Genomic DNA, 144,179 nt, shown 5'->3' on the forward strand with positions numbered 1-144,179 from the left:
TTATTTCAGCCAAACTGAAAATTTGATTTTTGGCTCCAAATTTCAGGTCCCGACCTTACGTTCTGAGCTCAATGTGGTAAAACCCGTTACTGAGGTTTTAGCACTCAGACTTGATTCAGGATGCATTTTTCTCACCTGGGATGGCATGGGCTTCTTCGGGGGACACATATTTCATGTAATTTCAGCCAAACTGAAAATTTGATTTTTGGCTCCAAATTTCAGGTCCGGACCTTACGTTCTGAGCTCAATGTGGTAAAACCCGAAAACAGAGGTTTTAGCCCTCAGACTTGATTCAGGATGCATTTTTCTCACCTGGGATGGCATGGGCTTCTTCGGGGGACACATATTTCATGTAATTTCAGCCAAACTGAAAATTTGATTTTTGGCTCCAAATTTCAGGTCCCGACCTTACGTTCTGAGCTCAATGTGGTAAAACCCGATAACAGAGGTTTTAGCCCTAAGACTTGATTCAGGATGCATTTTTCTCACCTGGGATGGCATGGGCTTCTTCGGGGGACACATATTTCATGTAATTTCAGCAAAACTGAAAATTTGATTTTTGGCTCCAAATTTCAGGTCCCGACCTTACGTTCTGAGCTCAATGTGGTAAAACCCGAAAACAGAGGTTTTAGCCCTCAGACTTGATTCAGGATGCATTTTTCTCACCTGGGATGGCATGGGCTTCTTCAGGGGACACATATTTCATGTAATTTCAGCCAAACTGAAAATTTGATTTTTGGCTCCAAATTTCAGGTCCCGATCTTACGTTCTGAGCTCAATGTGGTAAAACCCGAAAACAGAGGTTTTAGCCCTCAGACTTGATTCAGGATGCATTTTTCTCACCTGGGATGGCATGGGCTTCTTCGGGGGACACATATTTCATGTAATTTCAGCCAAACTGAAAATTTGATTTTTGGCTCCAAATTTCAGGTCCGGACCTTACGTTCTGAGCTCAATGTGGTAAAACCCGAAAACAGAGGTTTTAGCCCTCAGACTTGATTCAGGATGCATTTTTCTCACCTGGGATGGCATGGGCTTCCACAGGGGACACATATTTCATGTAATTTCAGCCAAACTGAAAATTTGATTTTTGGCTCCAAATTTCAGGTCCCGACCTTACGTTCTGAGTTGAATGTTTTAAAACATGTTATAGAGGTTTTAGCTCTCAGACTTGATTCAGGATGCATTTTTCTCACCTGGGATGGCATGGGCTTCTTCAGGGGACACATATTTCATGTAATTTCAGCCAAACTGAAAATTTGATTTTTGGCTCCAAATTTCAGGTCCCGACCTTACGTTCTGAGCTCAATGTGGTAAAACCCGAAAACAGAGGTTTTAGCCCTCAGACTTGATTCAGGATGCATTTTTCTCACCTGGGATGGCATGGGCTTCTTCGGGGGACACATATTTCATGTAATTTCAGCCAAACTGAAAATTTGATTTTTGGCTCCAAATTTCAGGTCCGGACCTTACGTTCTGAGCTCAATGTGGTAAAACCCGTTACAGAGGTTTTAGCCCTCAGACTTGATTCAGGATGCATTTTTCTCACCTGGGATGGCATGGGCTTCTTCGAGGGACACATATTTCATGTAATTTCAGCCAAACTGAAAATTTGATTTTTGGCTCCAAATTTCAGGTCCGGACCTTACGTTCTGAGCTCAATGTGGTAAAACCCGTTACAGAGGTTTTAGCCCTCAGACTTGATTCAGGATGCATTTTTCTCACCTGGGATGGCATGGGCTTCCACAGGGGACACACATTTCATGTAATTTCAGCCAAACTGAAAATTTGATTTTTGGCTCCAAATTTCAGGTCCGGACCTTACGTTCTGAGCTCAATGTGGTAAAACCCGAAAACAGAGGTTTTAGCCCTCAGACTTGATTCAGGATGCATTTTTCTCACCTGGGATGGCATGGGCTTCCTCAGGGGACACATATTTCATGTAATTTCAGCCAATGTGAAAATTTGATTTCTGGCTTCAAATTTCAGGTCCCGGACCTTACGTTCTGAGCTCAATGTTGTAAATCCCGTTATAGAGGTTTTAGCTCTCTGACCTGATTCAGGATGCATTTTTCTCACCTGGGATGGCATGGGCTTCTTCAGGGGACACATATTTCATGTAATTTCAGCCAAACTGAAAATTTGATTTTTGGCTCCAAATTTCAGGTCCCGACCTTACGTTCTGAGCTCAATGTGGTAAAACCCGTTACTGAGGTTTTAGCCCTCAGACTTGATTCAGGATGCATTTTTCTCACCTGGGATGGCATGGGCTTCTTCGGGGGACACATATTTCATGTAATTTCAGCCAAACTGAAAATTTGATTTTTGGCTCCAAATTTCAGGTCCCGACCTTACGTTCTGAGCTCAATGTGGTAAAACCCGAAAACAGAGGTTTTAGCCCTCAGACTTGATTCAGGATGCATTTTTCTCACCTGGGATGGCATGGGCTTCTTCGGGGGACACATATTTCATGTAATTTCAGCCAATGTGAAAATTTGATTTCTGGCTTCAAATTTCAGGTCCCGGACCTTACGTTCTGAGCTCAATGTTGTAAATCCTGTTATAGAGGTTTTAGCTCTCTGACCTGATTCAGGATGCATTTTTCTCACCTGGGATGGCATGGGCTTCTTCAGGGGACACATATTTCGTGTTATTTCAGCCAAACTGAAAATTTGATTTTTGGCTCCAAATTTCAGGTCCCGACCTTACGTTCTGAGCTCAATGTGGTAAAACCCGTTACTGAGGTTTTAGCCCTCAGACTTGATTCAGGATGCATTTTTCTCACCTGGGATGGCATGGGCTTCTTCGGGGGACACATATTTCATGTAATTTCAGCCAAACTGAAAATTTGATTTTTGGCTCCAAATTTCAGGTCCCGACCTTACGTTCTGAGCTCAATGTGGTAAAACCCGAAAACAGAGGTTTTAGCCCTCAGACTTGATTCAGGATGCATTTTTCTCACCTGGGATGGCATGGGCTTCCACAGGGGACACACATTTCATGTAATTTCAGCCAAACTGAAAATTTGATTTTTGGCTCCAAATTTCAGGTCCGGACCTTACGTTCTGAGCTCAATGTGGTAAAACCCGAAAACAGAGGTTTTAGCCCTCAGACTTGATTCAGGATGCATTTTTCTCACCTGGGATGGCATGGGCTTCCTCAGGGGACACATATTTCATGTAATTTCAGCCAAACTGAAAATTTGATTTCTGGCTTCAAATTTCAGGTCCCGGACCTTACGTTCTGAGCTCAATGTTGTAAATCCCGTTATAGAGGTTTTAGCTCTCTGACCTGATTCAGGATGCATTTTTCTCACCTGGGATGGCATGGGCTTCTTCAGGGGACACATATTTCGTGTTATTTCAGCCAAACTGAAAATTTGATTTTTGGCTCCAAATTTCAGGTCCCGACCTTACGTTCTGAGCTCAATGTGGTAAAACCCGTTACTGAGGTTTTAGCCCTCAGACTTGATTCAGGATGCATTTTTCTCACCTGGGATGGCATGGGCTTCTTCGGGGGACACGTATTTCATGTAATTTCAGCCAAACTGAAAATTTGATTTTTGGCTCCAAATTTCAGGTCCCGACCTTACGTTCTGAGCTCAATGTGGTAAAACCCGAAAACAGAGGTTTTAGCCCTCAGACTTGATTCAGGATGCATTTTTCTCACCTGGGATGCCATGGGCTTCTTCGGGGGACACATATTTCATGTAATTTCAGCCAAACTGAAAATTTGATTTTTGGCTCCAAATTTCAGGTCCCGACCTTACGTTCTGAGCTCAATGTGGTAAAACCCGAAAACAGAGGTTTTAGCCCTCAGACTTGATTCAGGATGCATTTTTCTCACCTGGGATGGCATGGGCTTCTTCGAGGGACACATATTTCATGTAATTTCAGCCAAACTGAAAATTTGATTTTTGGCTCCAAATTTCAGGTCCGGACCTTACGTTCTGAGCTCAATGTGGTAAAACCCGTTACAGAGGTTTTAGCCCTCAGACTTGATTCAGGATGCATTTTTCTCACCTGGGATGGCATGGGCTTCCACAGGGGACACACATTTCATGTAATTTCAGCCAAACTGAAAATTTGATTTTTGGCTCCAAATTTCAGGTCCGGACCTTACGTTCTGAGCTCAATGTGGTAAAACCCGAAAACAGAGGTTTTAGCCCTCAGACTTGATTCAGGATGCATTTTTCTCACCTGGGATGGCATGGGCTTCCTCAGGGGACACATATTTCATGTAATTTCAGCCAATGTGAAAATTTGATTTCTGGCTTCAAATTTCAGGTCCCGGACCTTACGTTCTGAGCTCAATGTTGTAAATCCCGTTATAGAGGTTTTAGCTCTCTGACCTGATTCAGGATGCATTTTTCTCACCTGGGATGGCATGGGCTTCTTCAGGGGACACATATTTCGTGTTATTTCAGCCAAACTGAAAATTTGATTTTTGGCTCCAAATTTCAGGTCCCGACCTTACGTTCTGAGCTCAATGTGGTAAAACCCGTTACTGAGGTTTTAGCCCTCAGACTTGATTCAGGATGCATTTTTCTCACCTGGGATGGCATGGGCTTCTTCGGGGGACACATATTTCATGTAATTTCAGCCAAACTGAAAATTTGATTTTTGGCTCCAAATTTCAGGTCCCGACCTTACGTTCTGAGCTCAATGTGGTAAAACCCGAAAACAGAGGTTTTAGCCCTCAGACTTGATTCAGGATGCATTTTTCTCACCTGGGATGGCATGGGCTTCTTCGGGGGACACATATTTCATGTAATTTCAGCCAAACTGAAAATTTGATTTTTGGCTCCAAATTTCAGGTCCCGACCTTACGTTCTGAGCTCAATATGGTAAAACCTGTTACAGAGGTTTTAGCCCTAAGACTTGATTCAGGATGCATTTTTCTCACCTGGGATGGCATGGGCTTCTTCGGGGGACACATATTTCATGTAATTTCAGCCAAACTGAAAATTTGATTTTTGGCTCCAAATTTCAGGTCCCGACCTTACGTTCTGAGCTCAATGTGGTAAAACCCGAAAACAGAGGTTTTAGCCCTCAGACTTGATTCAGGATGCATTTTTCTCACCTGGGATGGCATGGGCTTCTTCAGGGGACACATATTTCATGTAATTTCAGCCAAACTGAAAATTTGATTTTTGGCTCCAAATTTCAGGTCCCGATCTTACGTTCTGAGCTCAATGTGGTAAAACCCGAAAACAGAGGTTTTAGCCCTCAGACTTGATTCAGGATGCATTTTTCTCACCTGGGATGGCATGGGCTTCTTCGGGGGACACATATTTCATGTAATTTCAGCAAAACTGAAAATTTGATTTTTGGCTCCAAATTTCAGGTCCGGACCTTACGTTCTGAGCTCAATGTGGTAAAACCCGTTACAGAGGTTTTAGCCCTCAGACTTGATTCAGGATGCATTTTTCTCACCTGGGATGGCATGGGCTTCTTCGGGGGACACATATTTCATGTAATTTCAGCCAAACTGAAAATTTGATTTTTGGCTCCAAATTTCAGGTCCGGACCTTACGTTCTGAGCTCAATGTGGTAAAAACCGAAAACAGAGGTTTTAGCCCTCAGACTTGATTCAGGATGCATTTTTCTCACCTGGGATGGCATGGGCTTCTTCAGGGGACACATATTTCATGTAATTTCAGCCAAACTGAAAATTTGATTTTTGGCTCCAAATTTCAGGTCCCGACCTTACGTTCTGAGTTGAATGTTTTAAAACATGTTATAGAGGTTTTAGCCCTCAGACTTGATTCAGGATGCATTTTTCTCACCTGGGATGGCATGGGCTTCTTCGGGGGACACATATTTCATGTAATTTCAGCCAAACTGAAAATTTGATTTTTGGCTCCAAATTTCAGGTCCGGACCTTACGCTCTGAGCTCAATGTGGTAAAACCCGTTACAGAGGTTTTAGCCCTCAGACTTGATTCAGGATGCATTTTTCTCACCTGGGATGGCATGGGCTTCTTCGGGGGACACACATTTCATGTAATTTCAGCCAAACTGAAAATTTGATTTTTGGCTCCAAATTTCAGGTCCGGACCTTACGTTCTGAGCTCAATGTGGTAAAAACCGAAAACAGAGGTTTTAGCCCTCAGACTTGATTCAGGATGCATTTTTCTCACCTGGGATGGCATGGGCTTCTTCAGGGGACACATATTTCATGTAATTTCAGCCAAACTGAAAATTTGATTTTTGGCTCCAAATTTCAGGTTCCGACCTTACGTCCTGAGCTCAATGTTTTAAAACCCGTTATAGAGGTTTTAGCCCTCAGACTTGATTCAGGATGCATTTTTCTCACCTGGGATGGCATGGGCTTCTTCGGGGGACACATATTTCATGTAATTTCAGCCAAACTGAAAATTTGATTTTTGGCTCCAAATTTCAGGTCCGGACCTTACGTTCTGAGCTCAATGTGGTAAAACCCGTTACAGAGGTTTTAGCCCTCAGACTTGATTCAGGATGCATTTTTCTCACCTGGGATGGCATGGGCTTCTTCGGGGGACACACATTTCATGTAATTTCAGCCAAACTGAAAATTTGATTTTTGGCTCCAAATTTCAGGTCCCGACCTTACGTTCTGAGCTCAATGTGGTAAAACCCGTTACAGAGGTTTTAGCCCTCAGACTTGATTCAGGATGCATTTTTCTCACCTGGGATGGCATGGGCTTCTTTGGGGGACACACAATTCATGTAATTTCAGCCAAACTGAAAATTTGATTTTTGGCTCCAAATTTCAGGTCCCGACCTTACGTTCTGAGCTCAATGTGGTAAAACCCGTTACAGAGGTTTTAGCCCTCAGACTTGATTCAGGATGCATTTTTCTCACCTGGGATGGCATGGGCTTCCACAGGGGACACACATTTCATGTAATTTCAGCCAAACTGAAAATTTGATTTTTGGCTCCAAATTTCAGGTCCCGACCTTACGTTCTGAGTTGAATGTTTTAAAACATGTTATTGAGGTTTTAGCTCTCAGACTTGATTCAGGATGCATTTTTCTCACCTGGGATGGCATGGGCTTCTTCAGGGGACACACATTTCATGTAATTTCAGCCAAACTGAAAATTTGATTTTTGGCTCCAAATTTCAGGTTCCGACCTTACGTCCTGAGCTCAATGTTTTAAAACCCGTTATAGAGGTTTTAGCCCTCAGACTTGATTCAGGATGCATTTTTCTCACCTGGGATGGCATGGGCTTCTTCGGGGGACACACATTTCATGTAATTTCAGCCAAACTGAAAATTTGATTTTTGGCTCCAAATTTCAGGTCCGGACCTTACGTTCTGAGCTCAATGTGGTAAAACCCGAAAACAGAGGTTTTAGCCCTCAGACTTGATTCAGGATGCATTTTTCTCACCTGGGATGGCATGGGCTTCCTCAGGGGACACATATTTCATGTAATTTCAGCCAATGTGAAAATTTGATTTCTGGCTTCAAATTTCAGGTCCCGGACCTTACGTTCTGAGCTCAATGTTGTAAATCCTGTTATAGAGGTTTTAGCTCTCTGACCTGATTCAGGATGCATTTTTCTCACCTGGGATGGCATGGGCTTCTTCAGGGGACACATATTTCGTGTTATTTCAGCCAAACTGAAAATTTGATTTTTGGCTCCAAATTTCAGGTCCCGACCTTACGTTCTGAGCTCAATGTGGTAAAACCCGTTACTGAGGTTTTAGCCCTCAGACTTGATTCAGGATGCATTTTTCTCACCTGGGATGGCATGGGCTTCTTCGGGGGACACATATTTCATGTAATTTCAGCCAAACTGAAAATTTGATTTTTGGCTCCAAATTTCAGGTCCCGACCTTACGTTCTGAGCTCAATGTGGTAAAACCCGAAAACAGAGGTTTTAGCCCTCAGACTTGATTCAGGATGCATTTTTCTCACCTGGGATGGCATGGGCTTCTTCGGGGGACACATATTTCATGTAATTTCAGCCAAACTGAAAATTTGATTTTTGGCTCCAAATTTCAGGTCCCGACCTTACGTTCTGAGCTCAATGTGGTAAAACCCGATAACAGAGGTTTTAGCCCTAAGACTTGATTCAGGATGCATTTTTCTCACCTGGGATGGCATGGGCTTCTTCGGGGGACACATATTTCATGTAATTTCAGCAAAACTGAAAATTTGATTTTTGGCTCCAAATTTCAGGTCCCGACCTTACGTTCTGAGCTCAATGTGGTAAAACCCGAAAACAGAGGTTTTAGCCCTCAGACTTGATTCAGGATGCATTTTTCTCACCTGGGATGGCATGGGCTTCTTCAGGGGACACATATTTCATGTAATTTCAGCCAAACTGAAAATTTGATTTTTGGCTCCAAATTTCAGGTCCCGATCTTACGTTCTGAGCTCAATGTGGTAAAACCCCAAAACAGAGGTTTTAGCCCTCAGACTTGATTCAGGATGCATTTTTCTCACCTGGGATGGCATGGGCTTCTTCGGGGGACACATATTTCATGTAATTTCAGCCAAACTGAAAATTTGATTTTTGGCTCCAAATTTCAGGTCCGGACCTTACGTTCTGAGCTCAATGTGGTAAAACCCGTTACAGAGGTTTTAGCCCTCAGACTTGATTCAGGATGCATTTTTCTCACCTGGGATGGCATGGGCTTCTTCGGGGGACACACATTTCATGTAATTTCAGCCAAACTGAAAATTTGATTTTTGGCTCCAAATTTCAGGTCCGGACCTTACGTTCTGAGCTCAATGTGGTAAAAACCGAAAACAGAGGTTTTAGCCCTCAGACTTGATTCAGGATGCATTTTTCTCACCTGGGATGGCATGGGCTTCTTCAGGGGACACATATTTCATGTAATTTCAGCCAAACTGAAAATTTGATTTTTGGCTCCAAATTTCAGGTCCCGACCTTACGTTCTGAGTTGAATGTTTTAAAACATGTTATAGAGGTTTTAGCCCTCAGACTTGATTCAGGATGCATTTTTCTCACCTGGGATGGCATGGGCTTCCTCAGGGGACACATATTTCATGTAATTTCAGCAAAACTGAAAATTTGATTTTTGGCTCCAAATTTCAGGTCCGGACCTTACGTTCTGAGCTCAATGTGGTAAAACCCGTTACAGAGGTTTTAGCCCTCAGACTTGATTCAGGATGCATTTTTCTCACCTGGGATGGCATGGGCTTCTTCGGGGGACACATATTTCATGTAATTTCAGCCAAACTGAAAATTTGATTTTTGGCTCCAAATTTCAGGTCCGGACCTTACGTTCTGAGCTCAATGTGGTAAAACCCGTTATAGAGGTTTTAGCCCTCAGACTTGATTCAGGATGCATTTTTCTCACCTGGGATGGCATGGGCTTCTTCGGGGGACACACATTTCATGTAATTTCAGCCAAACTGAAAATTAGATTTTTGGCTCCAAATTTCAGGTCCGGACCTTACGTTCTGAGCTCAATGTGGTAAAACCCGTTATAGAGGTTTTAGCCCTCAGACTTGATTCAGGATGCATTTTTCTCACCTGGGATGGCATGGGCTTCTTCGGGGGACACATATTTCATGTAATTTCAGCCAAACTGAAAATTTGATTTTTGGCTCCAAATTTCAGGTCCGGACCTTACGTTCTGAGCTCAATGTGGTAAAACCCGTTATAGAGGTTTTAGCCCTCAGACTTGATTCAGGATGCATTTTTCTCACCTGGGATGGCATGGGCTTCTTCGGGGGACACACATTTCATGTAATTTCAGCCAAACTGAAAATTAGATTTTTGGCTCCAAATTTCAGGTCCGGACCTTACGTTCTGAGCTCAATGTGGTAAAACCCGAAAACAGAGGTTTTAGCCCTCAGACTTGATTCAGGATGCATTTTTCTCACCATGGATGGCATGGGCTTCCTCAGGGGACACATATTTCATGTAATTTCAGCCAAACTGAAAATTTGATTTTTGGCTCCAAATTTCAGGTCCGGACCTTACATTCTGAGCTCAATGTGGTAAAACCCGAAAACAGAGGTTTTAGCCCTCAGACTTGATTCAGGATGCATTTTTCTCACCTGGGATGGCATGGGCTTCCACAAGGGACACATATTTCATGTTATTTCAGCCAAACTGAAAATTTGATTTTTGGCTCCAAATTTCAGGTCCCAACCTTACGTTCTGAGTTGAATGTTTTAAAACATGTTATAGAGGTTTTAGCTCTCAGACTTGATTCAGGATGCATTTTTCTCACCTGGGATGGCATGGGCTTCTTCAGGGGACACATATTTCATGTAATTTCAGCCAAACTGAAAATTTGATTTTTGGCTCCAAATTTCAGGTCCGGACCTTACGTTCTGAGCTCAATGTGGTAAAACCCGTTACAGAGGTTTTAGCCCTCAGACTTGATTCAGGATGCATTTTTCTCACCTGGGATGGCATGGGCTTCCACAGGGGACACATATTTCATGTAATTTCAGCCAAACTGAAAATTTGATTTTTGGCTCCAAATTTCAGGTCTGGACCTTACGTTCTGAGCTCAATGTGGTAAAACCCGAAAACAGAGGTTTTAGCCCTCAGACTTGATTCAGGATGCATTTTTCTCACCATGGATGGCATGGGCTTCCTCAGGGGACACATATTTCATGTAATTTCAGCCAAACTGAAAATTTGATTTTTGGCTCCAAATTTCAGGTCCGGACCTTACATTCTGAGCTCAATGTGGTAAAACCCGAAAACAGAGGTTTTAGCCCTCAGACTTGATTCAGGATGCATTTTTCTCACCTGGGATGGCATGGGCTTTCACAAGGGACACATATTTCATGTTATTTCAGCCAAACTGAAAATTTGATTTTTGGCTCCAAATTTCAGGTCCCGACCTTACGTTCTGAGTTGAATGTTTTAAAACATGTTATAGAGGTTTTAGCTCTCAGACTTGATTCAGGATGCATTTTTCTCACCTGGGATGGCATGGGCTTCTTCAGGGGACACATATTTCATGTAATTTCAGCCAAACTGAAAATTTGATTTTTGGCTCCAAATTTCAGGTCCGGACCTTACGTTCTGAGCTCAATGTGGTAAAACCCGTTACAGAGGTTTTAGCCCTCAGACTTGATTCAGGATGCATTTTTCTCACCTGGGATGGCATGGGCTTCTTTGGGGGACACACAATTCATGTAATTTCAGCCAAACTGAAAATTTGATTTTTGGCTCCAAATATCAGGTCCCGACCTTACGTTCTGAGCTCAATGTGGTAAAACCCGAAAACAGAGGTTTTAGCCCTCAGACTTGATTCCGGATGCATTTTTCTCACCTGGGATGGCATGGGCTTCTTTGGGGGACACATATTTCATGTAATTTCAGCAAAACTGAAAATTTGATTTTTGGCTCCAAATTTCAGGTCCGGACCTTACGTTCTGAGCTCAATGTGGTAAAACCCGTTATAGAGGTTTTAGCCCTCAGACTTGATTCAGGATGCATTTTTCTCAACTGGGATGGCATGGGCTTCTTCAGGGGACACATATTTCATGTAATTTCAGCCAAACTGAAAATTGTATTTTATGCTCCAAATTTCAGGTCCCGACCTTACGTTCTGAGCTCAATGTGGTAAAACCCGAAAACAGAGGTTTTAGCCCTCAGACTTGATTCAGGATGCATTTTTCTCACCTGGGATGGCATGGGCTTCTTCAGGGGACACATATTTCATGTAATTTTAGCCAAACTGAAAATTTGATTTTTGGCTTCAAATTTCAGGTCCCGACCTTACGTTCTGAGTTGAATGTTTTAAAACATGTTATAGAGGTTTTAGCTCTCAGACTTGATTCAGGATGCATTTTTCTCACCTGGGATGGCATGGGCTTCTTCAGGGGACACACATTTCATGTAATTTCAGCCAAACTGAAAATTTGATTTTTGGCTCCAAATTTCAGGTTCCGACCTTACGTCCTGAGCTCAATGTTTTAAAACCCGTTATAGAGGTTTTAGCCCTCAGACTTGATTCAGGATGCATTTTTCTCACCTGGGATGGCATGGGCTTCCACAAGGGACACATATTTCATGTTATTTCAGCCAAACTGAAAATTTGATTTTTGGCTCCAAATTTCAGGTCCCGACCTTACGTTCTGAGTTGAATGTTTTAAAACATGTTATAGAGGTTTTAGCTCTCAGACTTGATTCAGGATGCATTTTTCTCACCTGGGATGGCATGGGCTTCTTCAGGGGACACATATTTCATGTAATTTCAGCCAAACTGAAAATTTGATTTTTGGCTCCAAATTTCAGGTCCCGGACCTTACGTTCTGAGCTCAATGTGGTAAAACCCGTTACAGAGGTTTTAGCCCTCAGACTTGATTCAGGATGCATTTTTCTCACCTGGGATGGCATGGGCTTCTTTGGGGGACACACAATTCATGTAATTTCAGCCAAACTGAAAATTTGATTTTTGGCTCCAAATATCAGGTCCCGACCTTACGTTCTGAGCTCAATGTGGTAAAACCCGAAAACAGAGGTTTTAGCCCTCAGACTTGATTCCGGATGCATTTTTCTCACCTGGGATGGCATGGGCTTCTTCGGGGGACACATATTTCATGTAATTTCAGCCAAACTGAAAATTTGATTTTTGGCTCCAAATTTCAGGTCCCGACCTTACGTTCTGAGCTCAATGTTGTCAATCCCGTTATAGAGGTTTTAGCTCTCTGACCTGATTCAGGATGCATTTTTCTCACCTGGGATGGCATGGGCTTCTTCGGGGGACACATATTTCATGTAATTTCAGCCAAACTGAAAATTTGATTTTTGGCTCCAAATTTCAGGTCCCGACCTTACGTTCTGAGCTCAATGTGGTAAAACCCGAAAACAGAGGTTTTAGCCCTCAGACTTGATTCAGGATGCATTTTTCTCACCTGGGATGGCATGGGCTTCTTCAGGGGACACACATTTCATGTAATTTCAGCCAAACTGAAAATTTGATTTTTGGCTCCAAATTTCAGGTCCCGACCTTTCGTTCTGAGCTCAATGTGGTAAAACCCGTTACAGAGGTTTTAGCCCTCAGACTTGATTCAGGATGCATTTTTCTCACCTGGGATGGCATGGGCTTCTTTGGGGGACACATATTTCATGTAATTTCAGCCAAACTGAAAATTTGATTTTTGGCTCCAAATTTCAGGTCCGGACCTTACGTTCTGAGCTCAATGTGGTAAAACCCGTTATAGAGGTTTTAGCCCTCAGACTTGATTCAGGATGCATTTTTCTCAACTGGGATGGCATGGGCTTCTTCAGGGGACACATATTTCATGTAATTTCAGCCAAACTGAAAATTGTATTTTATGCTCCAAATTTCAGGTCCCGACCTTACGTTCTGAGCTCAATGTGGTAAAACCCGAAAACAGAGGTTTTAGCCCTCAGACTTGATTCAGGATGCATTTTTCTCACCTGGGATGGCATGGGCTTCTTCAGGGGACACATATTTCATGTAATTTTAGCCAAACTGAAAATTTGATTTTTGGCTTCAAATTTCAGGTCCCGACCTTACGTTCTGAGTTGAATGTTTTAAAACATGTTATAGAGGTTTTAGCTCTCAGACTTGATTCAGGATGCATTTTTCTCACCTGGGATGGCATGGGCTTCTTCAGGGGACACACATTTCATGTAATTTCAGCCAAACTGAAAATTTGATTTTTGGCTCCAAATTTCAGGTTCCGACCTTACGTCCTGAGCTCAATGTTTTAAAACCCGTTATAGAGGTTTTAGCCCTCAGACTTGATTCAGGATGCATTTTTCTCACCTGGGATGGCATGGGCTTCTTTGGGGGACACATATTTCATGTAATTTCAGCCAAACTGAAAATTTGATTTTTGGCTCCAAATTTCAGGTCCGGACCTTACGTTCTGAGCTCAATGTGGTAAAACCCGTTACAGAGGTTTTAGCTCTCAGACTTGATTCAGGATGCATTTTTCTCACCTGGGATGGCATGGGCTTCTTTGGGGGACACACAATTCATGTAATTTCAGCCAAACTGAAAATTTGATTTTTGGCTCCAAATTTCAGGTCCCGACCTTACGTTCTGAGCTCAATGTGGTAAAACCCGTTACAGAGGTTTTAGCTCTCAGACTTGATTCAGGATGCATTTTTCTCACCTGGGATGGCATGGGCTTCCACAGGGGACACACATTTCATGTAATTTCAGCCAAACTGAAAATTTGATTTTTGGCTCCAAATTTCAGGTCCGGACCTTACGTTCTGAGCTCAATGTGGTAAAACCCGAAAACAGAGGTTTTAGCCCTCAGACTTGATTCAGGATGCATTTTTCTCACCTGGGATGGCATGGGCTTCTTCAGGGGACACATATTTCATGTAATTTCAGCCAAACTGAAAATTTGATTTTTGGCTTCAAATTTCAGGTCCCGACCTTACGTTCTGAGTTGAATGTTTTAAAACATGTTATAGAGGTTTTAGCTCTCAGACTTGATTCAGGATGCATTTTTCTCACCTGGGATGGCATGGGCTTCTTCAGGGGACACACATTTCATGTAATTTCAGCCAAACTGAAAATTTGATTTTTGGCTCCAAATTTCAGGTTCCGACCTTACGTCCTGAGCTCAATGTTTTAAAACCCGTTATAGAGGTTTTAGCCCTCAGACTTGATTCAGGATGCATTTTTCTCACCTGGGATGGCATGGGCTTCTTCGGGGGACACATATTTCATGTAATTTCAGCCAAACTGAAAATTTGATTTTTGGCTCCAAATTTCAGGTCCGGACCTTACGTTCTGAGCTCAATGTGGTAAAACCCGTTACAGAGGTTTTAGCTCTCAGACTTGATTCAGGATGCATTTTTCTCACCTGGGATGGCATGGGCTTCTTTGGGGGACACACAATTCATGTAATTTCAGCCAAACTGAAAATTTGATTTTTGGCTCCAAATTTCAGGTCCCGACCTTACGTTCTGAGCTCAATGTGGTAAAACCCGTTATAGAGGTTTTAGCTCTCAGACTTGATTCAGGATGCATTTTTCTCACCTGGGATGGCATGGGCTTCTTTGGGGGACACATATTTCATGTAATTTCAGCCAAACTGAAAATTTGATTTTTGGCTCCAAATTTCAGGTCCGGACCTTACGTTCTGAGCTCAATGTGGTAAAACCCGAAAACAGAGGTTTTAGCCCTCAGACTTGATTCAGGATGCATTTTTCTCACCTGGGATGGCATGGGCTTCTTCAGGGGACACATATTCCATGTAATTTCAGCCAAACTGAAAATTTGATTTTTGGCTCCAAATTTCAGGTCCGGACCTTACGTTCTGAGCTCAATGTGGTAAAACCCGTTACAGAGGTTTTAGCCCTCAGACTTGATTCAGGATGCATTTTTCTCACCTGGGATGGCATGGGCTTCTTCGGGGGACACACAATTCATGTAATTTCAGCCAAATTGAAAATTTTATTTTTGGCTCCAAATTTCAGGTCTCGACCTTACGTTCTGAGCTCAATGTGGTAAAACCCGTTACAGAGGTTTTAGCCCTCAGACTTGATTCAGGATGCATTTTTCTCACCTGGGATGGCATGGGCTTCTTCAGGGGACACATTTTTCATGTAATTTCAGCCAAACTGAAAATTTGATTTTTGGCTCCAAATTTCAGGTCCGGACCTTACGTTCTGAGCTCAATGTGGTAAAACCCGAAAACAGAGGTTTTAGCCCTCAGACTTGATTCAGGATGCATTTTTCTCACCTGGGATGGCATGGGCTTCCACAGGGGACACACATTTCATGTAATTTCAGCCAAACTGAAAATTTGATTTTTGGCTCCAAATTTCAGGTCCCGACCTTACGTTCTGAGCTGAATGTTTTAAAACCTGTTAAAGTGGTTTTAGCCCTCAGACTTGATTCAGGATGCATTTTTCTCACCTGGGATGGCATGGGCTTCTTCAGGGGACACATATTTCATGTAATTTCAGCCAAACTGAAAATTTGATTTTTGGCTCCAAATTTCAGGTCCGGACCTTACGTTCTGAGCTCAATGTGGTAAAACCCGTTACAGAGGTTTTAGCCCTCAGACTTGATTCAGGATGCATTTTTCTCAGCTGGGATGGCATGGGCTTCTTCGGGGGACACACAATTCATGTAATTTCAGCCAAACTGAAAATTTGATTTTTGGCTCCAAATTTCAGGTCCGGACCTTACGTTCTGAGCTCAATGTGGTAAAACCCGAAAACAGAGGTTTTAGCCCTCAGACTTGATTCCGGATGCATTTTTCTCACCTGGGATGGCATGGGCTTCTTCAGGGGACACATATTTCATGTAATTTCAGCCAAACTGAAAATTTGATTTTTGGCTCCAAATTTCAGGTCCGGACCTTACGTTCTGAGCTCAATGTTTTAAAACCTGTTAAAGTGGTTTTAGCCCTCAGACTTGATTCAGGATGCATTTTTCTCACCTGGGATGGCATGGGCTTCTTCGGGGGACACACAATTCATGTAATTTCAGCCAAACTGAAAATTTTATTTTTGGCTCCAAATTTCAGGTCTCGACCTTACGTTCTGAGCTCAATGTGGTAAAACCCGTTACAGAGGTTTTAGCCCTCAGACTTGATTCAGGATGCATTTTTCTCACCTGGGATGGCATGGGCTTCTTCAGGGGACACATTTTTCATGTAATTTCAGCCAAACTGAAAATTTGATTTTTGGCTCCAAATTTCAGGTCCGGACCTTACGTTCTGAGCTCAATGTGGTAAAACCCGAAAACAGAGGTTTTAGCCCTCAGACTTGATTCAGGATGCATTTTTCTCACCTGGGATGGCATGGGCTTCCACAGGGGACACACATTTCATGTAATTTCAGCCAAACTGAAAATTTGATTTTTGGCTCCAAATTTCAGGTCCCGACCTTACGTTCTCAGCTCAATGTGGTAAAACCCGTTACAGAGGTTTTAGCCCTCAGACTTGATTCAGGATGCATTTTTCTCACCTGGGATGGCATGGGCTTCAACAGGGGACACACATTTCATGTAATTTCAGCCAAACTGAAAATTTGATTTTTGGCTCCAAATTTCAGGTCCGGACCTTACGTTCTGAGCTCAATGTGGTAAAACCCGTTACAGAGGTTTCAGCCCTCAGACTTGATTCAGGATGCATTTTTCTCACCTGGGATGGCATGGGCTTCTTCGGGGGACACATATTTCATGTAATTTCAGCCAAACTGAAAATTTGATTTTTGGCTCCAAATTTCAGGTCCGGACCTTACGTTCTGAGCTCAATGTGGTAAAACCCGAAAACAGAGGTTTTAGCCCTCAGACTTGATTCAGGATGCATTTTTCTCACCTGGGATGGCATGGGCTTCTTCAGGGGACACATATTTCATGTAATTTCAGCCAAACTGAAAATTTGATTTTTGGCTCCAAATTTCAGGTCCGGACCTTACGTTCTGAGCTCAATGTTGTAAAACCCGTTATAGAGGTTTTAGCTCTCTGACCTGATTCAGGATGCATTTTTCTCACCTGGGATGGCATGGGCCTCCTCAGGGGACACATATTTCATGTAATTTCAGCCAAACTGAAAATTTGATTTCTGGCTTCAAATTTCAGGTCCCGGACCTTACGTTCTGAGCTCAATGTTGTAAAACCCGAAAACAGAGGTTTTAGCCCTCAGACTTGATTCAGGATGCATTTTTCTCACCTGGGATGGCATGGGCTTCTTCGGGGGACACACAATTCATGTAATTTCAGCCAAACTGAAAATTTGATTTTTGGCTCCAAATTTCAGGTCCGGACCTTACGTTCTGAGCTCAATGTGGTAAAACCCGTTATAGAGGTTTTAGCCCTCCGACTTGATTCAGGATGCATTTTTCTCACCTGGGATGGCATGGGCTTCTTCGGGGGCACACATTCATGTAATTTCAGCCAAACTGAAAATTTGATTTTTGGCTCCAAATTTCAGGTCCCTCCCTTACGTTCTGAGCTCAATGTGGTAAAACCCGTTATAGAGGTTTTAGCCCTCAGACTTGATTCAGGATGCATTTTTCTCACCTGGGATGGCATGGGCTTCTTCAGGGGACACATATTTCATGTAATTTCAGCCAAACTGAAAATTTGATTTTTGGCTCCAAATTTCAGGTCCCGACCTTACGTTCTGAGCTGAATGTTTTAAAACATGTTATAGTGGTTTTAGCCCTCAGACTTGATTCAGGATGCATTTTTCTCACCTGGGATGGCATGGGCTTCTTCAGAGGACACATATTTCACGTAATTTCAGCCAAACTGAAAATTTGATATTTGGCTCCAAATTTCAGGTCCCGACCTTACGTTCTGAGCTCAATGTGGTAAAACCCGTTATAGAGGTTTTAGCCCTCAGACTTGATTCAGGATGCATTTTTCTCAACTGGGATGGCATGGGCTTCTTCAGGGGACACACATTTCATGTAATTTCAGCCAAACTGAAAATTTGATTTTTGGCTCCAAATTTCAGGTCCGGACCTTACGTTCTGAGCTCAATGTGGTAAAACCCGTTATAGAGGTTTTAGCCCTCAGACTTGATTCAGGATGCATTTTTCTCACCTGGGATGGCATGGGCTTCTTCGGGGGACACATATTTCATGTAATTTCAGCCAAACTGAAAATTTGATTTTTGGCTCCAAATTTCAGGTCCGGACCTTACGTTCTGAGCTCAATGTGGTAAAACCCGTTATAGAGGTTTTAGCCCTCAGACTTGATTCAGGATGCACTTTTCTCACCTGGGATGGCATGGGCTTCTTCAGGGGACACATATTTCATGTAATTTCAGCCAAACTGAAAATTTGATTTTTGGCTCCAAATTTCAGGTCCGGACCTTACGTTCTGAGCTCAATGTGGTAAAACCCGAAAACAGAGGTTTTAGCCCTCAGACTTGATTCAGGATGCATTTTTCTCACCTGGGATGGCATGGGCTTCCTCAGGGGACACATATTTCATGTAATTTCAGCCAAACTGAAAATTTGATTTTTGGCTCCAAATTTCAGGTCCGGACCTTACGTTCTGAGCTCAATGTGGTAAAACCCGAAAACAGAGGTTTTAGCCCTCAGACTTGATTCAGGATGCATTTTTCTCACCTGGGATGGCATGGGCTTCTTCAGGGGACACATATTTCATGTAATTTCAGCCAAACTGAAAATTTGATTTTTGGCTCCAAATTTCAGGTCCCGACCTTACGTTCTGAGTTGAATGTTTTAAAACATGTTATAGAGGTTTTAGCTCTCAGACTTGATTCAGGATGCATTTTTCTCACCTGGGATGGCATGGGCTTCTTCGGGGGACACACAATTCATGTAATTTCAGCCAAACTGAAAATTTGATTTTTGGCTCCAAATTTCAGGTCCCGACCTTACGTTCTGAGCTCAATGTGGTAAAACCTGTTACAGAGGTTTTAGCCCTCAGACTTGATTCAGGATGCATTTTTCTCACCTGGGATGGCATGGGCTTCTTCGGGGGACACACATTTCATGTAATTTCAGCCAAACTGAAAATTTGATTTTTGGCTCCAAATTTCAGGTCCCGACCTTACGTTCTGAGTTGAATCTTTTAAAACATGTTATAGAGGTTTTAGCTCTCAGACTTGATTCAGGATGCATTTTTCTCACCTGGGATGGCATGGGCTTCTTCAGGGGACACATATTTCATGTAATTTCAGCCAAACTGAAAATTTGATTTTTGGCTCCAAATTTCAGGTCCCGACCTTACATTCTGAGCTCAATGTGATAAAACCCGAAAAGAGATGTTTTAGCCCTCAGACTTGATTCAGGATGCATTTTTCTCACCTGGGATGGCATGGGCTTCTTCAGGGGACACATATTTCATGAAATTTCAGCCAAACTGAAAATTTGATTTTTGGCTCCAAATTTCAGGTCCCTCCCTTACGTTCTGAGCTCAATGTGGTAAAACCCGTTATAGAGGTTTTAGCCCTCAGACTTGATTCAGGATGCATTTTTCTCACCTGGGATGGCATGGGCTTCTTCAGGGGACACATATTTCATGTAATTTCAGCCAAACTGAAAATTTGATTTTTGGCTCCAAATTTCAGGTCCCGACCTTACGTTCTGAGCTGAATGTTTTAAAACATGTTATAGTGGTTTTAGCCCTCAGACTTGATTCAGGATGCATTTTTCTCACCTGGGATGGCATGGGCTTCTTCAGAGGACACATATTTCACGTAATTTCAGCCAAACTGAAAATTTGATATTTGGCTCCAAATTTCAGGTCCCGACCTTACGTTCTGAGCTCAATGTGGTAAAACCCGTTATAGAGGTTTTAGCCCTCAGACTTGATTCAGGATGCATTTTTCTCAACTGGGATGGCATGGGCTTCTTCAGGGGACACACATTTCATGTAATTTCAGCCAAACTGAAAATTTGATTTTTGGCTCCAAATTTCAGGTCCGGACCTTACGTTCTGAGCTCAATGTGGTAAAACCCGTTATAGAGGTTTTAGCCCTCAGACTTGATTCAGGATGCATTTTTCTCACCTGGGATGGCATGGGCTTCTTCGGGGGACACATATTTCATGTAATTTCAGCCAAACTGAAAATTTGATTTTTGGCTCCAAATTTCAGGTCCGGACCTTACGTTCTGAACTCAATGTTTTAAAACCTGTTATAGAGGTTTTAGCCCTCAGACTTGATTCAGGATGCATTTTTCTCACCTGGGATGGCATGGGCTTCTTCGGGGGACACATATTTCATGTAATTTCAGCCAAACTGAAAATTTGATTTTTGGCTCCAAATTTCAGGTCCGGACCTTACGTTCTGAGCTCAATGTGGTAAAATCAGAAAACAGAGGTTTTAGCCCTCAGACTTGATTCAGGATGCATTTTTCTCACCTGGGATGGCATGGGCTTCTTCGGGAGACACACAATTCATGTAATTTCAGCCAAACTGAAAATTTGATTTTTGGCTCCAAATTTCAGGTCCCGACCTTACGTTCTGAGCTCAATGTGGTAAAACCCGAAAACAGAGGTTTTAGCCCTCAGACTTGATTCAGGATGCATTTTTCTCGCCTGGGATGGCATGGGCTTCTTCAGGGGACACATATTTCATGTAATTTCAGCCAAACTGAAAATTTGATTTTTGGCTCCAAATTTCAGGTCCCGACCTTACGTTCTGAGCTCAATGTGGTAAAACCTGTTACAGAGGTTTTAGCCCTCAGACTTGATTCAGGATGCATTTTTCTCACCTGGGATGGCATGGGCTTCTTCGGGGGACACACAATTCATGTAATTTCAGCCAAACTGAAAATTTGATTTTTGGCTCCAAATTTCAGGTCCCGACCTTACGTTCTGAGCTCAATGTGGTAAAACCTGTTACAGAGGTTTTAGCCCTCAGACTTGATTCAGGATGCATTTTTCTCACCTGGGATGGCATGGGCTTCTTCGGGGGACACATATTTCATGTAATTTCAGCCAAACTGAAAATTTGATTTTTGGCTCCAAATTTCAGGTCCCGACCTTACGTTCTGAGTTGAATGTTTTAAAACATGTTATAGAGGTTTTAGCTCTCAGACTTGATTCAGGATGCATTTTTCTCACCTGGGATGGCATGGGCTTCTTCAGGGGACACATATTTCATGTAATTTCAGCCAAACTGAAAATTTGATTTTTGGCTCCAAATTTCAGGTCCGGACCTTACGTTCTGAGCTCAATGTGGTAAAACCCGTTATAGAGGTTTTAGCCCTCAGACTTGATTCAGGATGCATTTTTCTCACCTGGGATGGCATGGGCTTCTTCGGGGGACACACATTTCATGTAATTTCAGCCAAACTGAAAATTTGATTTTTGGCTCCAAATTTCAGGTCCGGACCTTACGTTCTGAGCTCAATGTGGTAAAACCCGAAAACAGAGGTTTTAGCCCTCAGACTTGATTCAGGATGCATTTTTCTCACCTGGGATGGCATGGGCTTCCTCAGGGGACACATATTTCATGTAATTTCAGCCAAACTGAAAATTTGATTTTTGGCTCCAAATTTCAGGTCCCGACCTTACGTTCTGAGCTCAATGTGGTAAAACCCGAAAAACAGAGGTTTTAGCCCTCAGACTTGATTCAGGATGCATTTTTCTCACCTGGGATGGCATGGGCTTCCACAGGGGACACATATTTCATGTAATTTCAGCCAAACTGAAAATTTGATTTTTGGCTCCAAATTTCAGGTCCGGACCTTACGTTCTGAGTTGAATGTTTTAAAACATGTTATAGAGGTTTTAGCTCTCAGACTTGATTCAGGATGCATTTTTCTCACCTGGGATGGCATGGGCTTCTTCAGGGGACACATATTTCATGTAATTTCAGCCAAACTGAAAATTTGATTTTTGGCTCCAAATTTCAGGTCCGGACCTTACGTTCTGAGCTCAATGTGGTAAAACCCGTTACAGAGGTTTTAGCCCTCAGACTTGATTCAGGATGCATTTTTCTCACCTGGGATGGCATGGGCTTCTTCAGGGGACACATATTTCATGTAATTTTAGCCAAACTGAAAATTTGATTTTTGGCTTCAAATTTCAGGTCCCGACCTTACGTTCTGAGTTGAATGTTTTAAAACATGTTATAGAGGTTTTAGCTCTCAGACTTGATTCAGGATGCATTTTTCTCACCTGGGATGGCATGGGCTTCTTCAGGGGACACACATTTCATGTAATTTCAGCCAAACTGAAAATTTGATTTTTGGCTCCAAATTTCAGGTTCCGACCTTACGTCCTGAGCTCAATGTTTTAAAACCCGTTATAGAGGTTTTAGCCCTCAGACTTGATTCAGGATGCATTTTTCTCACCTGGGATGGCATGGGCTTCTTCGGGGGACACATATTTCACGTAATTTCAGCCAAACTGAAAATTTGATTTCTGGCTTCAAATTTCAGGTCCCGGACCTTACGTTCTGAGCTCAATGTTGTAAAACCCGAAAACAGAGGTTTTAGCCCTCAGACTTGATTCAGGATGCATTTTTCTCACCTGGGATGGCATGGGCTTCTTCGGGGGACACACAATTCATGTAATTTCAGCCAAACTGAAAATTTGATTTTTGGCTCCAAATTTCAGGTCCGGACCTTACGTTCTGAGCTCAATGTGGTAAAACCCGTTATAGAGGTTTTAGCCCTCCGACTTGATTCAGGATGCATTTTTCTCACCTGGGATGGCATGGGCTTCTTCGGGGGCACACATTTCATGTAATTTCAGCCAAACTGAAAATTTGATTTTTGGCTCCAAATTTCAGGTCCCGGACCTTACGTTCTGAGCTGAATGTTTTAAAACATGTTATAGAGGTTTTAGCTCTCAGACCTGATTCAGGATGCATTTTTCTCACCTGGGATGGCATGGGCTTCTTTGGGGGACACATATTTCATGAAATTTCAGCCAAACTGAAAATTTGATTTTTGGCTCCAAATTTCAGGTCCCTCCCTTACGTTCTGAGCTCAATGTGGTAAAACCCGAAAAAGGAGGTTTTAGCCCTCAGACTTGATTCAGGATGCATTTTTCTCACCTGGGATGGCATGGGCTTCTTCAGGGGACACATATTTCATGTAATTTCAGCCAAACTGAAAATTTGATTTTTGGCTCCAAATTTCAGGTCCCGACCTTACGTTCTGAGCTGAATGTTTTAAAACATGTTATAGTGGTTTTAGCCCTCAGACTTGATTCAGGATGCATTTTTCTCACCTGGGATGGCATGGGCTTCTTCAGAGGACACATATTTCACGTAATTTCAGCCAAACTGAAAATTTGATATTTGGCTCCAAATTTCAGGTCCCGACCTTACGTTCTGAGCTCAATGTGGTAAAACCCGTTATAGAGGTTTTAGCCCTCAGACTTGATTCAGGATGCATTTTTCTCAACTGGGATGGCATGGGCTTCTTCAGGGGACACACATTTCATGTAATTTCAGCCAAACTGAAAATTTGATTTTTGGCTCCAAATTTCAGGTCCGGACCTTACGTTCTGAGCTCAATGTGGTAAAACCCGTTATAGAGGTTTTAGCCCTCAGACTTGATTCAGGATGCATTTTTCTCACCTGGGATGGCATGGGCTTCTTCGGGGGACACATATTTCATGTAATTTCAGCCAAACTGAAAATTTGATTTTTGGCTCCAAATTTCAGGTCCGGACCTTACGTTCTGAGCTCAATGTGGTAAAACCCGTTATAGAGGTTTTAGCCCTCAGACTTGATTCAGGATGCACTTTTCTCACCTGGGATGGCATGGGCTTCTTCAGTGGACACATATTTCATGTAATTTCAGCCAAACTGAAAATTTGATTTTTGGCTCCAAATTTCAGGTCCGGACCTTTCGTTCTGAGCTCAATGTGGTAAAACCCGTTACTGAGGTTTTAGCCCTCAGACTTGATTCAGGATGCATTTTTCTCACCTGGGATGGCATGGGCTTCCTCAGGGGACACATATTTCATGTAATTTCAGCCAAACTGAAAATTTGATTTTTGGCTCCAAATTTCAGGTCCGGACCTTACGTTCTGAGCTCAATGTGGTAAAACCCGAAAACAGAGGTTTTAGCCCTCAGACTTGATTCAGGATGCATTTTTCTCACCTGGGATGGCATGGGCTTCTTCAGGGGACACATATTTCATGTAATTTCAGCCAAACTGAAAATTTGATTTTTGGCTCCAAATTTCAGGTCCCGACCTTACGTTCTGAGTTGAATGTTTTAAAACATGTTATAGAGGTTTTAGCTCTCAGACTTGATTCAGGATGCATTTTTCTCACCTGGGATGGCATGGGCTTCTTCGGGGGACACACAATTCATGTAATTTCAGCCAAACTGAAAATTTGATTTTTGGCTCCAAATTTCAGGTCCCGACCTTACGTTCTGAGCTCAATGTGGTAAAACCTGTTACAGAGGTTTTAGCCCTCAGACTTGATTCAGGATGCATTTTTCTCACCTGGGATGGCATGGGCTTCTTCGGGGGACACATATTTCATGTAATTTCAGCCAAACTGAAAATTTGATTTTTGGCTCCAAATTTCAGGTCCCGACCTAACGTTCTGAGTTGAATGTTTTAAAACATGTTATAGAGGTTTTAGCTCTCAGACTTGATTCAGGATGCATTTTTCTCACCTGGGATGGCATGGGCTTCTTCAGGGGACACATATTTCATGTAATTTCAGCCAAACTGAAAATTTGATTTTTGGCTCCAAATTTCAGGTCCCGACCTTACATTCTGAGCTCAATGTGATAAAACCCGAAAAGAGATGTTTTAGCCCTCAGACTTGATTCAGGATGCATTTTTCTCACCTGGGATGGCATGGGCTTCTTCAGGGGACACATATTTCATGTAATTTCAGCCAAACTGAAAATTTTATTTTTGGCTCCAAATTTCAGGTCCGGACCTTACGTTCTGAGCTCAATGTGGTAAAACCCGTTACAGAGGTTTTAGCCCTCAGACTTGATTCAGGATGCATTTTTCTCACCTGGGATGGCATGGGCTTCTTTGGGGGACACACAATTCATGTAATTTCAGCCAAACTGAAAATTTGATTTTTGGCTCCAAATTTCAGGTCCCGACCTTACGTTCTGAGCTCAATGTGGTAAAACCCGAAAACAGAGGTTTTAGCCCTCAGACTTGATTCAGGATGCATTTTTCTCACCTGGGATGGCATGGGCTTCTTTGGGGGACACATATTTCATGTAATTTCAGCCAAACTGAAAATTTGATTTTTGGCTCCAAATTTCAGGTCCGGACCTTACGTTCTGAGTTCAATGTAGTAAAACCCGTTATAGAGGTTTTAGCTCTCAGACTTGATTCAGGATGCATTTTTCTCACCTGGGATGGCATGGGCTTCTTTGGGGGACACATATTTCATGTAATTTCAGCCAAACTGAAAATTTGATTTTTGGCTCCAAATTTCAGGTCCCGCCCTTACGTTCTGAACTCAATGTTTTAAAACTGTTATAGAGGTTTTAGCCCTCAGACTTGATTCAGGATGCATTTTTCTCACCTGGGATGGCATGGGCTTCTTCGGGGGACACATATTTCACGTAATTTCAGCCAAACTGAAAATTTGATTTTTGGCTCCAAATTTCAGGTCCGGACCTTACGTTCTGAGCTCAATGTGGTAAAATCAGAAAACAGAGGTTTTAGCCCTCAGACTTGATTCAGGATGCATTTTTCTCACCTGGGATGGCATGGGCTTCTTAGGGAGACACACAATTCATGTAATTTCAGCCAAACTGAAAATTTGATTTTTGGCTCCAAATTTCAGGTCCCGACCTTACGTTCTGAGCTCAATGTGGTAAAACCCGAAAACAGAGGTTTTAGCCCTCAGACTTGATTCAGGATGCATTTTTCTCGCCTGGGATGGCATGGGCTTCTTCAGGGGACACATATTTCATGTAATTTCAGCCAAACTGAAAATTTGATTTTTGGCTCCAAATTTCAGGTCCCGACCTTACGTTCTGAGCTCAATGTGGTAAAACCTGTTACAGAGGTTTTAGCCCTCAGACTTGATTCAGGATGCATTTTTCTCACCTGGGATGGCATGGGCTTCTTCGGGGGACACACAATTCATGTAATTTCAGCCAAACTGAAAATTTGATTTTTGGCTCCAAATTTCAGGTCCCGACCTTACGTTCTGAGCTCAATGTGGTAAAACCTGTTACAGAGGTTTTAGCCCTCAGACTTGATTCAGGATGCATTTTTCTCACCTGGGATGGCATGGGCTTCTTCGGGGGACACATATTTCATGTAATTTCAGCCAAACTGAAAATTTGATTTTTGGCTCCAAATTTCAGGTCCCGACCTTACGTTCTGAGTTGAATCTTTTAAAACATGTTATAGAGGTTTTAGCTCTCAGACTTGATTCAGGATGCATTTTTCTCACCTGGGATGGCATGGGCTTCTTCGGGGGACACACAATTCATGTAATTTCAGCCAAACTGAAAATTTGATTTTTGGCTCCAAATTTCAGGTCCGGACCTTACGTTCTGAGCTCAATGTGGTAAAACCCGTTATAGAGGTTTTAGCCCTCAGACTTGATTCAGGATGCATTTTTCTCACCTGGGATGGCATGGGCTTCTTCGGGGGACACACATTTCATGTAATTTCAGCCAAACTGAAAATTTGATTTTTGGCTCCAAATTTCAGGTCCGGACCTTACGTTCTGAGCTCAATGTGGTAAAACCCGAAAACAGAGGTTTTAGCCCTCAGACTTGATTCAGGATGCATTTTTCTCACCTGGGATGGCATGGGCTTCCTCAGGGGACACATATTTCATGTAATTTCAGCCAAACTGAAAATTTGATTTTTGGCTCCAAATTTCAGGTCCGGACCTTACGTTCTGAGCTCAATGTGGTAAAAACCGAAAACAGAGGTTTTAGCCCTCAGACTTGATTCAGGATGCATTTTTCTCACCTGGGATGGCATGGGCTTCCACAGGGGACACATATTTCATGTAATTTCAGCCAAACTGAAAATTTGATTTTTGGCTCCAAATTTCAGGTCCCGACCTTACATTCTGAGTTGAATGTTTTAAAACATGTTATAGAGGTTTTAGCTCTCAGACTTGATTCAGGATGCATTTTTCTCACCTGGGATGGCATGGGCTTCTTCAGGGGACACATATTTCATGTAATTTCAGCCAAACTGAAAATTTGATTTTTGGCTCCAAATTTCAGGTCCGGACCTTACGTTCTGAGCTCAATGTGGTAAAACCCGTTACAGAGGTTTTAGCCCTCAGACTTGATTCAGGATGCATTTTTCTCACCTGGGATGGCATGGGCTTCTTCAGGGGACACATATTTCATGTAATTTTAGCCAAACTGAAAATTTGATTTTTGGCTTCAAATTTCAGGTCCCGACCTTACGTTCTGAGTTGAATGTTTTAAAACATGTTATAGAGGTTTTAGCTCTCAGACTTGATTCAGGATGCATTTTTCTCACCTGGGATGGCATGGGCTTCTTCAGGGGACACACATTTCATGTAATTTCAGCCAAACTGAAAATTTGATTTTTGGCTCCAAATTTCAGGTTCCGACCTTACGTCCTGAGCTCAATGTTTTAAAACCCGTTATAGAGGTTTTAGCCCTCAGACTTGATTCAGGATGCATTTTTCTCACCTGGGATGGCATGGGCTTCTTCGGGGGACACATATTTCACGTTATTTCAGCCAAACTGAAAATTTGATTTTTGGCTCCAAATTTCAGGTCCGGACCTTACGTTCTGAGCTCAATGTGGTAAAACCCGTTACAGAGGTTTTAGCTCTCAGACTTGATTCAGGATGCATTTTTCTCACCTGGGATGGCATGGGCTTCTTCGGGGGACACACAATTCATGTAATTTCAGCCAAACTGAAAATTTGATTTTTGGCTCCAAATTTCAGGTCCGGACCTTACGTTCTGAGCTCAATGTGGTAAAACCCGTTATAGAGGTTTTAGCCCTCCGACTTGATTCAGGATGCATTTTTCTCACCTGGGATGGCATGGGCTTCTTCGGGGGCACACATTCATGTAATTTCAGCCAAACTGAAAATTTGATTTTTGGCTCCAAATTTCAGGTCCCGGACCTTACGTTCTGAGCTCAATGTTGTAAAACCCGTTATAGAGGTTTTAGCTCTCAGACCTGATTCAGGATGCATTTTTCTCACCTGGGATGGCATGGGCTTCTTTGGGGGACACATATTTCATGAAATTTCAGCCAAACTGAAAATTTGATTTTTGGCTCCAAATTTCAGGTCCCTCCCTTACGTTCTGAGCTCAATGTGGTAAAACCCGTTATAGAGGTTTTAGCCCTCAGACTTGATTCAGGATGCATTTTTCTCACCTGGGATGGCATGGGCTTCTTCAGGGGACACATATTTCATGTAATTTCAGCCAAACTGAAAATTTGATTTTTGGCTCCAAATTTCAGGTCCCGACCTTACGTTCTGAGCTGAATGTTTTAAAACATGTTATAGTGGTTTTAGCCCTCAGACTTGATTCAGGATGCATTTTTCTCACCTGGGATGGCATGGGCTTCTTCAGAGGACACATATTTCACGTAATTTCAGCCAAACTGAAAATTTGATTTTTGGCTCCAAATTTCAGGTCCCGACCTTACGTTCTGAGCTCAATGTGGTAAAACCCGTTATAGAGGTTTTAGCCCTCAGACTTGATTCAGGATGCATTTTTCTCAACTGGGATGGCATGGGCTTCTTCAGGGGACACACATTTCATGTAATTTCAGCCAAACTGAAAATTTGATTTTTGGCTCCAAATTTCAGGTCCGGACCTTACGTTCTGAGCTCAATGTGGTAAAACCCGTTATAGAGGTTTTAGCCCTCAGACTTGATTCAGGATGCATTTTTCTCACCTGGGATGGCATGGGCTTCTTCGGGGGACACATATTTCATGTAATTTCAGCCAAACTGAAAATTTGATTTTTGGCTCCAAATTTCAGGTCCGGACTTTACGTTCTGAGCTCAATGTGGTAAAACCCGTTATAGAGGTTTTAGCCCTCAGACTTGATTCAGGATGCACTTTTCTCACCTGGGATGGCATGGGCTTCTTCAGGGGACACATATTTCATGTAATTTCAGCCAAACTGAAAATTTGATTTTTGGCTCCAAATTTCAGGTCCGGACCTTACGTTCTGAGCTCAATGTGGTAAAACCCGAAAACAGAGGTTTTAGCCCTCAGACTTGATTCAGGATGCATTTTTCTCACCTGGGATGGCATGGGCTTCCTCAGGGGACACATATTTCATGTAATTTCAGCCAAACTGAAAATTTGATTTTTGGCTCCAAATTTCAGGTCCGGACCTTACGTTCTGAGCTCAATGTGGTAAAACCCGAAAACAGAGGTTTTAGCCCTCAGACTTGATTCAGGATGCATTTTTCTCACCTGGGATGGCATGGGCTTCTTCAGGGGACACATATTTCATGTAATTTCAGCCAAACTGAAAATTTGATTTTTGGCTCCAAATTTCAGGTCCCGACCTTACGTTCTGAGTTGAATGTTTTAAAACATGTTATAGAGGTTTTAGCTCTCAGACTTGATTCAGGATGCATTTTTCTCACCTGGGATGGCATGGGCTTCTTCGGGGGACACACAATTTATGTAATTTCAGCCAAACTGAAAATTTGATTTTTGGCTCCAAATTTCAGGTCCCGACCTTACGTTCTGAGCTCAATGTGGTAAAACCTGTTACAGAGGTTTTAGCCCTCAGACTTGATTCAGGATGCATTTTTCTCACCTGGGATGGCATGGGCTTCTTCGGGGGACACACATTTCATGTAATTTCAGCCAAACTGAAAATTTGATTTTTGGCTCCAAATTTCAGGTCCCGACCTTACGTTCTGAGTTGAATCTTTTAAAACATGTTATAGAGGTTTTAGCTCTCAGACTTGATTCAGGATGCATTTTTCTCACCTGGGATGGCATGGGCTTCTTCAGGGGACACATATTTCATGAAATTTCAGCCAAACTGAAAATTTGATTTTTGGCTCCAAATTTCAGGTCCCTCCCTTACGTTCTGAGCTCAATGTGGTAAAACCCGTTATAGAGGTTTTAGCCCTCAGACTTGATTCAGGATGCATTTTTCTCACCTGGGATGGCATGGGCTTCTTCAGGGGACACATATTTCATGTAATTTCAGCCAAACTGAAAATTTGATTTTTGGCTCCAAATTTCAGGTCCGGACCTTACGTTCTGAGCTGAATGTTTTAAAACATGTTATAGTGGTTTTAGCCCTCAGACTTGATTCAGGATGCATTTTTCTCACCTGGGATGGCATGGGCTTCTTCAGAGGACACATATTTCACGTAATTTCAGCCAAACTGAAAATTTGATATTTGGCTCCAAATTTCAGGTCCCGACCTTACGTTCTGAGCTCAATGTGGTAAAACCCGTTATAGAGGTTTTAGCCCTCAGACTTGATTCAGGATGCATTTTTCTCAACTGGGATGGCATGGGCTTCTTCAGGGGACACACATTTCATGTAATTTCAGCCAAACTGAAAATTTGATTTTTGGCTCCAAATTTCAGGTCCGGACCTTACGTTCTGAGCTCAATGTGGTAAAACCCGTTATAGAGGTTTTAGCCCTCAGACTTGATTCAGGATGCATTTTTCTCACCTGGGATGGCATGGGCTTCTTCGGGGGACACATATTTCATGTAATTTCAGCCAAACTGAAAATTTGATTTTTGGCTCCAAATTTCAGGTCCGGACCTTACGTTCTGAACTCAATGTTTTAAAACCTGTTATAGAGGTTTTAGCCCTCAGACTTGATTCAGGATGCATTTTTCTCACCTGGGATGGCATGGGCTTCTTCGGGGGACACATATTTCATGTAATTTCAGCCAAACTGAAAATTTGATTTTTGGCTCCAAATTTCAGGTCCGGACCTTACGTTCTGAGCTCAATGTGGTAAAATCAGAAAACAGAGGTTTTAGCCCTCAGACTTGATTCAGGATGCATTTTTCTCACCTGGGATGGCATGGGCTTCTTCGGGAGACACACAACTCATGTAATTTCAGCCAAACTGAAAATTTGATTTTTGGCTCCAAATTTCAGGTCCCGACCTTACGTTCTGAGCTCAATGTGGTAAAACCCGAAAACAGAGGTTTTAGCCCTCAGACTTGATTCAGGATGCATTTTTCTCGCCTGGGATGGCATGGGCTTCTTCAGGGGACACATATTTCATGTAATTTCAGCCAAACTGAAAATTTGATTTTTGGCTCCAAATTTCAGGTCCCGACCTTACGTTCTGAGCTCAATGTGGTAAAACCTGTTTCAGAGGTTTTAGCCCTCAGACTTGATTCAGGATGCATTTTTCTCACCTGGGATGGCATGGGCTTCTTCGGGGGACACACAATTCATGTAATTTCAGCCAAACTGAAAATTTGATTTTTGGCTCCAAATTTCAGGTCCCGACCTTACGTTCTGAGCTCAATGTGGTAAAACCTGTTACAGAGGTTTTAGCCCTCAGACTTGATTCAGGATGCATTTTTCTCACCTGGGATGGCATGGGCTTCTTCGGGGGACACATATTTCATGTAATTTCAGCCAAACTGAAAATTTGATTTTTGGCTCCAAATTTCAGGTCCCGACCTTACGTTCTGAGTTGAATGTTTTAAAACATGTTATAGAGGTTTTAGCTCTCAGACTTGATTCAGGATGCATTTTTCTCACCTGGGATGGCATGGGCTTCTTCAGGGGACACATATTTCATGTAATTTCAGCCAAACTGAAAATTTGATTTTTGGCTCCAAATTTCAGGTCCGGACCTTACGTTCTGAGCTCAATGTGGTAAAACCCGAAAACAGAGGTTTTAGTCCTCAGACTTGATTCAGGATGCATTTTTCTCACCTGGGATGGCATGGGCTTCCTCAGGGGACACATATTTCATGTAATTTCAGCCAAACTGAAAATTTGATTTTTGGCTCCAAATTTCAGGTCCCGACCTTACGTTCTGAGCTCAATGTGGTAAAACCCGAAAACAGAGGTTTTAGCCCTCAGACTTGATTCAGGATGCATTTTTCTCACCTGGGATGGCATGGGCTTCCACAGGGGACACATATTTCATGTAATTTCAGCCAAACTGAAAATTTGATTTTTGGCTCCAAATTTCAGGTCCGGACCTTACGTTCTGAGTTGAATGTTTTAAAACATGTTATAGAGGTTTTAGCTCTCAGACTTGATTCAGGATGCATTTTTCTCACCTGGGATGGCATGGGCTTCTTCAGGGGACACATATTTCATGTAATTTCAGCCAAACTGAAAATTTGATTTTTGGCTCCAAATTTCAGGTCCGGACCTTACGTTCTGAGCTCAATGTGGTAAAACCCGTTACAGAGGTTTTAGCCCTCAGACTTGATTCAGGATGCATTTTTCTCACCTGGGATGGCATGGGCTTCTTCAGGGGACACATATTTCATGTAATTTTAGCCAAACTGAAAATTTGATTTTTGGCTTCAAATTTCAGGTCCCGACCTTACGTTCTGAGTTGAATGTTTTAAAACATGTTATAGAGGTTTTAGCTCTCAGACTTGATTCAGGATGCATTTTTCTCACCTGGGATGGCATGGGCTTCTTCAGGGGACACACATTTCATGTAATTTCAGCCAAACTGAAAATTTGATTTTTGGCTCCAAATTTCAGGTTCCGACCTTACGTCCTGAGCTCAATGTTTTAAAACCCGTTATAGAGGTTTTAGCCCTCAGACTTGATTCAGGATGCATTTTTCTCACCTGGGATGGCATGGGCTTCTTCGGGGGACACATATTTCACGTAATTTCAGCCAAACTGAAAATTTGATTTTTGGCTCCAAATTTCAGGTCCGGACCTTACGTTCTGAGCTCAATGTGGTAAAACCCGTTACAGAGGTTTTAGCTCTCAGACTTGATTCAGGATGCATTTTTCTCACCTGGGATGGCATGGGCTTCTTCAGGGGACACACAATTCATGTAATTTCAGCCAAACTGAAAATTTGATTTTTGGCTCCAAATTTCAGGTCCCGACCTTACGTTCTGAGCTCAATGTGGTAAAACCCGTTATAGAGGTTTTAGCTCTCAGACTTGATTCAGGATGCATTTTTCTCACCTGGGATGGCATGGGCTTCCACAGGGGACACATATTTCATGTAATTTCAGCCAAACTGAAAATTTGATTTTTGGCTCCAAATTTCAGGTCCGGACCTTACGTTCTGAGTTGAATGTTTTAAAACATGTTATAGAGGTTTTAGCTCTCAGACTTGATTCAGGATGCATTTTTCTCACCTGGGATGGCATGGGCTTCTTCAGGGGACACATATTTCATGTAATTTCAGCCAAACTGAAAATTTGATTTTTGGCTCCAAATTTCAGGTCCGAACCTTACGTTCTGAGCTCAATGTGGTAAAACCCGTTACTGAGGTTTTAGCCCTCAGACTTGATTCAGGATGCATTTTTCTCACCTGGGATGGCATGGGCTTCTTCGGGGGACACATATTTCATGTAATTTCTGCCAAACTGAAAATTTGATTTTTGGCTCCAAATTTCAGGTCCCGACCTTACGTTCTGAGCTCAATGTGATAAAACCCGAAAAGAGATGTTTTAGCCCTCAGACTTGATTCAGGATGCATTTTTCTCACCTGGGATGGCATGGGCTTCTTCAGGGGACACATATTTCATGTAATTTCAGCCAAACTGAAAATTTTATTTTTGGCTCCAAATTTCAGGTCCGGACCTTACGTTCTGAGCTCAATGTGGTAAAACCCGTTACAGAGGTTTTAGCCCTCAGACTTGATTCAGGATGCATTTTTCTCACCTGGGATGGCATGGGCTTCTTTGGGGGACACACAATTCATGTAATTTCAGCCAAACTGAAAATTTGATTTTTGGCTCCAAATTTCAGGTCCCGACCTTACGTTCTGAGCTCAATGTGGTAAAACCCGAAAACAGAGGTTTTAGCCCTCAGACTTGATTCAGGATGCATTTTTCTCACCTGGGATGGCATGGGCTTCTTTGGGGGACACATATTTCATGTAATTTCAGCCAAACTGAAAATTTGATTTTTGGCTCCAAATTTCAGGTCCGGACCTTACGTTCTGAGTTCAATGTAGTAAAACCCGTTATAGAGGTTTTAGCTCTCAGACTTGATTCAGGATGCATTTTTCTCACCTGGGATGGCATAGGCTTCTTTGGGGGAAACATATTTCATGTAATTTCAGCCAAACTGAAAATTTGATTTTTGGCTCCAAATTTCAGGTCCCGCCCTTACGTTCTGAACTCAATGTTTTAAAACCTGTTATAGAGGTTTTAGCCCTCAGACTTGATTCAGGATGCATTTTTCTCACCTGGGATGGCATGGGCTTCTTCGGGGGACACATATTTCACGTAATTTCAGCCAAACTGAAAATTTGATTTTTGGCTCCAAATTTCAGGTCCGGACCTTACGTTCTGAGCTCAATGTGGTAAAATCAGAAAACAGAGGTTTTAGCCCTCAGACTTGATTCAGGATGCATTTTTCTCACCTGGGATGGCATGGGCTTCTTTGGGGGACACACAATTCATGTAATTTCAGCCAAACTGAAAATTTGATTTTTGGCTCCAAATTTCAGGTCCCGACCTTACGTTCTGAGCTCAATGTGGTAAAACCCGAAAACAGAGGTTTTAGCCCTCAGACTTGATTCAGGATGCATTTTTCTCGCCTGGGATGGCATGGGCTTCTTCAGGGGACACATATTTCATGTAATTTCAGCCAAACTGAAAATTTGATTTTTGGCTCCAAATTTCAGGTCCCGACCTTACGTTCTGAGCTCAATGTGGTAAAACCTGTTACAGAGGTTTTAGCCCTCAGACTTGATTCAGGATGCATTTTTCTCACCTGGGATGGCATGGGCTTCTTCGGGGGACACACAATTCATGTAATTTCAGCCAAACTGAAAATTTGATTTTTGGCTCCAAATTTCAGGTCCCGACCTTACGTTCTGAGTTGAATGTTTTAAAACATGTTATAGAGGTTTTAGCTCTCAGACTTGATTCAGGATGCATTTTTCTCACCTGGGATGGCATGGGCTTCTTCAGGGGACACATATTTCATGTAATTTCAGCCAAACTGAAAATTTGATTTTTGGCTCCAAATTTCAGGTCCGGACCTTACGTTCTGAGCTCAATGTGGTAAAACCCGTTATAGAGGTTTTAGCCCTCAGACTTGATTCAGGATGCATTTTTCTCACCTGGGATGGCATGGGCTTCTTCGGGGGACACACATTTCATGTAATTTCAGCCAAACTGAAAATTTGATTTTTGGCTCCAAATTTCAGGTCCGGACCTTACGTTCTGAGCTCAATGTGGTAAAACCCGAAAACAGAGGTTTTAGCCCTCAGACTTGATTCAGGATGCATTTTTCTCACCTGGGATGGCATGGGCTTCCTCAGGGGACACATATTTCATGTAATTTCAGCCAAACTGAAAATTTGATTTTTGGCTCCAAATTTCAGGTCCCGACCTTACGTTCTGAGCTCAATGTGGTAAAACCCGAAAACAGAGGTTTTAGCCCTCAGACTTGATTCAGGATGCATTTTTCTCACCTGGGATGGCATGGGCTTCCACAGGGGACACATATTTCATGTAATTTCAGCCAAACTGAAAATTTGATTTTTGGCTCCAAATTTCAGGTCCGGACCTTACGTTCTGAGTTGAATGTTTTAAAACATGTTATAGAGGTTTTAGCTCTCAGACTTGATTCAGGATGCATTTTTCTCACCTGGGATGGCATGGGCTTCTTCAGGGGACACATATTTCATGTTATTTCAGCCAAACTGAAAATTTGATTTTTGGCTCCAAATTTCAGGTCCGGACCTTACGTTCTGAGCTCAATGTGGTAAAACCCGTTACAGAGGTTTTAGCCCTCAGACTTGATTCAGGATGCATTTTTCTCACCTGGGATGGCATGGGCTTCTTCAGGGGACACATATTTCATGTAATTTTAGCCAAACTGAAAATTTGATTTTTGGCTTCAAATTTCAGGTCCCGACCTTACGTTCTGAGTTGAATGTTTTAAAACATGTTATAGAGGTTTTAGCTCTCAGACTTGATTCAGGATGCATTTTTCTCACCTGGGATGGCATGGGCTTCTTCAGGGGACACACATTCCATGTAATTTCAGCCAAACTGAAAATTTGATTTTTGGCTCCAAATTTCAGGTTCCGACCTTACGTCCTGAGCTCAATGTTTTAAAACCCGTTATAGAGGTTTTAGCCCTCAGACTTGATTCAGGATGCATTTTTCTCACCTGGGATGGCATGGGCTTCTTCGGGGGACACATATTTCACGTAATTTCAGCCAAACTGAAAATTTGATTTTTGGCTCCAAATTTCAGGTCCGGACCTTACGTTCTGAGCTCAATGTGGTAAAACCCGTTACAGAGGTTTTAGCTCTCAGACTTGATTCAGGATGCATTTTTCTCACCTGGGATGGCATGGGCTTCTTTGGGGGACACACAATTCATGTAATTTCAGCCAAACTGAAAATTTGATTTTTGGCTCCAAATTTCAGGTCCGGACCTTACGTTCTGAGCTCAATGTGGTAAAACCCGTTATAGAGGTTTTAGCTCTCAGACTTGATTCAGGATGCATTTTTCTCACCTGGGATGGCATGGGCTTCTTCGGGGGACACATATTTCACGTAATTTCAGCCAAACTGAAAATTTGATTTTTGGCTCCAAATTTCAGGTCCGGACCTTACGTTCTGAGTTGAATGTTTTAAAACATGTTATAGAGGTTTTAGCTCTCAGACTTGATTCAGGATGCATTTTTCTCACCTGGGATGGCATGGGCTTCTTCAGGGGACACATATTTCATGTAATTTCAGCCAAACTGAAAATTTGATTTTTGGCTCCAAATTTCAGGTCCGGACCTTACGTTCTGAGCTCAATGTGGTAAAACCCGTTACTGAGGTTTTAGCCCTCAGACTTGATTCAGGATGCATTTTTCTCACCTGGGATGGCATGGGCTTCTTCGGGGGACACATATTTCATGTAATTTCTGCCAAACTGAAAATTTGATTTTTGGCTCCAAATTTCAGGTCCCGACCTTACGTTCTGAGCTCAATGTGGTAAAACCCGAAAACAGAGGTTTTAGCCCTCAGACTTGATTCAGGATGCATTTTTCTCACCTGGGATGGCATGGGCTTCTTCAGGGGACACATATTTCATGTAATTTCAGCCAAACTGAAAATTTGATTTCTGGCTTCAAATTTCAGGTCCCGGACCTTACGTTCTGAGCTCAATGTTGTAAAACCCGAAAACAGAGGTATTAGCCCTCAGACTTGATTCAGGATGCATTTTTCTCACCTGGGATGGCATGGGCTTCTTCGGGGGACACACAATTCATGTAATTTCAGCCAAACTGAAAATTTGATTTTTGGCTCCAAATTTCAGGTCCGGACCTTACGTTCTGAGCTCAATGTGGTAAAACCCGTTATAGAGGTTTTAGCCCTCCGACTTGATTCAGGATGCATTTTTCTCACCTGGGATGGCATGGGCTTCTTCAGGGGGCACACATTTCATGTAATTTCAGCCAAACTGAAAATTTGATTTTTGGCTCCAAATTTCAGGTCCCGGACCTTACGTTCTGAGCTCAATGTGGTAAAACCCGTTATAGAGGTTTTAGCTCTCAGACCTGATTCAGGATGCATTTTTCTCACCTGGGATGGCATGGGCTTCTTTGGGGGACACATATTTCATGAAATTTCAGCCAAACTGAAAATTTGATTTTTGGCTCCAAATTTCAGGTCCGGACCTTACGTTCTGAGTTGAATGTTTTAAAACATGTTATAGAGGTTTTAGCTCTCAGACTTGATTCAGGATGCATTTTTCTCACCTGGGATGGCATGGGCTTCTTCAGGGGACACATATTTCATGTAATTTCAGCCAAACTGAAAATTTGATTTTTGGCTCCAAATTTCAGGTCCGAACCTTACGTTCTGAGCTCAATGTGGTAAAACCCGTTACTGAGGTTTTAGCCCTCAGACTTGATTCAGGATGCATTTTTCTCACCTGGGATGGCATGGGCTTCTTCGGGGGACACATATTTCATGTAATTTCTGCCAAACTGAAAATTTGATTTTTGGCTCCAAATTTCAGGTCCCGACCTTACGTTCTGAGCTCAATGTGATAAAACCCGAAAAGAGATGTTTTAGCCCTCAGACTTGATTCAGGATGCATTTTTCTCACCTGGGATGGCATGGGCTTCTTCAGGGGACACATATTTCATGTAATTTCAGCCAAACTGAAAATTTTATTTTTGGCTCCAAATTTCAGGTCCGGACCTTACGTTCTGAGCTCAATGTGGTAAAACCCGTTACAGAGGTTTTAGCCCTCAGACTTGATTCAGGATGCATTTTTCTCACCTGGGATGGCATGGGCTTCTTTGGGGGACACACAATTCATGTAATTTCAGCCAAACTGAAAATTTGATTTTTGGCTCCAAATTTCAGGTCCCGACCTTACGTTCTGAGCTCAATGTGGTAAAACCCGAAAACAGAGGTTTTAGCCCTCAGACTTGATTCAGGATGCATTTTTCTCACCTGGGATGGCATGGGCTTCTTTGGGGGACACATATTTCATGTAATTTCAGCCAAACTGAAAATTTGATTTTTGGCTCCAAATTTCAGGTCCGGACCTTACGTTCTGAGTTCAATGTAGTAAAACCCGTTATAGAGGTTTTAGCTCTCAGACTTGATTCAGGATGCATTTTTCTCACCTGGGATGGCATAGGCTTCTTTGGGGGAAACATATTTCATGTAATTTCAGCCAAACTGAAAATTTGATTTTTGGCTCCAAATTTCAGGTCCCGCCCTTACGTTCTGAACTCAATGTTTTAAAACCTGTTATAGAGGTTTTAGCCCTCAGACTTGATTCAGGATGCATTTTTCTCACCTGGGATGGCATGGGCTTCTTCGGGGGACACATATTTCACGTAATTTCAGCCAAACTGAAAATTTGATTTTTGGCTCCAAATTTCAGGTCCGGACCTTACGTTCTGAGCTCAATGTGGTAAAATCAGAAAACAGAGGTTTTAGCCCTCAGACTTGATTCAGGATGCATTTTTCTCACCTGGGATGGCATGGGCTTCTTTGGGGGACACACAATTCATGTAATTTCAGCCAAACTGAAAATTTGATTTTTGGCTCCAAATTTCAGGTCCCGACCTTACGTTCTGAGCTCAATGTGGTAAAACCCGAAAACAGAGGTTTTAGCCCTCAGACTTGATTCAGGATGCATTTTTCTCGCCTGGGATGGCATGGGCTTCTTCAGGGGACACATATTTCATGTAATTTCAGCCAAACTGAAAATTTGATTTTTGGCTCCAAATTTCAGGTCCCGACCTTACGTTCTGAGCTCAATGTGGTAAAACCTGTTACAGAGGTTTTAGCCCTCAGACTTGATTCAGGATGCATTTTTCTCACCTGGGATGGCATGGGCTTCTTCGGGGGACACACAATTCATGTAATTTCAGCCAAACTGAAAATTTGATTTTTGGCTCCAAATTTCAGGTCCCGACCTTACGTTCTGAGTTGAATGTTTTAAAACATGTTATAGAGGTTTTAGCTCTCAGACTTGATTCAGGATGCATTTTTCTCACCTGGGATGGCATGGGCTTCTTCAGGGGACACATATTTCATGTAATTTCAGCCAAACTGAAAATTTGATTTTTGGCTCCAAATTTCAGGTCCGGACCTTACGTTCTGAGCTCAATGTGGTAAAACCCGTTATAGAGGTTTTAGCCCTCAGACTTGATTCAGGATGCATTTTTCTCACCTGGGATGGCATGGGCTTCTTCGGGGGACACACATTTCATGTAATTTCAGCCAAACTGAAAATTTGATTTTTGGCTCCAAATTTCAGGTCCGGACCTTACGTTCTGAGCTCAATGTGGTAAAACCCGAAAACAGAGGTTTTAGCCCTCAGACTTGATTCAGGATGCATTTTTCTCACCTGGGATGGCATGGGCTTCCTCAGGGGACACATATTTCATGTAATTTCAGCCAAACTGAAAATTTGATTTTTGGCTCCAAATTTCAGGTCCCGACCTTACGTTCTGAGCTCAATGTGGTAAAACCCGAAAACAGAGGTTTTAGCCCTCAGACTTGATTCAGGATGCATTTTTCTCACCTGGGATGGCATGGGCTTCCACAGGGGACACATATTTCATGTAATTTCAGCCAAACTGAAAATTTGATTTTTGGCTCCAAATTTCAGGTCCGGACCTTACGTTCTGAGTTGAATGTTTTAAAACATGTTATAGAGGTTTTAGCTCTCAGACTTGATTCAGGATGCATTTTTCTCACCTGGGATGGCATGGGCTTCTTCAGGGGACACATATTTCATGTAATTTCAGCCAAACTGAAAATTTGATTTTTGGCTCCAAATTTCAGGTCCGGACCTTACGTTCTGAGCTCAATGTGGTAAAACCCGTTACAGAGGTTTTAGCCCTCAGACTTGATTCAGGATGCATTTTTCTCACCTGGGATGGCATGGGCTTCTTCAGGGGACACATATTTCATGTAATTTTAGCCAAACTGAAAATTTGATTTTTGGCTTCAAATTTCAGGTCCCGACCTTACGTTCTGAGTTGAATGTTTTAAAACATGTTATAGAGGTTTTAGCTCTCAGACTTGATTCAGGATGCATTTTTCTCACCTGGGATGGCATGGGCTTCTTCAGGGGACACACATTTCATGTAATTTCAGCCAAACTGAAAATTTGATTTTTGGCTCCAAATTTCAGGTTCCGACCTTACGTCCTGAGCTCAATGTTTTAAAACCCGTTATAGAGGTTTTAGCCCTCAGACTTGATTCAGGATGCATTTTTCTCACCTGGGATGGCATGGGCTTCTTCGGGGGACACATATTTCACGTAATTTCAGCCAAACTGAAAATTTGATTTTTGGCTCCAAATTTCAGGTCCGGACCTTACGTTCTGAGCTCAATGTGGTAAAACCCGTTACAGAGGTTTTAGCTCTCAGACTTGATTCAGGATGCATTTTTCTCACCTGGGATGGCATGGGCTTCTTTGGGGGACACACAATTCATGTAATTTCAGCCAAACTGAAAATTTGATTTTTGGCTCCAAATTTCAGGTCCGGACCTTACGTTCTGAGCTCAATGTGGTAAAACCCGTTATAGAGGTTTTAGCTCTCAGACTTGATTCAGGATGCATTTTTCTCACCTGGGATGGCATGGGCTTCTTCGGGGGACACATATTTCACGTAATTTCAGCCAAACTGAAAATTTGATTTTTGGCTCCAAATTTCAGGTCCGGACCTTACGTTCTGAGTTGAATGTTTTAAAACATGTTATAGAGGTTTTAGCTCTCAGACTTGATTCAGGATGCATTTTTCTCACCTGGGATGGCATGGGCTTCTTCAGGGGACACATATTTCATGTAATTTCAGCCAAACTGAAAATTTGATTTTTGGCTCCAAATTTCAGGTCCGGACCTTACGTTCTGAGCTCAATGTGGTAAAACCCGTTACTGAGGTTTTAGCCCTCAGACTTGATTCAGGATGCATTTTTCTCACCTGGGATGGCATGGGCTTCTTCGGGGGACACATATTTCATGTAATTTCTGCCAAACTGAAAATTTGATTTTTGGCTCCAAATTTCAGGTCCCGACCTTACGTTCTGAGCTCAATGTGGTAAAACCCGAAAACAGAGGTTTTAGCCCTCAGACTTGATTCAGGATGCATTTTTCTCACCTGGGATGGCATGGGCTTCTTCAGGGGACACATATTTCATGTAATTTCAGCCAAACTGAAAATTTGATTTCTGGCTTCAAATTTCAGGTCCCGGACCTTACGTTCTGAGCTCAATGTTGTAAAACCCGAAAACAGAGGTATTAGCCCTCAGACTTGATTCAGGATGCATTTTTCTCACCTGGGATGGCATGGGCTTCTTCGGGGGACACACAATTCATGTAATTTCAGCCAAACTGAAAATTTGATTTTTGGCTCCAAATTTCAGGTCCGGACCTTACGTTCTGAGCTCAATGTGGTAAAACCCGTTATAGAGGTTTTAGCCCTCCGACTTGATTCAGGATGCATTTTTCTCACCTGGGATGGCATGGGCTTCTTCAGGGGGCACACATTTCATGTAATTTCAGCCAAACTGAAAATTTGATTTTTGGCTCCAAATTTCAGGTCCCGGACCTTACGTTCTGAGCTCAATGTGGTAAAACCCGTTATAGAGGTTTTAGCTCTCAGACCTGATTCAGGATGCATTTTTCTCACCTGGGATGGCATGGGCTTCTTTGGGGGACACATATTTCATGAAATTTCAGCCAAACTGAAAATTTGATTTTTGGCTCCAAATTTCAGGTCCGGACCTTACATTCTGAGTTGAATGTTTTAAAACATGTTATAGAGGTTTTAGCTCTCAGACTTGATTCAGGTTGCATTTTTCTCACCTGGGATGGCATGGGCTTCTTCAGGGGACACATATTTCATGTAATTTCAGCCAAACTGAAAATTTGATTTTTGGCTCCAAATTTCAGGTCCCGACCTTACGTTCTGAGCTCAATGTGGTAAAACCCGTTACAGAGGTTTTAGCCCTCAGACTTGATTCAGGATGCATTTTTCTCACCTGGGATGGCATGGGCTTCTTCAGGGGACACATATTTCATGTAATTTTAGCCAAACTGAAAATTTGATTTTTGGCTTCAAATTTCAGGTCCCGACCTTACGTTCTGAGTTGAATGTTTTAAAACATGTTATAGAGGTTTTAGCTCTCAGACTTGATTCAGGATGCATTTTTCTCACCTGGGATGGCATGGGCTTCTTCAGGGGACACACATTTCATGTAATTTCAGCCAAACTGAAAATTTGATTTTTGGCTCCAAATTTCAGGTTCCGACCTTACGTCCTGAGCTCAATGTTTTAAAACCCGTTATAGAGGTTTTAGCCCTCAGACTTGATTCAGGATGCATTTTTCTCACCTGGGATGGCATGGGCTTCTTCGGGGGACACATATTTCACGTTATTTCAGCCAAACTGAAAATTTGATTTTTGGCTCCAAATTTCAGGTCCGGACCTTACGTTCTGAGCTCAATGTGGTAAAACCCGTTACAGAGGTTTTAGCTCTCAGACTTGATTCAGGATGCATTTTTCTCACCTGGGATGGCATGGGCTTCTTCGGGGGACACACAATTCATGTAATTTCAGCCAAACTGAAAATTTGATTTTTGGCTCCAAATTTCAGGTCCGGACCTTACGTTCTGAGCTCAATGTGGTAAAACCCGTTATAGAGGTTTTAGCCCTCCGACTTGATTCAGGATGCATTTTTCTCACCTGGGATGGCATGGGCTTCTTCGGGGGCACACATTCATGTAATTTCAGCCAAACTGAAAATTTGATTTTTGGCTCCAAATTTCAGGTCCCGGACCTTACGTTCTGAGCTCAATGTTGTAAAACCCGTTATAGAGGTTTTAGCTCTCAGACCTGATTCAGGATGCATTTTTCTCACCTGGGATGGCATGGGCTTCTTTGGGGGACACATATTTCATGAAATTTCAGCCAAACTGAAAATTTGATTTTTGGCTCCAAATTTCAGGTCCCTCCCTTACGTTCTGAGCTCAATGTGGTAAAACCCGTTATAGAGGTTTTAGCCCTCAGACTTGATTCAGGATGCATTTTTCTCACCTGGGATGGCATGGGCTTCTTCAGGGGACACATATTTCATGTAATTTCAGCCAAACTGAAAATTTGATTTTTGGCTCCAAATTTCAGGTCCCGACCTTACGTTCTGAGCTGAATGTTTTAAAACATGTTATAGTGGTTTTAGCCCTCAGACTTGATTCAGGATGCATTTTTCTCACCTGGGATGGCATGGGCTTCTTCAGAGGACACATATTTCACGTAATTTCAGCCAAACTGAAAATTTGATATTTGGCTCCAAATTTCAGGTCCCGACCTTACGTTCTGAGCTCAATGTGGTAAAACCCGTTATAGAGGTTTTAGCCCTCAGACTTGATTCAGGATGCATTTTTCTCAACTGGGATGGCATGGGCTTCTTCAGGGGACACACATTTCATGTAATTTCAGCCAAACTGAAAATTTGATTTTTGGCTCCAAATTTCAGGTCCGGACCTTACGTTCTGAGCTCAATGTGGTAAAACCCGTTATAGAGGTTTTAGCCCTCAGACTTGATTCAGGATGCATTTTTCTCACCTGGGATGGCATGGGCTTCTTCGGGGGACACATATTTCATGTAATTTCAGCCAAACTGAAAATTTGATTTTTGGCTCCAAATTTCAGGTCCGGACCTTACGTTCTGAGCTCAATGTGGTAAAACCCGTTATAGAGGTTTTAGCCCTCAGACTTGATTCAGGATGCACTTTTCTCACCTGGGATGGCATGGGCTTCTTCAGGGGACACATATTTCATGTAATTTCAGCCAAACTGAAAATTTGATTTTTGGCTCCAAATTTCAGGTCCGGACCTTACGTTCTGAGCTCAATGTGGTAAAACCCGAAAACAGAGGTTTTAGCCCTCAGACTTGATTCAGGATGCATTTTTCTCACCTGGGATGGCATGGGCTTCTTCAGGGGACACATATTTCATGTAATTTCAGCCAAACTGAAAATTTGATTTTTGGCTCCAAATTTCAGGTCCGGACCTTACGTTCTGAGCTCAATGTGGTAAAACCCGAAAACAGAGGTTTTAGCCCTCAGACTTGATTCAGGATGCATTTTTCTCACCTGGGATGGCATGGGCTTCTTCAGGGGACACATATTTCATGTAATTTCAGCCAAACTGAAAATTTGATTTTTGGCTCCAAATTTCAGGTCCCGACCTTACGTTCTGAGTTGAATGTTTTAAAACATGTTATAGAGGTTTTAGCTCTCAGACTTGATTCAGGATGCATTTTTCTCACCTGGGATGGCATGGGCTTCTTCGGGGGACACATATTTCACGTTATTTCAGCCAAACTGAAAATTTGATTTTTGGCTCCAAATTTCAGGTCCCGACCTTACGTTCTGAGCTCAATGTGGTAAAACCTGTTACAGAGGTTTTAGCCCTCAGACTTGATTCAGGATGCATTTTTCTCACCTGGGATGGCATGGGCTTCTTCGGGGGACACACAATTCATGTAATTTCAGCCAAACTGAAAATTTGATTTTTGGCTCCAAATTTCAGGTCCCGACCTTACGTTCTGAGCTCAATGTGGTAAAACCCGTTATAGAGGTTTTAGCCCTCAGACTTGATTCAGGATGCATTTTTCTCACCTGGGATGGCATGGGCTTCTTCAGGGGACACATATTTCATGTAATTTCAGCCAAACTGAAAATTTGATTTTTGGCTCCAAATTTCAGGTCCGGACCTTACGTTCTGAGCTGAATGTTTTAAAACATGTTATAGTGGTTTTAGCCCTCAGACTTGATTCAGGATGCATTTTTCTCACCTGGGATGGCATGGGCTTCTTCAGAGGACACATATTTCACGTAATTTCAGCCAAACTGAAAATTTGATATTTGGCTCCAAATTTCAGGTCCCGACCTTACGTTCTGAGCTCAATGTGGTAAAACCCGTTATAGAGGTTTTAGCCCTCAGACTTGATTCAGGATGCATTTTTCTCAACTGGGATGGCATGGGCTTCTTCAGGGGACACACATTTCATGTAATTTCAGCCAAACTGAAAATTTGATTTTTGGCTCCAAATTTCAGGTCCGGACCTTACGTTCTGAGCTCAATGTGGTAAAACCCGTTATAGAGGTTTTAGCCCTCAGACTTGATTCAGGATGCATTTTTCTCACCTGGGATGGCATGGGCTTCTTCGGGGGACACATATTTCATGTAATTTCAGCCAAACTGAAAATTTGATTTTTGGCTCCAAATTTCAGGTCCGGACCTTACGTTCTGAACTCAATGTTTTAAAACCTGTTATAGAGGTTTTAGCCCTCAGACTTGATTCAGGATGCATTTTTCTCACCTGGGATGGCATGGGCTTCTTCGGGGGACACATATTTCATGTAATTTCAGCCAAACTGAAAATTTGATTTTTGGCTCCAAATTTCAGGTCCGGACCTTACGTTCTGAGCTCAATGTGGTAAAATCAGAAAACAGAGGTTTTAGCCCTCAGACTTGATTCAGGATGCATTTTTCTCACCTGGGATGGCATGGGCTTCTTCGGGAGACACACAATTCATGTAATTTCAGCCAAACTGAAAATTTGATTTTTGGCTCCAAATTTCAGGTCCCGACCTTACGTTCTGAGCTCAATGTGGTAAAACCCGAAAACAGAGGTTTTAGCCCTCAGACTTGATTCAGGATGCATTTTTCTCGCCTGGGATGGCATGGGCTTCTTCAGGGGACACATATTTCATGTAATTTCAGCCAAACTGAAAATTTGATTTTTGGCTCCAAATTTCAGGTCCCGACCTTACGTTCTGAGCTCAATGTGGTAAAACCTGTTACAGAGGTTTTAGCCCTCAGACTTGATTCAGGATGCATTTTTCTCACCTGGGATGGCATGGGCTTCTTCGGGGGACACACAATTCATGTAATTTCAGCCAAACTGAAAATTTGATTTTTGGCTCCAAATTTCAGGTCCCGACCTTACGTTCTGAGCTCAATGTGGTAAAACCTGTTACAGAGGTTTTAGCCCTCAGACTTGATTCAGGATGCATTTTTCTCACCTGGGATGGCATGGGCTTCTTCGGGGGACACATATTTCATGTAATTTCAGCCAAACTGAAAATTTGATTTTTGGCTCCAAATTTCAGGTCCCGACCTTACGTTCTGAGTTGAATGTTTTAAAACATGTTATAGAGGTTTTAGCTCTCAGACTTGATTCAGGATGCATTTTTCTCACCTGGGATGGCATGGGCTTCTTCAGGGGACACATATTTCATGTAATTTCAGCCAAACTGAAAATTTGATTTTTGGCTCCAAATTTCAGGTCCGGACCTTACGTTCTGAGCTCAATGTGGTAAAACCCGAAAACAGAGGTTTTAGTCCTCAGACTTGATTCAGGATGCATTTTTCTCACCTGGGATGGCATGGGCTTCCTCAGGGGACACATATTTCATGTAATTTCAGCCAAACTGAAAATTTGATTTTTGGCTCCAAATTTCAGGTCCCGACCTTACGTTCTGAGCTCAATGTGGTAAAACCCGAAAACAGAGGTTTTAGCCCTCAGACTTGATTCAGGATGCATTTTTCTCACCTGGGATGGCATGGGCTTCCACAGGGGACACATATTTCATGTAATTTCAGCCAAACTGAAAATTTGATTTTTGGCTCCAAATTTCAGGTCCGGACCTTACGTTCTGAGTTGAATGTTTTAAAACATGTTATAGAGGTTTTAGCTCTCAGACTTGATTCAGGATGCATTTTTCTCACCTGGGATGGCATGGGCTTCTTCAGGGGACACATATTTCATGTAATTTCAGCCAAACTGAAAATTTGATTTTTGGCTCCAAATTTCAGGTCCGGACCTTACGTTCTGAGCTCAATGTGGTAAAACCCGTTACAGAGGTTTTAGCCCTCAGACTTGATTCAGGATGCATTTTTCTCACCTGGGATGGCATGGGCTTCCACAGGGGACACATATTTCATGTAATTTCAGCCAAACTGAAAATTTGATTTTTGGCTCCAAATTTCAGGTCCGGACCTTACGTTCTGAGTTGAATGTTTTAAAACATGTTATAGAGGTTTTAGCTCTCAGACTTGATTCAGGATGCATTTTTCTCACCTGGGATGGCATGGGCTTCTTCAGGGGACACATATTTCATGTAATTTCAGCCAAACTGAAAATTTGATTTTTGGCTCCAAATTTCAGGTCCGAACCTTACGTTCTGAGCTCAATGTGGTAAAACCCGTTACTGAGGTTTTAGCCCTCAGACTTGATTCAGGATGCATTTTTCTCACCTGGGATGGCATGGGCTTCTTCGGGGGACACATATTTCATGTAATTTCTGCCAAACTGAAAATTTGATTTTTGGCTCCAAATTTCAGGTCCCGACCTTACGTTCTGAGCTCAATGTGATAAAACCCGAAAAGAGATGTTTTAGCCCTCAGACTTGATTCAGGATGCATTTTTCTCACCTGGGATGGCATGGGCTTCTTCAGGGGACACATATTTCATGTAATTTCAGCCAAACTGAAAATTTTATTTTTGGCTCCAAATTTCAGGTCCGGACCTTACGTTTTGAGCTCAATGTGGTAAAACCCGTTACAGAGGTTTTAGCCCTCAGACTTGATTCAGGATGCATTTTTCTCACCTGGGATGGCATGGGCTTCTTTGGGGGACACACAATTCATGTAATTTCAGCCAAACTGAAAATTTGATTTTTGGCTCCAAATTTCAGGTCCCGACCTTACGTTCTGAGCTCAATGTGGTAAAACCCGAAAACAGAGGTTTTAGCCCTCAGACTTGATTCAGGATGCATTTTTCTCACCTGGGATGGCATGGGCTTCTTTGGGGGACACATATTTCATGTAATTTCAGCCAAACTGAAAATTTGATTTTTGGCTCCAAATTTCAGGTCCGGACCTTACGTTCTGAGTTCAATGTAGTAAAACCCGTTATAGAGGTTTTAGCTCTCAGACTTGATTCAGGATGCATTTTTCTCACCTGGGATGGCATAGGCTTCTTTGGGGGAAACATATTTCATGTAATTTCAGCCAAACTGAAAATTTGATTTTTGGCTCCAAATTTCAGGTCCCGCCCTTACGTTCTGAACTCAATGTTTTAAAACCTGTTATAGAGGTTTTAGCCCTCAGACTTGATTCAGGATGCATTTTTCTCACCTGGGATGGCATGGGCTTCTTCGGGGGACACATATTTCACGTAATTTCAGCCAAACTGAAAATTTGATTTTTGGCTCCAAATTTCAGGTCCGGACCTTACGTTCTGAGCTCAATGTGGTAAAATCAGAAAACAGAGGTTTTAGCCCTCAGACTTGATTCAGGATGCATTTTTCTCACCTGGGATGGCATGGGCTTCTTTGGGGGACACACAATTCATGTAATTTCAGCCAAACTGAAAATTTGATTTTTGGCTCCAAATTTCAGGTCCGGACCTTACGTTCTGAGCTCAATGTGGTAAAACCCGAAAACAGAGGTTTTAGCCCTCAGACTTGATTCAGGATGCATTTTTCTCGCCTGGGATGGCATGGGCTTCTTCAGGGGACACATATTTCATGTAATTTCAGCCAAACTGAAAATTTGATTTTTGGCTCCAAATTTCAGGTCCCGACCTTACGTTCTGAGCTCAATGTGGTAAAACCTGTTACAGAGGTTTTAGCCCTCAGACTTGATTCAGGATGCATTTTTCTCACCTGGGATGGCATGGGCTTCTTCGAGGGACACACAATTCATGTAATTTCAGCCAAACTGAAAATTTGATTTTTGGCTCCAAATTTCAGGTCCCGACCTTACGTTCTGAGTTGAATGTTTTAAAACATGTTATAGAGGTTTTAGCTCTCAGACTTGATTCAGGATGCATTTTTCTCACCTGGGATGGCATGGGCTTCTTCAGGGGACACATATTTCATGTAATTTCAGCCAAACTGAAAATTTGATTTTTGGCTCCAAATTTCAGGTCCGGACCTTACGTTCTGAGCTCAATGTGGTAAAACCCGTTATAGAGGTTTTAGCCCTCAGACTTGATTCAGGATGCATTTTTCTCACCTGGGATGGCATGGGCTTCTTCGGGGGACACACATTTCATGTAATTTCAGCCAAACTGAAAATTTGATTTTTGGCTCCAAATTTCAGGTCCGGACCTTACGTTCTGAGCTCAATGTGGTAAAACCCGAAAACAGAGGTTTTAGCCCTCAGACTTGATTCAGGATGCATTTTTCTCACCTGGGATGGCATGGGCTTCCTCAGGGGACACATATTTCATGTAATTTCAGCCAAACTGAAAATTTGATTTTTGGCTCCAAATTTCAGGTCCCGACCTTACGTTCTGAGCTCAATGTGGTAAAACCCGAAAACAGAGGTTTTAGCCCTCAGACTTGATTCAGGATGCATTTTTCTCACCTGGGATGGCATGGGCTTCCACAGGGGACACATATTTCATGTAATTTCAGCCAAACTGAAAATTGATTTTTGGCTCCAAATTTCAGGTCCGGACCTTACGTTCTGAGTTGAATGTTTTAAAACATGTTATAGAGGTTTTAGCTCTCAGACTTGATTCAGGATGCATTTTTCTCACCTGGGATGGCATGGGCTTCTTCAGGGGACACATATTTCATGTAATTTCAGCCAAACTGAAAATTTGATTTTTGGCTCCAAATTTCAGGTCCGGACCTTACGTTCTGAGCTCAATGTGGTAAAACCCGTTACAGAGGTTTTAGCCCTCAGACTTGATTCAGGATGCATTTTTCTCACCTGGGATGGCATGGGCTTCTTCAGGGGACACATATTTCATGTAATTTTAGCCAAACTGAAAATTTGATTTTTGGCTTCAAATTTCAGGTCCCGACCTTACGTTCTGAGTTGAATGTTTTAAAACATGTTATAGAGGTTTTAGCTCTCAGACTTGATTCAGGATGCATTTTTCTCACCTGGGATGGCATGGGCTTCTTCAGGGGACACACATTTCATGTAATTTCAGCCAAACTGAAAATTTGATTTTTGGCTCCAAATTTCAGGTTCCGACCTTACGTCCTGAGCTCAATGTTTTAAAACCCGTTATAGAGGTTTTAGCCCTCAGACTTGATTCAGGATGCATTTTTCTCACCTGGGATGGCATGGGCTTCTTCGGGGGACACATATTTCATGAAATTTCAGCCAAACTGAAAATTTGATTTTTGGCTCCAAATTTCAGGTCCGGACCTTACGTTCTGAGCTCAATGTGGTAAAACCCGTTACAGAGGTTTTAGCTCTCAGACTTGATTCAGGATGCATTTTTCTCACCTGGGATGGCATGGGCTTCTTTGGGGGACACACAATTCATGTAATTTCAGCCAAACTGAAAATTTGATTTTTGGCTCCAAATTTCAGGTCCCAACCTTACGTTCTGAGCTCAATGTGGTAAAACCCGTTATAGAGGTTTTAGCTCTCAGACTTGATTCAGGATGCATTTTTCTCACCTGGGATGGCATGGGCTTCTTCGGGGGACACATATTTCACGTAATTTCAGCCAAACTGAAAATTTGATTTTTGGCTCCAAATTTCAGGTCCGGACCTTACGTTCTGAGTTGAATGTTTTAAAACATGTTATAGAGGTTTTAGCTCTCAGACTTGATTCAGGATGCATTTTTCTCACCTGGGATGGCATGGGCTTCTTCAGGGGACACATATTTCATGTAATTTCAGCCAAACTGAAAATTTGATTTTTGGCTCCAAATTTCAGGTCCGGACCTTACGTTCTGAGCTCAATGTGGTAAAACCCGTTACTGAGGTTTTAGCCCTCAGACTTGATTCAGGATGCATTTTTCTCACCTGGGATGGCATGGGCTTCTTCGGGGGACACATATTTCATGTAATTTCAGCCAAACTGAAAATTTGATTTTTGGCTCCAAATTTCAGGTCCCGACCTTACGTTCTGAGCTCAATGTGGTAAAACCCGAAAACAGAGGTTTTAGCCCTCAGACTTGATTCAGGATGCATTTTTCTCACCTGGGATGGCATGGGCTTCTTCAGGGGACACATATTTCATGTAATTTCAGCCAAACTGAAAATTTGATTTCTGGCTTCAAATTTCAGGTCCCGGACCTTACGTTCTGAGCTCAATGTTGTAAAACCCGAAAACAGAGGTATTAGCCCTCAGACTTGATTCAGGATGCATTTTTTTCACCTGGGATGGCATGGGCTTCTTTGGGGGACACACAATTCATGTAATTTCAGCCAAACTGAAAATTTGATTTTTGGCTCCAAATTTCAGGTCCGGACCTTACGTTCTGAGCTCAATGTGGTAAAACCCGTTATAGAGGTTTTAGCCCTCCGACTTGATTCAGGATGCATTTTTCTCACCTGGGATGGCATGGGCTTCTTCAGGGGGCACACATTTCATGTAATTTCAGCCAAACTGAAAATTTGATTTTTGGCTCCAAATTTCAGGTCCCGGACCTTACGTTCTGAGCTCAATGTGGTAAAACCCGTTATAGAGGTTTTAGCTCTCAGACCTGATTCAGGATGCATTTTTCTCACCTGGGATGGCATGGGCTTCTTTGGGGGACACATATTTCATGAAATTTCAGCCAAACTGAAAATTTGATTTTTGGCTCCAAATTTCAGGTCCCTCCCTTACGTTCTGAGCTCAATGTGGTAAAACCCGAAAAAGGAGGTTTTAGCCCTCAGACTTGATTCAGGATGCATTTTTCTCACCTGGGATGGCATGGGCTTCTTCAGGGGACACATATTTCATGTAATTTCAGCCAAACTGAAAATTTGATTTTTGGCTCCAAATTTCAGGTCCCGACCTTACGTTCTGAGCTGAATGTTTTAAAACATGTTATAGTGGTTTTAGCCCTCAGACTTGATTCAGGATGCATTTTTCTCACCTGGGATGGCATGGGCTTCTTCAGAGGACACATATTTCACGTAATTTCAGCCAAACTGAAAATTTGATATTTGGCTCCAAATTTCAGGTCCCGACCTTACGTTCTGAGCTCAATGTGGTAAAACCCGTTATAGAGGTTTTAGCCCTCAGACTTGATTCAGGATGCATTTTTCTCAACTGGGATGGCATGGGCTTCTTCAGGGGACACACATTTCATGTAATTTCAGCCAAACTGAAAATTTGATTTTTGGCTCCAAATTTCAGGTCCCGACCTTACGTTCTGAGCTCAATGTGGTAAAACCCGTTACAGAGGTTTTAGCCCTCAGACTTGATTCAGGATGCATTTTTCTCACCTGGGATGGCATGGGCTTCTTCGGGGGACACATATTTCATGTAATTTCAGCCAAACTGAAAATTTGATTTTTGGCTCCAAATTTCAGGTCCGGACCTTACGTTCTGAGCTCAATGTGGTAAAACCCGTTATAGAGGTTTTTAGCCCTCAGACTTGATTCAGGATGCACTTTTCTCACCTGGGATGGCATGGGCTTCTTCAGGGGACACATATTTCATGTAATTTCAGCCAAACTGAAAATTTGATTTTTGGCTCCAAATTTCAGGTCCGGACCTTACGTTCTGAGCTCAATGTGGTAAAACCCGAAAACAGAGGTTTTAGCCCTCAGACTTGATTCAGGATGCATTTTTCTCACCTGGGATGGCATGGGCTTCCTCAGGGGACACATATTTCATGTAATTTCAGCCAAACTGAAAATTTGATTTTTGGCTCCAAATTTCAGGTCCGGACCTTACGTTCTGAGCTCAATGTGGTAAAACCCGAAAACAGAGGTTTTAGCCCTCAGACTTGATTCAGGATGCATTTTTCTCACCTGGGATGGCATGGGCTTCCACAGGGGACACATATTTCATGTAATTTCAGCCAAACTGAAAATTTGATTTTTGGCTCCAAATTTCAGGTCCGGACCTTACGTTCTGAGCTCAATGTGGTAAAACCCGAAAACAGAGGTTTTAGCCCTCAGACTTGATTCAGGATGCATTTTTCTCACCTGGGATGGCATGGGCTTCCACAGGGGACACATATTTCATGTAATTTCAGCCAAACTGAAAATTTGATTTTTGGCTCCAAATTTCAGGTCCCGACCTTACGTTCTGAGTTGAATGTTTTAAAACATGTTATAGAGGTTTTAGCTCTCAGACTTGATTCAGGATGCATTTTTCTCACCTGGGATGGCATGGGCTTCTTCAGGGGACACATATTTCATGTAATTTCAGCCAAACTGAAAATTTGATTTTTGGCTCCAAATTTCAGGTCCGGACCTTACGTTCTGAGCTCAATGTGGTAAAACCCGTTATAGAGGTTTTAGCCCTCAGACTTGATTCAGGATGCATTTTTCTCACCTGGGATGGCATGGGCTTCTTCGGGGGACACACATTTCATGTAATTTCAGCCAAACTGAAAATTTGATTTTTGGCTCCAAATTTCAGGTCCGGACCTTACGTTCTGAGCTCAATGTGGTAAAACCCGTTATAGAGGTTTTAGCCCTCAGACTTGATTCAGGATGCATTTTTCTCACCTGGGATGGCATGGGCTTCTTCGGGGGACACACATTTCATGTAATTTCAGCCAAACTGAAAATTTGATTTTTGGCTCCAAATTTCAGGTCCGGACCTTACGTTCTGAGCTCAATGTGGTAAAACCCGAAAACAGAGGTTTTAGCCCTCAGACTTGATTCAGGATGCATTTTTCTCACCTGGGATGGCATGGGCTTCCTCAGGGGACACATATTTCATGTAATTTCAGCCAAACTGAAAATTTGATTTTTGGCTCCAAATTTCAGGTCCAGACCTTACGTTCTGAGCTCAATGTGGTAAAACCCGAAAACAGAGGTTTTAGCCCTCAGACTTGATTCAGGATGCATTTTTCTCACCTGGGATGGCATGGGCTTCCACAGGGGACACATATTTCATGTAATTTCAGCCAAACTGAAAATTTGATTTTTGGCTCCAAATTTCAGGTCCCGACCTTACGTTCTGAGTTGAATGTTTTAAAACATGTTATAGAGGTTTTAGCTCTCAGACTTGATTCAGGATGCATTTTTCTCACCTGGGATGGCATGGGCTTCTTCAGGGGACACATATTTCATGTAATTTCAGCCAAACTGAAAATTTTATTTTTGGCTCCAAATTTCAGGTCCGGACCTTACGTTCTGAGCTCAATGTGGTAAAACCCGTTACAGAGGTTTTAGCCCTCAGACTTGATTCAGGATGCATTTTTCTCACCTGGGATGGCATGGGCTTCTTTGGGGGACACACAATTCATGTAATTTCAGCCAAACTGAAAATTTGATTTTTGGCTCCAAATTTCAGGTCCCGACCTTACGTTCTGAGCTCAATGTGGTAAAACCCGTTACAGAGGTTTTAGCCCTCAGACTTGATTCAGGATGCATTTTTCTCACCTGGGATGGCATGGGCTTCTTCGGGGGACACATATTTCATGTAATTTCAGCAAAACTGAAAATTTGATTTTTGGCTCCAAATTTCAGGTCCCGGACCTTACGTTCTGAGCTCAATGTGGTAAAACCCGTTATAGAGGTTTTAGCCCTCAGACTTGATTCAGGATGCATTTTTTTCACCTGGGATGGCATGGGCTTCTTTGGGGGACACATATTTCATGTAATTTCAGCCAAACTGAAAATTTGATTTTTGGCTCCAAATTTCAGGTCCGGACCTTACGTTCTGAGCTCAATGTGGTAAAACCCGTTATAGAGGTTTTAGCCCTCAGACTTGATTCAGGATGCATTTTTCTCAGCTGGGATGGCATGGGCTTCTTCAGGGGACACATATTTCATGTAATTTCAGCCAAACTGAAAATTGTATTTTATGCTCCAAATTTCAGGTCCCGACCTTACGTTCTGAGCTCAATGTGGTAAAACCCGAAAACAGAGGTTTTAGCCCTCAGACTTGATTCAGGATGCATTTTTCTCACCTGGGATGGCATGGGCTTCTTCAGGGGACACATTTTTCATGTAATTTTAGCCAAACTGAAAATTTGATTTTTGGCTTCAAATTTCAGGTCCCGACCTTACGTTCTGAGTTGAATGTTTTAAAACATGTTATAGAGGTTTTAGCTCTCAGACTTGATTCAGGATGCATTTTTCTCACCTGGGATGGCATGGGCTTCTTCAGGGGACACACATTTCATGTAATTTCAGCCAAAATGAAAATTTGATTTTTGGCTCCAAATTTCAGGTTCCGACCTTACGTCCTGAGCTCAATGTTTTAAAACCCGTTATAGAGGTTTTAGCCCTCAGACTTGATTCAGGATGCATTTTTCTCACCTGGGATGGCATGGGCTTCTTCGGGGGACACATATTTCATGTAATTTCAGCCAAACTGAAAATTTGATTTTTGGCTCCAAATTTCAGGTCCGGACCTTACGTTCTGAGCTCAATGTGGTAAAACCCGTTACAGAGGTTTTAGCTCTCAGACTTGATTCAGGATGCATTTTTCTCACCTGGGATGGCATGGGCTTCTTCGGGGGACACATATTTCATGTAATTTCAGCCAAACTGAAAATTTGATTTTTGGCTCCAAATTTCAGGTCCGGACCTTACGTTCTGAGCTCAATGTGGTAAAACCCGAAAACAGAGGTTTAAGCCCTCAGACTTGATTCAGGATGCATTTTTCTCACCTGGGATGGCATGGGCTTCTTCAGGGGACACATATTTCATGTAATTTCAGCCAAACTGAAAATCTGATTTTTGGCTCCAAATTTCAGGTCCGGACCTTACGTTCTGAGCTCAATGTGGTAAAACCCGTTACAGAGGTTTTAGCCCTCAGACTTGATTCAGGATGCATTTTTCTCACCTGGGATGGCATGGGCTTCTTCGGGGGACACACAATTCATGTAATTTCAGCCAAACTGAAAATTTGATTTTTGGCTCCAAATTTCAGGTCTCGACCTTACGTTCTGAGCTCAATGTGGTAAAACCCGTTACAGAGGTTTTAGCCCTCAGACTTGATTCAGGATGCATTTTTCTCACCTGGGATGGCATGGGCTTCTTCAGGGGACACATTTTTCATGTAATTTCAGCCAAACTGAAAATTTGATTTTTGGCTCCAAATTTCAGGTCCGGACCTTACGTTCTGAGCTCAATGTGGTAAAACCCGTTACAGAGGTTTTAGCCCTCAGACTTGATTCAGGATGCATTTTTCTCACCTGGGATGGCATGGGCTTCTTCGGGGGACACACAATTCATGTAATTTCAGCCAAACTGAAAATTTGATTTTTGGCTCCAAATTTCAGGTCCGGACCTTACGTTCTGAGCTCAATGTGGTAAAACCCGAAAACAGAGGTTTTAGCCCTCAGACTTGATTCCGGATGCATTTTTCTCACCTGGGATGGCATGGGCTTCCTCAGGGGACACATATTTCATGTAATTTCAGCCAAACTGAAAATTTGATTTTTGGCTCCAAATTTCAGGTCCCGACCTTACGTTCTGAGCTCAATGTTTTAAAACATGTTATAGAGGTTTTAGCTCTCAGACTTGATTCAGGATGCATTTTTCTCACCTGGGATGGCATGGGCTTCTTCAGGGGACACATATTTCATGTAATTTCAGCCAAACTGAAAATTTGATTTTTGGCTCCAAATTTCAGGTCCGGACCTTACGTTCTGAGCTCAATGTGGTAAAACCCGTTATAGAGGTTTTAGCTCTCTGACCTGATTCAGGATGCATTTTTCTCACCTGGGATGGCATGGGCCTCCTCAGGGGACACATTTTTCATGTAATTTCAGCCAAACTGAAAATTTGATTTCTGGCTTCAAATTTCAGGTCCCGGACCTTATGTTCTGAGCTCAATGTTGTAAAACCCGAAAACAGAGGTTTTAGCCCTCAGACTTGATTCAGGATGCATTTTTCTCACCTGGGATGGCATGGGCTTCTTCGGGGGACACACAATTCATGTTATTTCAGCCAAACTGAAAATTTGATTTTTGGCTCCAAATTTCAGGTCCGGACCTTAGGTTCTGAGCTCAATGTGGTAAAACCCGTTATAGAGGTTTTAGCCCTCCGACTTGATTCAGGATGCATTTTTCTCACCTGGGATGGCATGGGCTTCTTCGGGGGCACACATTTCATGTAATTTCAGCCAAACTGAAAATTTGATTTTTGGCTCCAAATTTCAGGTCCCGGACCTTACGTTCTGAGCTCAATGTTGTAAAACCCGTTATAGAGGTTTTAGCTCTCAGACCTGATTCAGGATGCATTTTTCTCACCTGGGATGGCATGGGCTTCTTCGGGGGACACATATTTCATGAAATTTCAGCCAAACTGAAAATTTGATTTTTGGCTCCAAATTTCAGGTCCCTCCCTTACGTTCTGAGCTCAATGTGGTAAAACCCGAAAAAGGAGGTTTTAGCCCTCAGACTTGATTCAGGATGCATTTTTCTCACCTGGGATGGCATGGGCTTCTTCAGGGGACACATATTTCATGTAATTTCAGCCAAACTGAAAATTTGATTTTTGGCTCCAAATTTCAGGTCCGGACCTTACATTCTGAGCTCAATGTGGTAAAACCCGAAAACAGAGGTTTTAGCCCTCAGACTTGATTCAGGATGCATTTTTCTCACCTGGGATGGCATGGGCTTCCTCAGGGGACACATATTTCATGTAATTTCAGCCAAACTGAAAATTTGATTTTTGGCTCCAAATTTCAGGTCCGGACCTTACGTTCTGAGCTCAATGTGGTAAAACCCGAAAACAGAGGTTTTAGCCCTCAGACTTGATTCAGGATGCATTTTTCTCACCTGGGATGGCATGGGCTTCCACAGGGGACACATATTTCATGTAATTTCAGCCAAACTGAAAATTTGATTTTTGGCTCCAAATTTCAGGTCCCGACCTTACGTTCTGAGTTGAATGTTTTAAAACATGTTATAGAGGTTTTAGCTCTCAGACTTGATTCAGGATGCATTTTTCTCACCTGGGATGGCATGGGCTTCTTCAGGGGACACATATTTCATGTAATTTCAGCCAAACTGAAAATTTGATTTTTGGCTCCAAATTTCAGGTCCGGACCTTACGTTCTGAGCTCAATGTGGTAAAACCCGTTATAGAGGTTTTAGCCCTCAGACTTGATTCAGGATGCATTTTTCTCACCTGGGATGGCATGGGCTTCTTCGGGGGACACATATTTCATGTAATTTCAGCCAAACTGAAAATTTGATTTTTGGCTCCAAATTTCAGGTCCCGACCTTACGTTCTGAGCTCAATGTGGTAAAACCCGTTATAGAGGTTTTAGCCCTCAGACTTGATTCAGGATGCATTTTTCTCACCTGGGATGGCATGGGCTTCTTCGGGGGACACACATTTCATGTAATTTCAGCCAAACTGAAAATTTGATTTTTGGCTCCAAATTTCAGGTCCGGACCTTACGTTCTGAGCTCAATGTGGTAAAACCCGTTATAGAGGTTTTAGCCCTCAGACTTGATTCAGGATGCATTTTTCTCACCTGGGATGGCATGGGCTTCCTCAGGGGACACATATTTCATGTAATTTCAGCCAAACTGAAAATTTGATTTTTGGCTCCAAATTTCAGGTCCGGACCTTACGTTCTGAGCTCAATGTGGTAAAACCCGTTATAGAGGTTTTAGCCCTCAGACTTGATTCAGGATGCATTTTTCTCACCTGGGATGGCATGGGCTTCCACAGGGGACACATATTTCATGTAATTTCAGCCAAACTGAAAATTTGATTTTTGGCTCCAAATTTCAGGTCCCGACCTTACGTTCTGAGTTGAATGTTTTGAAACATGTTATAGAGGTTTTAGCTCTCAGACTTGATTCAGGATGCATTTTTCTCACCTGGGATGGCATGGGCTTCTTCAGGGGACACATTTTTCATGTAATTTCAGCCAAACTGAAAATTTGATATTTGGCTCCAAATTTCAGGTCCGGACCTTACGTTCTGAGCTCAATGTGGTAAAACCCGTTACAGAGGTTTTAGCCCTCAGACTTGATTCAGGATGCATTTTTCTCACCTGGGATGGCATGGGCTTCTTTGGGGGACACACAATTCATGTAATTTCAGCCAAACTGAAAATTTGATTTTTGGCTCCAAATTTCAGGTCCCGACCTTACGTTCTGAGCTCAATGTGGTAAAACCCGTTACTGAGGTTTTAGCCTTCAGACTTGATTCAGGATGCATTTTTCTCACCTGGGATGGCATGGGCTTCTTCGGGGGACAAATATTTCATGTAATTTCAGCCAAACTGAAAATTTGATTTTTGGCTCCAAATTTCAGGTCCCGACCTTACGTTCTGAGCTCAATGTGGTAAAACCCGTTATAGAGGTTTTAGCCCTCAGACTTGATTCAGGATGCATTTTTTTCACCTGGGATGGCATGGGCTTCTTTGGGGGACACATATTTCATGTAATTTCAGCCAAACTGAAAATTTTATTTTTGGCTCCAAATTTCAGGTCCCGACCTTACGTTCTGAGCTCAATGTGGTAAAACCCGTTATAGAGGTTTTAGCCCTCAGACTTGATTCAGGATGCATTTTTCTCAACTGGGATGGCATGGGCTTCTTCAGGGGACACATATTTCATGTAATTTCAGCCAAACTGAAAATTGTATTTTATGCTCCAAATTTCAGGTCCCGACCTTACGTTCTGAGCTCAATGTGGTAAAACCCGAAAACAGAGGTTTTAGCCCTCAGACTTGATTCAGGATGCATTTTTCTCACCTGGGATGGCATGGGCTTCTTCAGGGGACACATATTTCATGTAATTTTAGCCAAACTGAAAATTTGATTTTTGGCTCCAAATTTCAGGTCCCGACCTTACGTTCTGAGTTGAATGTTTTAAAACATGTTATAGAGGTTTTAGCTCTCAGACTTGATTCAGGATGCATTTTTCTCACCTGGGATGGCATGGGCTTCTTCAGGGGACACACATTTCATGTAATTTCAGCCAAACTGAAAATTTGATTTTTGGCTCCAAATTTCAGGTTCCGACCTTACGTCCTGAGCTCAATGTTTTAAAACCCGTTATAGAGGTTTTAGCCCTCAGACTTGATTCAGGATGCATTTTTCTCACCTGGGATGGCATGGGCTTCTTCGGGGGACACATATTTCATGTAATTTCAGCCAAACTGAAAATTTGATTTTTGGCTCCAAATTTCAGGTCCGGACCTTACGTTCTGAGCTCAATGTGGTAAAACCTGTTACAGAGGTTTTAGCCCTCAGACTTGATTCAGGATGCATTTTTCTCACCTGGGATGGCATGGGCTTCTTTGGGGGACACACAATTCATGTAATTTCAGCCAAACTGAAAATTTGATTTTTGGCTCCAAATATCAGGTCCCGACCTTACGTTCTGAGCTCAATGTGGTAAAACCCGAAAACAGAGGTTTTAGCCCTCAGACTTGATTCAGGATGCATTTTTCTCACCTGGGATGGCATGGGCTTCTTCAGGGGACACATATTTCATGTAATTTCAGCCAAACTGAAAATTTGATTTTTGGCTCCAAATTTCAGGTCCGGACCTTGTGTTCTGAGCTCAATGTGGTAAAACCCGTTACAGAGGTTTTAGCCCTCAGACTTGATTCAGGATGCATTTTTCTCACCTGGGATGGCATGGGCTTCTTCGGGGGACACACAATTCATGTAATTTCAGCCAAACTGAAAATTTTATTTTTTGGCTCCAAATTTCAGGTCTCGACCTTACGTTCTGAGCTCAATGTGGTAAAACCCGTTACAGAGGTTTTAGCCCTCAGACTTGATTCAGGATGCATTTTTCTCACCTGGGATGGCATGGGCTTCTTCAGGGGACACATTTTTCATGTAATTTCAGCCAAACTGAAAATTTGATTTTTGGCTCCAAATTTCAGGTCCGGACCTTACGTTCTGAGCTCAATGTGGTAAAACCCGAAAACAGAGGTTTTAGCCCTCAGACTTGATTCAGGATGCATTTTTCTCACCTGGGATGGCATGGGCTTCTTCAGGGGACACATATTTCATGTAATTTCAGCCAAACTGAAAATTTGATTTTTGGCTCCAAATTTCAGGTCCGGACCTTGTGTTCTGAGCTCAATGTGGTAAAACCCGTTACAGAGGTTTTAGCCCTCAGACTTGATTCAGGATGCATTTTTCTCACCTGGGATGGCATGGGCTTCTTCGGGGGACACACAATTCATGTAATTTCAGCCAAACTGAAAATTTTATTTTTTGGCTCCAAATTTCAGGTCTCGACCTTACGTTCTGAGCTCAATGTGGTAAAACCCGTTACAGAGGTTTCAGCCCTCAGACTTGATTCAGGATGCATTTTTCTCACCTGGGATGGCATGGGCTTCTTCAGGGGACACATTTTTCATGTAATTTCAGCCAAACTGAAAATTTGATTTTTGGCTCCAAATTTCAGGTCCGGACCTTACGTTCTGAGCTCAATGTGGTAAAACCCGAAAACAGAGGTTTTAGCCCTCAGACTTGATTCAGGATGCATTTTTCTCACCTGGGATGGCATGGGCTTCCACAGGGGACACACATTTCATGTAATTTCAGCCAAACTGAAAATTTGATTTTTGGCTCCAAATTTCAGGTCCCGACCTTACGTTCTGAGCTCAATGTGGTAAAACCTGTTAAAGTGGTTTAAACCCTCAGACTTGATTCAGGATGCATTTTTCTCACCTGGGATGGCATGGGCTTCTTCAGGGGACACATATTTCATGTAATTTCAGCCAAACTGAAAATTTGATTTTTGGCTCCAAATTTCAGGTCCGGACCTTACGTTCTGAGCTCAATGTGGTAAAACCCGTTACAGAGGTTTTAGCCCTCAGACTTGATTCAGGATGCATTTTTCTCACCTGGGATGGCATGGGCTTCTTCGAGGGGACACACAATTCATGTAATTTCAGCCAAACTGAAAATTTGATTTTTGGCTCCAAATTTCAGGTCCGGACCTTACGTTCTGAGCTCAATGTGGTAAAACCCGAAAACAGAGGTTTTAGCCCTCAGACTTGATTCAGGATGCATTTTTCTCACCTGGGATGGCATGGGCTTCCTCAGGGGACACATATTTCATGTAATTTCAGCCAAACTGAAAATTTGATTTTTGGCTCCAAATTTCAGGTCCCGACCTTACGTTCTGAGCTCAATGTTTTAAAACATGTTATAGAGGTTTTAGCTCTCAGACTTGATTCAGGATGCATTTTTCTCACCTGGGATGGCATGGGCTTCTTCAGGGGACACATATTTCATGTAATTTCAGCCAAACTGAAAATTTGATTTTTGGCTCCAAATTTCAGGTCCGGACCTTACGTTCTGAGCTCAATGTTGTAAAACCCGTTATAGAGGTTTTAGCTCTCTGACCTGATTCAGGATGCATTTTTCTCACCTGGGATGGCATGGGCCTCCTCAGGGGACACATATTTCATGTAATTTCAGCCAAACTGAAAATTTGATTTCTGGCTTCAAATTTCAGGTCCCGGACCTTACGTTCTGAGCTCAATGTGGTAAAACCCGAAAACAGAGGTTTTAGCCCTCAGACTTGATTCAGGATGCATTTTTCTCACCTGGGATGGCATGGGCTTCTTCGGGGGACACATTTTTCATGTAATTTCAGCCAAACTGAAAATTTGATATTTGGCTCCAAATTTCAGGTCCCGACCTTACGTTCTGAGCTCAATGTGGTAAAACCCGTTATAGAGGTTTTAGCCCTCAGACTTGATTCAGGATGCATTTTTCTCACCTGGGATGGCATGGGCTTCTTCGGGGGCACACATTTCATGTAATTTCAGCCAAACTGAAAATTTGATTTTTGGCTCCAAATTTCAGGTCCCGACCTTACGTTCTGAGCTCAATGTGGTAAAACCCGAAAACAGAGGTTTTAGCTCTCAGACCTGATTCAGGATGCATTTTTCTCACCTGGGATGGCATGGGCTTCTTCGGGGGACACATATTTCATGAAATTTCAGCCAAACTGAAAATTTGATTTTTGGCTCCAAATTTCAGGTCCCTCCCTTACGTTCTGAGCTCAATGTGGTAAAACCCGAAAAAGGAGGTTTTAGCCCTCAGACTTGATTCAGGATGCATTTTTCTCACCTGGGATGGCATGGGCTTCCACAGGGGACACATATTTCATGTAATTTCAGCCAAACTGAAAATTTGATTTTTGGCTCCAAATTTCAGGTCCCGACCTTACGTTCTGAGCTGAATGTTTTAAAACATGTTATAGTGGTTTTAGCCCTCAGACTTGATTCAGGATGCATTTTTCTCACCTGGGATGGCATGGGCTTTTTCAGAGGACACATATTTCACGTAATTTCAGCCAAACTGAAAATTTGATATTTGGCTCCAAATTTCAGGTCCCGACCTTACGTTCTGAGCTCAATGTGGTAAAACCCGTTATAGAGGTTTTAGCCCTCAGACTTGATTCAGGATGCATTTTTCTCAACTGGGATGGCATGGGCTTCTTCAGGGGACACACATTTCATGTAATTTCAGCCAAACTGAAAATTTGATTTTTGGCTCCAAATTTCAGGTCCCGACCTTACGTTCTGAGCTCAATGTGGTAAAACCCGTTACTGAGGTTTTAGCCCTCAGACTTGATTCAGGATGCATTTTTCTCACCTGGGATGGCATGGGCTTCTTCGGGGGACACATATTTCATGTAATTTCAGCCAAACTGAAAATTTGATTTTTGGCTCCAAATTTCAGGTCCGGACCTTACGTTCTGAGCTCAATGTGGTAAAACCCGTTATAGAGGTTTTAGCCCTCAGACTTGATTCAGGATGCACTTTTCTCACCTGGGATGGCATGGGCTTCTTCAGGGGACACATATTTCATGTAATTTCAGCCAAACTGAAAATTTGATTTTTGGCTCCAAATTTCAGGTCCGGACCTTACGTTCTGAGCTCAATGTGGTAAAACCCGAAAACAGAGGTTTTAGCCCTCAGACTTGATTCAGGATGCATTTTTCTCACCTGGGATGGCATGGGCTTCCTCAGGGGACACATATTTCATGTAATTTCAGCCAAACTGAAAATTTGATTTTTGGCTCCAAATTTCAGGTCCGGACCTTACGTTCTGAGCTCAATGTGGTAAAACCCGAAAACAGAGGTTTTAGCCCTCAGACTTGATTCAGGATGCATTTTTCTCACCTGGGATGGCATGGGCTTCCACAGGGGACACATATTTCATGTAATTTCAGCCAAACTGAAAATTTGATTTTTGGCTCCAAATTTCAGGTCCCGACCTTACGTTCTGAGTTGAATGTTTTAAAACATGTTATAGAGGTTTTAGCTCTCAGACTTGATTCAGGATGCATTTTTCTCACCTGGGATGGCATGGGCTTCTTCAGGGGACACATATTTCATGTAATTTCAGCCAAACTGAAAATTTGATTTTTGGCTCCAAATTTCAGGTCCGGACCTTACGTTCTGAGCTCAATGTGGTAAAACCCGTTATAGAGGTTTTAGCCCTCAGCCTTGATTCAGGATGCATTTTTCTCACCTGGGATGGCATGGGCTTCTTTGGGGGACACATATTTCATGTAATTTCAGCCAAACTGAAAATTTGATTTTTGGCTCCAAATTTCAGGTCCGGACCTTACGTTCTGAGCTCAATGTGGTAAAACCCGTTATAGAGGTTTTAGCCCTCAGACTTGATTCAGGATGCATTTTTCTCACCTGGGATGGCATGGGCTTCTTCGGGGGACACACATTTCATGTAATTTCAGCCAAACTGAAAATTTGATTTTTGGCTCCAAATTTCAGGTCCGGACCTTACGTTCTGGGCTCAATGTGGTAAAACCCGAAAACAGAGGTTTTAGCCCTCAGACTTGATTCAGGATGCATTTTTCTCACCTGGGATGGCATGGGCTTCCTCAGGGGACACATATTTCATGTAATTTCAGCCAAACTGAAAATTTGATTTTTGGCTCCAAATTTCAGGTCCGGACCTTACGTTCTGAGCTCAATGTGGTAAAACCCAAAAACAGAGGTTTTAGCCCTCAGACTTGATTCAGGATGCATTTTTCTCACCTGGGATGGCATGGGCTTCTTCAGGGGACACATATTTCATGTAATTTCAGCCAAACTGAAAATTTGATTTTTGGCTCCAAATTTCAGGTCCGGACCTTACGTTCTGAGCTCAATGTGGTAAAACCTGTTATAGAGGTTTTAGCCCTCAGACTTGATTCAGGATGCATTTTTCTCAACTGGGATGGCATGGGCTTCTTCAGGGGACACATATTTCATGTAATTTCAGCCAAACTGAAAATTGTATTTTATGCTCCAAATTTCAGGTCCCGACCTTACGTTCTGAGCTCAATGTGGTAAAACCCGTTACTGAGGTTTTAGCCCTCAGACTTGATTCAGGATGCATTTTTCTCACCTGGGATGGCATGGGCTTCTTCAGGGGACACATTTTTCATGTAATTTTAGCCAAACTGAAAATTTGATTTTTGGCTTCAAATTTCAGGTCCCGACCTTACGTTCTGAGTTGAATGTTTTAAAACATGTTATAGAGGTTTTAGCTCTCAGACTTGATTCAGGATGCATTTTTCTCACCTGGGATGGCATGGGCTTCTTCAGGGGACACACATTTCATGTAATTTCAGCCAAAATGAAAATTTGATTTTTGGCTCCAAATTTCAGGTTCCGACCTTACGTCCTGAGCTCAATGTTTTAAAACCCGTTATAGAGGTTTTAGCCCTCAGACTTGATTCAGGATGCATTTTTCTCACCTGGGATGGCATGGGCTTCTTCGGGGGACACATATTTCATGTAATTTCAGCCAAACTGAAAATTTGATTTTTGGCTCCAAATTTCAGGTCCGGACCTTACGTTCTGAGCTCAATGTGGTAAAACCCGTTACAGAGGTTTTAGCTCTCAGACTTGATTCAGGATGCATTTTTCTCACCTGGGATGGCATGGGCTTCTTTGGGGGACACACAATTCATGTAATTTCAGCCAAACTGAAAATTTGATTTTTGGCTCCAAATTTCAGGTCCCGACCTTACGTTCTGAGCTCAATGTGGTAAAACCCGTTATAGAGGTTTTAGCTCTCAGACTTGATTCAGGATGCATTTTTCTCACCTGGGATGGCATGGGCTTCCACAGGGGACACACATTTCATGTAATTTCAGCCAAACTGAAAATTTGATTTTTGGCTCCAAATTTCAGGTCCCGACCTTACGTTCTGAGCTCAATGTGGTAAAACCCGTTACTGAGGTTTTAGCCCTCAGACTTGATTCAGGATGCATTTTTCTCACCTGGGATGGCATGGGCTTCTTCAGGAGACACATTTTTCATGTAATTTTAGCCAAACTGAAAATTTGATTTTTGGCTTCAAATTTCAGGTCCCGACCTTACGTTCTGAGTTGAATGTTTTAAAACATGTTATAGAGGTTTTAGCTCTCAGACTTGATTCAGGATGCATTTTTCTCACCTGGGATGGCATGGGCTTCTTCAGGGGACACACATTTCATGTAATTTCAGCCAAACTGAAAATCTGATTTTTGGCTCCAAATTTCAGGTCCGGACCTTACGTTCTGAGCTCAATGTGGTAAAACCCGAAAACAGAGGTTTAAGCCCTCAGACTTGATTCAGGATGCATTTTTCTCACCTGGGATGGCATGGGCTTCTTCAGGGGACACATATTTCATGTAATTTCAGCCAAACTGAAAATCTGATTTTTGGCTCCAAATTTCAGGTCCGGACCTTACGTTCTGAGCTCAATGTGGTAAAACCCGTTACAGAGGTTTTAGCCCTCAGACTTGATTCAGGATGCATTTTTCTCACCTGGGATGGCATGGGCTTCTTCAGGGGACACATTTTTCATGTAATTTCAGCCAAACTGAAAATTTGATTTTTGGCTCCAAATTTCAGGTCCGGACCTTACGTTCTGAGCTCAATGTGGTAAAACCCGTTACAGAGGTTTTAGCCCTCAGACTTGATTCAGGATGCATTTTTCTCAGCTGGGATGGCATGGGCTTCTTCGGGGGACACACAATTCATGTAATTTCAGCCAAACTGAAAATTTGATTTTTGGCTCCAAATTTCAGGTCCGGACCTTACGTTCTGAGCTCAATGTGGTAAAACCCGAAAACAGAGGTTTTAGCCCTCAGACTTGATTCCGGATGCATTTTTCTCACCTGGGATGGCATGGGCTTCCTCAGGGGACACATATTTCATGTAATTTCAGCCAAACTGAAAATTTGATTTTTGGCTCCAAATTTCAGGTCCGGACCTTACGTTCTGAGCTCAATGTTGTAAAACCCGTTATAGAGGTTTTAGCTCTCTGACCTGATTCAGGATGCATTTTTCTCACCTGGGATGGCATGGGCCTCCTCAGGGGACACATATTTCATGTAATTTCAGCCAAACTGAAAATTTGATTTCTGGCTTCAAATTTCAGGTCCCGGACCTTACGTTCTGAGCTCAATGTTGTAAAACCCGAAAACAGAGGTTTTAGCCCTCAGACTTGATTCAGGATGCATTTTTCTCACCTGGGATGGCATGGGCTTCTTCAGGGGACACACAATTCATGTAATTTCAGCCAAACTGAAAATTTGATTTTTGGCTCCAAATTTCAGGTCCAGACCTTACGTTCTGAGCTCAATGTGGTAAAACCCGTTATAGAGGTTTTAGCCCTCAGACTTGATTCAGGATGCATTTTTCTCACCTGGGATGGCATGGGCTTCTTCGGGGGCACACATTTCATGTAATTTCAGCCAAACTGAAAATTTGATTTTTGGCTCCAAATTTCAGGTCCCGGACCTTACGTTCTGAGCTCAATGTTGTAAAACCCGTTATAGAGGTTTTAGCTCTCAGACCTGATTCAGGATGCATTTTTCTCACCTGGGATGGCATGGGCTTCTTCGGGGGACACATATTTCATGAAATTTCAGCCAAACTGAAAATTTGATTTTTGGCTCCAAATTTCAGGTCCCGACCTTACGTTCTGAGCTCAATGTGGTAAAACCCGTTATAGAGGTTTTAGCCCTCAGACTTGATTCAGGATGCATTTTTCTCACCTGGGATGGCATGGGCTTCTTCGGGGGACACATATTTCATGTAATTTCAGCCAAACTGAAAATTTGATTTTTGGCTCCAAATTTCAGGTCCCGACCTTACGTTCTGAGCTGAATGTTTTAAAACATGTTATAGTGGTTTTAGCCCTCAGACTTGATTCAGGATGCATTTTTCTCACCTGGGATGGCATGGGCTTCTTCAGAGGACACATATTTCACGTAATTTCAGCCAAACTGAAAATTTGATATTTGGCTCCAAATTTCAGGTCCCGACCTTACGTTCTGAGCTCAATGTGGTAAAACCCGTTATAGAGGTTTTAGCCCTCAGACTTGATTCAGGATGCATTTTTCTCAACTGGGATGGCATGGGCTTCTTCAGGGGACACACATTTCATGTAATTTCAGCCAAACTGAAAATTTGATTTTTGGCTCCAAATTTCAGGTCCCGACCTTACGTTCTGAGCTCAATGTGGTAAAACCCGTTATAGAGGTTTTAGCCCTCAGACTTGATTCAGGATGCATTTTTCTCACCTGGGATGGCATGGGTTTCTTCGGGGGACACATATTTCATGTAATTTCAGCCAAACTGAAAATTTGATTTTTGGCTCCAAATTTCAGGTCCGGACCTTACGTTCTGAGCTCAATGTGGTAAAACCCGTTATAGAGGTTTTAGCCCTCAGACTTGATTCAGGATGCACTTTTCTCACCTGGGATGGCATGGGCTTCTTCAGGGGACACATATTTCATGTAATTTCAGCCAAACTGAAAATTTGATTTTTGGCTCCAAATTTCAGGTCCGGACCTTACATTCTGAGCTCAATGTGGTAAAACCCGAAAACAGAGGTTTTAGCCCTCAGACTTGATTCAGGATGCATTTTTCTCACCTGGGATGGCATGGGCTTCCTCAGGGGACACATATTTCATGTAATTTCAGCCAAACTGAAAATTTGATTTTTGGCTCCAAATTTCAGGTCCGGACCTTACGTTCTGAGCTCAATGTGGTAAAACCCGAAAACAGAGGTTTTAGCCCTCAGACTTGATTCAGGATGCATTTTTCTCACCTGGGATGGCATGGGCTTCCACAGGGGACACATATTTCATGTAATTTCAGCCAAACTGAAAATTTGATTTTTGGCTCCAAATTTCAGGTCCCGACCTTACGTTCTGAGTTGAATGTTTTAAAACATGTTATAGAGGTTTTAGCTCTCAGACTTGATTCAGGATGCATTTTTCTCACCTGGGATGGCATGGGCTTCTTCAGGGGACACATATTTCATGTAATTTCAGCCAAACTGAAAATTTGATTTTTGGCTCCAAATTTCAGGTCCGGACCTTACGTTCTGAGCTCAATGTGGTAAAACCCGTTATAGAGGTTTTAGCCCTCAGACTTGATTCAGGATGCATTTTTCTCACCTGGGATGGCATGGGCTTCTTCGGGGGACACATATTTCATGTAATTTCAGCCAAACTGAAAATTTGATTTTTGGCTCCAAATTTCAGGTCCCGACCTTACGTTCTGAGCTGAATGTTTTAAAACATGTTATAGTGGTTTTAGCCCTCAGACTTGATTCAGGATGCATTTTTCTCACCTGGGATGGCATGGGCTTCTTCAGAGGACACATATTTCACGTAATTTCAGCCAAACTGAAAATTTGATATTTGGCTCCAAATTTCAGGTCCCGACCTTACGTTCTGAGCTCAATGTGGTAAAACCCGTTATAGAGGTTTTAGCCCTCAGACTTGATTCAGGATGCATTTTTCTCACCTGGGATGGCATGGGCTTCTTCAGGGGACACATATTTCATGTAATTTCAGCCAAACTGAAAATTTGATTTTTGGCTCCAAATTTCAGGTCCCGACCTTACGTTCTGAGCTCAATGTGGTAAAACCCGTTATAGAGGTTTTAGCCCTCAGACTTGATTCAGGATGCATTTTTCTCACCTGGGATGGCATGGGCTTCTTCGGGGGACACATATTTCATGTAATTTCAGCCAAACTGAAAATTTGATTTTTGGCTCCAAATTTCAGGTCCGGACCTTACGTTCTGAGCTCAATGTGGTAAAACCCGAAAACAGAGGTTTTAGCCCTCAGACTTGATTCAGGATGCATTTTTCTCACCTGGGATGGCATGGGCTTCCTCAGGGGACACATATTTCATGTAATTTCAGCCAAACTGAAAATTTGATTTTTGGCTCCAAGTTTCAGGTCCCGACCTTACGTTCTGAGCTCAATGTGGTAAAACCCGAAAACAGAGGTTTTAGCCCTCAGACTTGATTCAGGATGCATTTTTCTCACCTGGGATGGCATGGGCTTCCACAGGGGACACATATTTCATGTAATTTCAGCCAAACTGAAAATTTGATTTTTGGCTCCAAATTTCAGGTCCCGACCTTACGTTCTGAGTTGAATGTTTTAAAACATGTTATAGAGGTTTTAGCTCTCAGACTTGATTCAGGATGCATTTTTCTCACCTGGGATGGCATGGGCTTCTTTGGGGGACACACAATTCATGTAATTTCAGCCAAACTGAAAATTTGATTTTTGGCTCCAAATTTCAGGTCCCGACCTTACGTTCTGAGCTCAATGTGGTAAAACCCGTTACTGAGGTTTTAGCCCTCAGACTTGATTCAGGATGCATTTTTCTCACCTGGGATGGCATGGGCTTCTTCGGGGGACACATATTTCATGTAATTTCAGCAAAACTGAAAATTTGATTTTTGGCTCCAAATTTCAGGTCCCGACCTTACGTTCTGAGCTCAATGTGGTAAAACCCGTTATAGAGGTTTTAGCCCTCAGACTTGATTCAGGATGCATTTTTTTCACCTGGGATGGCATGGGCTTCTTTGGGGGACACATATTTCATGTAATTTCAGCCAAACTGAAAATTTGATTTTTGGCTCCAAATTTCAGGTCGGGACCTTACGTTCTGAGCTCAATGTGGTAAAACCCGAAAACAGAGGTTTTAGCCCTCAGACTTGATTCAGGATGCATTTTTCTCACATGGGATGGCATGGGCTTCCACAGGGGACACACATTTCATGTAATTTCAGCCAAACTGAAAATTTGATTTTTGGCTCCAAATTTCAGGTCCGAACCTTACGTTCTGAGCTCAATGTGGTAAAACCCAAAAACAGAGGTTTTAGCCCTCAGACTTGATTCAGGATGCATTTTTCTCACCTGGGATGGCATGGGCTTCTTCAGGGGACACATATTTCATGTAATTTCAGCCAAACTGAAAATTTGATTTTTGGCTCCAAATTTCAGGTCCGGACCTTACGTTCTGAGCTCAATGTTGTAAAACCCGTTATAGAGGTTTTAGCCCTCAGACTTGATTCAGGATGCATTTTTCTCAACTGGGATGGCATGGGCTTCTTCAGGGGACACATATTTCATGTAATTTCAGCCAAACTGAAAATTGTATTTTATGCTCCAAATTTCAGGTCCCGACCTTACGTTCTGAGCTCAATGTGGTAAAACCCGAAAACAGAGGTTTTAGCCCTCAGACTTGATTCAGGATGCATTTTTCTCACCTGGGATGGCATGGGCTTCTTCAGGGGACACATTTTTCATGTAATTTTAGCCAAACTGAAAATTTGATTTTTGGCTTCAAATTTCAGGTCCCGACCTTACGTTCTGAGTTGAATGTTTTAAAACATGTTATAGAGGTTTTAGCTCTCAGACTTGATTCAGGATGCATTTTTCTCACCTGGGATGGCATGGGCTTCTTCAGGGGACACACATTTCATGTAATTTCAGCCAAAATGAAAATTTGATTTTTGGCTCCAAATTTCAGGTTCCGACCTTACGTCCTGAGCTCAATGTTTTAAAACCCGTTATAGAGGTTTTAGCCCTCAGACTTGATTTAGGATGCATTTTTCTCACCTGGGATGGCATGGGCTTCTTCGGGGGACACACATTTCATGTAATTTCAGCCAAACTGAAAATTTGATTTTTGGCTCCAAATTTCAGGTCCGGACCTTACGTTCTGAGCTCAATGTGGTAAAACCCGAAAACAGAGGTTTTAGCCCTCAGACTTGATTCAGGATGCATTTTTCTCACCTGGGATGGCATGGGCTTCCTCAGGGGACACATATTTCATGTAATTTCAGCCAAACTGAAAATTTGATTTTTGGCTCCAAATTTCAGGTCCGGACCTTACGTTCTGAGCTCAATGTGGTAAAACCCGTTATAGAGGTTTTAGCCCTCAGACTTGATTCAGGATGCATTTTTCTCACCTGGGATGGCATGGGCTTCCACAGGGGACACATATTTCATGTAATTTCAGCCAAACTGAAAATTTGATTTTTGGCTCCAAATTTCAGGTCCCGACCTTACGTTCTGAGTTGAATGTTTTGAAACATGTTATAGAGGTTTTAGCTCTCAGACTTGATTCAGGATGCATTTTTCTCACCTGGGATGGCATGGGCTTCTTCAGGGGACACATATTTCATGTAATTTCAGCCAAACTGAAAATTTGATTTTTGGCTCCAAATTTCAGGTCCGGACCTTACGTTCTGAGCTCAATGTGGTAAAACCCGTTACAGAGGTTTTAGCCCTCAGACTTGATTCAGGATGCATTTATCTCACTTGGGACTGCATGGGCTTCTTTGGGGGACACACAATTCATGTAATTTCAGCCAAACTGAAAATTTGATTTTTGGCTCCAAATTTCAGGTCCCGACCTTACGTTCTGAGCTCAATGTGGTAAAACCCGTTACTGAGGTTTTAGCCCTCAGACTTGATTCAGGATGCATTTTTCTCACCTGGGATGGCATGGGCTTCTTCGGGGGACACATATTTCATGTAATTTCAGCCAAACTGAAAATTTGATTTTTGGCTCCAAATTTCAGGTCCCGACCTTACGTTCTGAGCTCAATGTGGTAAAACCCGTTATAGAGGTTTTAGCCCTCAGACTTGATTCAGGATGCATTTTTTTCACCTGGGATGGCATGGGCTTCTTTGGGGGACACATATTTCATGTAATTTCAGCCAAACTGAAAATTTTATTTTTGGCTCCAAATTTCAGGTCCCGACCTTACGTTCTGAGCTCAATGTGGTAAAACCCGTTATAGAGGTTTTAGCCCTCAGACTTGATTCAGGATGCATTTTTCTCAACTGGGATGGCATGGGCTTCTTCAGGGGACACATATTTCATGTAATTTCAGCCAAACTGAAAATTGTATTTTATGCTCCAAATTTCAGGTCCCGACCTTACGTTCTGAGCTCAATGTGGTAAAACCCGAAAACAGAGGTTTTAGCCCTCAGACTTGATTCAGGATGCATTTTTCTCACCTGGGATGGCATGGGCTTCTTCAGGGGACACATATTTCATGTAATTTTAGCCAAACTGAAAATTTGATTTTTGGCTTCAAATTTCAGGTCCCTCCCTTACGTTCTGAGTTGAATGTTTTAAAACATGTTATAGAGGTTTTAGCTCTCAGACTTGATTCAGGATGCATTTTTCTCACCTGGGATGGCATGGGCTTCTTCAGGGGACACACATTTCATGTAATTTCAGCCAAACTGAAAATTTGATTTTTGGCTCCAAATTTCAGGTTCCTACCTTACTTCCTGAGCTCAATGTTTTAAAACCCGTTATAGAGGTTTTAGCCCTCAGACTTGATTCAGGATGCATTTTTCTCACCTGGGATGGCATGGGCTTCTTCGGGGGACACATATTTCATGTAATTTCAGCCAAACTGAAAATTTGATTTTTGGCTCCAAATTTCAGGTCCGGACCTTACGTTCTGAGCTCAATGTGGTAAAACCCGTTACAGAGGTTTTAGCCCTCAGACTTGATTCAGGATGCATTTTTCTCACCTGGGATGGCATGGGCTTCTTTGGGGGACACACAATTCATGTAATTTCAGCCAAACTGAAAATTTGATTTTTGGCTCCAAATTTCAGGTCCGGACCTTACGTTCTGAGCTCAATGTGGTAAAACCCGAAAACAGAGGTTTTAGCCCTCAGACTTGATTCAGGATGCATTTTTCTCACCTGGGATGGCATGGGCTTCTTCAGGGGACACATATTTCATGTAATTTCAGCCAAACTGAAAATTTGATTTTTGGCTCCAAATTTCAGGTCCGGACCTTGTGTTCTGAGCTCAATGTGGTAAAACCCGTTACAGAGGTTTTAGCCCTCAGACTTGATTCAGGATGCATTTTTCTCACCTGGGATGGCATGGGCTTCTTCGGGGGACACACAATTCATGTAATTTCAGCCAAACTGAAAATTTTATTTTTTGGCTCCAAATTTCAGGTCTCGACCTAACGTTCTGAGCTCAATGTGGTAAAACCCGTTACAGAGGTTTTAGCCCTCAGACTTGATTCAGGATGCATTTTTCTTACCTGGGATGGCATGGGCTTCTTCAGGGGACACATTTTTCATGTAATTTCAGCCAAACTGAAAATTTGATTTTTGGCTCAAAATTTCAGGTCCCTCCCTTACGTTCTGAGCTCAATGTGGTAAAACCCGTTACAGAGGTTTTAGCCCTCAGACTTGATTCAGGATGCATTTTTCTCACCTGGGATGGCATGGGCTTCCACAGGGGACACACATTTCATGTAATTTCAGCCAAACTGAAAATTTGATTTTTGGCTCCAAATTTCAGGTCCCGACCTTACGTTCTGAGCTCAATGTGGTAAAACCTGTTAAAGTGGTTTTAGCCCTCAGACTTGATTCAGGATGCATTTTTCTCACCTGGGATGGCATGGGCTTCTTCAGGGGACACATATTTCATGTAATTTCAGCCAAACTGAAAATTTGATTTTTGGCTCCAAATTTCAGGTCCGGACCTTACGTTCTGAGCTCAATGTGGTAAAACCCGTTACAGAGGTTTTAGCCCTCAGACTTGATTCAGGATGCATTTTTCTCACCTGGGATGGCATGGGCTTCTTCGGGGGACACACAATTCATGTAATTTCAGCCAAACTGAAAATTTGATTTTTGGCTCCAAATTTCAGGTCTCGACCTTACGTTCTGAGCTCAATGTGGTAAAACCCGAAAACAGAGGTTTTAGCCCTCAGACTTGATCCCGGATGCATTTTTCTCACCTGGGATGGCATGGGCTTCCTCAGGGGACACATATTTCATGTAATTTCAGCCAAACTGAAAATTTGATTTTTGGCTCCAAATTTCAGGTCCCGACCTTACGTTCTGAGCTCAATGTTTTAAAACATGTTATAGAGGTTTTAGCTCTCAGACTTGATTCAGGATGCATTTTTCTCACCTGGGATGGCATGGGCTTCTTCGGGGGCACACATTTCATGTAATTTCAGCCAAACTGAAAATTTGATTTTTGGCTCCAAATTTCAGGTCCGGACCTTACGTTCTGAGCTCAATGTTGTAAAACCCGTTATAGAGGTTTTAGCTCTCTGACCTGATTCAGGATGCATTTTTCTCACCTGGGATGGCATGGGCCTCCTCAGGGGACACATATTTCATGTAATTTCAGCCAAACTGAAAATTTGATTTCTGGCTTCAAATTTCAGGTCCCGGACCTTACGTTCTGAGCTCAATGTTGTAAAACCCGAAAACAGAGGTTTTAGCCCTCAGACTTGATTCAGGATGCATTTTTCTCACCTGGGATGGCATGGGCTTCTTCGGGGGACACATATTTCATGTAATTTCAGCCAAACTGAAAATTTGATATTTGGCTCCAAATTTCAGGTCCCGACCTTACGTTCTGAGCTCAATGTGGTAAAACCCGTTATAGAGGTTTTAGCCCTCCGACTTGATTCAGGATGCATTTTTCTCACCTGGGATGGCATGGGCTTCTTCGGGGGCACACATTTCATGTAATTTCAGCCAAACTGAAAATTTGATTTTTGGCTCCAAATTTCAGGTCCCGACCTTACGTTCTGAGCTCAATGTTGTAAAACCCGTTATAGAGGTTTTAGCTCTCAGACCTGATTCAGGATGCATTTTTCTCACCTGGGATGGCATGGGCTTCTTCGGGGGACACATATTTAATGAAATTTCAGCCAAACTGAAAATTTGATTTTTGGCTCCAAATTTCAGGTCCCTCCCTTACGTTCTGAGCTCAATGTGGTAAAACCCGAAAAAGGAGGTTTTAGCCCTCAGACTTGATTCAGGATGCATTTTTCTCACCTGGGATGGCATGGGCTTCTTCAGGGGACACATATTTCATGTAATTTCAGCCAAACTGAAAATTTGATTTTTGGCTCCAAATTTCAGGTCCCGACCTTACGTTCTGAGCTGAATGTTTTAAAACATGTTATAGTGGTTTTAGCCCTCAGACTTGATTCAGGATGCATTTTTCTCACCTGGGATGGCATGGGCTTTTTCAGAGGACACATATTTCACGTAATTTCAGCCAAACTGAAAATTTGATATTTGGCTCCAAATTTCAGGTCCCGACCTTACGTTCTGAGCTCAATGTGGTAAAACCCGTTATAGAGGTTTTAGCCCTCAGACTTGATTCAGGATGCATTTTTCTCAACTGGGATGGCATGGGCTTCTTCAGGGGACACACATTTCATGTAATTTCAGCCAAACTGAAAATTTGATTTTTGGCTCCAAATTTCAGGTCCCGACCTTACGTTCTGAGCTCAATGTGGTAAAACCCGTTACTGAGGTTTTAGCCCTCAGACTTGATTCAGGATGCATTTTTCTCACCTGGGATGGCATGGGCTTCTTCGGGGGACACATATTTCATGTAATTTCAGCCAAACTGAAAATTTGATTTTTGGCTCCAAATTTCAGGTCCGGACCTTACGTTCTGAGCTCAATGTGGTAAAACCCGTTATAGAGGTTTTAGCCCTCAGACTTGATTCAGGATGCACTTTTCTCACCTGGGATGGCATGGGCTTCTTCAGGGGACACATATTTCATGTAATTTCAGCCAAACTGAAAATTTGATTTTTGGCTCCAAATTTCAGGTCCGGACCTTACGTTCTGAGCTCAATGTGGTAAAACCCGAAAACAGAGGTTTTAGCCCTCAGACTTGATTCAGGATGCATTGTTCTCACCTGGGATGGCATGGGCTTCCTCAGGGGACACATATTTCATGTAATTTCAGCCAAACTGAAAATTTGATTTTTGGCTCCAAATTTCAGGTCCGGACCTTACGTTCTGAGCTCAATGTGGTAAAACCCGAAAACAGAGGTTTTAGCCCTCAGACTTGATTCAGGATGCATTTTTCTCACCTGGGATGGCATGGGCTTCCACAGGGGACACATATTTCATGTAATTTCAGCCAAACTGAAAATTTGATTTTTGGCTCCAAATTTCAGGTCCCGACCTTACGTTCTGAGTTGAATGTTTTAAAACATGTTATAGAGGTTTTAGCTCTCAGACTTGATTCAGGATGCATTTTTCTCACCTGGGATGGCATGGGCTTCTTCAGGGGACACATATTTCATGTAATTTCAGCCAAACTGAAAATTTGATTTTTGGCTCCAAATTTCAGGTCCGGACCTTACGTTCTGAGCTCAATGTGGTAAAACCCGTTATAGAGGTTTTAGCCCTCAGACTTGATTCAGGATGCATTTTTCTCACCTGGGATGGCATGGGCTTCTTCGGGGGACACATATTTCATGTAATTTCAGCCAAACTGAAAATTTGATTTTTGGCTCCAAATTTCAGGTCCGGACCTTACGTTCTGAGCTCAATGTGGTAAAACCCGTTATAGAGGTTTTAGCCCTCAGACTTGATTCAGGATGCATTTTTCTCACCTGGGATGGCATGGGCTTCTTCGGGGGACACACATTTCATGTAATTTCAGCCAAACTGAAAATTTGATTTTTGGCTCCAAATTTCAGGTCCGGACCTTACGTTCTGGGCTCAATGTGGTAAAACCCGAAAACAGAGGTTTTAGCCCTCAGACTTGATTCAGGATGCATTTTTCTCACCTGGGATGGCATGGGCTTCCTCAGGGGACACATATTTCATGTAATTTCAGCCAAACTGAAAATGTGATTTTTGGCTCCAAATTTCAGGTCCGGACCTTACGCTCTGAGCTCAATGTGGTAAAACCCGAAAACAGAGGTTTTAGCCCTCAGACTTGATTCAGGATGCATTTTTCTCACCTGGGATGGCATGGGCTTCCTCTGGGGACACATATTTCATGTAATTTCAGCCAAACTGAATTTTGATTTTTGGCTCCAAGTTTCAGGTCCCGACCTTACGTTCTGAGCTCAATGTGGTAAAACCCGAAAACAGAGGTTTTAGCCCTCAGACTTGATTCAGGATGCATTTTTCTCACCTGGGATGGCATGGGCTTCCACAGGGGACACATATTTCATGTAATTTCAGCCAAACTGAAAATTTGATTTTTGGCTCCAAATTTCAGGTCCCGACCTTACGTTCTGAGTTGAATGTTTTAAAACATGTTATAGAGGTTTTAGCTCTCAGACTTGATTCAGGATGCATTTTTCTCACCTGGGATGGCATGGGCTTCTTTGGGGGACACACAATTCATGTAATTTCAGCCAAACTGAAAATTTGATTTTTGGCTCCAAATTTCAGGTCCCGACCTTACGTTCTGAGCTCAATGTGGTAAAACCTGTTACTGAGGTTTTAGCCCTCAGACTTGATTCAGGATGCATTTTTCTCACCTGGGATGGCATGGGCTTCTTCGGGGGACACATATTTCATGTAATTTCAGCAAAACTGAAAATTTGATTTTTGGCTCCAAATTTCAGGTCCCGACCTTACGTTCTGAGCTCAATGTGGTAAAACCCGTTATAGAGGTTTTAGCCCTCAGACTTGATTCAGGATGCATTTTTTTCACCTGGGATGGCATGGGCTTCTTTGGGGGACACATATTTCATGTAATTTCAGCCAAACTGAAAATTTGATTTTTGGCTCCAAATTTCAGGTCCCAACCTTACGTTCTGAGCTCAATGTGGTAAAACCCGAAAACAGAGGTTTTAGCCCTCAGACTTGATTCAGGATGCATTTTTCTCACATGGGATGGCATGGGCTTCCACAGGGGACACACATTTCATGTAATTTCAGCCAAACTGAAAATTTGATTTTTGGCTCCAAATTTCAGGTCCGGACCTTACGTTCTGAGCTCAATGTGGTAAAACCCAAAAACAGAGGTTTTAGCCCTCAGACTTGATTCAGGATGCATTTTTCTCACCTGGGATGGCATGGGCTTCTTCAGGGGACACACATTTCATGTAATTTCAGCCAAACTGAAAATTTGATTTTTGGCTCCAAATTTCAGGTCCCGACCTTACGTTCTGAGCTCAATGTGGTAAAACCCGTTATAGAGGTTTTAGCCCTCAGACTTGATTCAGGATGCATTTTTCTCACCTGGGATGGCATGGGCTTCTTCGGGGGACACACATTTCATGTAATTTCAGCCAAACTGAAAATTTGATTTTTGGCTCCAAATTTTAGGTCCGGACCTTACGTTCTGAGCTCAATGTGGTAAAACCCGTTACAGAGGTTTTAGCCCTCAGACGTGATTCAGGATGCATTTTTCTCACCTGGGATGGCATGGGCTTCTTTGGGGGACACACAATTCATGTAATTTCAGCCAAACTGAAAATTTGATTTTTTGCTCCAAATTTCAGGTCCCGACCTTACGTTCTGAGCTCAATGTGGTAAAACCCGTTATAGAGGTTTTAGCTCTCAGACTTGATTCAGGATGCATTTTTCTCACCTGGGATGGCATGGGCTTCTTCAGGGGACACATATTTCATGTAATTTCAGCCAAACTGAAAATTTGATTTTTGGCTCCAAATTTCAGGTCCGGACCTTACGTTCTGAGCTCAATGTGGTAAAACCCGTTACAGAGGTTTTAGCCCTCAGACTTGATTCAGGATGCATTTTTCTCACCTGGGATGGCATGGGCTTCTTCGGGGGACACACAATTCATGTAATTTCAGCCAAACTGAAAATTTTATTTTTGGCTCCAAATTTCAGGTCTCGACCTTACGTTCTGAGCTCAATGTGGTAAAACCCGTTACAGAGGTTTTAGCCCTCAGACTTGATTCAGGATGCATTTTTCTCACCTGGGATGGCATGGGCTTCTTCAGGGGACACATATTTCATGTAATTTCAGCCAAACTGAAAATTTGATTTTTGGCTCCAAATTTCAGGTCCGGACCTTACGTTCTGAGCTCAATGTGGTAAAACCCGAAAACAGAGGTTTTAGCCCTCAGACTTGATTCAGGATGCATTTTTCTCACCTGGGATGGCATAGGCTTCCACAGGGGACACACATTTCATGTAATTTCAGCCAAACTGAAAATTTGATTTTTGGCTCCAAATTTCAGGTCCCGACCTTACGTTCTGAGCTGAATGTTTTAAAACCTGTTAAAGTGGTTTTAGCCCTCAGACTTGATTCAGGATGCATTTTTCTCACCTGGGATGGCATGGGCTTCTTCAGGGGACACATATTTCATGTAATTTCAGCCAAACTGAAAATTTGATTTTTGGCTCCAAATTTCAGGTACAGACCTTACGTTCTGAGCTCAATGTGGTAAAACCCGAAAACAGAGGTTTTAGCCCTCAGACTTGATTCAGGATGCAATTTTTCTCACCTGGGATGGCATGGGCTTCTTCAGGGGACACATATTTCATGTAATTTCAGCCAAACTGAAAATTTGATTTTTGGCTCCAAATTTCAGGTCCGGACCTTACGTTCTGAGCTCAATGTGGTAAAACCCGAAAACAGAGGTTTTAGCCCTCAGACTTGATTCAGGATGCATTTTTCTCACCTGGGATGGCATGGGCTTCTTCAGGGGACACATATTTCATGTAATTTCAGCCAAACTGAAAATTTGATTTTTGGCTCCAAATTTCAGGTCCCACCTTACGTTCTGAGCTCAATGTGGTAAAACCCGAAAACAGAGGTTTTAGCCCTCAGACTTGATTCAGGATGCATTTTTCTCACATGGGATGGCATGGGCTTCTTCGGGGGACACATATTTCATGTTATTTCAGTTGAACTGAAAATTTGATTTTTGGCTCCAAATTTCAGGTCCAGACCTTACGTTCTGAGCTCAATGTGGTAAAACCCGAAAACAGAGGTTTTAGCCCTCAGACTTGATTCAGGATGCATTTTTCTCACCTGGGATGGCATGGGCTTCTTCAGGGGACACATATTTCATGTAATTTCAGCCAAACTGAAAATTTGATTTTTGGCTCCAAATTTCAGGTCCGGACCTTACGTTCTGAGCTCAATGTGGTAAAACCCGAAAACAGAGGTTTTAGCCCTCAGACTTGATTCAGGATGCATTTTTCTCACATGGGATGGCATGGGCTTCCACAGGGGACACACATTTCATGTAATTTCAGCCAAACTGAAAATTTGATTTTTGGCTCCAAATTTCAGGTCCGGACCTTACGTTCTGAGCTCAATGTGGTAAAACCCGAAAACAGAGGTTTTAGCCCTCAGACTTGATTCAGGATGCATTTTTCTCACCTGGGATGGCATGGGCTTCTTCAGGGGACACATATTTCATGTAATTTCAGCCAAACTGAAAATTTGATTTTTGGCTCCAAATTTCAGGTCCGGACCTTACGTTCTGAGCTCAATGTTTTAAAACATGTTATAGAGGTTTTAGCTCTCAGACTTGATTCAGGATGCATTTTTCTCACCTGGGATGGCATGGGCTTCTTCAGGGGACACACATTTCATGTAATTTCAGCCAAACTGAAAATTTGATTTTTGGCTCCAAATTTCAGGTCCGGACCTTACGTTCTGAGCTCAATGTGGTAAAACCCGTTATAGAGGTTTTAGCCCTCAGACTTGATTCAGGATGCAATTTTTCTCACCTGGGATGGCATGGGCTTCTTCAGGGGACACATATTTCATGTAATTTCAGCCAAACTGAAAATTTGATTTTTGGCTCCAAATTTCAGGTCCCGACCTTACGTTCTGAGCTCAATGTGGTAAAACCCGAAAACAGAGGTTTTAGCCCTCAGACTTGATTCAGGATGCATTTTTCTCACATGGGATGGCATGGGCTTCTTCGGGGGACACATATTTCATGTTATTTCAGTTGAACTGAAAATTTGATTTTTGGCTCCAAATTTCAGGTCCAGACCTTACGTTCTGAGCTCAATGTGGTAAAACCCGAAAACAGAGGTTTTAGCCCTCAGACTTGATTCAGGATGCATTTTTCTCACCTGGGATGGCATGGGCTTCTTCAGGGGACACATATTTCATGTAATTTCAGCCAAACTGAAAATTTGATTTTTGGCTCCAAATTTCAGGTCCGGACCTTACGTTCTGAGCTCAATGTGGTAAAACCCGAAAACAGAGGTTTTAGCCCTCAGACTTGATTCAGGATGCATTTTTCTCACATGGGATGGCATGGGCTTCCACAGGGGACACACATTTCATGTAATTTCAGCCAAACTGAAAATTTGATTTTTGGCTCCAAATTTCAGGTCCGGACCTTACGTTCTGAGCTCAATGTGGTAAAACCCGAAAACAGAGGTTTTAGCCCTCAGACTTGATTCAGGATGCATTTTTCTCACCTGGGATGGCATGGGCTTCTTCAGGGGACACATATTTCATGTAATTTCAGCCAAACTGAAAATTTGATTTTTGGCTCCAAATTTCAGGTCCGGACCTTACGTTCTGAGCTCAATGTTTTAAAACATGTTATAGAGGTTTTAGCTCTCAGACTTGATTCAGGATGCATTTTTCTCACCTGGGATGGCATGGGCTTCTTCAGGGGACACACATTTCATGTAATTTCAGCCAAACTGAAAATTTGATTTTTGGCTCCAAATTTCAGGTCCCGACCTTACGTTCTGAGCTCAATGTGGTAAAACCTGTTACTGAGGTTTTAGCCCTCAGACTTGATTCAGGATGCATTTTTCTCACCTGGGATGGCATGGGCTTCTTCGGGGGACACATATTTCATGTAATTTCAGCAAAACTGAAAATTTGATTTTTGGCTCCAAATTTCAGGTCCCGACCTTACGTTCTGAGCTCAATGTGGTAAAACCCGTTATAGAGGTTTTAGCCCTCAGACTTGATTCAGGATGCATTTTTTTCACCTGGGATGGCATGGGCTTCTTCAGGGGACACATATTTCATGTAATTTCAGCCAAACTGAAAATTTGATTTTTGGCTCCAAATTTCAGGTCCCGACCTTACGTTCTGAGCTCAATGTGGTAAAACCCGAAAACAGAGGTTTTAGCCCTCAGACTTGATTCAGGATGCATTTTTCTCACATGGGATGGCATGGGCTTCCACAGGGGACACACATTTCATGTAATTTCAGCCAAACTGAAAATTTGATTTTTGGCTCCAAATTTCAGGTCCGGACCTTACGTTCTGAGCTCAATGTGGTAAAACCCAAAAACAGAGGTTTTAGCCCTCAGACTTGATTCAGGATGCATTTTTCTCACCTGGGATGGCATGGGCTTCTTCAGGGGACACACATTTCATGTAATTTCAGCCAAACTGAAAATTTGATTTTTGGCTCCAAATTTCAGGTCCCGACCTTACGTTCTGAGCTCAATGTGGTAAAACCCGTTATAGAGGTTTTAGCCCTCAGACTTGATTCAGGATGCATTTTTCTCACCTGGGATGGCATGGGCTTCTTCGGGGGACACATATTTCATGTAATTTCAGCCAAACTGAAAATTTGATTTTTGGCTCCAAATTTTAGGTCCGGACCTTACGTTCTGAGCTCAATGTGGTAAAACCCGTTACAGAGGTTTTAGCCCTCAGACGTGATTCAGGATGCATTTTTCTCACCTGGGATGGCATGGGCTTCTTTGGGGGACACACAATTCATGTAATTTCAGCCAAACTGAAAATTTGATTTTTTGCTCCAAATTTCAGGTCCCGACCTTACGTTCTGAGCTCAATGTGGTAAAACCCGTTATAGAGGTTTTAGCTCTCAGACTTGATTCAGGATGCATTTTTCTCACCTGGGATGGCATGGGCTTCTTCAGGGGACACATATTTCATGTAATTTCAGCCAAACTGAAAATTTGATTTTTGGCTCCAAATTTCAGGTCCGGACCTTACGTTCTGAGCTCAATGTGGTAAAACCCGTTACAGAGGTTTTAGCCCTCAGACTTGATTCAGGATGCATTTTTCTCACCTGGGATGGCATGGGCTTCTTCGGGGGACACACAATTCATGTAATTTCAGCCAAACTGAAAATTTTATTTTTGGCTCCAAATTTCAGGTCTCGACCTTACGTTCTGAGCTCAATGTGGTAAAACCCGTTACAGAGGTTTTAGCCCTCAGACTTGATTCAGGATGCATTTTTCTCACCTGGGATGGCATGGGCTTCTTCAGGGGACACATATTTCATGTAATTTCAGCCAAACTGAAAATTTGATTTTTGGCTCCAAATTTCAGGTCCGGACCTTACGTTCTGAGCTCAATGTGGTAAAACCCGAAAACAGAGGTTTTAGCCCTCAGACTTGATTCAGGATGCATTTTTCTCACCTGGGATGGCATAGGCTTCCACAGGGGACACACATTTCATGTAATTTCAGCCAAACTGAAAATTTGATTTTTGGCTCCAAATTTCAGGTCCCGACCTTACGTTCTGAGCTGAATGTTTTAAAACCTGTTAAAGTGGTTTTAGCCCTCAGACTTGATTCAGGATGCATTTTTCTCACCTGGGATGGCATGGGCTTCTTCAGGGGACACATATTTCATGTAATTTCAGCCAAACTGAAAATTTGATTTTTGGCTCCAAATTTCAGGTACAGACCTTACGTTCTGAGCTCAATGTGGTAAAACCCGAAAACAGAGGTTTTAGCCCTCAGACTTGATTCAGGATGCAATTTTTCTCACCTGGGATGGCATGGGCTTCTTCAGGGGACACATATTTCATGTAATTTCAGCCAAACTGAAAATTTGATTTTTGGCTCCAAATTTCAGGTCCGGACCTTACGTTCTGAGCTCAATGTGGTAAAACCCGAAAACAGAGGTTTTAGCCCTCAGACTTGATTCAGGATGCATTTTTCTCACCTGGGATGGCATGGGCTTCTTCAGGGGACACATATTTCATGTAATTTCAGCCAAACTGAAAATTTGATTTTTGGCTCCAAATTTCAGGTCCCGACCTTACGTTCTGAGCTCAATGTGGTAAAACCCGAAAACAGAGGTTTTAGCCCTCAGACTTGATTCAGGATGCATTTTTCTCACATGGGATGGCATGGGCTTCTTCGGGGGACACATATTTCATGTTATTTCAGTTGAACTGAAAATTTGATTTTTGGCTCCAAATTTCAGGTCCAGACCTTACGTTCTGAGCTCAATGTGGTAAAACCCGAAAACAGAGGTTTTAGCCCTCAGACTTGATTCAGGATGCATTTTTCTCACCTGGGATGGCATGGGCTTCTTCAGGGGACACATATTTCATGTAATTTCAGCCAAACTGAAAATTTGATTTTTGGCTCCAAATTTCAGGTCCGGACCTTACGTTCTGAGCTCAATGTGGTAAAACCCGAAAACAGAGGTTTTAGCCCTCAGACTTGATTCAGGATGCATTTTTCTCACATGGGATGGCATGGGCTTCCACAGGGGACACACATTTCATGTAATTTCAGCCAAACTGAAAATTTGATTTTTGGCTCCAAATTTCAGGTCCGGACCTTACGTTCTGAGCTCAATGTGGTAAAACCCGAAAACAGAGGTTTTAGCCCTCAGACTTGATTCAGGATGCATTTTTCTCACCTGGGATGGCATGGGCTTCTTTGGGGGACACATATTTCATGTAATTTCAGCCAAACTGAAAATTTGATTTTTGGCTCCAAATTTCAGGTCCGGACCTTACGTTCTGAGCTCAATGTTTTAAAACATGTTATAGAGGTTTTAGCTCTCAGACTTGATTCAGGATGCATTTTTCTCACCTGGGATGGCATGGGCTTCTTCAGGGGACACACATTTCATGTAATTTCAGCCAAACTGAAAATTTGATTTTTGGCTCCAAATTTCAGGTCCGGACCTTACGTTCTGAGCTCAATGTGGTAAAACCCGTTATAGAGGTTTTAGCCCTCAGACTTGATTCAGGATGCAATTTTTCTCACCTGGGATGGCATGGGCTTCTTCAGGGGACACATATTTCATGTAATTTCAGCCAAACTGAAAATTTGATTTTTGGCTCCAAATTTCAGGTCCCGACCTTACGTTCTGAGCTCAATGTGGTAAAACCCGAAAACAGAGGTTTTAGCCCTCAGACTTGATTCAGGATGCATTTTTCTCACATGGGATGGCATGGGCTTCCACAGGGGACACACATTTCATGTAATTTCAGCCAAACTGAAAATTTGATTTTTGGCTCCAAATTTCAGGTCCAGACCTTACGTTCTGAGCTCAATGTGGTAAAACCCGAAAACAGAGGTTTTAGCCCTCAGACTTGATTCAGGATGCATTTTTCTCACCTGGGATGGCATGGGCTTCTTCAGGGGACACATATTTCATGTAATTTCAGCCAAACTGAAAATTTGATTTTTGGCTCCAAATTTCAGGTCCGGACCTTACGTTCTGAGCTCAATGTGGTAAAACCCGAAAACAGAGGTTTTAGCCCTCAGACTTGATTCAGGATGCATTTTTCTCACATGGGATGGCATGGGCTTCCACAGGGGACACACATTTCATGTAATTTCAGCCAAACTGAAAATTTGATTTTTGGCTCCAAATTTCAGGTCCGGACCTTACGTTCTGAGCTCAATGTGGTAAAACCCGAAAACAGAGGTTTTAGCCCTCAGACTTGATTCAGGATGCATTTTTCTCACCTGGGATGGCATGGGCTTCTTCAGGGGACACATATTTCATGTAATTTCAGCCAAACTGAAAATTTGATTTTTGGCTCCAAATTTCAGGTCCGGACCTTACGTTCTGAGCTCAATGTTTTAAAACATGTTATAGAGGTTTTAGCTCTCAGACTTGATTCAGGATGCATTTTTCTCACCTGGGATGGCATGGGCTTCTTCAGGGGACACACATTTCATGTAATTTCAGCCAAACTGAAAATTTGATTTTTGGCTCCAAATTTCAGGTCCGGACCTTACGTTCTGAGCTCAATGTGGTAAAACCCGTTATAGAGGTTTTAGCCCTCAGACTTGATTCAGGATGCATTTTTCTCACCTGGGATGGCATGGGCTTCTTCGGGGGACACACATTTCATGTAATTTTAGCCAAACTGAAAATTTGATTTTTGGCTCCAAATTTCAGGTCCGGACCTTACGTTCTGAACTGAATGTTTTAAAACCTGTTATAGTGGTTTTAGCCCTCAGACTTGATTCAGGATGCAATTTTTCTCACCTGGGATGGCATGGGCTTCTTTGGGGGACACACAATTCATGTAATTTCAGCCAAACTGAAAATTTGATTTTTTGCTCCAAATTTCAGGTCCCGACCTTACGTTCTGAGCTCAATGTGGTAAAACCCGTTATAGAGGTTTTAGCTCTCAGACTTGATTCAGGATGCATTTTTCTCACCTGGGATGGCATGGGCTTCCACAGGGGACACACATTTCATGTTATTTCAGCCAAACTGAAAATTTGATTTTTGGCTCCAAATTTCAGGTCCGGACCTTACGTTCTGAGCTCAATGTGGTAAAACCCGAAAACAGAGGTTTTAGCCCTCAGACTTGATTCAGGATGCATTTTTCTCACCTGGGATGGCATGGGCTTCTTCAGGGGACACATATTTCATGTAATTTCAGCCAAACTGAAAATTTGATTTTTGGCTCCAAATTTCAGGTCTCGACCTTACGTTCTGAGCTCAATGTGGTAAAACCCGTTACAGAGGTTTTAGCCCTCAGACTTGATTCAGGATGCATTTTTCTCACCTGGGATGGCATGGGCTTCTTCAGGGGACACATATTTCATGTAATTTCAGCCAAACTGAAAATTTGATTTTTGGCTCCAAATTTCAGGTCCGGACCTTACGTTCTGAGCTCAATGTTTTAAAACATGTTATAGAGGTTTAAGCTCTCAGACTTGATTCAGGATGCATTTTTCTCACCTGGGATGGCATGGGCTTCTTCAGGGGACACACATTTCATGTAATTTCAGCCAAACTGAAAATTTGATTTTTGGCTCCAAATTTCAGGTCCGGACCTTACGTTCTGAGCTCAATGTGGTAAAACCCGTTATAGAGGTTTTAGCCCTCAGACTTGATTCAGGATGCATTTTTCTCACCTGGGATGGCATGGGCTTCTTCGGGGGACACACATTTCATGTAATTTTAGCCAAACTGAAAATTTGATTTTTGGCTCCAAATTTCAGGTCCGGACCTTACGTTCTGAACTGAATGTTTTAAAACCTGTTATAGTGGTTTTAGCCCTCAGACTTGATTCAGGATGCATTTTTCTCACCTGGGATGGCATGGGCTTCTTTGGGGGACACACAATTCATGTAATTTCAGCCAAACTGAAAATTTGATTTTTTGCTCCAAATTTCAGGTCCCGACCTTACGTTCTGAGCTCAATGTGGTAAAACCCGTTATAGAGGTTTTAGCTCTCAGACTTGATTCAGGATGCATTTTTCTCACCTGGGATGGCATGGGCTTCCACAGGGGACACACATTTCATGTTATTTCAGCCAAACTGAAAATTTGATTTTTGGCTCCAAATTTCAGGTCCGGACCTTACGTTCTGAGCTCAATGTGGTAAAACCCGTTACAGAGGTTTTAGCCCTCAGACTTGATTCAGGATGCATTTTTCTCACCTGGGATGGCATGGGCTTCTTCGGGGGACACACAATTCATGTAATTTCAGCCAAACTGAAAATTTGATTTTTGGCTCCAAATTTCAGGTCTCGACCTTACGTTCTGAGCTCAATGTGGTAAAACCCGTTACAGAGGTTTTAGCCCTCAGACTTGATTCAGGATGCATTTTTCTCACCTGGGATGGCATGGGCTTCTTCAGGGGACACATATTTCATGTAATTTCAGCCAAACTGAAAATTTGATTTTTGGCTCCAAATTTCAGGTCCGGACCTTACGTTCTGAGCTCAATGTGGTAAAACCCGTTACAGAGGTTTTAGCCCTCAGACTTGATTCAGGATGCATTTTTCTCACCTGGGATGGCATAGGCTTCCACAGGGGACACACATTTCATGTAATTTCAGCCAAACTGAAAATTTGATTTTTGGCTCCAAATTTCAGGTCCCGACCTTACGTTCTGAGCTGAATGTTTTAAAACCTGTTAAAGTGGTTTTAGCCCTCAGACTTGATTCAGGATGCATTTTTCTCACCTGGGATGGCATGGGCTTCTTCAGGGGACACATATTTCATGTAATTTCAGCCAAACTGAAAATTTGATTTTTGGCTCCAAATTTCAGGTCCGGACCTTACGTTCTGAGCTCAATGTGGTAAAACCCGAAAACAGAGGTTTTAGCCCTCAGACTTGATTCAGGATGCATTTTTCTCACATGGGATGGCATGGGCTTCCACAGGGGACACATATTTCATGTTATTTCAGTTGAACTGAAAATTTGATTTTTGGCTCCAAATTTCAGGTCCGGACCTTACGTTCTGAGCTCAATGTGGTAAAACCCGAAAACAGAGGTTTTAGCCCTCAGACTTGATTCAGGATGCATTTTTCTCACCTGGGATGGCATGGGCTTCTTCAGGGGACACATATTTCATGTAATTTCAGCCAAACTGAAAATTTGATTTTTGGCTCCAAATTTCAGGTCCGGACCTTACGTTCTGAGCTCAATGTGGTAAAACCCGTTATAGAGGTTTTAGCCCTCAGACTTGATTCAGGATGCATTTTTCTCACATGGGATGGCATGGGCTTCCACAGGGGACACATATTTCATGTTATTTCAGTTGAACTGAAAATTTGATTTTTGGCTCCAAATTTCAGGTCCGGACCTTACGTTCTGAGCTCAATGTGGTAAAACCCGTTACAGAGGTTTTAGCCCTCAGACTTGATTCAGGATGCATTTTTCTCACCTGGGATGGCATGGGCTTCTTCAGGGGACACATATTTCATGTAATTTCAGCCAAACTGAAAATTTGATTTTTGGCTCCAAATTTCAGGTCCGGACCTTACGTTCTGAGCTCAATGTTTTAAAACATGTTATAGAGGTTTTAGCTCTCAGACTTGATTCAGGATGCATTTTTCTCACCTGGGATGGCATGGGCTTCTTCAGGGGACACACATTTCATGTAATTTCAGCCAAACTGAAAATTTGATTTTTGGCTCCAAATTTCAGGTCCGGACCTTACGTTCTGAGCTCAATGTGGTAAAACCCGTTATAGAGGTTTTAGCCCTCAGACTTGATTCAGGATGCATTTTTCTCACCTGGGATGGCATGGGCTTCTTCGGGGGACACACATTTCATGTAATTTTAGCCAAACTGAAAATTTGATTTTTGGCTCCAAATTTCAGGTCCGGACCTTACGTTCTGAGCTGAATGTTTTAAAACCTGTTATAGTGGTTTTAGCCCTCAGACTTGATTCAGGATGAATTTTTCTCACCTGGGATGGCATGGGCTTCTTCGGGGGACACATATTACATGTAATTTCAGCCAAACTGAAAATTTGATTTTTGGCTCCAAATTTCAGGTCCGGACCTTACGTTCTGAGCTCAATGTGGTAAAACCCTTTACAGAGGTTTTAGCCCTCAGACTTGATTCAGGATGCATTTTTCTCACCTGGGATGGCATGGGCTTCCACAGGGGGCACACATTTCATGTTATTTCAGCCAAACTGAAAATTTGATTTTTGGCTCCAAATTTCAGGTCCCGACCTTACGTTCTGAGCTCAATGTGGTAAAACCCGTTACAGAGGTTTTAGCCCTCAGACTTGATTCAGGATGCATTTTTCTCACCTGGGATGGCATGGGCTTCTTCGGTGGACACATATTTCATGTAATTTCAGCCAAACTGAAAATTTGATTTTTGGCTCCAAATTTCAGGTCCGGACCTTACGTTCTGAGCTCAATGTGGTAAAACCCGTTACAGAGGTTTTAGCCCTCAGACTTGATTCAGGATGCATTTTTCTCACCTGGGATGGCATGGGCTTCTTCGGGGGACACACAATTCATGTAATTTCAGCCAAACTGAAAATTTGATTTTTGGCTCCAAATTTCAGGTCCGGACCTTACGTTCTGAGCTCAATGTGGTAAAACCCGAAAACAGAGGTTTTAGCCCTCAGACTTGATTCAGGATGCATTTTTCTCACCTGGGATGGCATGGGCTTCTTCAGGGGACACACAATTCATGTAATTTCAGCCAAACTGAAAATTTGATTTTTGGCTCCAAATTTCAGGTCCGGACCTTACGTTCTGAGCTCAATGTGGTAAAACCCGAAAACAGAGGTTTTAGCCCTCAGACTTGATTCAGGATGCATTTTTCTCACCTGGGATGGCATGGGCTTCTTCAGGGGACACATATTTCATGTAATTTCAGCCAAACTGAAAATTTGATTTTTGGCTCCAAATTTCAGGTCCCGACCTTACGTTCTGAGCTCAATGTGGTAAAACCCGAAAACAGAGGTTTTAGCCCTCAGACTTGATTCAGGATGCATTTTTCTCACCTGGGATGGCATGGGCTTCTTCAGGGGACACATATTTCATGTAATTTCAGCCAAACTGAAAATTTGATTTTTGGCTCCAAATTTCAGGTCCGGACCTTACGTTCTGAGCTCAATGTGGTAAAACCCGTTACAGAGGTTTTAGCCCTCAGACTTGATTCAGGATGCATTTTTCTCACCTGGGATGGCATGGGCTTCTTCAGGGGACACATATTTCATGTAATTTCAGCCAAACTGAAAATTTGATTTTTGGCTCCAAATTTCAGGTCCCGACCTTACGTTCTGAGCTCAATGTGGTAAAACCCGAAAACAGAGGTTTTAGCCCTCAGACTTGATTCAGGATGCATTTTTCTCACATGGGATGGCATGGGTTTCCACAGGGGACACACATTTCATGTAATTTCAGCCAAACTGAAAATTTGATTTTTGGCTCCAAATTTCAGGTCCGGACCTTACGTTCTGAGCTCAATGTGGTAAAACCCGAAAACAGAGGTTTAAGCCCTCAGACTTGATTCAGGATGCATTTTTCTCACATGGGATGGCATGGGCTTCCACAGGGGACACACATTTCATGTAATTTCAGCCAAACTGAAAATTTGATTTTTGGCTCCAAATTTCAGGTCCGGACCTTACGTTCTGAGCTCAATGTGGTAAAACCCGAAAACAGAGGTTTTAGCCCTCAGACTTGATTCAGGATGCATTTTTCTCACCTGGGATGGCATGGGCTTCTTCAGGGGACACATATTTCATGTAATTTCAGCCAAACTGAAAATTTGACTTTTGGCTCCAAATTTCAGGTCCGGACCTTACGTTCTGAGCTCAATGTGGTAAAACCCGTTATAGAGGTTTTAGCCCTCAGACTTGATTCAGGATGCATTTTTCTCACCTGGGATGGCATGGGCTTCTTCAGGGGACACACATTTCATGTAATTTCAGCCAAACTGAAAATTTGATTTTTGGCTCCAAATTTCAGGTTCCGACCTTACGTCCTGAGCTCAATGTTTTAAAACCCGTTATAGAGGTTTTAGCCCTCAGACTTGATTCAGGATGCATTTTTCTCACCTGGGATGGCATGGGCTTCTTCGGGGGACACATATTTCATGTAATTTCAGCCAAACTGAAAATTTGATTTTTGGCTCCAAATTTTAGGTCCGGACCTTACGTTCTGAGCTCAATGTGGTAAAACCCGTTACAGAGGTTTTAGCCCTCAGACTTGATTCAGGATGCATTTTTCTCAGCTGGGATGGCATGGGCTTCTTCGGGGGACACACAATTCATGTAATTTCAGCCAAACTGAAAATTTGATTTTTGGCTCCAAATTTCAGGTCCGGACCTTACGTTCTGAGCTCAATGTCGTAAAACCCGAAAACAGAGGTTTTAGCCCTCAGACTTGATTCAGGATGCATTTTTCTCACCTGGGATGGCATGGGCTTCTTCAGGGGACACACAATTCATGTAATTTCAGCCAAACTGAAAATTTGATTTTTGGCTCCAAATTTCAGGTCCGGACCTTACGTTCTGAGCTCAATGTGGTAAAACCCGAAAACAGAGGTTTTAGCCCTCAGACTTGATTCAGGATGCATTTTTCTCACCTGGGATGGCATGGGCTTCTTCAGGGGACACATATTTCATGTAATTTCAGCCAAACTGAAAATTTGATTTTTGGCTCCAAATTTCAGGTCCCGACCTTACGTTCTGAGCTCAATGTGGTAAAACCCGAAAACAGAGGTTTTAGCCCTCAGACTTGATTCAGGATGCATTTTTCTCACCTGGGATGGCATGGGCTTCTTCAGGGGACACATATTTCATGTAATTTCAGCCAAACTGAAAATTTGATTTTTGGCTCCAAATTTCAGGTCCGGACCTTACGTTCTGAGCTCAATGTGGTAAAACCCGTTACAGAGGTTTTAGCCCTCAGACTTGATTCAGGATACATTTTTCTCACCTGGGATGGCATGGGCTTCTTCAGGGGACACATATTTCATGTAATTTCAGCCAAACTGAAAATTTGATTTTTGGCTCCAAATTTCAGGTCCGGACCTTACGTTCTGAGCTCAATGTGGTAAAACCCGTTACAGAGGTTTTAGCCCTCAGACTTGATTCAGGATGCATTTTTCTCACATGGGATGGCATGGGTTTCCACAGGGGACACACATTTCATGTAATTTCAGCCAAACTGAAAATTTGATTTTTGGCTCCAAATTTCAGGTCCGGACCCTACGTTCTGAGCTCAATGTGGTAAAACCCGAAAACAGAGGTTTAAGCCCTCAGACTTGATTCAGGATGCATTTTTCTCACATGGGATGGCATGGGCTTCCACAGGGGACACACATTTCATGTAATTTCAGCCAAACTGAAAATTTGATTTTTGGCTCCAAATTTCAGGTCCGGACCTTACGTTCTGAGCTCAATGTGGTAAAACCCGAAATCAGAGGTTTTAGCCCTCAGACTTGATTCAGGATGCATTTTTCTCACCTGGGATGGCATGGGCTTCTTCAGGGGACACATATTTCATGTAATTTCAGCCAAACTGAAAATTTGATTTTTGGCTCCAAATTTCAGGTCCGGACCTTACGTTCTGAGCTCAATGTGGTAAAACCCGTTATAGAGGTTTTAGCCCTCAGACTTGATTCAGGATGCATTTTTCTCACCTGGGATGGCATGGGCTTCTTCAGGGGACACACATTTCATGTAATTTCAGCCAAACTGAAAATTTGATTTTTGGCTCCAAATTTCAGGTTCCGACCTTACGTCCTGAGCTCAATGTTTTAAAACCCGTTATAGAGGTTTTAGCCCTCAGACTTGATTCAGGATGCATTTTTCTCACCTGGGATGGCATGGGCTTCTTCGGGGGACACATATTTCATGTAATTTCAGCCAAACTGAAAATTTGATTTTTGGCTCCAAATTTTAGGTCCGGACCTTACGTTCTGAGCTCAATGTGGTAAAACCCGTTACAGAGGTTTTAGCCCTCAGACTTGATTCAGGATGCATTTTTCTCACCTGGGATGGCATGGGCTTCTTTGGGGGACACACAATTCATGTAATTTCAGCCAAACTGAAAATTTGATTTTTTGCTCCAAATTTCAGGTCCCGACCTTAGGTTCTGAGCTCAATGTGGTAAAACCCGTTATAGAGGTTTTAGCTCTCAGACTTGATTCAGGATGCATTTTTCTCACCTGGGATGGCATGGGCTTCCACAGGGGACACACATTTCATGTTATTTCAGCCAAACTGAAAATTTGATTTTTGGCTCCAAATTTCAGGTCCCGACCTTACGTTCTGAGCTCAATGTGGTAAAACCCGAAAACAGAGGTTTTAGCCCTCAGACTTGATTCAGGATGCATTTTTCTCACCTGGGATGGCATGGGCTTCTTCAGGGGACACATATTTCATGTAATTTCAGCCAAACTGAAAATTTGATTTTTGGCTCCAAATTTCAGGTCCGGACCTTACGTTCTGAGCTGAATGTTTTAAAACCTGTTATAGTGGTTTTAGCCCTCAGACTTGATTCAGGATGCATTTTTCTCACCTGGGATGGCATGGGCTTCTTCGGGGGACACATATTACATGTAATTTCAGCCAAACTGAAAATTTGATTTTTGGCTCCAAATTTCAGGTCCGGACCTTACGTTCTGAGCTCAATGTGGTAAAACCCTTTACAGAGGTTTTAGCCCTCAGACTTGATTCAGGATGCATTTTTCTCACCTGGGATGGCATGGGCTTCCACAGGGGGCACACATTTCATGTTATTTCAGCCAAACTGAAAATTTGATTTTTGGCTCCAAATTTCAGGTCCGGACCTTACGTTCTGAGCTCAATGTGGTAAAACCCGAAAACAGAGGTTTAAGCCCTCAGACTTGATTCAGGATGCATTTTTCTCACATGGGATGGCATGGGCTTCCACAGGGGACACACATTTCATGTAATTTCAGCCAAACTGAAAATTTGATTTTTGGCTCCAAATTTCAGGTCCGGACCTTACGTTCTGAGCTCAATGTGGTAAAACCCGAAAACAGAGGTTTTAGCCCTCAGACTTGATTCAGGATGCATTTTTCTCACCTGGGATGGCATGGGCTTCTTCAGGGGACACATATTTCATGTAATTTCAGCCAAACTGAAAATTTGATTTTTGGCTCCAAATTTCAGGTCCGGACCTTACGTTCTGAGCTCAATGTGGTAAAACCCGTTATAGAGGTTTTAGCCCTCAGACTTGATTCAGGATGCATTTTTCTCACCTGGGATGGCATGGGCTTCTTCAGGGGACACACATTTCATGTAATTTCAGCCAAACTGAAAATTTGATTTTTGGCTCCAAATTTCAGGTTCCGACCTTACGTCCTGAGCTCAATGTTTTAAAACCCGAAAACAGAGGTTTAAGCCCTCAGACTTGATTCAGGATGCATTTTTCTCACATGGGATGGCATGGGCTTCCACAGGGGACACACATTTCATGTAATTTCAGCCAAACTGAAAATTTGATTTTTGGCTCCAAATTTCAGGTCCGGACCTTACGTTCTGAGCTCAATGTGGTAAAACCCGAAAACAGAGGTTTTAGCCCTCAGACTTGATTCAGGATGCATTTTTCTCACCTGGGATGGCATGGGCTTCTTCAGGGGACACACAATTCATGTTATTTCAGCCAAACTGAAAATTTGATTTTTGGCTCCAAATTTCAGGTCCGGACCTTACGTTCTGAGCTCAATGTGGTAAAACCCGTTATAGAGGTTTTAGCCCTCAGACTTGATTCAGGATGCATTTTTCTCACCTGGGATGGCATGGGCTTCTTCAGGGGACACACATTTCATGTAATTTCAGCCAAACTGAAAATTTGATTTTTGGCTCCAAATTTCAGGTTCCGACCTTACGTCCTGAGCTCAATGTTTTAAAACCCGTTATAGAGGTTTTAGCCCTCAGACTTGATTCAGGATGCATTTTTCTCACCTGGGATGGCATGGGCTTCTTCGGGGGACACATATTTCATGTAATTTCAGCCAAACTGAAAATTTGATTTTTGGCTCCAAATTTTAGGTCCGGACCTTACGTTCTGAGCTCAATGTGGTAAAACCCGTTACAGAGGTTTTAGCCCTCAGACTTGATTCAGGATGCATTTTTCTCAGCTGGGATGGCATGGGCTTCTTCAGGGGACACACAATTCATGTAATTTCAGCCAAACTGAAAATTTGATTTTTGGCTCCAAATTTCAGGTCCGGACCTTACGTTCTGAGCTCAATGTGGTAAAACCCGAAAACAGAGGTTTTAGCCCTCAGACTTGATTCAGGATGCATTTTTCTCACCTGGGATGGCATGGGCTTCTTCAGGGGACACACAATTCATGTAATTTCAGCCAAACTGAAAATTTGATTTTTGGCTCCAAATTTCAGGTCCGGACCTTACGTTCTGAGCTCAATGTGGTAAAACCCGTTATAGAGGTTTTAGCCCTCAGACTTGATTCAGGATGCATTTTTCTCACCTGGGATGGCATGGGCTTCTTCAGGGGACACATATTTCATGTAATTTCAGCCAAACTGAAAATTTGATTTTTGGCTCCAAATTTCAGGTCCCGACCTTACGTTCTGAGCTCAATGTGGTAAAACCCGAAAACAGAGGTTTTAGCCCTCAGACTTGATTCAGGATGCATTTTTCTCACCTGGGATGGCATGGGCTTCTTCAGGGGACACATATTTCATGTAATTTCAGCCAAACTGAAAATTTGATTTTTGGCTCCAAATTTCAGGTCCGGACCTTACGTTCTGAGCTCAATGTGGTAAAACCCGTTACAGAGGTTTTAGCCCTCAGACTTGATTCAGGATGCATTTTTCTCACCTGGGATGGCATGGGCTTCTTCAGGGGACACATATTTCATGTAATTTCAGCCAAACTGAAAATTTGATTTTTGGCTCCAAATTTCAGGTCCCGACCTTACGTTCTGAGCTCAATGTGGTAAAACCCGAAAACAGAGGTTTTAGCCCTCAGACTTGATTCAGGATGCATTTTTCTCACATGGGATGGCATGGGTTTCCACAGGGGACACACATTTCATGTAATTTCAGCCAAACTGAAAATTTGATTTTTGGCTCCAAATTTCAGGTCCGGACCTTACGTTCTGAGCTCAATGTGGTAAAACCCGAAAACAGAGGTTTAAGCCCTCAGACTTGATTCAGGATGCATTTTTCTCACATGGGATGGCATGGGCTTCCACAGGGGACACACATTTCATGTAATTTCAGCCAAACTGAAAATTTGATTTTTGGCTCCAAATTTCAGGTCCGGACCTTACGTTCTGAGCTCAATGTGGTAAAACCCGAAAACAGAGGTTTTAGCCCTCAGACTTGATTCAGGATGCATTTTTCTCACCTGGGATGGCATGGGCTTCTTCAGGGGACACATATTTCATGTAATTTCAGCCAAACTGAAAATTTGATTTTTGGCTCCAAATTTCAGGTCCGGACCTTACGTTCTGAGCTCAATGTGGTAAAACCCGTTATAGAGGTTTTAGCCCTCAGACTTGATTCAGGATGCATTTTTCTCACCTGGGATGGCATGGGCTTCTTCAGGGGACACACATTTCATGTAATTTCAGCCAAACTGAAAATTTGATTTTTGGCTCCAAATTTCAGGTTCCGACCTTACGTCCTGAGCTCAATGTTTTAAAACCCGTTATAGAGGTTTTAGCCCTCAGACTTGATTCAGGATGCATTTTTCTCACCTGGGATGGCATGGGCTTCTTCGGGGGACACATATTTCATGTAATTTCAGCCAAACTGAAAATTTGATTTTTGGCTCCAAATTTTAGGTCCGGACCTTACGTTCTGAGCTCAATGTGGTAAAACCCGTTACAGAGGTTTTAGCCCTCAGACTTGATTCAGGATGCATTTTTCTCACCTGGGATGGCATGGGCTTCTTCAGGGGACACACAATTCATGTAATTTCAGCCAAACTGAAAATTTGATTTTTTGCTCCAAATTTCAGGTCCCGACCTTAGGTTCTGAGCTCAATGTGGTAAAACCCGTTATAGAGGTTTTAGCTCTCAGACTTGATTCAGGATGCATTTTTCTCACCTGGGATGGCATGGGCTTCCACAGGGGACACACATTTCATGTTATTTCAGCCAAACTGAAAATTTGATTTTTGGCTCCAAATTTCAGGTCCCGACCTTACGTTCTGAGCTCAATGTGGTAAAACCCGAAAACAGAGGTTTTAGCCCTCAGACTTGATTCAGGATGCATTTTTCTCACCTGGGATGGCATGGGCTTCTTCAGGGGACACATATTTCATGTAATTTCAGCCAAACTGAAAATTTGATTTTTGGCTCCAAATTTCAGGTCCGGACCTTACGTTCTGAGCTGAATGTTTTAAAACCTGTTATAGTGGTTTTAGCCCTCAGACTTGATTCAGGATGCATTTTTCTCACCTGGGATGGCATGGGCTTCTTCGGGGGACACATATTACATGTAATTTCAGCCAAACTGAAAATTTGATTTTTGGCTCCAAATTTCAGGTCCGGACCTTACGTTCTGAGCTCAATGTGGTAAAACCCTTTACAGAGGTTTTAGCCCTCAGACTTGATTCAGGATGCATTTTTCTCACCTGGGATGGCATGGGCTTCCACAGGGGGCACACATTTCATGTTATTTCAGCCAAACTGAAAATTTGATTTTTGGCTTCAAATTTCAGGTCCGGACCTTACGTTCTGAGCTCAATGTGGTAAAACCCGTTACAGAGGTTTTAGCACTCAGACTTGATTCAGGATGCATTTTTCTCACATGGGATGGCATGGGCTTCTTTGGGGGACACACAATTCATGTAATTTCAGCCAAACTGAAAATTTGATTTTTGGCTCCAAATTTCAGGTCCGGACCTTACGTTCTGAGCTCAATGTGGTAAAACCCGTTACAGAGGTTTTAGCCCTCAGACTTGATTCAGGATGCATTTTTCTCACCTGGGATGGCATGGGCTTCTTCGGGGGACACATATTTCATGTAATTTAAGCCAAACTGAAAATTTGATTTTTGGCTTCAAATTTCAGGTCCGGACCTTACGTTCTGAGCTCAATGTGGTAAAACCCGTTACAGAGGTTTTAGCACTCAGACTTGATTCAGGATGCATTTTTCTCACATGGGATGGCATGGGCTTCTTTGGGGGACACACAATTCATGTAATTTCAGCCAAACTGAAAATTTGATTTTTGGCTCCAAATTTCAGGTCCGGACCTTACGTTCTGAGCTCAATGTGGTAAAACCCGTTACAGAGGTTTTAGCCCTCAGACTTGATTCAGGATGCATTTTTCTCACCTGGGATGGCATGGGCTTTTTCAGGGGACACATATTTCATGTAATTTCAGCCAAACTGAAAATTTGATTTTTGGCTCCAAATTTCAGGTCTCGACCTTACGTTCTGAGCTCAATGTGGTAAAACCCGAAAACAGAGGTTTTAGCCCTCAGACTTGATTCAGGATGCATTTTTCTCACCTGGGATGGCATGGGCTTCCACAGGGGACACACATTTCATGTAATTTCAGCCAAACTGAAAATTTGATTTTTGGCTCCAAATTTCAGGTCCCGACCTTACGTTCTGAGCTGAATGTTTTAAAACCTGTTAAAGTGGTTTTAGCCCTCAGACTTGATTCAGGATGCATTTTTCTCACCTGGGATGGCATGGGCTTCTTCAGGGGACACATATTTCATGTAATTTCAGCCAAACTGAAAATTTGATTTTTGGCTCCAAATTTCAGGTACGGACCTTACGTTCTGAGCTCAATGTGGTAAAACCCGAAAACAGAGGTTTTAGCCCTCAGACTTGATTCAGGATGCATTTTTCTCACCTGGGATGGCATGGGCTTCTTCAGGGGACACATATTTCATGTAATTTCAGCCAAACTGAAAATTTGATTTTTGGCTCCAAATTTCAGGTCCGGACCTTACGTTCTGAGCTCATCGGGTAAAACCCGTTATAGAGGTTTTAGCCCTCAGACTTGATTCAGGATGCATTTTTCTCACCTGGGATGGCATGGGCTTCTTCAGGGGACACATATTTCATGTAATTTCAGCCAAACTGAAAATTTGATTTTTGGCTCCAAATTTCAGGTCCGACCTTACGTTCTGAGCTCAATGTGGTAAAACCCGAAAACAGAGGTTTTAGCCCTCAGACTTGATTCAGGATGCATTTTTCTCACGTGGGATGGCATGGGCTTCTTCGGGGGACACATATTTCATGTTATTTCAGTTGAACTGAAAATTTGATTTTTGGCTCCAAATTTCAGGTCCGGACCTTACGTTCTGAGCTCAATGTGGTAAAACCCGAAAACAGAGGTTTTAGCCCTCAGACTTGATTCAGGATGCATTTTTCTCACCTGGGATGGCATGGGCTTCTTCAGGGGACACATATTTCATGTAATTTTAGCCAAACTGAAAATTTGATTTTTGGCTCCAAATTTCAGGTCCGGACCTAACGTTCTGAGCTCAATGTTGTAAAACCCGAAAACAGAGGTTTTAGCCCTCAGACTTGATTCAGGATGCATTTTTCTCACATGGGATGGCATGGGCTTCCACAGGGGACACACATTTCATGTAATTTCAGCCAAACTGAAAATTTGATTTTTGGCTCCAAATTTCAGGTCCGGACCTTACGTTCTGAGCTCAATGTGGTAAAACCCGAAAACAGAGGTTTTAGCCCTCAGACTTGATTCAGGATGCATTTTTCTCACCTGGGATGGCATGGGCTTCTTCAGGGGACACATATTTCATGTAATTTCAGCCAAACTGAAAATTTGATTTTTGGCTCCAAATTTCAGGTCCGGACCTTACGTTCTGAGCTCAATGTTTTAAAACATGTTATAGAGGTTTTAGCTCTCAGACTTGATTCAGGATGCATTTTTCTCACCTGGGATGGCATGGGCTTCTTCAGGGGACACACATTTCATGTAATTTCAGCCAAACTGAAAATTTGATTTTTGGCTCCAAATTTCAGGTTCCGACCTTACGTCCTGAGCTCAATGTTTTAAAACCCGTTATAGAGGTTTTAGCCCTCAGACTTGATTCAGGATGCATTTTTCTCACCTGGGATGGCATGGGCTTCTTCGGGGGACACACATTTCATGTAATTTTAGCCAAACTGAAAATTTGATTTTTGGCTCCAAATTTCAGGTCCGGACCTTACGTTCTGAGCTGAATGTTTTAAAACCTGTTATAGTGGTTTTAGCCCTCAGACTTGATTCAGGATGCATTTTTCTCACCTGGGATGGCATGGGCTTCTTCGGGGGACACATATTACATGTAATTTCAGCCAAACTGAAAATTTGATTTTTGGCTCCAAATTTCAGGTCCGGACCTTACGTTCTGAGCTCAATGTGGTAAAACCCTTTACAGAGGTTTTAGCCCTCAGACTTGATTCAGGATGCATTTTTCTCACCTGGGATGGCATGGGCTTCCACAGGGGGCACACATTTCATGTTATTTCAGCCAAACTGAAAATTTGATTTCTGGCTTCAAATTTCAGGTCCCGGACCTTACGTTCTGAGCTCAATGTTGTAAATCCCGAAAACAGAGGTTTTAGCCCTCAGACTTGATTCAGGATGCATTTTTCTCACCTGGGATGGCATGGGCTTCTTCGGGGGACACATATTTCATGTAATTTCAGCCAAACTGAAAATTTGATTTTTGGCTCCAAATTTCAGGTCCGGACCTTACGTTCTGAGCTCAATGTGGTAAAACCCGTTACAGAGGTTTTAGCCCTCAGACTTGATTCAGGATGCATTTTTCTCACCTGGGATGGCAGGGGCTTCTTCGGGGGACACACAATTCATGTAATTTCAGCCAAACTGAAAATTTGATTTTTGGCTCCAAATTTCAGGTCCGGACCTTACGTTCTGAGCTCAATGTGGTAAAACCCGAAAACAGAGGTTTTAGCCCTCAGACTTGATTCAGGATGCATTTTTCTCACCTGGGATGGCATGGGCTTCCTCAGGGGACACATATTTCATGTAATTTCAGCCAATGTGAAAATTTGATTTCTGGCTTCAAATTTCAGGTCCCGGACCTTACGTTCTGAGCTCAATGTTGTAAATCCCGAAAACAGAGGTTTTAGCCCTCAGACTTGATTCTGGATGCATTTTTCTCACCTGGGATGGCATGGGCTTCTTCAGGGGACACATATTTCGTGTTATTTCAGCCAAACTGAAAATTTGATTTTTGGCTCCAAATTTCAGGTCCCGACCTTACGTTCTGAGCTCAATGTGGTAAAACCTGTTACTGAGGTTTTAGCCCTCAGACTTGATTCAGGATGCATTTTTCTCACCTGGGATGGCATGGGCTTCTTCGGGGGACACATATTTCATGTAATTTCAGCCAAACTGAAAATTTGATTTTTGGCTCCAGATTTCAGGTCCCGACCTTACGTTCTGAGCTCAATGTGGTAAAACCCGAAAACAGAGGTTTTAGCCCTCAGACTTGATTCAGGATGCATTTTTCTCACCTGGGATGGCATGGGCTTCTTCGGGGGACACACATTTCATGTAATTTCAGCCAAACTGAAAATTTGATTTTTGGCTCCAAATTTCAGGTCCCGACCTTACGTTCTGAGCTCAATGTGGTAAAACCCGAAAACAGAGGTTTTAGCCCTCAGACTTGATTCAGGATGCATTTTTCTCACCTGAGATGGCATGGGCTTCTTCAGGGGACACATATTTCATGTAATTTCAGCCAAACTGAAAATTTGATTTTTGGCTCCAAATTTCAGGTCCGGACCTTACGTTCTGAGCTCAATGTGGTAAAACCCGAAAACAGAGGTTTTAGCCCTCAGACTTGATTCAGGATGCATTTTTCTCACCTGGGATGGCATGGGCTTCCTCAGGGGACACATATTTCATGTAATTTCAGCCAAACTGAAAATTTGATTTTTGGCTCCAAATTTCAGGTCCGGACCTTACGTTCTGAGCTCAATGTGGTAAAACCCGAAAACAGAGGTTTTAGCCCTCAGACTTGATTCAGGATGCATTTTTCTCACCTGGGATGGCATGGGCTTCCACAGGGGACACATATTTCATGTAATTTCAGCCAAACTGAAAATTTGATTTTTGGCTCCAAATTTCAGGTCCCGACCTTACGTTCTGAGTTGAATGTTTTAAAACATGTTATAGAGGTTTTAGCTCTCAGACTTGATTCAGGATGCATTTTTCTCACCTGGGATGGCATGGGCTTCTTCAGGGGACACATATTTCATGTAATTTCAGCCAAACTGAAAATTTGATTTTTGGCTCCAAATTTCAGGTCCAGACCTTACGTTCTGAGCTCAATGTGGTAAAACCCGAAAACAGAGGATTTAGCCCTCAGACTTGATTCAGGATGCATTTTTCTCACCTGGGATGGCATGGGCTTCTTCGGGGGACACATGTTTCATGTAATTTCAGCCAAACTGAAAATTTGATTTTTGGCTCCAAATTTCAGGTCCGGACCTTACGTTCTGAGCTCAATGTGGTAAAACCCGTTATAGAGGTTTTAGCCCTCAGACTTGATTCAGGATGCATTTTTCTCACCTGGGATGGCATGGGCTTCTTCGGGGGACACACATTTCATGTAATTTCAGCCAAACTGAAAATTTGATTTTTGGCTCCAAATTTCAGGTCCGGACCTTACGTTCTGAGCTCAATGTGGTAAAACCCGAAAACAGAGGTTTTAGCCCTCAGACTTGATTCAGGATGCATTTTTCTCACCTGGGATGGCATGGGCTTCCACAGGGGACACACAATTCATGTAATTTCAGCCAAACTGAAAATTTGATTTTTGGCTCCAAATTTCAGGTCCCGGACCTTACGTTCTGAGCTCAATGTGGTAAAACCCGTTACTGAGGTTTTAGCCCTCAGACTTGATTCAGGATGCATTTTTCTCACCTGGGATGGCATGGGCTTCTTCGGGGGACACATATTTCATGTAATTTCAGCAAAACTGAAAATTTGATTTTTGGCTCCAAATTTCAGGTCACGACCTTACGTTCTGAGCTCAATGTGGTAAAACCCGTTATAGAGGTTTTAGCCCTCAGACTTGATTCAGGATGCATTTTTTTCACCTGGGATGGCATGGGCTTCTTTGGGGGACACATATTTCATGTAATTTCAGCCAAACTGAAAATTTGATTTTTGGCTCCAAATTTCAGGTCCCGACCTTACGTTCTGAGTTGAATGTTTTAAAACATGTTATAGAGGTTTTAGCTCTCAGACTTGATTCAGGATGCATTTTTCTCACCTGGGATGGCATGGGCTTCTTCAGGGGACACATATTTCATGTAATTTCAGCCAAACTGAAAATTGTATTTTTATGCTCCAAATTTCAGGTCCCGACCTTACGTTCTGAGCTCAATGTGGTAAAACCCGAAAACAGAGGTTTTAGCCCTCAGACTTGATTCAGGATGCATTTTTCTCACCTGGGATGGCATGGGCTTCTTCAGGGGACACATATTTCATGTAATTTTAGCCAAACTGAAAATTTGATTTTTGGCTTCAAATTTCAGGTCCCGACCTTACGTTCTGAGTTGAATGTTTTAAAACATGTTATAGAGGTTTTAGCTCTCAGACTTGATTCAGGATGCATTTTTCTCACCTGGGATGGCATGGGCTTCTTCAGGGGACACATATTTCATGTAATTTCAGCCAAACTGAAAATTTGATTTTTGGCTCCAAATTTCAGGTCTAGACCTTACGTTCTGAGCTCAATGTGGTAAAACCCGAAAACAGAGGATTTAGCCCTCAGACTTGATTCAGGATGCATTTTTCTCACCTGGGATGGCATGGGCTTCTTCGGGGGACACATGTTTCATGTAATTTCAGCCAAACTGAAAATTTGATTTTTGGCTCCAAATTTCAGGTCCGGACCTTACGTTCTGAGCTCAATGTGGTAAAACCCGTTATAGAGGTTTTAGCCCTCAGACTTGATTCAGGATGCATTTTTCTCACCTGGGATGGCATGGGCTTCTTCGGGGGACACACATTTCATGTAATTTCAGCCAAACTGAAAATTTGATTTTTGGCTCCAAATTTCAGGTCCGGACCTTACGTTCTGAGCTCAATGTGGTAAAACCCGAAAACAGAGGTTTTAGCCCTCAGACTTGATTCAGGATGCATTTTTCTCACCTGGGATGGCATGGGCTTCCACAGGGGACACACAATTCATGTAATTTCAGCCAAACTGAAAATTTGATTTTTGGCTCCAAATTTCAGGTCCCGACCTTACGTTCTGAGCTCAATGTGGTAAAACCCGTTACTGAGGTTTTAGCCCTCAGACTTGATTCAGGATGCATTTTTCTCACCTGGGATGGCATGGGCTTCTTCAGGGGACACATATTTCATGTAATTTCAGCCAAACTGAAAATTTGATTTTTGGCTCCAAATTTCAGGTCCGGACCTTACGTTCTGAGCTCAATGTGGTAAAACCCGTTATAGAGGTTTTAGCCCTCAGACTTGATTCAGGATGCATTTTTCTCACCTGGGATGGCATGGGCTTCTTCAGGGGACACACATTTCATGTAATTTCAGCCAAACTGAAAATTTGATTTTTGGCTCCAAATTTCAGGTTCCGACCTTACGTCCTGAGCTCAATGTTTTAAAACCCGTTATAGAGGTTTTAGCCCTCAGACTTGATTCAGGATGCATTTTTCTCACCTGGGATGGCATGGGCTTCTTCGGGGGACACATATTTCATGTAATTTCAGCCAAACTGAAAATTTGATTTTTGGCTCCAAATTTTAGGTCCGGACCTTACGTTCTGAGCTCAATGTGGTAAAACCCGTTACAGAGGTTTTAGCCCTCAGACTTGATTCAGGATGCATTTTTCTCACCTGGGATGGCATGGGCTTCTTTGGGGGACACACAATTCATGTAATTTCAGCCAAACTGAAAATTTGATTTTTTGCTCCAAATTTCAGGTCCCGACCTTAGGTTCTGAGCTCAATGTGGTAAAACCCGTTATAGAGGTTTTAGCTCTCAGACTTGATTCAGGATGCATTTTTCTCACCTGGGATGGCATGGGCTTCCACAGGGGACACACATTTCATGTTATTTCAGCCAAACTGAAAATTTGATTTTTGGCTCCAAATTTCAGGTCCGGACCTTACGTTCTGAGCTGAATGTTTTAAAACCTGTTATAGTGGTTTTAGCCCTCAGACTTGATTCAGGATGCATTTTTCTCACCTGGGATGGCATGGGCTTCTTCGGGGGACACATATTACATGTAATTTCAGCCAAACTGAAAATTTGATTTTTGGCTCCAAATTTCAGGTCCGGACCTTACGTTCTGAGCTCAATGTGGTAAAACCCTTTACAGAGGTTTTAGCCCTCAGACTTGATTCAGGATGCATTTTTCTCACCTGGGATGGCATGGGCTTCCACAGGGGGCACACATTTCATGTTATTTCAGCCAAACTGAAAATTTGATTTTTGGCTTCAAATTTCAGGTCCGGACCTTACGTTCTGAGCTCAATGTGGTTAAACCCGTTACAGAGGTTTTAGCACTCAGACTTGATTCAGGATGCATTTTTCTCACATGGGATGGCATGGGCTTCTTTGGGGGACACACAATTCATGTAATTTCAGCCAAACTGAAAATTTGATTTTTGGCTCCAAATTTCAGGTCCGGACCTTACGTTCTGAGCTCAATGTGGTAAAACCCGTTATAGAGGTTTTAGCCCTCAGACTTGATTCAGGATGCATTTTTCTCACATGGGATGGCATGGGCTTCTTTGGGGGACACACAATTCATGTAATTTCAGCCAAACTGAAAATTTGATTTTTGGCTCCAAATTTCAGGTCCGGACCTTACGTTCTGAGCTCAATGTGGTAAAACCCGTTACAGAGGTTTTAGCCCTCAGACTTGATTCAGGATGCATTTTTCTCACCTGGGATGGCATGGGCTTCTTCAGGGGACACATATTTCATGTAATTTCAGCCAAACTGAAAATTTGATTTTTGGCTCCAAATTTCAGGTCTCGACCTTACGTTCTGAGCTCAATGTGGTAAAACCCGAAAACAGAGGTTTTAGCCCTCAGACTTGATTCAGGATGCATTTTTCTCACCTGGGATGGCATGGGCTTCCACAGGGGACACACATTTCATGTAATTTCAGCCAAACTGAAAATTTGATTTTTGGCTCCAAATTTCAGGTCCCGACCTTACGTTCTGAGCTGAATGTTTTAAAACCTGTTAAAGTGGTTTTAGCCCTCAGACTTGATTCAGGATGCATTTTTCTCACCTGGGATGGCATGGGCTTCTTCAGGGGACACATATTTCATGTTATTTCAGCCAAACTGAAAATTTGATTTTTGGCTCCAAATTTCAGGTCCCGACCTTACGTTCTGAGCTCAATGTGGTAAAACCCGAAAACAGAGGTTTTAGCCCTCAGACTTGATTCAGGATGCATTTTTCTCACCTGGGATGGCATGGGCTTCTTCAGGGGACACATATTTCATGTAATTTCAGCCAAACTGAAAATTTGATTTTTGGCTCCAAATTTCAGGTCCGGACCTTACGTTCTGAGCTCATCGGGTAAAACCCGTTATAGAGGTTTTAGCCCTCAGACTTGATTCAGGATGCATTTTTCTCACCTGGGATGGCATGGGCTTCTTCAGGGGACACATATTTCATGTAATTTCAGCCAAACTGAAAATTTGATTTTTGGCTCCAAATTTCAGGTCCGACCTTACGTTCTGAGCTCAATGTGGTAAAACCCGAAAACAGAGGTTTTAGCCCTCAGACTTGATTCAGGATGCATTTTTCTCACATGGGATGGCATGGGCTTCTTCGGGGGACACATATTTCATGTTATTTCAGTTGAACTGAAAATTTGATTTTTGGCTCCAAATTTCAGGTCCGGACCTTACGTTCTGAGCTCAATGTGGTAAAACCCGAAAACAGAGGTTTTAGCCCTCAGACTTGATTCAGGATGCATTTTTCTCACCTGGGATGGCATGGGCTTCTTCAGGGGACACATATTTCATGTAATTTTAGCCAAACTGAAAATTTGATTTTTGGCTCCAAATTTCAGGTCCGGACCTTACGTTCTGAGCTCAATGTTGTAAAACCCGAAAACAGAGGTTTTAGCCCTCAGACTTGATTCAGGATGCATTTTTCTCACATGGGATGGCATGGGCTTCCACAGGGGACACACATTTCATGTAATTTCAGCCAAACTGAAAATTTGATTTTTGGCTCCAAATTTCAGGTCCGGACCTTACGTTCTGAGCTCAATGTGGTAAAACCCGAAAACAGAGGTTTTAGCCCTCAGACTTGATTCAGGATGCATTTTTCTCACCTGGGATGGCATGGGCTTCTTCAGGGGACACATATTTCATGTAATTTCAGCCAAACTGAAAATTTGATTTTTGGCTCCAAATTTCAGGTCCGGACCTTACGTTCTGAGCTCAATGTTTTAAAACATGTTATAGAGGTTTTAGCTCTCAGACTTGATTCAGGATGCATTTTTCTCACCTGGGATGGCATGGGCTTCTTCAGGGGACACACATTTCATGTAATTTCAGCCAAACTGAAAATTTGATTTTTGGCTCCAAATTTCAGGTTCCGACCTTACGTCCTGAGCTCAATGTTTTAAAACCCGTTATAGAGGTTTTAGCCCTCAGACTTGATTCAGGATGCATTTTTCTCACCTGGGATGGCATGGGCTTCTTCGGGGGACACACATTTCATGTAATTTTAGCCAAACTGAAAATTTGATTTTTGGCTCCAAATTTCAGGTCCGGACCTTACGTTCTGAGCTGAATGTTTTAAAACCTGTTATAGTGGTTTTAGCCCTCAGACTTGATTCAGGATGCATTTTTCTCACCTGGGATGGCATGGGCTTCTTCGGGGGACACATATTACATGTAATTTCAGCCAAACTGAAAATTTGATTTTTGGCTCCAAATTTCAGGTCCGGACCTTACGTTCTGAGCTCAATGTGGTAAAACCCTTTACAGAGGTTTTAGCCCTCAGACTTGATTCAGGATGCATTTTTCTCACCTGGGATGGCATGGGCTTCCACAGGGGGCACACATTTCATGTTATTTCAGCCAAACTGAAAATTTGATTTTTGGCTCCAAATTTCAGGTCCCGACCTTACGTTCTGAGCTCAATGTGGTAAAACCCGTTACAGAGGTTTTAGCCCTCAGACTTGATTCAGGATGCATTTTTCTCACCTGGGATGGCATGGGCTTCTTCGGGGGACACATATTTCATGTAATTTCAGCCAAACTGAAAATTTGATTTTTGGCTCCAAATTTCAGGTCCGGACCTTACGTTCTGAGCTCAATGTGGTAAAACCCGTTACAGAGGTTTTAGCCCTCAGACTTGATTCAGGATGCATTTTTCTCACCTGGGATGGCAGGGGCTTCTTCGGGGGACACACAATTCATGTAATTTCAGCCAAACTGAAAATTTGATTTTTGGCTCCAAATTTCAGGTCCGGACCTTACGTTCTGAGCTCAATGTGGTAAAACCCGAAAACAGAGGTTTTAGCCCTCAGACTTGATTCAGGATGCATTTTTCTCACCTGGGATGGCATGGGCTTCCTCAGGGGACACATATTTCATGTAATTTCAGCCAATGTGAAAATTTGATTTCTGGCTTCAAATTTCAGGTCCCGGACCTTACGTTCTGAGCTCAATGTTGTAAATCCCGAAAACAGAGGTTTTAGCCCTCAGACTTGATTCTGGATGCATTTTTCTCACCTGGGATGGCATGGGCTTCTTCAGGGGACACATATTTCGTGTTATTTCAGCCAAACTGAAAATTTGATTTTTGGCTCCAAATTTCAGGTCCCGACCTTACGTTCTGAGCTCAATGTGGTAAAACCTGTTACTGAGGTTTTAGCCCTCAGACTTGATTCAGGATGCATTTTTCTCACCTGGGATGGCATGGGCTTCTTCGGGGGACACATATTTCATGTAATTTCAGCCAAACTGAAAATTTGATTTTTGGCTCCAGATTTCAGGTCCCGACCTTACGTTCTGAGCTCAATGTGGTAAAACCCGAAAACAGAGGTTTTAGCCCTCAGACTTGATTCAGGATGCATTTTTCTCACCTGGGATGGCATGGGCTTCTTCGGGGGACACACATTTCATGTAATTTCAGCCAAACTGAAAATTTGATTTTTGGCTCCAAATTTCAGGTCCCGACCTTACGTTCTGAGCTCAATGTGGTAAAACCCGAAAACAGAGGTTTTAGCCCTCAGACTTGATTCAGGATGCATTTTTCTCACCTGAGATGGCATGGGCTTCTTCAGGGGACACATATTTCATGTAATTTCAGCCAAACTGAAAATTTGATTTTTGGCTCCAAATTTCAGGTCCGGACCTTACGTTCTGAGCTCAATGTGGTAAAACCCGAAAACAGAGGTTTTAGCCCTCAGACTTGATTCAGGATGCATTTTTCTCACCTGGGATGGCATGGGCTTCCTCAGGGGACACATATTTCATGTAATTTCAGCCAAACTGAAAATTTGATTTTTGGCTCCAAATTTCAGGTCCGGACCTTACGTTCTGAGCTCAATGTGGTAAAACCCGAAAACAGAGGTTTTAGCCCTCAGACTTGATTCAGGATGCATTTTTCTCACCTGGGATGGCATGGGCTTCCACAGGGGACACATATTTCATGTAATTTCAGCCAAACTGAAAATTTGATTTTTGGCTCCAAATTTCAGGTCCCGACCTTACGTTCTGAGTTGAATGTTTTAAAACATGTTATAGAGGTTTTAGCTCTCAGACTTGATTCAGGATGCATTTTTCTCACCTGGGATGGCATGGGCTTCTTCAGGGGACACATATTTCATGTAATTTCAGCCAAACTGAAAATTTGATTTTTGGCTCCAAATTTCAGGTCCAGACCTTACGTTCTGAGCTCAATGTGGTAAAACCCGAAAACAGAGGATTTAGCCCTCAGACTTGATTCAGGATGCATTTTTCTCACCTGGGATGGCATGGGCTTCTTCGGGGGACACATGTTTCATGTAATTTCAGCCAAACTGAAAATTTGATTTTTGGCTCCAAATTTCAGGTCCGGACCTTACGTTCTGAGCTCAATGTGGTAAAACCCGTTATAGAGGTTTTAGCCCTCAGACTTGATTCAGGATGCATTTTTCTCACCTGGGATGGCATGGGCTTCTTCGGGGGACACACATTTCATGTAATTTCAGCCAAACTGAAAATTTGATTTTTGGCTCCAAATTTCAGGTCCGGACCTTACGTTCTGAGCTCAATGTGGTAAAACCCGAAAACAGAGGTTTTAGCCCTCAGACTTGATTCAGGATGCATTTTTCTCACCTGGGATGGCATGGGCTTCCACAGGGGACACACAATTCATGTAATTTCAGCCAAACTGAAAATTTGATTTTTGGCTCCAAATTTCAGGTCCCGACCTTACGTTCTGATCTCAATGTGGTAAAACCCGTTACTGAGGTTTTAGCCCTCAGACTTGATTCAGGATGCATTTTTCTCACCTGGGGTGGCATGGGCTTCTTCGGGGGACACATATTTCATGTAATTTCAGCCAAACTGAAAATTTGATTTTTGGCTCCAAATTTCAGGTCCCGACCTTACGTTCTGAGCTCAATGTGGTAAAACCCGTTATAGAGGTTTTAGCTCTCAGACTTGATTCAGGATGCATTTTTTTCACCTGGGATGGCATGGGCTTCTTTGGGGGACACATATTTCATGTAATTTCAGCCAAACTGAAAATTTGATTTTTGGCTCCAAATTTCAGGTCCCGACCTTACGTTCTGAGTTGAATGTTTTAAAACATGTTATAGAGGTTTTAGCTCTCAGACTTGATTCAGGATGCATTTTTCTCACCTGGGATGGCATGGGCTTCTTCAGGGGACACATATTTCATGTAATTTCAGCCAAACTGAAAATTGTATTTTTATGCTCCAAATTTCAGGTCCCGACCTTACGTTCTGAGCTCAATGTGGTAAAACCCGAAAACAGAGGTTTTAGCCCTCAGACTTGATTCAGGATGCATTTTTCTCACCTGGGATGGCATGGGCTTCTTCAGGGGACACATATTTCATGTAATTTTAGCCAAACTGAAAATTTGATTTTTGGCTTCAAATTTCAGGTCCCGACCTTACGTTCTGAGTTGAATGTTTTAAAACATGTTATAGAGGTTTTAGCTCTCAGACTTGATTCAGGATGCATTTTTCTCACCTGGGATGGCATGGGCTTCTTCAGGGGACACATATTTCATGTAATTTCAGCCAAACTGAAAATTTGATTTTTGGCTCCAAATTTCAGGTCCAGACCTTACGTTCTGAGCTCAATGTGGTAAAACCCGAAAACAGAGGATTTAGCCCTCAGACTTGATTCAGGATGCATTTTTCTCACCTGGGATGGCATGGGCTTCTTCGGGGGACACATGTTTCATGTAATTTCAGCCAAACTGAAAATTTGATTTTTGGCTCCAAATTTCAGGTCCGGACCTTACGTTCTGAGCTCAATGTGGTAAAACCCGTTATAGAGGTTTTAGCCCTCAGACTTGATTCAGGATGCATTTTTCTCACCTGGGATGGCATGGGCTTCTTCGGGGGACACACATTTCATGTAATTTCAGCCAAACTGAAAATTTGATTTTTGGCTCCAAATTTCAGGTCCGGACCTTACGTTCTGAGCTCAATGTGGTAAAACCCGAAAACAGAGGATTTAGCCCTCAGACTTGATTCAGGATGCATTTTTCTCACCTGGGATGGCATGGGCTTCTTCGGGGGACACATGTTTCATGTAATTTCAGCCAAACTGAAATTTGATTTTTGGCTCCAAATTTCAGGTCCGGACCTTACGTTCTGAGCTCAATGTGGTAAAACCCGTTATAGAGGTTTTAGCCCTCAGACTTGATTCAGGATGCATTTTTCTCACCTGGGATGGCATGGGCTTCCACAGGGGACACACAATTCATGTAATTTCAGCCAAACTGAAAATTTGATTTTTGGCTCCAAATTTCAGGTCCCGACCTTACGTTCTGAGCTCAATGTGGTAAAAACCGTTACTGAGGTTTTAGCCCTCAGACTTGATTCAGGATGCATTTTTCTCACCTGGGATGGCATGGGCTTCTTCGGGGGACACATATTTCATGTAATTTCAGCAAAACTGAAAATTTGATTTTTGGCTCCAAATTTCAGGTCCCGACCTTACGTTCTGAGCTCAATGTGGTAAAACCCGTTATAGAGGTTTTAGCCCTCAGACTTGATTCAGGATGCATTTTTTTCACCTGGGATGGCATGGGCTTCTTTGGGGGACACATATTTCATGTAATTTCAGCCAAACTGAAAATTTGATTTTTGGCTCCAAATTTCAGGTCCCGACCTTACGTTCTGAGTTGAATGTTTTAAAACATGTTATAGAGGTTTTAGCTCTCAGACTTGATTCAGGATGCATTTTTCTCACCTGGGATGGCATGGGCTTCTTCAGGGGACACATATTTCATGTAATTTCAGCCAAACTGAAAATTGTATTTTTATGCTCCAAATTTCAGGTCCCGACCTTACGTTCTGAGCTCAATGTGGTAAAACCCGAAAACAGAGGTTTTAGCCCTCAGACTTGATTCAGGATGCATTTTTCTCACCTGGGATGGCATGGGCTTCTTCAGGGGACACATATTTCATGTAATTTTAGCCAAACTGAAAATTTGATTTTTGGCTTCAAATTTCAGGTCCCGACCTTACGTTCTGAGTTGAATGTTTTAAAACATGTTATAGAGGTTTTAGCTCTCAGACTTGATTCAGGATGCATTTTTCTCACCTGGGATGGCATGGGCTTCTTCAGGGGACACACATTTCATGTAATTTCAGCCAAACTGAAAATTTGATTTTTGGCTCCAAATTTCAGGTTCCGACCTTACGTCCTGAGCTCAATGTTTTAAAACCCGTTATAGAGGTTTTAGCCCTCAGACTTGATTCAGGATGCATTTTTCTCACCTGGGATGGCATGGGCTTCTTCGGGGGACACATATTTCATGTAATTTCAGCCAAACTGAAAATTTGATTTTTGGCTCCAAATTTCAGGTCCGGACCTTACGTTCTGAGCTCAATGTGGTAAAACCCGTTACAGAGGTTTTAGCCCTCAGACTTGATTCAGGATGCATTTTTCTCACCTGGGATGGCATGGGCTTCTTTGGGGGACACACAATTCATGTAATTTCAGCCAAACTGAAAATTTGATTTTTTGCTCCAAATTTCAGGTCCCGACCTTACGTTCTGAGCTCAATGTGGTAAAACCCGTTATAGAGGTTTTAGCTCTCAGACTTGATTCAGGATGCATTTTTCTCACCTGGGATGGCATGGGCTTCCACAGGGGACACACATTTCATGTTATTTCAGCCAAACTGAAAATTTGATTTTTGGCTCCAAATTTCAGGTCCGGACCTTACGTTCTGAGCTCAATGTGGTAAAACCCGAAAACAGAGGTTTTAGCCCTCAGACTTGATTCAGGATGCATTTTTCTCACCTGGGATGGCATGGGCTTCTTCAGGGGACACATATTTCATGTAATTTCAGCCAAACTGAAAATTTGATTTTTGGCTCCAAATTTCAGGTCCGGACCTTACGTTCTGAGCTCAATGTGGTAAAACCCGTTACAGAGGTTTTAGCCCTCAGACTTGATTCAGGATGCATTTTTCTCACCTGGGATGGCATGGGCTTCTTCGGGGGACACACAATTCATGTAATTTCAGCCAAACTGAAAATTTTATTTTTGGCTCCAAATTTCAGGTCTCGACCTTACGTTCTGAGCTCAATGTGGTAAAACCCGTTACAGAGGTTTTAGCACTCAGACTTGATTCAGGATGCATTTTTCTCACCTGGGATGGCATGGGCTTCTTCAGGGGACACATATTTCATGTAATTTCAGCCAAACTGAAAATTTGATTTTTGGCTCCAAATTTCAGGTCCGGACCTTACGTTCTGAGCTCAATGTGGTAAAACCCGAAAACAGAGGTTTTAGCCCTCAGACTTGATTCAGGATGCATTTTTCTCACATGGGATGGCATGGGCTTCCACAGGGGACACACATTTCATGTAATTTCAGCCAAACTGAAAATTTGATTTTTGGCTCCAAATTTCAGGTCCGGACCTTACGTTCTGAGCTCAATGTGGTAAAACCCGAAAACAGAGGTTTTAGCCCTCAGACTTGATTCAGGATGCATTTTTCTCACCTGGGATGGCATGGGCTTCTTCAGGGGACACACATTTCATGTAATTTCAGCCAAACTGAAAATTTGATTTTTGGCTCCAAATTTCAGGTTCCGACCTTACGTCCTGAGCTCAATGTGGTAAAACCCGTTATAGAGGTTTTAGCCCTCAGACTTGATTCAGGATGCATTTTTCTCACCTGGGATGGCATGGGCTTCTTCGGGGGACACACATTTCATGTAATTTTAGCCAAACTGAAAATTTGATTTTTGGCTCCAAATTTCAGGTCCGGACCTTACGTTCTGAGCTGAATGTTTTAAAACCTGTTATAGTGGTTTTAGCCCTCAGACTTGATTCAGGATGCATTTTTCTCACCTGGGATGGCATGGGCTTCTTCGGGGGACACATATTACATGTAATTTCAGCCAAACTGAAAATTTGATTTTTGGCTCCAAATTTCAGGTCCGGACCTTACGTTCTGAGCTCAATGTGGTAAAACCCGAAAACAGAGGTTTTAGCCCTCAGACTTGATTCAGGATGCATTTTTCTCACATGGGATGGCATGGGCTTCCACAGGGGACACACATTTCATGTAATTTCAGCCAAACTGAAAATTTGATTTTTGGCTCCAAATTTCAGGTCCGGACCTTACGTTCTGAGCTCAATGTGGTAAAACCCGAAAACAGAGGTTTTAGCCCTCAGACTTGATTCAGGATGCATTTTTCTCACCTGGGATGGCATGGGCTTCTTCAGGGGACACATATTTCATGTAATTTTAGCCAAACTGAAAATTTGATTTTTGGCTTCAAATTTCAGGTCCCGACCTTACGTTCTGAGTTGAATGTTTTAAAACATGTTATAGAGGTTTTAGCTCTCAGACTTGATTCAGGATGCATTTTTCTCACCTGGGATGGCATGGGCTTCTTCAGGGGACACACATTTCATGTAATTTCAGCCAAACTGAAAATTTGATTTTTGGCTCCAAATTTCAGGTTCCGACCTTACGTCCTGAGCTCAATGTTTTAAAACCCGTTATAGAGGTTTTAGCCCTCAGACTTGATTCAGGATGCATTTTTCTCACCTGGGATGGCATGGGCTTCTTCGGGGGACACATATTTCATGTAATTTCAGCCAAACTGAAAATTTGATTTTTGGCTCCAAATTTCAGGTCCGGACCTTACGTTCTGAGCTCAATGTGGTAAAACCCGTTACAGAGGTTTTAGCCCTCAGACTTGATTCAGGATGCATTTTTCTCACCTGGGATGGCATGGGCTTCTTTGGGGGACACACAATTCATGTAATTTCAGCCAAACTGAAAATTTGATTTTTTGCTCCAAATTTCAGGTCCCGACCTTACGTTCTGAGCTCAATGTGGTAAAACCCGTTATAGAGGTTTTAGCTCTCAGACTTGATTCAGGATGCATTTTTCTCACCTGGGATGGCATGGGCTTCCACAGGGGACACACATTTCATGTTATTTCAGCCAAACTGAAAATTTGATTTTTGGCTCCAAATTTCAGGTCCGGACCTTACGTTCTGAGCTCAATGTGGTAAAACCCGAAAACAGAGGTTTTAGCCCTCAGACTTGATTCAGGATGCATTTTTCTCACCTGGGATGGCATGGGCTTCTTCAGGGGACACATATTTCATGTAATTTCAGCCAAACTGAAAATTTGATTTTTGGCTCCAAATTTCAGGTCCGGACCTTACGTTCTGAGCTCAATGTGGTAAAACCCGTTACAGAGGTTTTAGCCCTCAGACTTGATTCAGGATGCATTTTTCTCACCTGGGATGGCATGGGCTTCTTCGGGGGACACACAATTCATGTAATTTCAGCCAAACTGAAAATTTTATTTTTGGCTCCAAATTTCAGGTCTCGACCTTACGTTCTGAGCTCAATGTGGTAAAACCTGTTACAGAGGTTTTAGCACTCAGACTTGATTCAGGATGCATTTTTCTCACCTGGGATGGCATGGGCTTCTTCAGGGGACACATATTTCATGTAATTTCAGCCAAACTGAAAATTTGATTTTTGGCTCCAAATTTCAGGTCCGGACCTTACGTTCTGAGCTCAATGTGGTAAAACCCGAAAACAGAGGTTTTAGCCCTCAGACTTGATTCAGGATGCATTTTTCTCACATGGGATGGCATGGGCTTCCACAGGGGACACACATTTCATGTAATTTCAGCCAAACTGAAAATTTGATTTTTGGCTCCAAATTTCAGGTCCGGACCTTACGTTCTGAGCTCAATGTGGTAAAACCCGAAAACAGAGGTTTTAGCCCTCAGACTTGATTCAGGATGCATTTTTCTCACCTGGGATGGCATGGGCTTCTTCAGGGGACACATATTTCATGTAATTTCAGCCAAACTGAAAATTTGATTTTTGGCTCCAAATTTCAGGTCCGGACCTTACGTTCTGAGCTCAATGTTTTAAAACATGTTATAGAGGTTTTAGCTCTCAGACTTGATTCAGGATGCATTTTTCTCACCTGGGATGGCATGGGCTTCTTCAGGGGACACATATTTCATGTAATTTCAGCCAAACTGAAAATTTGATTTTTGGCTCCAAATTTCAGGTCCGGACCTTACGTTCTGAGCTCAATGTGGTAAAACCCGAAAACAGAGGTTTTAGCCCTCAGACTTGATTCAGGATGCATTTTTCTCACCTGGGATGGCATGGGCTTCTTCAGGGGACACATATTTCATGTAATTTCAGCCAAACTGAAAATTTGATTTTTGGCTCCAAATTTCAGGTCCGGACCTTACGTTCTGAGCTCAATGTGGTAAAACCCGTTACAGAGGTTTTAGCCCTCAGACTTGATTCAGGATGCATTTTTCTCACCTGGGATGGCATGGGCTTCTTCAGGGGACACATATTTCATGTAATTTCAGCCAAACTGAAAATTTGATTTTTGGCTCCAAATTTCAGGTCCCGACCTTACGTTCTGAGCTCAATGTTGTAATCCCGAAAACAGAGGTTTTAGCCCTCAGACTTGATTCAGGATGCATTTTTCTCACATGGGATGGCATGGGCTTCTTCGGGGGACACATATTTCATGTTATTTCAGTTGAACTGAAAATTTGATTTTTGGCTCCAAATTTCAGGTCCGGACCTTACGTTCTGAGCTCAATGTGGTAAAACCCGAAAACAGAGGTTTTAGCCCTCAGACTTGATTCAGGATGCATTTTTCTCACCTGGGATGGCATGGGCTTCTTCAGGGGACACATATTTCATGTAATTTCAGCCAAACTGAAAATTTGATTTTTGGCTCCAAATTTCAGGTCCGGACCTTACGTTCTGAGCTCAATGTGGTAAAACCCGAAAACAGAGGTTTTAGCCCTCAGACTTGATTCAGGATGCATTTTTCTCACATGGGATGGCATGGGCTTCCACAGGGGACACACATTTCATGTAATTTCAGCCAAACTGAAAATTTGATTTTTGGCTCCAAATTTCAGGTCCGGACCTTACGTTCTGAGCTCAATGTGGTAAAACCCGAAAACAGAGGTTTTAGCCCTCAGACTTGATTCAGGATGCATTTTTCTCACCTGGGATGGCATGGGCTTCTTCAGGGGACACATATTTCATGTAATTTCAGCCAAACTGAAAATTTGATTTTTGGCTCCAAATTTCAGGTCCGGACCTTACGTTCTGAGCTCAATGTTTTAAAACATGTTATAGAGGTTTTAGCTCTCAGACTTGATTCAGGATGCATTTTTCTCACCTGGGATGGCATGGGCTTCTTCAGGGGACACACATTTCATGTAATTTCAGCCAAACTGAAAATTTGATTTTTGGCTCCAAATTTCAGGTTCCGACCTTACGTCCTGAGCTCAATGTGGTAAAACCCGTTATAGAGGTTTTAGCCCTCAGACTTGATTCAGGATGCATTTTTCTCACCTGGGATGGCATGGGCTTCTTCGGGGGACACACATTTCATGTAATTTTAGCCAAACTGAAAATTTGATTTTTGGCTCCAAATTTCAGGTCCGGACCTTACGTTCTGAGCTGAATGTTTTAAAACCTGTTATAGTGGTTTTAGCCCTCAGACTTGATTCAGGATGCATTTTTCTCACCTGGGATGGCATGGGCTTCTTCGGGGGACACATATTACATGTAATTTCAGCCAAACTGAAAATTTGATTTTTGGCTCCAAATTTCAGGTCCGGACCTTACGTTCTGAGCTCAATGTGGTAAAACCCGAAAACAGAGGTTTTAGCCCTCAGACTTGATTCAGGATGCATTTTTCTCACATGGGATGGCATGGGCTTCCACAGGGGACACACATTTCATGTAATTTCAGCCAAACTGAAAATTTGATTTTTGGCTCCAAATTTCAGGTCCGGACCTTACGTTCTGAGCTCAATGTGGTAAAACCCGAAAACAGAGGTTTTAGCCCTCAGACTTGATTCAGGATGCATTTTTCTCACCTGGGATGGCATGGGCTTCTTCAGGGGACACATATTTCATGTAATTTCAGCCAAACTGAAAATTTGATTTTTGGCTCCAAATTTCAGGTCCGGACCTTACGTTCTGAGCTCAATGTTTTAAAACATGTTATAGAGGTTTTAGCTCTCAGACTTGATTCAGGATGCATTTTTCTCACCTGGGATGGCATGGGCTTCTTCAGGGGACACACATTTCATGTAATTTCAGCCAAACTGAAAATTTGATTTTTGGCTCCAAATTTCAGGTTCCGACCTTACGTCCTGAGCTCAATGTGGTAAAACCCGTTATAGAGGTTTTAGCCCTCAGACTTGATTCAGGATGCATTTTTCTCACCTGGGATGGCATGGGCTTCTTCGGGGGACACACATTTCATGTAATTTTAGCCAAACTGAAAATTTGATTTTTGGCTCCAAATTTCAGGTCCGGACCTTACGTTCTGAGCTGAATGTTTTAAAACCTGTTATAGTGGTTTTAGCCCTCAGACTTGATTCAGGATGCATTTTTCTCACCTGGGATGGCATGGGCTTCTTCGGGGGACACATATTACATGTAATTTCAGCCAAACTGAAAATTTGATTTTTGGCTCCAAATTTCAGGTCCGGACCTTACGTTCTGAGCTCAATGTGGTAAAACCCTTTACAGAGGTTTTAGCCCTCAGACTTGATTCAGGATGCATTTTTCTCACCTGGGATGGCATGGGCTTCCACAGGGGGCACACATTTCATGTTATTTCAGCCAAACTGAAAATTTGATTTTTGGCTCCAAATTTCAGGTCCCGACCTTACGTTCTGAGCTCAATGTGGTAAAACCCGTTACAGAGGTTTTAGCCCTCAGACTTGATTCAGGATGCATTTTTCTCACCTGGGATGGCATGGGCTTCTTCAGGGGACACATATTTCATGTAATTTCAGCCAAACTGAAAATTTGATTTTTGGCTCCAAATTTCAGGTCCGGACCTTACGTTCTGAGCTCAATGTGGTAAAACCCGTTACAGAGGTTTTAGCCCTCAGACTTGATTCAGGATGCATTTTTCTCACCTGGGATGGCATGGGCTTCTTCGGGGGACACATATTTCATGTAATTTCAGCCAAACTGAAAATTTGATTTTTGGCTCCAAATTTCAGGTCCGGACCTTACGTTCTGAGCTCAATGTGGTAAAACCCGAAAACAGAGGTTTTAGCCCTCAGACTTGATTCAGGATGCATTTTTCTCACCTGGGATGGCATGGGCTTCCTCAGGGGACACATATTTCATGTAATTTCAGCCAATGTGAAAATTTGATTTCTGGCTTCAAATTTCAGGTCCCGGACCTTACGTTCTGAGCTCAATGTTGTAAAACCCGTTATAGAGGTTTTAGCTCTCTGACCTGATTCAGGATGCATTTTTCTCACCTGGGATGGCATGGGCTTCTTCGGGGGACACATATTTCATGTAATTTCAGCCAAACTGAAAATTTGATTTTTGGCTCCAAATTTCAGGTCCGGACCTTACGTTCTGAGCTGAATGTGGTAAAACCCGTTACAGAGGTTTTAGCCCTCAGACTTGATTCAGGATGCATTTTTCTCACCTGGGATGGCATGGGCTTCTTCAGGGGACACACATTTCATGTAATTTCAGCCAAACTGAAAATTTGATTTTTGGCTCCAAATTTCAGGTCCGGACCTTACGTTCTGAGCTGAATGTGGTAAAACCCGTTACAGAGGTTTTAGCCCTCAGACTTGATTCAGGATGCATTTTTCTCACCTGGGATGGCATGGGCTTCTTCGGGGGACACATATTTCATGTTATTTCAGTTGAACTGAAAATTTGATTTTTGGCTCCAAATTTCAGGTCCGGACCTTACGTTCTGAGCTCAATGTGGTAAAACCCGAAAACAGAGGTTTAGCCCTCAGACTTGATTCAGGATGCATTTTTCTCACCTGGGATGGCATGGGCTTCTTCAGGGGACACATATTTCATGTAATTTCAGCCAAACTGAAAATTTGATTTTTGGCTCCAAATTTCAGGTCCGGACCTTACGTTCTGAGCTCAATGTTGTAAAACCCGAAAACAGAGGTTTTAGCCCTCAGACTTGATTCAGGATGCATTTTTCTCACATGGGATGGCATGGGCTTCCACAGGGGACACACATTTCATGTAATTTCAGCCAAACTGAAAATTTGATTTTTGGCTCCAAATTTCAGGTCCGGACCTTACGTTCTGAGCTCAATGTGGTAAAACCCGAAAACAGAGGTTTTAGCCCTCAGACTTGATTCAGGATGCATTTTTCTCACCTGGGATGGCATGGGCTTCTTCGGGGGACACACAATTCATGTAATTTCAGCCAAACTGAAAATTTTATTTTTGGCTCCAAATTTCAGGTCTCGACCTTACGTTCTGAGCTCAATGTTGTAAAACCCGAAAACAGAGGTTTTAGCCCTCAGACTTGATTCAGGATGCATTTTTCTCACCTGGGATGGCATGGGCTTCTTCAGGGGACACATATTTCATGTAATTTCAGCCAAACTGAAAATTTGATTTTTGGCTCCAAATTTCAGGTCCGGACCTTACGTTCTGAGCTCAATGTGGTAAAACCCGAAAACAGAGGTTTTAGCCCTCAGACTTGATTCCGGATGCATTTTTCTCACCTGGGATGGCATGGGCTTCCTCAGGGGACACATATTTCATGTAATTTCAGCCAATGTGAAAATTTGATTTCTGGCTTCAAATTTCAGGTCCCGGACCTTACGTTCTGAGCTCAATGTTGTAAATCCCGAAAACAGAGGTTTTAGCCCTCAGACTTGATTCTGGATGCATTTTTTTCACCTGGGATGGCATGGGCTTCTTCAGGGGACACATATTTCGTGTTATTTCAGCCAAACTGAAAATTTGATTTTTGGCTCCAAATTTCAGGTCCCGACCTTACGTTCTGAGCTCAATGTGGTAAAACCCGAAAACAGAGGTTTTAGCCCTCAGACTTGATTCAGGATGCATTTTTCTCACCTGGGATGGCATGGGCTTCTTCGGGGGACACATATTTCATGTAATTTCAGCCAAACTGAAAATTTGATTTTTGGCTCCAAATTTCAGGTCCCGACCTTACGTTCTGAGCTCAATGTGGTAAAACCCGATAACAGAAGTTTTAGCCCTAAGACTTGATTCAGGATGCATTTTTCTCACCTGGGATGGCATGGGCTTCTTCGGGGGACACATATTTCATGTTATTTCAGTTGAACTGAAAATTTGATTTTTGGCTCCAAATTTCAGGTCCGGACCTTACGTTCTGAGCTCAATGTGGTAAAACCCGAAAACAGAGGTTTTAGCCCTCAGACTTGATTCAGGATGCATTTTTCTCACCTGGGATGGCATGGGCTTCTTCAGGGGACACATATTTCATGTAATTTCAGCCAAACTGAAAATTTGATTTTTGGCTCCAAATTTCAGGTCTGGACCTTACGTTCTGAGCTCAATGTTGTAAAACCCGAAAACAGAGGTTTTAGCCCTCAGACTTGATTCAGGATGCATTTTTCTCACATGGGATGGCATGGGCTTCCACAGGGGACACACATTTCATGTAATTTCAGCCAAACTGAAAATTTGATTTTTGGCTCCAAATTTCAGGTCCGGACCTTACGTTCTGAGCTCAATGTGGTAAAACCCGAAAACAGAGGTTTTAGCCCTCAGACTTGATTCAGGATGCATTTTTCTCACCTGGGATGGCATGGGCTTCTTCGGGGGACACACAATTCATGTAATTTCAGCCAAACTGAAAATTTTATTTTTGGCTCCAAATTTCAGGTCTCGACCTTACGTTCTGAGCTCAATGTTGTAAAACCCGAAAACAGAGGTTTTAGCCCTCAGACTTGATTCAGGATGCATTTTTCTCACCTGGGATGGCATGGGCTTCTTCAGGGGACACATATTTCATGTAATTTCAGCCAAACTGAAAATTTGATTTTTGGCTCCAAATTTCAGGTCCGGACCTTACGTTCTGAGCTCAATGTGGTAAAACCCGAAAACAGAGGTTTTAGCCCTCAGACTTGACTCCGGATGCATTTTTCTCACCTGGGATGGCATGGGCTTCCTCAGGGGACACATATTTCATGTAATTTCAGCCAATGTGAAAATTTGATTTCTGGCTTCAAATTTCAGGTCCCGGACCTTACGTTCTGAGCTCAATGTGGTAAAACCCGAAAACAGAGGTTTTAGCCCTCAGACTTGATTCAGGATGCATTTTTCTCACCTGGGATGGCATGGGCTTCTTCGGGGGACACATATTTCATGTAATTTCAGCCAATGTGAAAATTTGATTTTTGGCTCCAAATTTCAGGTCCCGACCTTACGTTCTGAGCTCAATGTGGTAAAACCCGAAAACAGAGGTTTTAGCCCTCAGACTTGATTCAGGATGCATTTTTCTCACCTGGGATGGCATGGGCTTCTTCGGGGGACACATATTTCATGTAATTTCAGCCAAACTGAAAATTTGATTTTTGGCTCCAAATTTCAGGTCCCGACCTTACGTTCTGAGCTCAATGTGGTAAAACCCGATAACAGAAGTTTTAGCCCTCAGACTTGATTCAGGATGCATTTTTCTCACCTGGGATGGCATGGGCTTCTTCGGGGGACACACAATTCATGTAATTTCAGCCAAACTGAAAATTTGATTTTTGGCTCCAAATTTCAGGTCCCGACCTTACGTTCTGAGTTGAATGTTTTAAAACATGTTATAGAGGTTTTAGCTCTCAGACTTGATTCTGGATGCATTTTTCTCACCTGGGATGGCATGGGCTTCTTCAGGGGACACACATTTCATGTAATTTCAGCCAAACTGAAAATTTGATTTTTGGCTCCAAATTTCAGGTTCCGACCTTACGTTCTGAGCTCAATGTGGTAAAACCCGTTCCAGAGGTTTTAGCCCTCAGACTTGATTCAGGATGCATTTTTCTCAGCTGGGATGGCATGGGCTTCTTTGGGGGACACACAATTCATGTAATTTCAGCCAAACTGAAAATTTGATTTTTGGCTCCAAATTTCAGGTCCGGACCTTACGTTCTGAGCTCAATGTGGTAAAACCCGTTACAGAGGTTTTAGCCCTCAGACTTGATTCAGGATGCATTTTTCTCACCTGGGATGGCATGGGCTTCCACAGGGGACACACATTTCATGTAATTTCAGCCAAACTGAAAATTTGATTTTTGGCTCCAAATTTCAGGTCCCGACCTTACGTTCTGAGCTCAATGTGGTAAAACCCGTTACAGAGGTTTTAGCCCTCAGACTTGATTCAGGATGCATTTTTCTCACCTGGGATGGCATGGGCTTCCACAGGGGACACACATTTCATGTAATTTCAGCCAAACTGAAAATTTGATTTTTGGCTCCAAATTTCAGGTCCCGACCTTACGTTCTGAGCTCAATGTGGTAAAACCCGAAAACAGAGGTTTTAGCCCTCAGACTTGATTCAGGATGCATTTTTCTCACCTGGGATGGCATGGGCTTCTTCAGGGGACACATATTTCATGTAATTTCAGCCAAACTGAAAATTTGATTTTTGGCTCCAGATTTCAGGTCCGGACCTTACGTTCTGAGCTCAATGTGGTAAAACCCGTTCCAGAGGTTTTAGCCCTCAGACTTGATTCAGGATGCATTTTTCTCACCTGGGATGGCATGGGCTTCTTTGGGGGACACACAATTCATGTAATTTCAGCCAAACTGAAAATTTGATTTTTGGCTCCAAATTTCAGGTCCGGACCTTACGTTCTGAGCTCAATGTGGTAAAACCCGTTACAGAGGTTTTAGCCCTCAGACTTGATTCAGGATGCATTTTTCTCACCTGGGATGGCATGGGCTTCTTCAGAGGACACATATTTCACGTAATTTCAGCCAAACTGAAAATTTGATATTTGGCTCCAAATTTCAGGTCCCGACCTTACGTTCTGAGCTCAATGTGGTAAAACCCGAAAACAGAGGTTTTAGCCCTCAGACTTGATTCAGGATGCATTTTTCTCACCTGGGATGGCATGGGCTTCTTCAGGGGACACATATTTCATGTAATTTCAGCCAAACTGAAAATTTGATTTTTGGCTCCAAATTTCAGGTCCGGACCTTACGTTCTGAGCTGAATGTTTTAAAACCTGTTATAGTGGTTTTAGCCCTCAGACTTGATTCAGGATGCATTTTTCTCACCTGGGATGGCATGGGCTTCTTCGGGGGACACATATTACATGTAATTTCAGCCAAACTGAAAATTTGATTTTTGGCTCCAAATTTCAGGTCCGGACCTTACGTTCTGAGCTCAATGTGGTAAAACCCTTTACAGAGGTTTTAGCCCTCAGACTTGATTCAGGATGCATTTTTCTCACCTGGGATGGCATGGGCTTCCACAGGGGGCACACATTTCATGTTATTTCAGCCAAACTGAAAATTTGATTTTTGGCTTCAAATTTCAGGTCCAGACCTTACGTTCTGAGCTCAATGTGGTAAAACCCGTTACAGAGGTTTTAGCACTCAGACTTGATTCAGGATGCATTTTTCTCACATGGGATGGCATGGGCTTCTTTGGGGGACACACAATTCATGTAATTTCAGCCAAACTGAAAATTTGATTTTTGGCTCCAAATTTCAGGTCCGGACCTTACGTTCTGAGCTCAATGTGGTAAAACCCGTTACAGAGGTTTTAGCCCTCAGACTTGATTCAGGATGCATTTTTCTCACCTGGGATGGCATGGGCTTCTTCAGGGGACACATATTTCATGTAATTTCAGCCAAACTGAAAATTTGATTTTTGGCTCCAAATTTCAGGTCTCGACCTTACGTTCTGAGCTCAATGTGGTAAAACCCGAAAACAGAGGTTTTAGCCCTCAGACTTGATTCAGGATGCATTTTTCTCACCTGGGATGGCATGGGCTTCCACAGGGGACACACATTTCATGTAATTTCAGCCAAACTGAAAATTTGATTTTTGGCTCCAAATTTCAGGTCCCGACCTTACGTTCTGAGCTGAATGTTTTAAAACCTGTTAAAGTGGTTTTAGCCCTCAGACTTGATTCAGGATGCATTTTTCTCACCTGGGATGGCATGGGCTTCTTCAGGGGACACATATTTCATGTAATTTCAGCCAAACTGAAAATTTGATTTTTGGCTCCAAATTTCAGGTACGGACCTTACGTTCTGAGCTCAATGTGGTAAAACCCGAAAACAGAGGTTTTAGCCCTCAGACTTGATTCAGGATGCATTTTTCTCACCTGGGATGGCATGGGCTTCTTCAGGGGACACATATTTCATGTAATTTCAGCCAAACTGAAAATTTGATTTTTGGCTCCAAATTTCAGGTCCGGACCTTACGTTCTGAGCTCAATGTGGTAAAACCCGTTATAGAGGTTTTAGCCCTCAGACTTGATTCAGGATGCATTTTTCTCACCTGGGATGGCATGGGCTTCTTCAGGGGACACATATTTCATGTAATTTCAGCCAAACTGAAAATTTGATTTTTGGCTCCAAATTTCAGGTCCGACCTTACGTTCTGAGCTCAATGTGGTAAAACCCGAAAACAAAGGTTTTAGCCCTCAGACTTGATTCAGGATGCATTTTTCTCACATGGGATGGCATGGGCTTCTTCGGGGGACACATATTTCATGTTATTTCAGTTGAACTGAAAATTTGATTTTTGGCTCCAAATTTCAGGTCCGGACCTTACGTTCTGAGCTCAATGTGGTAAAACCCGAAAACAGAGGTTTTAGCCCTCAGACTTGATTCAGGATGCATTTTTCTCACCTGGGATGGCATGGGCTTCTTCAGGGGACACATATTTCATGTAATTTCAGCCAAACTGAAAATTTGATTTTTGGCTCCAAATTTCAGGTCCGGACCTTACGTTCTGAGCTCAATGTTGTAAAACCCGAAAACAGAGGTTTTAGCCCTCAGACTTGATTCAGGATGCATTTTTCTCACATGGGATGGCATGGGCTTCCACAGGGGACACACATTTCATGTAATTTCAGCCAAACTGAAAATTTGATTTTTGGCTCCAAATTTCAGGTCCGGACCTTACGTTCTGAGCTCAATGTGGTAAAACATGTTATAGAGGTTTTAGCTCTCAGACTTGATTCAGGATGCATTTTTCTCACCTGGGATGGCATGGGCTTCTTCAGGGGACACACATTTCATGTAATTTCAGCCAAACTGAAAATTTGATTTTTGGCTCCAAATTTCAGGTTCCGACCTTACGTCCTGAGCTCAATGTTTTAAAACCCGTTATAGAGGTTTTAGCCCTCAGACTTGATTCAGGATGCATTTTTCTCACCTGGGATGGCATGGGCTTCTTCGGGGGACACACATTTCATGTAATTTTAGCCAAACTGAAAATTTGATTTTTGGCTCCAAATTTCAGGTCCGGACCTTACGTTCTGAGCTGAATGTTTTAAAACCTGTTATAGTGGTTTTAGCCCTCAGACTTGATTCAGGATGCATTTTTCTCACCTGGGATGGCATGGGCTTCTTCGGGGGACACATATTACATGTAATTTCAGCCAAACTGAAAATTTGATTTTTGGCTCCAAATTTCAGGTCCGGACCTTACGTTCTGAGCTCAATGTGGTAAAACCCTTTACAGAGGTTTTAGCCCTCAGACTTGATTCAGGATGCATTTTTCTCACCTGGGATGGCATGGGCTTCCACAGGGGGCACACATTTCATGTTATTTCAGCCAAACTGAAAATTTGATTTTTGGCTCCAAATTTCAGGTCCCGACCTTACGTTCTGAGCTCAATGTGGTAAAACCCGTTACAGAGGTTTTAGCCCTCAGACTTGATTCAGGATGCATTTTTCTCACCTGGGATGGCATGGGCTTCTTCGGGGGACACATATTTCATGTAATTTCAGCCAAACTGAAAATTTGATTTTTGGCTCCAAATTTCAGGTCCGGACCTTACGTTCTGAGCTCAATGTGGTAAAACCCGTTACAGAGGTTTTAGCCCTCAGACTTGATTCAGGATGCATTTTTCTCACCTGGGATGGCATGGGCTTCTTTGGGGGACACACAATTCATGTAATTTCAGCCAAACTGAAAATTTGATTTTTGGCTCCAAATTTCAGGTCCGGACCTTACGTTCTGAGCTCAATGTGGTAAAACCCGTTACAGAGGTTTTAGCCCTCAGACTTGATTCAGGATGCATTTTTCTCACCTGGGATGGCATGGGCTTCTTCGGGGGACACATATTTCATGTAATTTCAGCCAAACTGAAAATTTGATTTTTGGCTCCAGATTTCAGGTCCCGACCTTACGTTCTGAGCTCAATGTGGTAAAACCCGATAACAGAGGTTTTAGCCCTAAGACTTGATTCAGGATGCATTTTTCTCACCTGGGATGGCATGGGCTTCTTCGGGGGACACATATTTCATGTAATTTCAGCAAAACTGAAAATTTGATTTTTGGCTCCAAATTTCAGGTCCCGACCTTACGTTCTGAGCTCAATGTGGTAAAACCCGAAAACAGAGGTTTTAGCCCTCAGACTTGATTCAGGATGCATTTTTCTCACCTGGGATGGCATGGGCTTCTTCGGGGGACACACATTTCATGTAATTTCAGCCAAACTGAAAATTTGATTTTTGGCTCCAAATTTCAGGTCCCGACCTTACGTTCTGAGCTCAATGTGGTAAAACCCGAAAACAGAGGTTTTAGCCCTCAGACTTGATTCAGGATGCATTTTTCTCACCTGGGATGGCATGGGCTTCCTCAGGGGACACATATTTCATGTAATTTCAGCCAAACTGAAAATTTGATTTTTGGCTCCAAATTTCAGGTCCGGACCTTACGTTCTGAGCTCAATGTGGTAAAACCCGTTACAGAGGTTTTAGCCCTCAGACTTGATTCAGGATGCATTTTTCTCACCTGGGATGGCATGGGCTTCCACAGGGGACACATATTTCATGTAATTTCAGCCAAACTGAAAATTTGATTTTTGGCTCCAAATTTCAGGTCCGGACCTTACGTTCTGAGCTGAATGTTTTAAAACCTGTTATAGTGGTTTTAGCCCTCAGACTTGATTCAGGATGCATTTTTCTCACCTGGGATGGCATGGGCTTCTTCGGGGGACACATATTACATGTAATTTCAGCCAAACTGAAAATTTGATTTTTGGCTCCAAATTTCAGGTCCGGACCTTACGTTCTGAGCTCAATGTGGTAAAACCCTTTACAGAGGTTTTAGCCCTCAGACTTGATTCAGGATGCATTTTTCTCACCTGGGATGGCATGGGCTTCCACAGGGGGCACACATTTCATGTTATTTCAGCCAAACTGAAAATTTGATTTTTGGCTCCAAATTTCAGGTCCCGACCTTACGTTCTGAGCTCAATGTGGTAAAACCCGTTACAGAGGTTTTAGCCCTCAGACTTGATTCAGGATGCATTTTTCTCACCTGGGATGGCATGGGCTTCTTCGGGGGACACATATTTCATGTAATTTCAGCCAAACTGAAAATTTGATTTTTGGCTCCAAATTTCAGGTCCGGACCTTACGTTCTGAGCTCAATGTGGTAAAACCCGTTACAGAGGTTTTAGCCCTCAGACTTGATTCAGGATGCATTTTTCTCACCTGGGATGGCATGGGCTTCTTTGGGGGACACACAATTCATGTAATTTCAGCCAAACTGAAAATTTGATTTTTGGCTCCAAATTTCAGGTCCGGACCTTACGTTCTGAGCTCAATGTGGTAAAACCCGAAAACAGAGGTTTTAGCCCTCAGACTTGATTCAGGATGCATTTTTCTCACCTGGGATGGCATGGGCTTCTTCGGGGGACACATATTTCATGTAATTTCAGCCAAACTGAAAATTTGATTTTTGGCTCCAGATTTCAGGTCCCGACCTTACGTTCTGAGCTCAATGTGGTAAAACCCGATAACAGAGGTTTTAGCCCTAAGACTTGATTCAGGATGCATTTTTCTCACCTGGGATGGCATGGGCTTCTTCGGGGGACACATATTTCATGTAATTTCAGCAAAACTGAAAATTTGATTTTTGGCTCCAAATTTCAGGTCCCGACCTTACGTTCTGAGCTCAATGTGGTAAAACCCGAAAACAGAGGTTTTAGCCCTCAGACTTGATTCAGGATGCATTTTTCTCACCTGGGATGGCATGGGCTTCTTCGGGGGACACACATTTCATGTAATTTCAGCCAAACTGAAAATTTGATTTTTGGCTCCAAATTTCAGGTCCCGACCTTACGTTCTGAGCTCAATGTGGTAAAACCCGAAAACAGAGGTTTTAGCCCTCAGACTTGATTCAGGATGCATTTTTCTCACCTGGGATGGCATGGGCTTCTTCAGGGGACACATATTTCATGTAATTTCAGCCAAACTGAAAATTTGATTTTTGGCTCCAAATTTCAGGTCCGGACCTTACGTTCTGAGCTCAATGTGGTAAAACCCGAAAACAGAGGTTTTAGCCCTCAGACTTGATTCAGGATGCATTTTTCTCACCTGGGATGGCATGGGCTTCCTCAGGGGACACATATTTCATGTAATTTCAGCCAAACTGAAAATTTGATTTTTGGCTCCAAATTTCAGGTCCGGACCTTACGTTCTGAGCTCAATGTGGTAAAACCCGTTACAGAGGTTTTAGCCCTCAGACTTGATTCAGGATGCATTTTTCTCACCTGGGATGGCATGGGCTTCCACAGGGGACACATATTTCATGTAATTTCAGCCAAACTGAAAATTTGATTTTTGGCTCCAAATTTCAGGTCCCGACCTTACGTTCTGAGTTGAATGTTTTAAAACATGTTATAGAGGTTTTAGCTCTCAGACTTGATTCAGGATGAATTTTTCTCACCTGGGATGGCATGGGCTTCTTCAGGGGACACATATTTCATGTAATTTCAGCCAAACTGAAAATTTGATTTTTGGCTCCAAATTTCAGGTCCAGACCTTACGTTCTGAGCTCAATGTGGTAAAACCCGAAAACAGAGGATTTAGCCCTCAGACTTGATTCAGGATGCATTTTTCTCACCTGGGATGGCATGGGCTTCTTCGGGGGACACATGTTTCATGTAATTTCAGCCAAACTGAAAATTTGATTTTTGGCTCCAAATTTCAGGTCCGGACCTTACGTTCTGAGCTCAATGTGGTAAAACCCGTTATAGAGGTTTTAGCCCTCAGACTTGATTCAGGATGCATTTTTCTCACCTGGGATGGCATGGGCTTCTTCGGGGGACACACATTTCATGTAATTTCAGCCAAACTGAAAATTTGATTTTTGGCTCCAAATTTCAGGTCCGGACCTTACGTTCTGAGCTCAATGTGGTAAAACCCGAAAACAGAGGTTTTAGCCCTCAGACTTGATTCAGGATGCATTTTTCTCACCTGGGATGGCATGGGCTTCCACAGGGGACACACAATTCATGTAATTTCAGCCAAACTGAAAATTTGATTTTTGGCTCCAAATTTCAGGTCCCGACCTTACGTTCTGAGCTCAATGTGGTAAAACCCGAAAACAGAGGTTTTAGCCCTCAGACTTGATTCAGGATGCATTTTTCTCACCTGGGATGGCATGGGCTTCTTCGGGGGACACATATTTCATGTAATTTCAGCAAAACTGAAAATTTGATTTTTGGCTCCAAATTTCAGGTCCCGACCTTACGTTCTGAGCTCAATGTGGTAAAACCCGTTATAGAGGTTTTAGCCCTCAGACTTGATTCAGGATGCATTTTTTTCACCTGGGATGGCATGGGCTTCTTTGGGGGACACATATTTCATGTTATTTCAGCCAAACTGAAAATTTGATTTTTGGCTCCAAATTTCAGGTCCCGACCTTACGTTCTGAGTTGAATGTTTTAAAACATGTTATAGAGGTTTTAGCTCTCAGACTTGATTCAGGATGCATTTTTCTCACCTGGGATGGCATGGGCTTCTTCAGGGGACACATATTTCATGTAATTTCAGCCAAACTGAAAATTGTATTTTTATGCTCCAAATTTCAGGTCCCGACCTTACGTTCTGAGCTCAATGTGGTAAAACCCGAAAACAGAGGTTTTAGCCCTCAGACTTGATTCAGGATGCATTTTTCTCACCTGGGATGGCATGGGCTTCTTCAGGGGACACATATTTCATGTAATTTTAGCCAAACTGAAAATTTGATTTTTGGCTTCAAATTTCAGGTCCGGACCTTACGTTCTGAGCTCAATGTTTTAAAACATGTTATAGAGGTTTTAGCTCTCAGACTTGATTCAGGATGCATTTTTCTCACCTGGGATGGCATGGGCTTCTTCAGGGGACACACATTTCATGTAATTTCAGCCAAACTGAAAATTTGATTTTTGGCTCCAAATTTCAGGTTCCGACCTTACGTCCTGAGCTCAATGTTTTAAAACCCGTTATAGAGGTTTTAGCCCTCAGACTTGATTCAGGATGCATTTTTCTCACCTGGGATGGCATGGGCTTCTTCGGGGGACACATATTTCATGTAATTTCAGCCAAACTGAAAATTTGATTTTTGGCTCCAAATTTCAGGTCCGGACCTTACGTTCTGAGCTCAATGTGGTAAAACCCGTTACAGAGGTTTTAGCCCTCAGACTTGATTCAGGATGCATTTTTCTCACCTGGGATGGCATGGGCTTCTTTGGGGGACACACAATTCATGTAATTTCAGCCAAACTGAAAATTTGATTTTTTGCTCCAAATTTCAGGTCCCGACCTTACGTTCTGAGCTCAATGTGGTAAAACCCGTTATAGAGGTTTTAGCTCTCAGACTTGATTCAGGATGCATTTTTCTCACCTGGGATGGCATGGGCTTCCACAGGGGACACACATTTCATGTAATTTCAGCCAAACTGAAAATTTGATTTTTGGCTCCAAATTTCAGGTCCGGACCTTACGTTCTGAGCTCAATGTGGTAAAACCCGAAAACAGAGGTTTTAGCCCTCAGACTTGATTCAGGATGCATTTTTTTCACCTGGGATGGCATGGGCTTCTTTGGGGGACACATATTTCATGTTATTTCAGCCAAACTGAAAATTTGATTTTTGGCTCCAAATTTCAGGTCCCGACCTTACGTTCTGAGTTGAATGTTTTAAAACATGTTATAGAGGTTTTAGCTCTCAGACTTGATTCAGGATGCATTTTTCTCACCTGGGATGGCATGGGCTTCTTCAGGGGACACATATTTCATGTAATTTCAGCCAAACTGAAAATTGTATTTTTATGCTCCAAATTTCAGGTCCCGACCTTACGTTCTGAGCTCAATGTGGTAAAACCCGAAAACAGAGGTTTTAGCCCTCAGACTTGATTCAGGATGCATTTTTCTCACCTGGGATGGCATGGGCTTCTTCAGGGGACACATATTTCATGTAATTTTAGCCAAACTGAAAATTTGATTTTTGGCTTCAAATTTCAGGTCCGGACCTTACGTTCTGAGCTCAATGTTTTAAAACATGTTATAGAGGTTTTAGCTCTCAGACTTGATTCAGGATGCATTTTTCTCACCTGGGATGGCATGGGCTTCTTCAGGGGACACACATTTCATGTAATTTCAGCCAAACTGAAAATTTGATTTTTGGCTCCAAATTTCAGGTTCCGACCTTACGTCCTGAGCTCAATGTTTTAAAACCCGTTATAGAGGTTTTAGCCCTCAGACTTGATTCAGGATGCATTTTTCTCACCTGGGATGGCATGGGCTTCTTCGGGGGACACATATTTCATGTAATTTCAGCCAAACTGAAAATTTGATTTTTGGCTCCAAATTTCAGGTCCGGACCTTACGTTCTGAGCTCAATGTGGTAAAACCCGTTACAGAGGTTTTAGCCCTCAGACTTGATTCAGGATGCATTTTTCTCACCTGGGATGGCATGGGCTTCTTTGGGGGACACACAATTCATGTAATTTCAGCCAAACTGAAAATTTGATTTTTTGCTCCAAATTTCAGGTCCCGACCTTACGTTCTGAGCTCAATGTGGTAAAACCCGTTATAGAGGTTTTAGCTCTCAGACTTGATTCAGGATGCATTTTTCTCACCTGGGATGGCATGGGCTTCCACAGGGGACACACATTTCATGTTATTTCAGCCAAACTGAAAATTTGATTTTTGGCTCCAAATTTCAGGTCCGGACCTTACGTTCTGAGCTCAATGTGGTAAAACCCGAAAACAGAGGTTTTAGCCCTCAGACTTGATTCAGGATGCATTTTTCTCACCTGGGATGGCATGGGCTTCTTCAGGGGACACATATTTCATGTAATTTCAGCCAAACTGAAAATTTGATTTTTGGCTCCAAATTTCAGGTCCGGACCTTACGTTCTGAGCTCAATGTGGTAAAACCCGTTACAGAGGTTTTAGCCCTCAGACTTGATTCAGGATGCATTTTTCTCACCTGGGATGGCATGGGCTTCTTCAGGGGACACATATTTCATGTAATTTCAGCCAAACTGAAAATTTGATTTTTGGCTCCAAATTTCAGGTCTCAACCTTACGTTCTGAGCTCAATGTGGTAAAACCCGTTATAGAGGTTTTAGCTCTCAGACTTGATTCAGGATGCATTTTTCTCACCTGGGATGGCATGGGCTTCTTCAGGGGACACACATTTCATGTAATTTCAGCCAAACTGAAAATTTGATTTTTGGCTCCAAATTTCAGGTCTCGACCTTACGTTCTGAGCTCAATGTGGTAAAACCCGAAAACAGAGGTTTTAGCCCTCAGACTTGATTCAGGATGCATTTTTCTCACATGGGATGGCATGGGCTTCCACAGGGGACACACATTTCATGTAATTTCAGCCAAACTGAAAATTTGATTTTTGGCTCCAAATTTCAGGTCCGGACCTTACGTTCTGAGCTCAATGTGGTAAAACCCGAAAACAGAGGTTTTAGCCCTCAGACTTGATTCAGGATGCATTTTTCTCACCTGGGATGGCATGGGCTTCTTCAGGGGACACATATTTCATGTAATTTCAGCCAAACTGAAAATTTGATTTTTGGCTCCAAATTTCAGGTCCGGACCTTACGTTCTGAGCTCAATGTGGTAAAACCCGTTACAGAGGTTTTAGCCCTCAGACTTGATTCAGGATGCATTTTTCTCACCTGGGATGGCATGGGCTTCTTCAGGGGACACATATTTCATGTAATTTCAGCCAAACTGAAAATTTGATTTTTGGCTCCAAATTTCAGGTCCCGACCTTACGTTCTGAGCTCAATGTTGTAATCCCGAAAACAGAGGTTTTAGCCCTCAGACTTGATTCAGGATGCATTTTTCTCACATGGGATGGCATGGGCTTCTTCGGGGGACACATATTTCATGTTATTTCAGTTGAACTGAAAATTTGATTTTTGGCTCCAAATTTCAGGTCCGGACCTTACGTTCTGAGCTCAATGTGGTAAAACCCGAAAACAGAGGTTTTAGCCCTCAGACTTGATTCAGGATGCATTTTTCTCACCTGGGATGGCATGGGCTTCTTCAGGGGACACATATTTCATGTAATTTCAGCCAAACTGAAAATTTGATTTTTGGCTCCAAATTTCAGGTCCGGACCTTACGTTCTGAGCTCAATGTGGTAAAACCCGAAAACAGAGGTTTTAGCCCTCAGACTTGATTCAGGATGCATTTTTCTCACATGGGATGGCATGGGCTTCCACAGGGGACACACATTTCATGTAATTTCAGCCAAACTGAAAATTTGATTTTTGGCTCCAAATTTCAGGTCCGGACCTTACGTTCTGAGCTCAATGTGGTAAAACCCGAAAACAGAGGTTTTAGCCCTCAGACTTGATTCAGGATGCATTTTTCTCACCTGGGATGGCATGGGCTTCTTCAGGGGACACATATTTCATGTAATTTCAGCCAAACTGAAAATTTGATTTTTGGCTCCAAATTTCAGGTCCGGACCTTACGTTCTGAGCTCAATGTGGTAAAACCCGTTACAGAGGTTTTAGCCCTCAGACTTGATTCAGGATGCATTTTTCTCACCTGGGATGGCATGGGCTTCTTCAGAGGACACATATTTCACGTAATTTCAGCCAAACTGAAAATTTGATATTTGGCTCCAAATTTCAGGTCCCGACCTTACGTTCTGAGCTCAATGTGGTAAAACCCGAAAACAGAGGTTTTAGCCCTCAGACTTGATTCAGGATGCATTTTTCTCACCTGGGATGGCATGGGCTTCTTTGGGGGGACACATATTTCATGTAATTTCAGCCAAACTGAAAATTTGATTTTTGGCTCCAAATTTCAGGTCCTGACCTTACGTTCTGAGCTCAATGTGGTAAAACCCGTTATAGAGGTTTTAGCCCTCAGACTTGATTCAGGATGCATTTTTCTCAACTGGGATGGCATGTGCTTCTTCAGGGGACACATATTTCATGTAATTTCAGCCAAACTGAAAATTTGATTTTTGGCTCCAAATTTCAGGTCCGGACCTTACGTTCTGAGCTCAATGTGGTAAAACCCGAAAACAGAGGTTTTAGCCCTCAGACTTGATTCAGGATGCATTTTTCTCACCTGGGATGGCATGGGCTTCTTCGGGGGACACATATTTCATGTAATTTCAGCCAAACTGAAAATTTGATTTTTGGCTTCAAATTTCAGGTCCCCACCTTACGTTCTGAGCTCAATGTGGTAAAACCCGTTACAGAGGTTTTAGCACTCAGACTTGATTCAGGATGCATTTTTCTCACCTGGGATGGCATGGGCTTCTTTGGGGGACACACAATTCATGTAATTTCAGCCAAACTGAAAATTTGATTTTTGGCTCCAAATTTCAGGTCCGGACCTTACGTTCTGAGCTCAATGTGGTAAAACCCGAAAACAGAGGTTTTAGCCCTCAGACTTGATTCAGGATGCATTTTTCTCACCTGGGATGGCATGGGCTTCTTCGGGGGACACACATTTCATGTAATTTCAGCCAAACTGAAAATTTGATTTTTGGCTCCAAATTTCAGGTCCCGACCTTACGTTCTGAGCTCAATGTGGTAAAACCCGAAAACAGAGGTTTTAGCCCTCAGACTTGATTCAGGATGCATTTTTCTCACCTGGGATGGCATGGGCTTCTTCAGGGGACACATATTTCATGTAATTTCAGCCAAACTGAAAATTTGATTTTTGGCTCCAAATTTCAGGTCCGGACCTTACGTTCTGAGCTCAATGTGGTAAAACCCGAAAACAGAGGTTTTAGCCCTCAGACTTGATTCAGGATGCATTTTTCTCACCTGGGATGGCATGGGCTTCCACAGGGGACACATATTTCATGTAATTTCAGCCAAACTGAAAATTTGATTTTTGGCTCCAAATTTCAGGTCCCGACCTTACGTTCTGAGTTGAATGTTTTAAAACATGTTATAGAGGTTTTAGCTCTCAGACTTGATTCAGGATGCATTTTTCTCACCTGGGATGGCATGGGCTTCTTCAGGGGACACATATTTCATGTAATTTCAGCCAAACTGAAAATTTGATTTTTGGCTCCAAATTTCAGGTCCCGACCTTACGTTCTGAGCTCAATGTGGTAAAACCCGAAAACAGAGGATTTAGCCCTCAGACTTGATTCAGGATGCATTTTTCTCACCTGGGATGGCATGGGCTTCTTCGGGGGACACATGTTTCATGTAATTTCAGCCAAACTGAAAATTTGATTTTTGGCTCCAAATTTCAGGTCCGGACCTTACGTTCTGAGCTCAATGTGGTAAAACCCGTTATAGAGGTTTTAGCCCTCAGACTTGATTCAGGATGCATTTTTCTCACCTGGGATGGCATGGGCTTCTTCGGGGGACACACATTTCATGTAATTTCAGCCAAACTGAAAATTTGATTTTTGGCTCCAAATTTCAGGTCCGGACCTTACGTTCTGAGCTCAATGTGGTAAAACCCGAAAACAGAGGTTTTAGCCCTCAGACTTGATTCAGGATGCATTTTTCTCACCTGGGATGGCATGGGCTTCCTCAGGGGACACATATTTCATGTAATTTCAGCCAAACTGAAAATTTGATTTCTGGCTTCAAATTTCAGGTCCCGGACCTTACGTTCTGAGCTCAATGTTGTAAAACCCGTTATAGAGGTTTTAGCTCTCAGACTTGATTCAGGATGCATTTTTCTCACCTGGGATGGCATGGGCTTCTTCGTGGGACACATATTTCATGTAATTTCAGCCAAACTGAAAATTTGATTTTTGGCTCCAAATTTCAGGTCCCTCCCTTACGTTCTGAGCTGAATGTGGTAAAACCCGTTACAGAGGTTTTAGCCCTCAGACTTGATTCAGGATGCATTTTTCTCACCTGGGATGGCATGGGCTTCTTCAGGGGACACACATTTCATGTAATTTCAGCCAAACTGAAAATTTGATTTCTGGCTTCAAATTTCAGGTCCGGACCTTACGTTCTGAGCTCAATGTGGTAAAACCCGAAAACAGAGGTTTTAGCCCTCAGACTTGATTCAGGATGCATTTTTCTCACCTGGGATGGCATGGGCTTCTTCGGGGGACACATATTTCATGTAATTTCAGCCAAACTGAAAATTTGATTTTTGGCTCCAAATTTCAGGTCCCTCCCTTACGTTCTGAGCTCAATGTGGTAAAACCCGTTATACAGGTTTTAGCCCTCAGACTTGATTCAGGATGCATTTTTCTCACCTGGGATGGCATGGGCTTCTTCGGGGGACACATATTTCATGAAATTTCAGCCAAACTGAAAATTTGATTTTTGGCTCCAAATTTCAGGTCCCTCCCTTACGTTCTGAGCTCAATGTGGTAAAACCCGAAAAAGGAGGTTTTAGCCCTCAGACTTGATTCAGGATGCATTTTTCTCACCTGGGATGGCATGGGCTTCCACAGGGGACACATATTTCATGTAATTTCAGCCAAACTGAAAATTTGATTTTTGGCTCCAAATTTCAGGTCCCGACCTTACGTTCTGAGCTCAATGTGGTAAAACCCGTTACTGAGGTTTTAGCCCTCAGACTTGATTCAGGATGCATTTTTCTCACCTGGGATGGCATGGGCTTCTTCGGGGGACACATATTTCATGTAATTTCAGCAAAACTGAAAATTTGATTTTTGGCTCCAAATTTCAGGTCCGGACCTTACGTTCTGAGCTCAATGTGGTAAAACCCGAAAACAGAGGTTTTAGCCCTCAGACTTGATTCAGGATGCATTTTTCTCACCTGGGATGGCATGGGCTTCTTCAGGGGACACATATTTCATGTAATTTCAGCCAAACTGAAAATTTGATTTTTGGCTCCAAATTTCAGGTCCGGACCTTACGTTCTGAGCTCAATGTTTTAAAACATGTTATAGAGGTTTTAGCTCTCAGACTTGATTCAGGATGCATTTTTCTCACCTGGGATGGCATGGGCTTCTTCAGGGGACACACATTTCATGTAATTTCAGCCAAACTGAAAATTTGATTTTTGGCTCCAAATTTCAGGTCCGGACCTTACGTTCTGAGCTCAATGTGGTAAAACCCTTTACAGAGGTTTTAGCCCTCAGACTTGATTCAGGATGCATTTTTCTCACCTGGGATGGCATGGGCTTCTTCGGGGGACACACATTTCATGTAATTTTAGCCAAACTGAAAATTTGATTTTTGGCTCCAAATTTCAGGTCCGGACCTTACGTTCTGAGCTGAATGTTTTAAAACCTGTTATAGTGGTTTTAGCCCTCAGACTTGATTCAGGATGCATTTTTCTCACCTGGGATGGCATGGGCTTCTTCGGGGGACACATATTACATGTAATTTCAGCCAAACTGAAAATTTGATTTTTGGCTCCAAATTTCAGGTCCGGACCTTACGTTCTGAGCTCAATGTGGTAAAACCCTTTACAGAGGTTTTAGCCCTCAGACTTGATTCAGGATGCATTTTTCTCACCTGGGATGGCATGGGCTTCCACAGGGGGCACACATTTCATGTTATTTCAGCCAAACTGAAAATTTGATTTTTGGCTCCAAATTTCAGGTCCCGACCTTACGTTCTGAGCTCAATGTGGTAAAACCCGAAAACAGAGGTTTTAGCCCTCAGACTTGATTCAGGATGCATTTTTCTCACCTGGGATGGCATGGGCTTCTTCGGGGGACACATATTTCATGTAATTTCAGCCAAACTGAAAATTTGATTTTTGGCTCCAAATTTCAGGTCCGGACCTTACGTTCTGAGCTCAATGTGGTAAAACCCGTTACAGAGGTTTTAGCCCTCAGACTTGATTCAGGATGCATTTTTCTCACCTGGGATGGCATGGGCTTCTTCGGGGGACACACAATTCATGTAATTTCAGCCAAACTGAAAATTTGATTTTTGGCTCCAAATTTCAGGTCCGGACCCTACGTTCTGAGCTCAATGTGGTAAAACCCGAAAACAGAGGTTTTAGCCCTCAGACTTGATTCAGGATGCATTTTTCTCACCTGGGATGGCATGGGCTTCTTCAGGGGACACATATTTCATGTAATTTCAGCCAAACTGAAAATTTGATTTTTGGCTCCAAATTTCAGGTCCGGACCTTACGTTCTGAGCTGAATGTGGTAAAACCCGTTACAGAGGTTTTAGCCCTCAGACTTGATTCAGGATGCATTTTTCTCACCTGGGATGGCATGGGCTTCCTCAGGGGACACATATTTCATGTAATTTCAGCCAAACTGAAAATTTGATTTTTGGCTCCAAATTTCAGGTCCGGACCTTACGTTCTGAGCTCAATGTGGTAAAACCCGAAAACAGAGGTTTTAGCCCTCAGACTTGATTCAGGATGCATTTTTCTCACCTGGGATGGCATGGGCTTCTTCAGGGGACACACATTTCATGTAATTTCAGCCAAACTGAAAATTTGATTTTTGGCTCCAAATTTCAGGTCCCGACCTTACGTTCTGAGTTGAATGTTTTAAAAATGTTATAGAGGTTTTAGCTCTCTGACCTGATTCAGGATGCATTTTTCTCACCTGGGATGGCATGGGCCTCCTCAGGGGACACATATTTCATGTAATTTCAGCCAATGTGAAAATTTGATTTCTGGCTTCAAATTTCAGGTCCGGACCTTACGTTCTGAGCTCAATGTTGTAAAACCCGAAAACAGAGGTTTTAGCCCTCAGACTTGATTCAGGATGCATTTTTCTCACCTGGGATGGCATGGGCTTCTTCGGGGGACACACATTTCATGTAATTTCAGCCAAACTGAAAATTTGATTTTTGGCTCCAAATTTCAGGTCCCGACCTTACGTTCTGAGCTCAATGTGGTAAAACCCGTTATAGAGGTTTTAGCTCTCAGACTTGATTCAGGATGCATTTTTCTCACCTGGGATGGCATGGGCTTCTTTGGGGGACACATATTTCATGTAATTTCAGCCAAACTGAAAATTTGATTTTTGGCTCCAAATTTCAGGTCCGGACCTTACGTTCTGAGCTCAATGTGGAAAAACCCGTTATAGAGGTTTTAGCCCTCAGACTTGATTCAGGATGCATTTTTCTCACCTGGGATGGCATGGGCTTCTTTGGGGGACACACAATTCATGTAATTTCAGCCAAACTGAAAATTTGATTTTTGGCTCCAAATTTCAGGTCCCGACCTTACGTTCTGAGCTCAATGTGGTAAAACCCGTTACTGAGGTTTTAGCCCTCAGACTTGATTCAGGATGCATTTTTCTCACCTGGGATGGCATGGGCTTCCACAGGGGACACACATTTCATGTAATTTCAGCCAAACTGAAAATTTGATTTTTGGCTCCAAATTTCAGGTCCCGACCTTACGTTCTGAGCTGAATGTTTTAAAACCTGTTAAAGTGGTTTTAGCCCTCAGACTTGATTCAGGATGCATTTTTCTCACCTGGGATGGCATGGGCTTCTTCAGGGGACACACATTTCATGTAATTTCAGCCAAACTGAAAATTTGATTTTTGGCTCCAAATTTCAGGTTCCGACCTTACGTCCTGAGCTCAATGTTTTAAAACCCGTTATAGAGGTTTTAGCCCTCAGACTTGATTCAGGATGCATTTTTCTCACCTGGGATGGCATGGGCTTCTTCGGGGGACACACATTTCATGTAATTTCAGCCAAACTGAAAATTTGATTTTTGGCTCCAAATTTCAGGTCCCGACCTTACGTTCTGAGCTCAATGTGGTAAAACCCGAAAACAGAGGTTTTAGCCCTCAGACTTGATTCAGGATGCATTTTTCTCACCTGGGATGGCATGGGCTTCTTCGGGGGACACATATTTCATGTAATTTCAGCCAAACTGAAAATTTGATTTTTGGCTTCAAATTTCAGGTCCCGACCTTACGTTCT

The sequence above is a fragment of the Halichoeres trimaculatus genome, unplaced genomic scaffold (assembly GCF_033239565.1).
Source record: "Halichoeres trimaculatus isolate MK-OKI-2021-1 unplaced genomic scaffold, fHalTri1.1 fHalTri1_scaffold_1, whole genome shotgun sequence".
NCBI lineage: Eukaryota > Metazoa > Chordata > Actinopteri > Labriformes > Labridae > Halichoeres > Halichoeres trimaculatus.